We start from the raw sequence: 144,179 nt of genomic DNA on the forward strand, positions 1-144,179 counted from the left end.
CTGGACATCTGGGATGCTCGTGAGTGGAATGTCTCCTTGTCTGAGCAGATGCGGCGGAGGCGGAGGAATTGGGAGAATGGGATGGAGTTCTTGCAGGATACTGGGTGGAGGGAAGTGTAGTCCAGGTAGTTATGGGAGTCTGTGGGTTTGTAGTAGATATCTGTCCGAAGACTGTCGCCAGAGATTTAAATGGAGAGGTCAAGAAAGAGGAGGGAGGTGTCCGAGATGGACCAAATGAATTTGAGGGTAGGGTGAAAATTGTGTGCGAAGTCGATGAACTGCTCAGTATCAAAGGAAAGGTGTGAGGGGAACAGTACATTCCAAATCAATCCAGGTGCTCCTTCCTCTCAGTGAGATAGGGTTGTGCTAGTTTGCACAGTGAAGAGAGCTTTCCCCACCCGACCCTCACTCTCACTACCACAGCATGGTCATTGTAAAGGTTGCCTGCTCCTCTCCCTCCTCCCAGTCTGTGATCCTATCAGTAGAAACTCAGGTGGATAAGCCTGCAGCTGAGCAGGATGATTCCAGTATTCCTAGGCAGTCTGGTCCCAAATGCAGCCAAAGAGACTGCCTAAACTTTCCAAGTGTTCAAACGCCCGTCCATCCTATAATGGGAGGTACAGGAAGGAGAAAATATATTGAGGGCATATATGTGACAGAGATGCAACATCATTGTAAATAAAGTATCATTTTTGTAAATACATTTTAACTTACACAGTTAAATAATGTTACGCAGGAACATAATTTCCATGATCAGCCTTGATTAAGTCATACTCATATGAAAGATGAACGGCTTTATCAGACATCTGAAGGATGAAAAAGTTATAATGGCGAAATATTGCTCATCTCTCACAAACAACTGACTACTTGCTTGGAGATAGCCTCAAACATCTGGGATCCTTGAACTGTGAGGTTGAGGACTGTAGCCAAAACACTGCATTTTAATGTGGCCAACACTGAGGCAAGACACGGAATTTGCCAGGAATGTACTCAGTCTTGGCCTGCATTCATCATTGCACTTACACTCACCATGTGAGTAAGACTACAGAAACAGTGATGATTACACACATTTCTGCAGATAAATGATTTGTTGCATGGATCAGTTCTTCAAAGCACTCAAGTATGAGAGATTTACAATAGGCAGGACGTAAGTCCACTCTCCCTCATAATGCAGTGGCCATCTAAATCTGACTCTTAGGTGCTGGTCCATTCTGGGATGTCTGGGTAGTGGAGAGTTCTTCCAACTGTGTCAAATGAGGGAGATACCATAAATGGTAGGGTTTGCAGTTAATATTCTCTCTAAGCTGCAGGGCCATGCAGACGTGCAACTATTCAATATTCTGCATCACTGATTGGAGGAGGTCTACACAGCAGAAAAATTAATTAGAGGGACCATTGTGGGTAGCAAATGAGTATGTTGGAGACGGTGAGATAGCATGGAAAACTCTTCACGATTTGGACAGTTCACTCCCTTATGTCTTTATATTTTACTCTCGCTATGATCTGGCCTTTAACTTTCAAATTTGTTCCTCCTTGCTCTTGTGGTTTGATTGAAGAAGGTTGGAACTTGATTTGCTACAACTATTGTAATTTCTCAGATTGTATATTAACACTTGCTTCAATGTCTCATTTGAATTTAGCAAAATATCCCGCATGTTGTGATTTACCAGCCAGACTTTATTGTCTGGCTCAGCGGCCTCTCCTAGGACATCCAAATTCTGTAGCCATAATTGTCCTATTTAGTGGATTTGATTGCATGTAAACTAATGCCATTCACTTCCATTGGTTGCAATTTTATGATAATATATGTTGACATACCACGTTTAGTGCAATTGTGACTTAGAGCTCCCCCTGCTGGGTGGTCATCATTTGGGAGATGTTGGTAATGTAGTAGTAATGTCACAATGCTAGTAATCCAGAAACCCTGGCAAATGTCCTGGGAACTTGGATTCACACTGCACCATGATAGATGGTGGAATCTGAATTCAATAAAAAAAATCTGGAATTCAAAAGCTAATCTAATTGTAGCCTTTACTCCAAAGACGTGCAGGTTAGGTGGATTGGCCATGGTAAATTGCCCAGTGTTTAGGTTAGGTAGACTAGCTATGGGAAATGCAGTATTACAGAGATAAGATGGAGGGGTGGGCTTGGGTGGGCTCCTCTTCGGAGGGTTGGTGTGAACTCGATAGGCTAAATGGCCTGCTTCCACACTGTAGGGATTCTATGATGCTATGATTCTATGATTGGAGCCCATCTGATTCATTAATATCTTTTAGGGAAGGAAATCTGCCACCCTTACCTGGTCTGGCCTACAAGTGACTCCAGACCCACAGCAATGTGATTTACTCTTAACTGCCCTCTGGGAATTTACAGATAAGCAATAAAAGTAGGACTAGCCAATGACACCTATGTCCATGAATGAATTTTGAAACAAGATTTGTGTCTAGTTTCCACCAGAAATGAAGTGCTTCTAAAATGGCAGTTGGTGTATTTTACTAACTTTGGCTGTTGCTTCAATCGTCTCTCTGATTTTGGGCCTACAGATTACAAAGAGTATCTTGGCTTTTCCCATGGAACCTTGGACTGCCATGAACTATAACCCAACTTTGCTTAGGATCTTGGACAGCATCACTGGGAGAAACAGGACTTTCAAATGACACACATTGCTCTAACACAACTTGCATACTAGAATATTTATTTCTATATATGATAACTGGTTGCAGTAAAATTTAAGATGTTTTAACTTCCCCTGTAATATTTAGTTAATTGCTAATTTAAAGAAAACCTAGAATTTTAAATTAAAAATCCCCTATCTCTCACACAATTACCAGCCATGATTTGGAGATGCCGGTGTTGGACTGGGGTGTACAAAGTTAAAAATCATACAACACCAGGTTATAGTCCAACAGGTTCCAATTAAACCTGTTGGACTATAACCTGGTGTTGTGTGATTTTTAACAATTACTAGCAGTTAAGATACCTCTGAGGAAGTTCTTTGTTTATAATTTAAACCTGTTGGACTATAGCCTGGTGTTCTGTGATTTTTAACAATTACCAGCAGTTAAGATACCTCTGAGGGGGTTCTTTGTTTATAATTTCTGAGTACAACTAAGCAAAAATTCAAAATATCAGATTAAACAAGCCACTAATGAACTGCTGTATGTTCTTCCAGAGCTTGTATATTCCTGATTTAAGGCTGCAACAAAAGTTAACTTTTCTTAATTAATGAGTAATGTTTTGTTAATTGCTAAATGCAAGGGGGGAGAAAAGTCCACTTTAAAAAAAAAACACCTTTCAACCTTACACTCGTCTGTTTTTACTGTAGATGGAAGGGAGGTCATTAATAAAGCAGTTGAATCTGTTTGCACTGAAGAACCTCATATAATGATACAGTGCTTATAAGATTATTGACTTCCAGCAACCACAACCATCTTCTTTTGAACAAGGAATGCCTCCAAACGACAGAGTGTTTACAACTCTCCCTGAAGTAACTCCACAAAGGCTGGTATCCTGTCACCAAGACACCTTTTATTTACATGTGGAGGGTCCTTGACACTGACCTAGTTCCCTCAGTGCCAGCTCTGCGTGAAAAGGATGTCTGACACACCTGTTTATATCTGTAAGACAGGGTTCCCTGGTGGACCAGATTAACAGCCCAGTCAGGGAACTCATTTTCTATGAAGTCCCCCTGGCTGACCTCATTACAATCACTACATAGGCCATTCAGCCCACTGAACCTGTCATGCATTTTACGATGATCAAGGTGGATCAAATCCTTTAATGCATTTTACTCACCTTATTCCCATAATCCTGCATGCCATTGCTAATCTTGACCACAAAAATACTCAAAGACTGAGCGTCCATGGCCGTCCATACCAGAGACTTTCACAACCCTCTGAATAAAATAATTTCTCATCTTCAACCAAAGTGATAGCCCTCTTATTATAAACTTCAGCCCCGAGTTCCAGATTCCCCAAAAAGGGGAAACATCTTACCTGCATCTACCCTGTCCACACTTTACATCTCCTATAGGTTTCAATGAGATCATCTCTCATTCTTTGATATGCAGGCTCTGTTTGCCCAATGTCTCTTCACAGTGTAGTTTAGCCATCCCAAGGATGAAGGGTTGACCTATTAAGAACAGCTAAATAGTTGGGCCTTTTTTCATTCGAGTTTAGAAGAATGAGGGGTGATCTTATTGAAACACACAAGATTGTGACGAGACAAGACAGGGTAGATGTTGAGAACATGTTTGCACTAGTTGGAGAATCTCGAACTATGTCACATTGTTACAGAATAAGGGGGTCTCTCATTTGAGAGGAAAAGGAATTTCTTCTCAAAAAGAGTAGTGCGTGTCTGGAATTTTCTACCTCAGACAGCTGTGAAGGCTAGATTATGGAAAGTGTCTAAAGCGTAAGCCGATGGATTTCTGAGATATCGAGGAGTCTAGTGCTTTGAGGAGTTGGCATGAAAGAAGAATTGAGGAGTGGGGCAGATCATGTACGATCTAATCGAATGGCAGGGAAGTATGAGAGTCGAATGACCTAATCTTGCTCCTGTTTCCTGTTTCTTATTTCCTCCTGCACTCTACATTGAACAAGCTTTGGTCTCTTGGATTGATGGTAATAGTAGGCTCGGGTATATGCTGGATCACAAGATTACAGTTCATGGTTGAGTACCATTCTTTTGCTGATATGGCCCAGAGTGCCTTATTGCTGCCAGGCTTTGAGTTGCTAGATCTTTTCAAAACTTTTAGCATAGTGTAATTCCATGGAACACAGTGGATGATATCCTCAATGTGAAGATGATACTTTGTCTTTACAAGACGATAATGGGCTGATGCATTTGAAATAGTTGGATCAGCAGTTTTTTAAACCTCTTGTTAGTTCCCTCACCACTTACTGCAAACTAAGTCCAGCAGTTAAATCCTTTGGGATCCAAACAGTTTGGTCAGTAATGGTGGTACTCAAACATTCTTGGTGATGAATATTGAAGTCCTCAACCCAAAGTGCCATCTTTGCCTACGTCTTCCAATTTGTGTTCAACATGAAATAGCAATGATTCACCATCCAAAAATGGATGAGAATGTAAGTGGTAACGTGCAGGAGTTTTCAATGTCCATGTTTGACTTCATGCCATAAGACTTCACAGAATGTAAAGTCAACCTCAGAACATCCTTCCAACCATACATTACAATGCCACCACTTCTGCCAGGTCCGCCCTGTGGCTAGGCTACCTAGGGATGTTGATGTCTGGGAGATTGCCTCTAAGTCTGATTCCATCACTATATCAGGATATTTTTTGACTAGAGGGCATTTGTTGGACTTTGGCCCATAGGACCAGAATTCACACTCAGACAGACTAGGTGAGGATGGCATACTTTCTTCCTTAAAAACAGGACTTTAGTGATCCAATTAATTGTTAATTCCAGATTTTATTTGTTAAATTCATCATCACCTGTACTGAGATTTGAAACAACGTCTCCATTCCATTGTCCAGTGACATTACCACTGCCTCTCTTTACTCTCTGAACATCTTATGTCATAGAATCTTCTAAGAATGGCCTGCCCTAACATCCTTTGTCATATAATTGCCAGGTTCAGCCCCCCTTCTCTGTGTAGTTCACAGAAAAGGTGATAGCTGTCCCCATGTCTATGCAAGGCGCTACTCTTTCCTCACCAACTGGGTGTGGTAACAGCTGAAATGTTTCGGCAACTCCCCACAATATTTCCAAATAAACATTTTAAGCAAGTCAAAAATATCCCAGTTACAACTTATTGTTTGATGTTTTAAATAGCCCAAACCAGGACCCATTTTGCTTCATTTTGTTTGCTTTTTCCACCTCAGATGTAATTAACAAAGATGCTTCCTCCACATGAAAGAAAACATACAAATTTGTTTCACCAGAATGGTTCAAAGGGTAGAACATATCATCCTATTTTCACTGGACTAAAATTGGACTAGTGACATGATGTAGACAATGCACTTCTTATCCAATCTTGCAGAGTTGTTATTGCTTCAAATCCACCAATAACAATTTTGACTCAGGGAGCCAGCCATATTCATTCTTTTATTTCAGTTCAGTTGTAAATGAAACAGATAAAAATCATAGATGAAAGTATGCAAGATTGGTATCACATATTATTTTCGTGAGTAATGTCCAACAAGAGTGTAATGAAAATTTGTTTTGTTGAAAATAATCAATATTGCAAATACCACATAAATCACCGTTATGAAGAGATGTGATACAAAAATTATTTTTTAAAAGATCATATAGACCAATATACATATATCTTGAAACTTTAAACAAAGGACACTTTGTGAAGGAGAAGGTACAGACACAATCATATCAACTTTGCAACTGAAAGGAACAGGTGGCTTGGATGAAATCTTACTCTGGAGCACATTCAGGAAACATGGCCTAGTTGGTGAGTGGAATAAGTTTATTATATTTTTGAACTCAGAAAATTTGAGAAGAAAATCAGAAATTTCTGGAGAAACTCAGGTCCAGCAGCAACTGTGGAGAGAAAGCAGAGTTAACATTTCAAGCCCAGTGACCCTTCATCAGATTCTTCTGTTTCCAATCTTCAGCATCTGCAGCTCTTTGTTTATTTTAGAGAAATTTTAAGACCTGAGAAACAAAAACCCATAGCGGCCTTTGTCTGCACCACCTCTCAATAACATATGTGAGCTGTAAACCCACCTGAAGCCATTTTAATCATTCATGGAATTGAATGGGGATGAATTTTTGGATAAAAACAAATTACGGCAGATGCTGGAATCCAAAACCAAAAGGGAAAATGCTGGAAAATCTCAGCAGGTCTGGCAGCATCTCTAAGGAGGGAAAAAGAGCTGATGTTTTGAGTCTAACTGACCCTTTGTCAAAGCTTTGACAAAGGGTCAGTTAGACTCGAAATGTAAGCTCTTTTCTCTCCTTACAGATACTGCCAGACCTGCTGAGATTTTCCAGCATTTTCTCTTTTGGATGTATTTTTGGAATCTACCTACTATTTCCAGCAAAGGGATTTCAGCCAGCTGTAACTGTTCCAGAGAAGCAAACCAACATGAGAAGCTGGGGTAGGTAGAATAACTTCAAAATCAAAACACCATTTTGGGACAATCAATCAGTGACTTATCCTCTTTTCTTGAGACTAAAATTTACTCGAACAAAATGCTTTAAATGATCTGCAGAGTGTTCTTTTTTTTTTGTTTTTCCCCAGGCTTGAGTATGTTTGTGTGTGTTAATTTATTTTTCTCACAAAAAGCGTATAGATCAAAACTGGTTGTCAGTGACTTTTATTTAAGTAAATTTTCTTTTAGTAATAAACCAGTTGTTTGTTTTAGACTAAAGAAACCTGGATAACTTGTTTTTATTACTGATCATACTGTACCAATTGGCATCTCGATACAGTCGAAGACCTGTATGATTGCCCATGTCTAGGAGAAAATGAGGACGGCAAATGCTGGAAATCAGAGCTGAAAATGTGTTGCTGGAAAAGTGCAGCAGGCCAGGCAGCATCCAAGGAGCAGGAGAATTGATGTTTCGGCATGAACACTTCTTCAGGAATGGGGAAATGTGCCAAGCAGGCTAAGATAAAAGCACCACCTTCCTAGATGAACTCAGATTTCTCCAGTTTCCTCATTTCCCCTCCCCCCACCTTGTCTCAGTTCCAACCCTCGAACTCAGCACCACCTTCCTAATCAACACGGTCCTGTCCCCCTTCGTACAAGGACTCCCCACCTAGGTTCGGGACACCACCCACGCCCTCCACCTCCTCCATGATTTTCGCTTCCCCGGTCCCCAACGCCTTACCTTCACCATGGACATCCAGTCCCTGTACACCTCCATCCCCCATCACGAAGGACTCAAAGCCCTCCGCTTCTTCCTTTCCTGCCAATACCCTTCCACTGTCACCTTCCTTCAACTGACTGAACTGGTCCTCACTTTGAACAACTTCTCTTTCCAATCCTCCCACTTCCTCCAAACTAAAGGAGTTGCCATGGGCACCCGCATGGGCCCCAGCTATGCCTGCCTCTTTGTAGGATATGTGGAACAGTCCATCTTCCGCAGTTACACTGGCACCACCCCCCACCTTTTCCTCCGCTACATCGATGACTGTATCAGCGCCGCCTCGTGCTCCCACGAGGAGGTTAAACAGTTCATCCACTTTACCAACACCTTCCACCCCAACCTTAAATTTACCTGGACCGTCTCAGACTCTTCCCTCCCCTTCATAGACTCTCCATTTCTATCTCAGGCGACCGAATCAACACGGACATTTACTATAAACCGACCAACTCCCATAGCTCCCTAGACTATACCTCCTCCCACCCTGCCCCCTGTAAAAATGCCATCCCATATTCCCAATTCCTTCATCTCTGTCGCATCTGCTCCCAGGAAGACCAGTTCCAATACCGTACAACCCAGATGGCCTCCTTCTTCAAAGACCGCAATTTCCCCCCAGACATGATCGACGATGCTCTCCACCGCATCTCCTCCACTTCCCGCTCCTCCGCCCTTGAGCCCCGCCCCTCCAATCACCACCAGGACAGAACCCCACTGGTCTTCACCTACCACCCCACCAACCTCCAGATACATCGTATCATCCTTTGTCATTTCCGCCTCTTCCAAATGGACCCCACCACCAGGGATATATTTCCCTCCCCTCCCTTATCAGCATTCCGAAAAGACCACTCCCTCTGTCAGGTCCACACCCCCCACCAACCCAACCTCCACTCCCGGCACCTTCCCCTGCAACCGCAAGAAATGCAAAACTTGCGCCCACACCTCCCACCTTACTTCCCTCCAAGGCCCCAAAGGATCCTTCCATATCCGCCACAAATTCACCTGCACCTCCACACACATCATTTACTGCATCCGCTGCATCTGATGTGGCCTCCTCTATATTGGGTAGACAGGCTGCCTACTTGCGGAATGTTTCAGAGAACACCTCTGGGACACCCGGACCAACAAATCCAACCACCCCGTGGCTCAATACTTCAACCCTTCCCCCCCCCCCACTCCACCAAGGACATGCAGGTCCTTGGACTCCTCCATCGCCAGACCATTGCAACATGACGGCTGGAGGAAGACCACCTCATCTTCCGCCTAGGAACCCTCCAACCACAAGGGATGAACTCAGATATCTCCAGTTTCTTCATTTCCCCTCCCCCCACCTTGTCTCAGTCAAATCCCTCGAACTCAGCACCACCTTCCTAACCTGCAATCTTCTTCCTGACCTCTCCTTCCCCGCCCCTACTCTGGCCTATCACCCTTACCTTAACCTCCTTCCACCTATCGCATTTCAAACACCCCTCCCCCAAGTCCCTCCTCCCTACCTTTTATCTTACCATGCTTGGCACACTGTCCTCATGTCCGAAACATCAATTCTCCTGCTCCTTGGATGCTGCCTGACCTGCTGCGCTTTTCCAGCAACACATTTTCAGCTCTGATTGCCCACCTCACCAATCTGGTTAAACTAAAAATATATTGCGACAAGTAGAGGAGTAGGACTAGAGCGAAATCAGTGCAATCCTCCAAACCCAGTCATAACATTGGATTATTATCACGTTGTCATGAAAATTCCTATTTTATTTTGAGGAAGGGGCAGCACGGTGGCTCGGTAGTTAGCATTGCTGCCTCACAGTGTCAGGAACCTGGGTTCGATTCCAGCCTCAGGTGACTGTCTGTGTGGAGTTTGCACATTCTCCCCGCGTCTGTTTGGGTTTCCATTGGATGCTCTGGTTTCCTTCCACAGTCCAAAGATGTGCAGGTCAGGTGAATTAGCCATGCTAAATTGCCCATAGTGTAGGTTATTAGTCAAGGGTAAATGTAGGGGAATGGGTCTGGGTGGTTACTCTTCGGAGGGTCGGTATGGACTTGTCGGGCTGAAGGGCCTGTTTCCACACTGTAGGGATTCGAAATCTAAAAGGTAGCTTGAGGAAAGCTTTATAGTTTATCAGTGTGAATTTACTAAAACAATGATCCAATTTTTCTGGGATTGGAAATGCTGATATCTTTAGTGCTGATCCAGCAGAGTTTGCAGGGTCAATACAGAACAAGGTATTTACACAATGTTTTTGGATACTAGCACCATCAAACATAAAGAATTCCAGGTACATGCCTACAGTACAGAAATTTCAGTGTCCCACAACTATCTCTGCTCAGAGACCTTATTTTGTTTTCCTTTGTTCTCCTAAATGATATAAGGTCACGAAAAAGTAACAAAACTAGAAATTGCTGGAAAATTCCAGCATGTCTGGCAGCATCTGTGGAGAGAAATCAGAGTTATCATTTCAGGTCCAGTGACCCTTCTTGAAAACAGTTCTGCTGAGATTTTTTGTTTTTGTTTCTGACTTCGAGCATCCTCCGTTTTTTCAGTTTTTCATGAAAAAGTAGACTTCCACTTGAGGACTATACTAGATAGCTTGAAGAGAAATTGGGATATTGTGCTTTTTACACTGCTCAACATCTAGGGTATATCTGGGTGAATTCTAAAATGCAGGAAATGTTACTGATTCTTCACTTCTAAAACCAAGGGAAACCTATGTCAGATGAGAGACTGTAACTTCTCATCACCATCTTCTAAATGTCACGAATTTTTACAAGGTCAAATGTTAAAGAAAAGAGGGTCATTCCAACAATCAACTTGCATACAGATATCTCTTGTCACAATGAGTTTTGGAACTTTTGTCATTGGCATTCTGGTGTATTGCAGTTGTACCAACAGGACAAGATCCCGAGAATATTAGCACCTTTGAGTGTTTTATGATGGTTTGGTAATTTTACCAAATTTGGGGCTGAGGAAAAACTTTGCAGAAGCTTCTTGAGGGAAAGGAAGGAGTGGAACTGTTTTTCTGCAGGAAATTTGATATACAACTGTATGTTTCCCTGTGTATTATTACTGTGGATTTGACAGGTTGCATACAGTAAATGGATTAAGTAATGTTTTAAAATAGGGCAAAAAGTTATTAATCCTATAGATTTGGTACAAGTATCACTATGAGTAAGTGAAGTAAGATCCAGGAGAGGACAGATTCTATAATACTTGAAGAAACAATGAGCTGATAAGTTGAAAGATGTTTTCTCATTCCAAAGATTATTCTGTTCATTGAGTTGCATGGGTATAAATAGTCAAATGTTACACATGAAACATACTGATGTTATCACTTTGGTTATCAATTTACAGTCAAATCTTTGGTCCAGACCTCCTGATCTTTGCTGTGGTCACAGCAATCCTTTGTTTCCCAACTATCTGATTAACTCATGAATTTTGGCACCCACTTGTCACCAGTGACATAATCCCATTCAAAGCCAGTAAGAATGATCAGTCAGGGCATTCAACTGAAGCCTGGGAGGTAGAATTTCACGAGCTTATGCCTCAGAGTCTTCAACAGTTTGAGCGAGTTTTGAGAAGATTTGTAGCTCAGGTTGCGGTTCTGGATGTAGGTTTGCTCGTTGAGCTGGAAGGTTCTTTCCCAGATGTTTCGTCACCGCACTAGGTAATATCTTCAGTTGGCCTTCAGGCGAAGCACTATTGATAATTCCTGCTTTCTATTTATATGTTTGGGTTTCTTTGGCTTGGAAATGATATCACCAGAAATTATCAACAGTACTTCACTTGAAGACCCACTAATGATGTTACTTAATAGGGTGACAAAACGTCTGAAAATGAACATTCCAGCTCTACGAGCAAACCTACATCCAGAACTTCAACAGATTGTTACCAGCATCTCCCACAGCAAACCCTTCCATCACTCCACCCTAACCACCTCTCCACCCCATCACCAATTCCCTCTCTCAGAATTGACTTTGAAGTTAGTTAGCAGAATTATAAACTGTTTACAGTACAGATTATTCAGCTCACTGGGTCCCCACCCAATGCTTTATGCCCTAGCCCTGTATTTTTTTTCTGTTCATGAATAAATATAAGTCAGCAAATGCATGGAATCCACCACACCCACCCCACTATGTCAGCTGTCTAAAGATTACCAAAAGAAATCAGATAAACAGCCACTCTATGATTGCTAATAAATCAGGATGAAACCAACATGAATAAAACTGTCTCACTATGGTTCCAGCAACCACAGCTTACCACTGTGTTGGGCTGACTAGACGTATGCATGTATAACAAAACATATTGTACTGAATATTAAATACACTGAATTGAGCAAGATGTAAATATTGTAAATCAATCAGATTATTCAAAATTATTTCAAGTTAACTTTATAATATTTCAAATTCACAAAAATGACTACCAAGTGCCAAAGGTTTGTAGTACATTCCTCAGTTTAGGTTTAGCAATGAGATAAACTACCACCTGAAGGAAATTAGGTTACTGAAAATGAATGTATAAAATGTTCTATCACATGTAACTTCTGTCTGCAGAATTTCCGTCAAAGTATGCTGTTTTCCTTTGTGACATTTTGGTATGTGATACAATCAGATAGGTTATCAAGCCATCGTTGTCATTCTTCTTTTCTGTGAAAATACAAAGTTTGACTTTCAATTTTTATGCTATGCTTGCTATTCACAAATTATTCAATATCACTATATTTCTGACTTTTACAAATAAAACACAAACTAGAACATGATTGGAGTGAAATCACAGTTTTCTTTAACTATAACACTTATCATTGTATTAAAAACGTTGGACATCAGAATTTCAGAAAATCCTCAACCTCTTCAGAGCAATTTTATCACAAGAACTGGTTTTATCTGACTTTGTTATGAACAGTGCTTGGAGCTAACCTTTGTTACTGCAGCTGTATCATAATATTGCTCAGATTATTAGTCAATGGATTCTGACAATAGCTGAGATAATGCTACATATTTTAACATACAAACATATGCACTAATAGGTCTTAATTTTCGACTAGCTTTTCCGGTGTAAAGCTAACATTATACATCTTTCTCCTGTTACAGTACCTCATATTTTTTATCTCCATGGAGAACATTAATTTGTTAATAGCTTAATTATTATTCTGTCTTAACTAATTTTATTAATTAATTAAGAATACCAAGATAAAATTTTACAATAAAGCTATTTGAGTTCTTCCATCAGTCAACGGAGTGGTCAGAACTTTTTTGTAAAAACTGGGACATTACATTTCAGTTTGCACAAAAGTGAAACAAGCTTGCTCAAGGTTGTTTTTTTGTTTTAATAATCTCCATTTCAGCCTAAGTAATTAAAATGAAACTTTCACAGGGATATAAATTGGGCACTGGCAGATTTGTCTCCTTTTACACAAACCATCACATATTCTCTCTCATTTTAGTCAATGCCAAGAATAGTGTGGAGGAAACTTCAAAGATAGCAGGCCGGATCCGAATCCAGAATTCCTGCCTCCAATCCCATTTCCAGAATTTTGTTTGACAGTCACTATTCATATGTAATAGTTGTTGGCTCCATTACAAGGTCAGCATTTCAATTCTCATTCAAATTTGATAGAGCCAGAGCCATTCTGTTAAATACACATATTTCATAGCTGGGGAGCCATTAACCACAAGGGATCACCTGTCTTGAGGTGGGCACTAAAGAAAAGACTCTCAACATTCCCATTGACCTGATTACCTTCTCATAAACCTGTCAATCAAAGCCATTGATTGTATCAATTACAAAAGAAACTTAAATCAATGTTAAACTTGTGTGGAGAAACACATCGGTATGAGAAGAACAATACTTTAAAGAAAGATTATGAGGTAAAGATGCTAAAGTCATCAGTCTCCCATGGCAACAATGTACAAGTTGTTTCAATGCCTCTTACAGAACTCAGCTCATTAATCATTGCTGGAACAAAGCCCAGCATTCATAATTTGACTATTTTGCAGTTGTGTCAATGATGTGAGCTGAACAAACGGCCAAATGTTTAATTTTCAGCTTTTTCTGGGCTCTTGGATGAGCAGTTTCTTTTCTAACGGAGAATATTTTCAATGTCTCCTTGCTTGTTATGGAAGTTTCAATGATATTTTAATGACTTATCAGACCTGCCAAGAAGTGATTGATTCTGTAAGAAGTGATTATGAAAACATTGGACACATGTGGGCATGGAAACAATATATTTGCATAGACTCATAGAATGCAGAAGTAGGCCATTTGGGCCATCATGTCTGTGCCAGTCAGCAAAGATCTGACTACACAAATCCAATTTACAAGATTTGGCCTATAACCCTGGAGGCTATGAGAATGCATGTGAATATCTAAACACTGAACCAGGGTGCTTTTCATCACTTTTTCAGGCAGTCAATTCCAGCCTCATACAAACCTCTGAGTAAAAAATGATTCTCCTCAAAACCTCTCTTTAATCTTCTACATTTTATTTTAATTCTATGCCCGATGGTTATTGAAACCTCTACTTATGGGAAAAGTGCTTTTCTATCCATCCTATCTACACCTTTATAATCCTATACACATCTATCAGGTCCCTGTTAACGTTTACTCCTCTAAGATAAACAATCTGAACCTATCCAATCTTTCCTCACTATCTTACTGGCCCTCATATTAATAAGCCTTCTAGAAAACTCAACGCAACTGACACTTGGCCAAAAATATAAGATCCACTTCACAGAAACTTTATTTTAATGTCTGTGATAAGATCTTTCTAACCTCCATCGAGCTTTGTTTATTTGTTCTGCTTCTATGTAGTAAACTCTTGTTGTTGAAGAATATCTGCCTTATGTGAATGTTTCACTTGCCAACCACCAGTTAATCGATTTCAAAAATATGAATACATGGTCTATTAAGCCTTTCTGGGATCTGATTTGTCCAGTATTATAATCAGTTGGAATTATGACTCACAAGAAATAAAAAACAAAGAACTGCAGATGCTGCAAATTAGAAACAAAAATAGAAATTGCTTGAAGAGCTCAGCAGATCTGGTAGCACCTGTGAAGAAGAAGCAGAGTTAATATTTCGGGTCCAGTGAAGATCATTGGATCCAAAACATTAACCTTATTTTCTGTCCACAGATGCTGCCAGATTTGCTGAGTTTATCCAGCAATTTCTATTATCGTTTGGGATCGTTACACATAAAATAATTGCAAATCAATAAATATTAGACATATTTTACCAAACTTGCCTCATTAATTACATATTCTACCCCAATAGTGGCCCTCTTGACCAATCTAGCCCTGTTTTACCATTAACCATTTCTCAAAATGGCATGCCATACAACAGGTATCTACTGAAAGACTGGCACCCCTGGCACCCATGTTGTACTTAAAAGGCTGTTGTACTTTCAGGCAAGCACTAACCACAGCTGCCTGGTCCTCTCACTGACGAATGTAGTATGAATTTACCAGAAACAGGAAAGATGATGCAGTAATTCTGTAACAGGGTCTGGAGATCCAAATAGTGCAGAGAATTACATGTCACCAGATCCTGGAAGCTTGGTCCGAGCTCGAAATCTTTCTCAGAATGGTCTCCATGGGAAGGAGGAATGGCCAGCAGTGCCACAAGTAGGTCAATGACCTCCCTGCTCTACCAGGGTAAACGCCACACTTTTTTAATCTTATACCTCACACTCACTCAGTTACTGATCCAACAATTTTCATGCTCTAGCATGCTCACCATTGCCTGTAACATTTTTCCTCACTCAGTCTCAACCCCTCCAGGCCCACCACGCTATGAACTCTGCACAACCACTCCACTGCCTACTCACTGTCTTTGAACACCTTACCACATTTCCATCAACTCTAGCAGAAATTCCATTCACATTCAGTTTGTTCAATTCTCCCCTTTCTCTCCTTCCAGCAGAAGGTGGCCTGTAGAAAGATAGATTGGGCAAGTGCAGATGGAGGGTTTCTGACTATCTGAAGAAGACCAGGATTGCACTTGCAAGGATATTGAGACCACTGGTTGTAATGTCTTCTTTCTCTTTTGTTTTGCAGGTATGCAGTGGGATGTTCACTGTGTATTGATGTCCAGCAATGTCAGAAGCCACCACCTTGATGTTTTAGAGTGAAAATATACTGAAATCTCGAAGGAAGCATCAGTAAGGCTGCCTCCTCCACCTTCCACCAGCTCAGATTATGACACCCTGATTGGAACGTAAGCCTTTGGAAGAGTGGGAGCCCAATCTGGTGAACACCTTTCAGTGACAGCTCCATAGCTGGCTGAGGAAGAAACATCCCAGGTTTCTGACAATCAGAGGTCTGCCAGAGACCAGGTACTGTTCAGTCCCTGGCAGGAGAGGACCCTGTGGTATTGGCAATCAGGGACTTCATCCAAATGGACAGGGAGGTACAGGAGCAGCTTTCAGATATGTTGGAGGCAATGGGTCCTCTTTATCCAGAAAAGCTGCAAGACAGCAGCTACATGCATCCCCTGCACTCCATCACCACAGTAATTGGTTCTCAGGACTGAAGGCATGGCAACAGGGAAACAAGGAAGCTGGCAAATATTCCTGGTGTCCTTTCTTCACAAGGAGATTGGGTGGTACCAGGAGGCAACAAATGGAGGAACCAGACACAGATTCCCTAGAAGTCTCTTCTCAGGCTACTTCAGAGTGGCTGGGTACTCCATCTCCATCCTGCCTGCACCCCTCTGACCCATGGAAGTTCAAGCCAAGGTGGGTCCATTTGCCTCTGGCAAGACGACTCAAGATGTGATGCGCTAATACCCCTGGAGTCACCCAACCAATCCTCCAGAGTCAACGGGCTGCACTGCAGGAAAGGTTCCCTCCACTCCATCTGCTGAACCTTTCAACACAGTAGGAAGGAGAAAAATAAAGAAACCTTTATGGCACAAGGACATGTTGGTGGCATAGATGAAATTGCACTGCATATCAACTCTCATGTTTGTTTGACTCATGTGTACCATCATGATGTTTAACTTGATATCCATACAGGATGTACCATGGATCAGTATCTGTGTTGAGAGAGAGCCTGCTGCATCACATGGAAGTATACCAGGCAATGGGTTCTGATGACACCATTACCCATTCTGGTCAAATATCCCTATTCTTTCCCTGGCTTCTGTGTATAAAAGTGTTGGTGTGAATGAAGTAGTCAGTAATGTTGGGCAGAGAGGTGTGCAGCACACAGTGAGCCAATGCAATAGGATTGCCAGGGATGATGTACCATTCAGGTTTGATTCCTGAACAGGGCAAAGCTCTGTGTGTAATGTTCTTTCCCTTTAAATTGCCTCACAGTGAGTCTGGCAATCCCACAGGTCACATGTTTACTCTGAGTGATATCAGAGGCTCACTGTGCTGGGACTGAAGGGTGCCTCCCTGGAGTTCAGCGAGGACTACTTTCCTAAGACTTTGATGCAAGCTTGCTTGCTGCACTTTAATGTGTTTGTTGAGTAAGGTGCTGGCACATCGTACAAGTATGAGAATGACTTAGCAGGGAACCATACAGCATGAAGTACACTCCCTTATCTGAAGACTGCTGACTAATAGATCAAGCTGCCTGTCTGTGTGACTACATTAACATGTATGGTATGGCATGGCAAGGCATCAAGGTGGCAATCTTCCAGGTTGATACTAAGTCAGCGAGTGCAATGAGAGCAGGTGAGTGGATCTGAGCTGCGGTCTGGTCCAAGCAATGAGCTGAGTCTTTGTTCATGCACACAAAATGCCCTTGTAACAGATGGTAAAATTACAGGGAACATAGAAACTCCTATAAAGTGTTTCTATAAATATGTGAAAGAAAATATACAGGAGGCATGGTTAGTGAGTTTGCAAATGATACCAAAATAGGGGGCGTAGTGGACAGGGAAGAGGATTACCCCAGAGTACAATGGGATCTGAATCAGATGGGCCAATGGGCAGAGGAGTGGCAGATGGAGTTTAATTTAGATAAATGCGAGGTGCTGTATTTTGGTAAGGCAAATAAGTACAGGATGTATGCAATTATTGTCATGCACTTGGAGAGCAACAACAAACAAAGAGGCCCAGGGGTGCAGATGCATAACTCTTTGAAAGTGGAGTTTCAGGTGTATAGGGGGGTGAGGAAGTTATTTGGCATGTTGGTCAGAACAATGAGTATAGGAGTTAGAATTTCAGGACATTGGTAAGACCACTTTTAGAATACTGCATCGAATTCTGGTCACCCTTATATAGGAAGGATGTTGTTAAATTTGAGGTGTAGAAGAGATTTCAAAGGATTTTGTTGGGATTGGAGGGTTTGTGCTATAGGGAGAGATTGAATAGGTTGGGACATTTTTCCCAGGAGCATCAGAGGCTGAAGCGTGACCTTACAGGGATTTATAAAATCATAAGGAGAATGGATAGGGTGAATAGTCAAGGTCTTTTTTCTAGGGCATGGCAGTTCAAAACTAAAGGGCACAGGTTTAAGGTTAGAGGGGAAAGCTTTAAAAGGACCTGAGAAGGATCTTTTCATGCAGAGGATGATGTATGTATGGAACGAGCTACCAGAGGAAGTGGTGAATATGGGAAAATTACAACATTTAAAAACAAATGGATGAGTATATGAACAGGAAAGGTTTGGAGCGATATGGGCCAAATGCTGGCAAATGAGACTAGGTGAGATTGGGATGTCTGGTTGACTGAGTTGGATGCAAGGATCTGTTTCCATGCTGTATAACTTTATAACTCTATAACTCTATTAGATTAGATTAGACTTACAGTGTGGAAACAGGCCCTTCGGCCCAACAAGTCCACACCGACCCGCCGAAGCGCAACCCACCCATACCCCTTACCTAACACTACGGGGAATTTAGCATGGCCAATTCACCTGACCCGCACATCTTTGGACTGTGGGAGGAAACCGGAGCACCCGGAGGAAACCCACGCAGACACGGGGAGAATGTGCAAACTCCACACAGTCAGTCGCCTGAGGCGGGAATTGAACCCAGGTCCCTGGCGCTGTGAGGCAGCAGTGCTAACCACTGTGCCACCGTGCTGCCCTAAAGTAAAGAAAAAAATTGAAGTCCTTTACAGTCAGAAGCTAGAGAAATTATAATGGAGGAAACAAACAAATGGTGGAAACAAACACAAACTTTGGTTCTATCTTCACAAAACAGGCAAAAATTACCTCAGGAAACCATTGATAATATGAGAGGGCTGAATTAAAGGAAATCAGTTTCAGTAGGAAAATAGTGCTGGAAAAATTAATGAGATTAAAGGCTGACAAACCACTAGGGTCTGATCATTTACAATCTAGAGCATGAAAGAGAGTGGCCCTCAGAATATTGGATGCATTGGTGGTTATCTTCCAGAATTCTTTAGACTATGGAGGTGTTCCTCCATATTGGAGCGTTGCAAATGTAACCCCACTATTCAAAAAGGAGAGAAAGAAATATCAGAGATTACAGAATTGTTAGCCAAACATCAGTAGTGGAGAAAACGCTGGAGTCTATTATAAAAGACGTGATAACAGAACATTTGGAAAACATTACAGGATTGAACAAAGCCAGCCTATGAAAGGCAACTTATGTTTAACAACTCTACCTGAGTTTTTTGAAGAAATAACTAGTAGAATAGATAAGGAAGAACCAGTGGATGTGGTATACTGGATTTTCAAAAGATTTTTGATAAGATCCCTCATAGGAGCAAAGTTAAAACATTATGTATATGGGTGATAATTTGGCTTGGATTGAGAATTGGATGTCAATCAGGAAATAGAAAGGGAATTTTTTTTCTAAGCAGCAGGCAGAGACTAGTAGGGTACCTCAATGTTCAGTTCTTGGGCCTTAGCTATTTACAATTTATATAAATGACCTAGCTGAGGGAATAAAATACAATATTTCCATATTTGCTGACAACAGAAAATTGGGTGGCATCATGAATTATGAGGTGGATGCAAGGAAGGATACAAAGTGATTTTGGGAAGTTGAGTGAGTGGGGAAACACATGGCAGATACAGTACAATGTGGCTAAATGTGAAACTATACACTTCATCTGAAAAAAAATGAATGTCAGACTAATTTCAAAATGGTGCTATATTGGGAACTGTGAAGGTACAAAGGTATTTGGTGTCTTTGTACTCTAATCAGTGAGCATAGAAAGGTAGATGCAGCAAGCACCTTCATCTAGCCTGTCTCTGACTTGTCCCTTCCCTTCTTTAACACATGTATTCTATTTCTGGGGATTGGCTGTCTATCAATATCCCTGACAAACTCAGCAATTTGACTACTCTTCCTCATCTCCAGCTTTCTGTATGTCCATCATTCCATTTTCCCTGTTTCTCTGATCCATTGCATCTATGCCTCTGATATGTTCTCCTTTTCTCTCAACCAAAACTTCTCCTCAGATGTAGTTGAGATGTTCATCAGCCATGTCTGACCCATTTCCTGCAGTTCTGTCTTCATTTCATGTCTTTTTCAGAAGAAGGATTCCCTTTGTCCTTACTTTCCACACCATCAGCTACTGCATTCAGAGGATCATCCTCCATCATTTCTACTGCCTCCAGCAAGATGTTTCCAATAAACACATTTAGCCTTCCCCTTCTTTGCCATCATTCCACTGGAACTGTTCCTTCGATGACACCATGGACCACTCCACTGACACTCAATATCTCCTCATACCTGCATGGCAGCTTCCCATGCAATTGCAAAAGCTGCACCCTTCCCACCCACCTTGACCATCACATTCTCCTTCCTCGCTGTCCGAGACCAAAAATATACCTTCCAGAAAAATAACGACTTAATTGCAATTTTAGTCTTTCAATTTAGTCTGCTGTATTCAATGCTCACAATACAGTCTCCTTTCCATTAGTGAGGCCAAACTCAGACTGTGTGACTGCTTTGTGTTCATTGTTCTGTTTACTTCTGCTAGGTCATAAGAATGACCTTGACTTTCCATTTCAATACACCACTTTACTTCTGTCCTAACATTTCTGTCCAAGGTCTGCTGCAGTATTCCAGTGAAACCTAATGCAAGCTGAAGGAATAGTAGTTCATTTTCCATTTAGGTACTTTACAGCCTTCAGGATTCAAAGTTAAGTTTAAGAACTTCAAGCTTAACAACTTCAGAAGAACACTGTCTTCTGTCTTGAGTACAGCTCTCCCCCCGTGTCTTGTTCCCAACAAAACTGACTTATTTTCTACTATTTGCATCTACAATTTATATCTGTTCTACATCTATATTGTTAATCTACTACCATTAGCATTCCCTTTGTCTTTTGCTCTAGGCACCCTCACCATATGTTCCACTTACTACTATGCTCCCAAAAAAATCATTTTCCAGATCTTTGCAGTTTTGAATAAGGGTCATACCAGGCTTGAACCATTAACTCTGTTTCTCTAATTAATTTCTCTATCAAATCCATATTTGTAAACTAATCTTGTTGGAAGCTAGTGAACCATCTATAATAAAGCATTATGTGCTTGGAAAAAGCAGAAGTATTCTTCTGGGGTGCACAAGGTAAGTGTGAGACTTCGCTGTCTCAGGCATCTTCTGTTACTTCTCTTCAGTGACAGACACTTGCATCATCTCACTCCACTCTCTCCCCACAGCTTCTCTCTGCTACCATAGCTTTCTCCTGGTGCCTGAACAGCTGATCCTCACCATTTCCACAGACCATCTGCTTCTGTTTGCAAACAGCAGACTGAGACCCGTAATACAAAGCTTGATGAAAATTTCCAAGGAAGATTTTCATCTGATCCAGTCGACTTGAGGAGCTAAACAGGTAAACAGTATCCAAATACATATTGACTTGTATCTGACATAGTTACACTGGGGCAATTACAGAGCAGAACTGACGGTTAATGTGGAATAAGGAATATGAGTAACAGCAACATAAGAATTTCATGGTGCACAGCAAAAGAAGGGTATGGATGATGGTATGATTTGCAAAGTGGCAGGGTGACAAGTTAGACAGTAAAAACAGGATCAGAATAGAAGTCAGATGAGAAGCCAAAGAGTAATAGGAGGAACATAGGAACATATGAATCTTTTGATGGTAAAAGGCCATGTTATTTAAGTTGCTTTCTGTGAGATGATGATGATGATGATGATGATGATGATGATAGAGCTGTTGACTCAAAATTGCAATCAATCATAGTCAATTAGGTAAAAACAATGACTGCAGATGCTGGAAACCAGATTCTGGATCGGTGGTGCTGGAAGAGCACAACAATTCAGGCAGCATCCAAAGTGCAGTGAAATTGACGTTTCGGGCAAATTGCCCGAAACGTCGATTTCGCTGCACTTTCGAGGCTGCCTGAACTGCTGTGCTCTTCCAGCACCACTGATCCAGAATCATGGTCAATTAGTCAACCTTACATCAAGAAATGAGGTGAGATAAACCTCAATTATGAAACACTTGAACACCCATGTCTAAAATCTTTATTTGTGATAAACCAATAACTCAGCAAAGCTGGCTTTGCATTTAAGCTCATTTAGAACAAATTCTTGGAAGAACAGGATCTGTGAGTGGGCTGCCTATATTCAAATTACTAAACCAGGCTCTCTCATCCTGGCAGTGAGCTTTCTCATCGGTTACTGGGGCAAAGAAGCCAGATTTTGTCATCCAGTTGAGGGGAACTGCCTCATGGGTGCCAGTCCCCTGAAATCTAAACAAAACAGCAGTATAAAAGCAGCTAAAGAGAAACTGCAGCATATAAGAACTAGCTTGAGACTAATTTATGATACTTATCTAGGTGACATAAAGGAACTAGTATAAAGACACTGGAACTGAGCCCTTTCTGAGCATTCAAAGGAACAATGCACATAGCACATCCAGTACTGCCATAGATTCAATGAATTCCCAACAGACTAAGCAAACATCTTAACAAGCATAACATTGGAATTTGTTGTTTTTCTTGTGGCTTCAGATTTCAGAATGTTCTTAGCTACTCAAAGGACTCGTTCCATGGGAGAACAAAGCAGTATTTACATCAGCTCTTTTCATAGTGGCATATTATGTTGGCAAACCTAAAAGACCCCTCAAGGTACAAACCAAGGGATACATCTGCTATGTTAAACATGAAAAGAGGATGCTTGCCTCAGACATGTTTCACATTCAAAGCACAACCTTGCACAGGCACAGTTAAGCTAATAACACTGTGTTACAGTAACAGTCAAAAAGTGATCATTCAGATCTAGAGAATTCACTTAGGCTTAAACAGAAAAAATAGCCATAAATTTATATCTACTTTAAACATAATTCTGAAGACGCTAAAAATAACATCTTAAAATCTCCCTTTATGTGCATCAGGATAATAAGAATACTCCACACTAAATGAAAATATGAAAGCAGGTGGACAGCAAGTAAATAGACTCAAATGGCACATTGGCCTTCAATGAAAGAGGATTTGATTTCAGAAAAATATCTTACTGCATTTATATAGGCACCTGAGGACACCACAAGCGAAGTACTGTATGAAGTTATGATCTGAGAAAAGATATGCTTGCAATAGAGTGAGTGAGCAGAGACAGACGAGACTGATACTAGGGACAGCAGGATTGTCCTACAAGGAGGGATTGGGTCAAGTGAGCCTGTATTCACCAGAGTACATAAGGATGAGAGGGTTCTGATTGAAATGTGTAAAATTTTAACATGACTGGATAGACTAGATGCTGGAGGAATATTCTCCCTAGTTGGCGAATCTGGAACCAAGGGATACAATCTTAGGAGACAGGATTGATCATTTAGGACTGAGATGACAAAATATTTCTTTAACACTGTGAGGGAGGGAGTTCAAGGATTTTGATGTAGCTACACTGAAGGAAAAGTGATCTATTTAAAAGCTGGATGGGGAATGTCTTGGAGGAGAGCTTGCAAGTTGTGGTGTATCTGCTGCACTAGTCCTTCTGGATGGAAGTTGTTCTGTGTTCGAATGTTGGATTAAAGCCTCTCCATTACCATAAGCAATTCATTCCTCAACAAATTTGATAGTGGTTCTGTTTAACTGCAAGCTGTCCCGTCTCTACACGTTCCATCTCTCCAGACCTGGTCCCTGTGTCCCAGGAATCCAATATTCTTTCTGCTACATTATATTTCTAGCCATGTATTTAACTGTTCCATTTTCTACGCTTGCAAGTAGTAACAATAAGAATCCAGCAATTATTACTTTTACATTCCTGCTAGGACCACATCCTTCTTTTTATCTGTGCCTTTGGTGCCAATGTAGACAAAAGCTGCTGGCTACTCGCCCTGTCCTCACCCATCAGGGTACTCTGCAGAGGTTCAGTGCTACCCTTGAGCTTGGATGAGTGGTGCTGGAAGAGCACAGCAGTTCAGGCAGCATCCGAGGAGCAGTAAGATCGACATTTCGGGCAAAAGCCCTTCATCACGAATACAGGCAGAGAGCCTGAAGGGTAGAGAGATAAATGAGAGGAGGGTGGGGGTGGGGAGAAAGTAGCATACTTTCTCCCCACCCCCACCCCCACCCTCTCATTTATCTCTCCACCCTTCAGGCACACTGCTTGTATTCCTGATGAAGGGCTTTTGCCCGAAATGTCGATTTTACTGCTCCTCGGATGCTGCCTGAACTGCTGTGCTCTTCCAGCACCACTAATCCAGGATCTGGTTCCCAGCATCTGCAGTAATTGTTTTTATCCTTGATCTTGGCACAAGGGAGGCAATAGACCATCCTGGATGCACGTTGGTAGCTGCAAAATCATCTTTCTATTCCTCTAACTATCAAATTTCCTATCACTATTGCTCTGTATGGTGTCCCTCTATACTGCTGAGTCAGTCATGGGGAGAGTTTTGCAAATACCAATAAGCTCATATAAGTAATTGATTATGTTATTTTATTCCAGGTACATCAGCTGATTATTGGTACTTTGAATATGTATATGAAAATGCAAATCAACAAAGATACCGCCAAAGATACCCTGAGTGCTAATTTTCACTCTGAGCTGAGTGGAGGGTAGAATAATCATCAGTCTTAACCTTCCCATAAATGATTTTCTGGAGTGAAAGTGTAATACAGAATTGGAAATGGCAGGATACTGAATAACTAGGACATGCACTGTAAAATCCTTCTAATTCATAACTGCAAATCCAGCATGTTAATTACAGCTCTTTTATTTTTATGTGGGATTTTGTTGGATTCTTTAGGGGCATTTTAACAGAAACTTATAAATTGACAAAAATTCATGTATTATTGATCAATACAGAGTTGAATAGTGTGGTGCTGAAAAAAACACAGCAGGTCAGGCGGCATCTGAGGAGCAGGAGAACCAACGTTTCGGGCATAAGCCCTTCATCAGGAATTCCATGTCGAATGAGGAGGAGAATTTCTTCAAGGTAGATATTCTTGGAAGAGGCTTCACAGTAAGGTTATAATCAACTAGGAGAAAGTGAGAACTGCAGATGCTGGAGATCAGAGTCGAGAGCGTGGCGCTGAAAAAGCACAGCTGGTCAGGAAGCATCCGAGGAGCAGGAGAGTCGATGTTTCAGGTATATGCCCTTCATTCCTGATCATAGGCTTATGCCTGAAATGTCGATTTTCCTGCTCCTTGGATGCTGCCTGACCTCCTGTGCTTTTCCAGCACCATAGTCTTTGACACTGATCTCCAGCATTTGCAGTCCTCACTTCCTCCTTATTGATCTATACACTCTGGAGGTTCTTCAAATCACATATTTCATTATGCTGCTGCCAAAAGTCCTCTTGACTTTTGATTTACATTAATCTCACTCTAACATCTAGTTATAAAATTATGTTAGAAGACTGAAAACTTACCAGGCATATGTTGGCTTTTTCCAATTGCCATAAATTGGATAAGGTGACATCTGGATTGACAATGAACTTCTATTTTCTAAAAAAAAATAAACTGGTATACTATCAACACAGGAAAAGAATGAGTTGCAATTAAACACAAATTTTAGTTTAATCGATCCCATGCTTTTTTACAATGAATTTCTGAGAGGTATTCAACACGTATGCATGGTAGTCTGTCAGAATAAACATCATCTTTAATAACCTGGTCATTGAGTCTTTTAATGTGGGAAGGCTGTTGTGTTGCAGATAACACAATGTTCGATCTAACCGGGAGAGACTCTTCCTTTTTTATTGCCAGCTGTAAACATACCATTAGAACAGCACTGTATCAAACCAATTTTTTTTTATACCATACCATTGTAAACATTGCTAATCAACATGTTGGCCACATTATGACACACCTTCTGCGGCCATGAAATCCTGAAAGCAGACTCTCTGGCCCAAAGGGAAGGATTGGAATGCTGCACCAGAAGACCAATTCAGTGGGAAGTAAATTGAGGAATGCATGTCAAATAGATTGCCTATTCACTTACACTCATTTTGAATACCAACTAAATCCCATACACCCCCCCCCCTCACTCCTGCATGATCAGAACATTTAAGGTCAGAAGCAGTAAAGACTGTTCAAACCACTTCTAAATTATTTAAATTTTTTAAAAGGTGAAAAAATATGCAAAACTTTCAAATCAAAGCTGCAAATTTCCACCAGATAATATTATGGTCTTTTAATAATTAATATTGAATCATTTATGTCGAAATTGAATGTTGCCACTTGCATTCCTTTAGTGGTCAAATTATTAGGTCACAACTTTGAAATAAGTTAATTGATTTAGCACTAACTAACTTTTCACATCAGTCCACCACCATGGGAAGACAGCAGCTGAATCTCTCACCCGATGTGAGATTTGACTAGTTTATAAATTATATTTTCTAGCTTATGATTATTGTTAAACTTGAAAAGAACATTTGGATCAATAATAAGCATTACGTTTGTCATTGTAAAGACTTACATCATGCAGCTTTGTGAGTTTCTGTGAAAATAATCTTAGTTATGTCAGTTTATCAATATAATTTAGAAGTTGTCCTGAAAACTTTTCAAAACATTATTTTGTTTTGAATTCTTTTAGATATGATCATGCCCTATTGAGGAATATGAGCACACTTTCCCATTTTGAACTTGAGTGTTAATTATTCTCTGAGAGAAGTATTCAGAGAAAGATTAGATTCACTCTGTTACAGGCCCTTCCTCCATGGTTTTCTTCCATTCAATTAGTTAATGCTCAAAAGCAAGATGAATATCTGCTCCAAAGTATATAATTACTTTGTTTGTTCATATTTTAGACTCACCAATGTTCTAAAATGTTAAAAATAACCGGATTAAATTTATCCTGATGAAGGGCTTATGCCCAAAACATCGATTCTCCAGCCCCTCAGATGCTGCCTGACCTGCTGTGCTTTTCCAGCACCGCATTCTCGACTCTGATCTCCAGCATTTGCAGTCCTCACTTTCTCCTGATTAAATTTATAGCCTAATATGTCCTAAATGTTAATGAGGATCTAGTTTACATTTATAACAATGGGATGGTGTTCATTGGATTTTTAAAAATTGGTTTGATTTTGTTGCTGTTCTAATTCAGATTTTAGAATGGTATCCATGATCCAGATTTTTATTATGGAAGGTACATAATTAGACCAAGTTTTCTTTATAGCTCTGTGAATATGTCAAAGGATAAAACAACATGTCACAACATAAAAGTTTGGGAACTGGCACATAGATAAAGGATTGCTGGAACCTGAATTAAATAGTTCCACTATAAATGTGGTTTTAATGTCAAATGCACAATTACCCTTGTTCCTTCATTTTCACTATTGTCAATAGATATTTATTCTTTTTAAAACCCGAATCTTGTCTCCTACCAATACATATTGCCGTTTGCTAATTCACACTTAAAAATAATACTTTATTGCTGTTTTACTAAAGAGGCCTTTTTGTACTTGATGTAATGTCAATTCACAGAAGAAAATTAGTTTATCTCCATTTGATTTGTTTACATACAAGCAAAGTGAGAGGTAATATGATATCAATGGGACTAGATTTTCCAATTGGCATCATTATGGCTCTGTTATTAACCTATTTCAAATAACTAAGTTAATGCTTCAAATAAAATAGCATCTGTCATAAAATCCAGAATTCCATACTTAATACATGGAGCAAAACTTTTTCAGAGAATCGGGTGGCAAAATATGTTATACTACTAAATTTCAGCCCCCGAACAAATTAATACAGCAGAACACTTCCCGTTCACTGACCATGATTTGATTTTAACAAGTTTTGACCAACATCAGCACTGTTCCTCATGGACACTCTGCATGTTTATGCTTTGCTTTCAGCACAAATTAACACTAAATATGCATGTCTGTGGGTTACTGATGTTGCGCAAGTGTCTGTAGTTACTAATAAAAACAACCACTGCTTCAAAGCTAGTCTGACAATGTTTGTGATTTTAAATTACATAAAGTTCCATTTAACTTCATGCAATATAGTGCTTAATACACACATATGAACCTCACAGTATAAGACAGACAAAAGCATAATTTGTGTAGGAGTTGTGTAATTCATTTTGATTGCCTCTTTAGTACGGCCAGCATTTCTTGTTCATTCCTAATTGATCTTATGAAGATGGCAGTGAATTGCCTTCTTGAACTTCTGCAGTCCACATAATAAATTTACACCCACAATGCTGTATGATTGTAAGTTCCAATATTTTGTTCCAGCAACATTAAACAAGTGTCAATATACTTCCAAGTTATGTTGGTGTGTGAATTGGAGGGAAACTTGCAATTGGTGAAGTTTCCATGAATCTGCTGCCCTTGTTCTTGAGGAAGCAGACTTTAAGAGTTTGAGAAAGCACTATCAGGGAAGCCTTGGTAAGTTGCTGTGCTGTATCTTGTAGATAGTAGTCATTGTAGCCACAGTGTGCCAATGGGGATGAAATGAAAGTTGAAGTTGGTGAGAGGGGCATTATCAATCTGAGGTAAATTTTAAGGTCAACTGGGGTCACCTCCATGGAAATCCTCCTTTAACCCAGGGCCTAAAATCACTCTCTCACCACGAAATGATACCCACTTCTTCATCCAAATGCTAAAACATGCTCCCCCCAGGGTGTGGCTTGCCTTCCCCAAATTATCCTGCCTTTAGAGGGACCTTGTCAATATTAAAGTACGCCCTTACACTTCTGAAGAATCCCTGATTGGACTCTTCTGGCAGAAATACAAAGACTTCTTAACATAAAGCAATGAGCAGAGTGGCAATCTGCATGTGACTGCCACACCTTGGAAATTCCAGTCCATTTTTAAAATTCATTCACAAGGTGAGTGTCGCTGATGAAGCCAGCATTTATTGCACATTCCTACTTGTTTAATCTGAGTAGCTTGCTAGGGCTAGAGAACAGTTGAGAGTCAAACACACTGTTGTGAGTTTGGAGTCATATGTAGGTCAGACTGGGTCAGAATGGCAAACCTCCTTCTCTGAAGGTCAAACAAAAGCCCGGTGATTGTTTCCATCAAAGATATTTGACATGGTCACCAACAGTCAGACTGGTTTTATGTTCCAGATTTATTTAAGTGAATTAAAATTCCACTAGCTGTCCAGGTGGGATTTGAACACTTGTTCCCAAATCCTTTGCCCAGGCTTTAGTAAGAATTTGCATCAGGGCTGTCTGGTACTGGCAAGAGGATTTTTCTCTTCATTTTGGAATAAAGCTGCAATTACATTCTTTGCTAATAGATTTTGCTGCATAGAGAAACCTTAAATGGTGTCCAGAGTGAAACCATTCCATTCTGCTTCACTGAAATGCCTTTCCCCTTTTAACACAAAAGTTAACCCTATTCCTTCTCAGAAAGATGCACATGCAAGAATCTGTCTTTCAAACTTCTTCCTTATAGTATCACTTCAAGGAAATTTTGAAGAGAAATATATATATACTTGACCACTTCTGATTGCTAAAGAAAATCTTCCATGAACCAATAATGACTAAAACACATTAATGATTTAGGAATATAATATCAAATTGTTAATATTTAGGAATGTCTACAAAGAAAATCAAGGCATATCTCTTTTCAGAGATACATTTGCTTACCTGATGCTACTTTTCTTCTAATTAATTTAATTACAATCCAGATGATCAGAACCAAGATTATCACTCCAAATATGGATCCAAGAATTGATGCTATTATTATAAATAATAGATACAATAGTTATGAATGACACTGTTCATTTATCAGTTAACAAACAAAACTCACATCAGGAAAGATTATTCAATAAATCATATTCAAAAAATACCCTTAAGTTTATTTGTCACATATGCTCAAACTATAATTTAAAACATCATGTAAATATGTTCATAATGTAATAAACTATATCATTGATATTCTCTGTTGTTAAGTAAATTGTTAATGTCTCAGTTATGCACTAATCTATTATTGGGCATGTGAATGTTATTATCGAAAGACCAAAGATGATGGGTGAAGGCCCAAAATTCATGAAGCCATTAAGGTTCTACCTGTTTATGACAGAGAGATAATAAAGCAAAGCTCCCTTGAGCATAGTTGTTTATGTGAGCCTTATGTCAAAGCATCTGGGTGAATTTGACCGCAGATTATATAAAGCTTTGTGTAATCAGACTGCAGGACTTGCTGACTAATAGGGAATCAGGAAGAATTGGTTGAGAAGTCTGGAAGCTGAAACCACCACAGATCTGACTTCACAGTTGGATTTTTTTTAACACTGTTTTGCAGTTCCACAGTCTGGCACTGGTTCTTTAGTTGCAGAATTGAATAGAGTACACTCAATTTATCCAAAAATTAATATATTCAAAACATGTAAAATTATACAAATATGCAAAGCTCCTATTACAGTTAGGAATTACTGATAGTTATATTTATAAATGCTTTGCATTAGATACTTTTTAAAAAATAAAATGGCTTTAATTAATGAAATTTAAACCTCCAATTTGATCAATTAAGTCAGATAATGCAGCTCTTGAATAACCTCCTAATCTAACTGCCTTAGTATTACTGGGTGCAAAGATTGCAAAAACAATTGTGATGTCTAGAATTGCTTATGGTTTGAAAAACAGGAAATGGATGGGAGAAAGTCTCTCCATCATTATTCCATAACCTGTACATTCTCACTCAAAAGCAGATGAGTATATGTGATGTTCATCACCACTTTGGACAAAACTCCCAAACATGACAGTGGATGCTGAGAGCCAGCAGAATGTTCTTTCATGGGTAACCCACACCAGTCACTCATAAACAATCAGAAAATGGGCATTATGCTGGAGAAAATCTGGGCAAAAAGTTAAATTAGAATCCAGTTGAGTATGACTGAAATTTCCAAAGCAGCCAGATTATACGCTTTAAAGAGTACGTTAAGATCCAGACAATAAAAATATCCCATAATATACACTGCCCATAAATAAGACTAGGCCTCAGCTTGTGATTGACTGGAAACTAAAACTGTAATATGTGTACAATTGATAGCTTTACCTGAAATGTGTGTTATTATTCTTGAGCTATGGACTTCTGCATTCGACTGGTTTACCTCAAGAGTCTTTACTTCAGATTCTAAAGTACAGCAAGGATAACAAAAATGTTGTGGTTCAGTTCAAGTTGAAATATCTTTAGTCATTATAACATGAAATTACAGTAACTGAAATGTGGAAAGGAATAATTAAACTGTTCACAGTAGTTTCATGCACAACCATTGAGTGAATTTCATTGAGGCATCAGATGTCTCGCTTGCTGACTGAAGAGCTGACAAAGGAGCTTTGCTGTTTCTTTTCAGGAAGCTTCATCAAAACATATACTGGTTTGGGCTATTATTAAGTTTCAATGAGAGTATGCTTTCATCAGCACATCATGCTTCAAGTGGTGCAAGTCAAGATGGAGTCTGAAACTTTAATGCCTGCAGATTATGAGCTATGAAACAGTGTTGATATCATGATATGTCTCTTAAAAGTATACAACACACTAATTGTGTAAACTACAGTGAGACAATACTAATACAATATAGACAAACTAGAAGCAAGGGTTGAGGATATGTCTCAGCAGGCCACCATTGCCAACTCCCTGATGAGCAGTCTCTCGATCAAGCACTGAATGCCTTTGATTAAGTGATACCCTGTCCCAATGACTCATTGGTGACAAACAGGCCACATGTTTCCACTGCGATGCACATTACCTATGATAGGCTGGGTGAATACCACCAGCAATGGGATGAGATCCTTAAGTGATTGTTGGTTGAGGGCTGAGGCAAAAAGTTCTACCTAAAACCTAATTCTAGCCCAGGCAGAAAGGCCACAGGGTTCGGTTAAATACATTCCACCTGATTAAATGCTCTCCCCATCTCTAATCTCACTGCCAGAGACAGCAGAAAATTCAATCCAAGCTGTGAGCTAAAAACAGCTCTAATTGAAGACTCTAAGTGTAGACTTTTACATCCTGTTATTTTTTGTTCAACCACAGACTGTGGCATTTTGTTTCTTTAAAATTGTTTTCCTATCATTAGACAATGCTATACCATCCCTCGCCTGTTATATTGTGGCATTGTGATCTAATAAACAAAAAATACTCATTATGCCTCTTCCCTGACCAAAGTTCATGAATTCAGCATTTGTCGAACAGCCAGTTTCATAGAATAGGGAACATGTGTCATTTGAGAATTCAGCGTCTGGGAAGTCTGGTGCCATCGCCATACAACAATCAGTTTTCTATCGCTATGCAACAAACAGTGACAGCAGAACAGCTGTGCCCCAAGAATGGGTCATGGCTTTCCAAAAAATATTGTAATATCCCAAGCTATGGAATTGACTTTCCCCCACATATATATGTTGTCTGCTCTTTTTCAGTGTGAGTCATAAGTAATGATATTTCTGAATTCCTGTTTGGATTGAAATCATTATATTTTTTATAAAATCTAAAATTTGTTTTAGATTAGATTAGATTAGATTACTTACAGTGTGGAAACAGGCCCTTCGGCCCAACAAGTTTATACCCTAATGGATTATTTATTGAAAAGAAACTGCAAGATGCCCAAAATTGTTAAGAAGAAATACTTTCTCTTGGAAAAAAATGCAACTTTTCTATTGTTGCTGAAATTACTAAAGGTAATTTGGTGTTCACCATAAGACATGAAATTCATGTCAGCAAAGTGGGTGGGGGAGATCTTTCCCAACCCTCATAAACCAGTGTGAGGATCATGACTCCTGATTGAATCAGGTTTGTTCAATACATTTCAGCCAACTTGGTAAAGTTGTGCTGCTTGCTCTTTTCATGTGCTATTCTGATGCTCCCAGTGCCATGCACTGGCTACAAAGTCAGCTCTGGGCTTGTGTTGTGAGCAGCCACCAATATCAGAGGCAGCCTGTAGTTGTAAAAAGGATGATGCATTATGGCTATAAGAAGAGGTGGGAGGTGGTTCAAATGTTAAGTTCCACAGGGATACTTTTGGCAATTGCTGAATACTGGGGAGAGCAAACACCAGGCTTTTCACCTAATCCTCTGGATTGGAGATGTGGAAAGGAAAGGCATCCTACATACATTGTGAAGCTGAAGGCCTCCAGTGATATACACCAGAGACAATAGGAACAAGTAATAGTGGGATTAATGCCAGGAGTATTACTGCAAGAAAACAAATACAACATAATTACCTCATGTGTTGTCAAGGAGAGTGAGTTCATTTGTCAAAATAAATTTCAAGCAAACTGAACCATTAACCTTATTTGTCATCCAGTTAATTAAATCCCCATCAGCCGCATATCAACAATTTCTTATCGATTAATGCTCAATATTTTAATCTGTATGTTTAATCTCAGACTCTTACTCTTAATATGGTTGCATGTCTCTTGTGCACAGCTTAGACACAACACATCAGCAATGACATTACTTAAACCGGCAGGAGACATAATGACATACTTTTGTCTTGTTTTCATGAGAAACTGGCACATAAAGTCAGACAGAAAAATATAATGGGAAGAGGGAAAAGGTGTCTGCCCGTGGAGGATGCAGAACTGGTCTTTGTTGAAGGGGCATCATTGAAGCTATGGCCACTGGCAGGACAGGAAGAATTGATGATGAGAGTATTTGCATACCTAATGCTTCTTCTGTCATTCTACTTCTCTCTCACCACAATTTCTTCATGCTCAAAGGATGGCACAGTGGCTCAGTGGTTAGCAATGCTGCCGCACAGTGCCAGGGACTCGGGTTTGATTCCAGCCTCGGGCGACTGCGTGGAGTTTGCACCTTCTCTCCGTGTCTGCATAAGTTTCCTGTGGGTGCTCCGGTTTCCTCCCAGATCCAAAGATATGCAAGTGCAAGATGTGAATTAGCAATGCTAAATTGACATAGTGTTCATGGATGTGTAGGTTAGGTGCATTAGTTAGGAGTAAAAAGAGGTTGGGGGATGGTTTACTCTTCAGAGGGTCAGTGTGGACTTGTTAGGCTGAAGGGCCTGTTTCCACACTGTAGGGACTCTAATTCAAAAGGTGCACATAGTTTGAACAAACACTTTTTACTTTCTTCCCTCCTTTCATCACAAGTCATCCCTTATACAGTTGTAAATTCAGGTGCCCAAAAGTTGAAACTTTCCGAGTGAGTGGAGGAAGAGAAACTCCCATTGAAGATAAAGAGAGACTGGCACTTAACCTTACACTCATAGCTACAAGTCAAAAGGTTTGGTGCTGGAAAAGTACAGCCGGTCAGGCAGCCTCCGAGGAACACGAGAGTCGATGTTTAAAGCATAAGTTCCTCATCAGGAATCCTGACTGACTGTGCTTTTCCAGCACCACACTTTCTGACTTGTAGATATGAATGTAAAGTTAAGTGCCAGCATCTGCAGTCCTCACTTACTCTTTGCTATGAGTCCTGAGACTGATAATGTTCATAATTTAGAGGCTAAGATAATGGGGACATCTGAAAGCAGTGATATACTGAGCAAAGGAGTGCAAGAATCAGGAATAGAGGAAGTAATGATGTAAAAGTGAGCTTACTGAAAGATGAAGTTGCTCACCAGCACTGCTACTGAAGATGAAAGATCTCAAGGATCCAGGATTCAGAAGAAATGTGCACAATGCTAAATTCTTGAGATACTAGAAATCCTGCCAGAATGCATATTGTGAAGAAGCATCGTGGAGTTGAAATATAATTTTGCATAAGACTTTGCACCAAATTTGAGATCTATTCATTCTGGATGAAATCCAACCAATAAGGACCAATGATGATCGAATGTCTTACAGTTGATTTCACAGCTTCTACTATAAAATAGACAACTTCCATCAAAAATTTAACTTCTGTCAGTGGAGCTCAAAATGTTACAGTCATGACCCTGGATGCCACTGTTCAAAGGTAGAAAAGCAACCTCTCACTCCATGATTGGTAAGATAAGAACATAAGAAATAGGAATGGAAGTAGGCTATTCAGTACTTCAAACTCAGTCTGTCATTCAATGTGATCATGGCTTATCTCCCACTTTAACACTATTTTCCTGTGCTATCCTATATCCCTCAATGTCTTTAATATGAAGAAATTAAACAGTCTCAGTCTTGAAGATGTTCAGTGACTCACCCTCAGCAGATAATTCCAAAGATTTACCATTTTCTGACTGAAGAAATTCCTTCACATCTCAGTTATAAATGGAGTGTCCTCCCCAGGTACGTGGACCATGCTTCATGCATCTAACTTGTCAATCCCTGTATGAATTTTACATGCTTGAATGAAACCACTCATCAGTCTTCCTCACAGGATAATCTCTCCACCCCAGGAATTATTTCTATACCCTCTGTGGCAACTGTACCTTTCATTGAGTTAGAAAGTCAAAACTACAGACAAAACCTTTAAGTGTGGTCTCACCAAGATATAATTATGGTAAGATGCCTTGTATTAAAATCCTCTTATAATAAAGGCCAATATTATATAGGCACTCTTAATTGCTTGCTGTATCTATATATTAACTTTCTGTGATTTATAAACAAGGACACACAAGTTACTTTGAAGTTGAATACTTTACAGTCTCTCACATTTAAAAAATTCTGTTTTCCTGTCTTTACAATAAAGTGGTTAACCTCACATTCCTGCAGATTGTATCCATCTACTAATGTTTTCCCAGTCTCTCCAAATCATTTTGAATCATCTTTGTGTCCTTCCACTTACACTCCCACCTAGTTTTGTGTCATCTGAAAACTTGACAATATTACATGTAATTCCCACGTTCAAATCTTTAAGTTAGATTGTGACTAGCTGAAGCTTAAACACTCAATATTGTGGCATTTCACAAGTAACAGACTGCCAACCTAAAAATGACTCATTTATTACTACATTCTATTTTCATTTGTTAACTAGTTTTCAATCTATGCCAGTACATTTCCATCAATCGCGTGTGTAGTAATTTAAATAAACAACTTGTTGTGTGGGATCTTATCAAAAGTGACCTAAAAATGTAAGTTAATTTAAGTATATCATATTCACAAGTTCCACTTATCTAATCTGCTAGTTATACACTCAAAAATCTCCAACATACAGTCATGGAGTCATAGAGATGTACAGCACGGATACAGACTCTTTGGTCCAACTCATCCATGCCGACCAGATATCCCAACCCAATCTAGTCCCACCTGCCAGTACTCAGCCCTTATCCCTCCAAACCCTTCCTGTTCATATAGCCATCCATGCCTTTTAAATGTTGCAATCATACTAGCCTCCACCAGGTTTGTCAAACATAATTTCAAATTCAGAAAACCATGTTGACTCTAATCCTAACATTATTTTCTAAGTATCCTGCTGTTGCATCCTTTATGATAGATTTCAGCATTTCCTGGAGACAAAAATCAGGTTTATGGATCAGTAGATCCCAATTTTCTCTCTTGTTCCTTTCTTACACAGTTGGGTTACATTTGACATTTTCCAATCTGCATGGACCGTCCCAATATCTATATCATTTTGAAGGTGACACCTTGCATCTTCTATGGAATGTCCTGTAGATTTATCCATTCTAATTCCCATTAATTTTCCTTATACTTTTTAAAAAGAAAAATGTTAATATAGAGTCATAGAATCATATAACATGGAAACAGAGCCTTCAATCCAACTAGTCCATGCTAACCATGTTCCCAAAATAAACGAGTCCCACTTGCCTGCGTTTGGCCCATATCCCTCCAAACCTTTCCTATTCATTACTTATCCAAATGTCTTCTAAACATTGTGCTATACATGCATGCACCACTTCCTCTGATAGTTTATTTCACACATGGACCACTGTTTCTGTAATAAAGTTGCCCACATATCCTTTTTAAAACTTTCTCTTCTCACCTTAAAAATAGGTGAGTTTTGAACTCTCACACACTAGGGTATTTGCTATTCACCTTATCTATGTCCCTCGTGATTTTGTAAACATCTGTAAGGTCACCCATGAACCTCCCATGCTCCAGCAAAAAAAAGTCCCAGACTGTCTAGCCTATTTTTATAACTGAAACCCTCCATACCTGGCAACATCCCAGTAAACCTTTTCTGAATCCTCTCCAGCTTAATAATATCCCTCTTATAGCAGGGCAACTAGAATTGCACACAGGATTCCAGCAGAGACCTCATCATTGTCCTCTACCAGCTCAATATGACATCCCAACTTCTATACTCAATGGTCTGAGCAATGAAGGCAAGTGTGCTACATGCCTTCTTTACCACCCTGCCTACCTGTGATGCAAATTTCAATGAATCCCTTGGTCTCTGTTTTAAAATACTGCCCAGGGTCGAGAGTGTGGTGCTGGAAAAGCACAGTAGGTCAGGCAGCATCCGAGGAGCAGGAAAATGAATGATTTGGGCCAGAGTCCTTCATCAGGAATGAAGCTGGGAACCTCGGGGGGTGGAGAAATAAATGGGAGGGGGCTGAGGCTGGGGACAAGGTAGCTGAGAGTGCAATAGGTGGATAGAGTTGGGGGTAAAGGTGATAAGTCAGAGAGGAGAGTGGAGCAGATTGGTGGGAAGGAAGATGGACAGGAGGGACAGGTCATGAGGACGGTGCTGAGCTGGAAGGTTGGAACTGGGATAAGGTGGGGGGAGGGGAAATTAGGAAACTGGTGAGGTCCACATTGATGCCATGGAGCTGAAGGGTCCCAAGGCGGAAGATGAGGCGTTCTTCCTCCAGGCATCGGGTGGTAAGGGAGTGGCAACAGAGGAGGCCCAGGACCTGCATATCCTCAGCAGAGTGGAAGTGGGAGTTGAAATGTTTGGCCACTGGGTGGTCATGTTGATTGGTGTTGGTGTCCCAGAGATGTTCTCTGAAGCGCTCTGTGAGTAGGTGTCCTGTATTGCCAATCTAGAGGAGACCACATCAGGAATGGCATGTATGAAAGTGCAGGTGAAACTTAGATGGATGTGGAAGGCTCCTTTGGGGCCTTGGACGGAGGTGAGGGAGGAGGTGTGGGCACAGGTTTTACAATTGCTCCGGTGGCAGGGAAAAGTGTCAGGACGGGAGGGTGGGTTATCGGGACCTGACCAGGTAGTCACGGAGGGAACAGTCTTTACAGAAACTGGATAGGGGTGGGCAGGGAAATATATCTCTGCTGGTGGGTCCAGCTACCTGGATTACACTTCCTCCCACCCTGCCTCTTGCCAAATTGCTTCCCCTTACTCCCAATTCCTAACAACCCACCTTCCCCTCCTGACACCTTCCCCTACCACCGCAGGAATTGCAAAACCTGCGCCCACACCTCCCCCCTCACCTCTCTTCAAGGCACCAAAGGAGCCTTCCACATACATCAAACTTTCATCTGCATTTCCACACATGTCACTTACTGTATCCGTTGCTCCCGATGTGATCTCCTCTACATTGGTAAGACAGGATGCCTACTTGCAAAGCGCTTTAGAGAACATCTCCAGGACACCCACACCAATCAATCCCATCGCCCCATGGCTGAACATTTCAACTCCCACTTACACTCTGCCGAGGACATGCGGGTCCTGGGCCTCCTCTGTCGCCACTCCCTTACCATCTGACGCCTGGAGGAAGAACGCCTCACCTTCCACTTCGGGACCCTCCAACGCCATGACATCAATGTGGACTTCACCAGTTTCCTAATTTCTCCTCCCCCCACCTTATCCCAGTTTCAACCTTCCAGCTCAGCACCATCCTCATGAGCTGTCCTACCTGACAATCTTCCTTCCCACTTATCTACTCCAGCCTCTACTCTGACCTATCACCTTCATCTCCAACTCCATCCACCTATTGTGCTCTCAGCTACCTTATCCCCAGCCCCAGCCCTTTCCAATTTATCTCTCCACTCTTGAGGCTCCTAGCATCATTCCTGATGAAGGGCTTTTGCCCGAAACATCAATTTTCCTGCTCTTCGGTTGCTGCCTGACCTGCTGATCTTTTCCAGCACCACAGTCTCGACTCTAATCTCCAACATCTGCAGTACCCATTTTCACCTAACCCTGCCCAGGGCCCTATCATTAATTGTGTAAGTCGTGTCCTTGTTTGTATTATCAAAATGCAATACCTCACAGTTATCCAAACTAAATTCCATCTGCCATTCCTCAGCCCATTGACCCAATTGATCAAGATCTCTTTGTAATCTTAAATGTTCAGAAGTGCGGAAAAAAGACTCGTAGGGCCATAGTCATAGGGGATTCTATTGTGAAGGGAGTAGATCGGTGGTTCTGTGACTGAAAACGAGACTCCCGGATGGTATGTTGCCTCCCAGGTGCTCAGATCAGGGATGTCACCGATCGGTTGCAGAGCATTCTAAAAGGGGAGGGTGAACAGCCAGTTTTCTTGGTGCATATAGGCACCAACAATATAAGTAGAAAGCGAGATGAGGTCCTGAAAGAAGAATGCAGGGAGCTAGGAGAAAAGTTAAAGGGGAGGACCTCAAAGGTAGCGATCTTGGGATTACTACAAGTGCCACGTGTTAGCCAGCGTAGAAATGAAAGAATAGGCAGGATGAACACGTGGTTTGAGAGATGGTGGAGGAGGGAGGGGTTCAGACTTGTTGGACATTGGGACGGGTTCTGGGGAAGGTGGGACTATTACAAAAGGGATGGTCTACATCTGAACCAGACTGGAACCAATGTCCTTGGAGAGGATTTTGCTACTGCTGTTGGGGAGGTTTTAAACTAATGTGGCAGGGGACTGGGAACCAGAAGAGAAAACAAATAGGCAGCGAGGTGAAGACTGCAGATTGTAGGAATTATGAAGATAGCACTAATAAAGGGAAGAATAGGCTGAGAGCAGGTGAGCGCAAAAGAACTGGTCGCCTGAAATGCATCTACTTTAATGCAAGGAGTATAGTGTATAAGGCAGATGAACTTAGAGCTTGGATTGGTGCTTGGGAGTATGACATTATTGCCATCACAGAGACTTGGTTGAAGGAAGGGCATGATGATTGGCAACTGAATGTTCCAGGATATAGACGTTTCAGACAGGACAGGGAGGGAAGTAAAAGAGGGTGTGGAGTTGCATTGCTGATCAGGAAAGATATCATGGCTGTGCTAAACGAGGACACTATGGCCGTCTTGGGTAGTGAGGCATTATGGTGGAGCTGAGAAATAAGAAGGGTGCAGTTACATTGTTGGGGCTGCATTACAGACCTCCCAACAGTGAGCGTGTGGTAGAAGAACAAATAGGTAAACAGATTATGAATAGATGTAGAGCCAATAGGGTAGTGGTGATGAGAGATTTTAATTTTCCCAACATTGACTGGGATACACTTTGCATCAGAGGTCTGGATGGAGTAGAATTTGTATCAAGCATCCAGGAGAGTTTTCTAGAGCAGTATGTCAATAGCCCGACAAGGGAAGGGACCATATTGGACCTGGTACTGTGGAACAAGCTAGGACAGGTGGTAGAAGTTGCGGTGGGGGATTTCTTTGGGAACAGAGACCACAATTCTAAGTTTTACAATACTCGTAGATAAAGAAGAGAGTGATCCTAAGGGAAGAGTAATAAACTGTGCCAAGGCCAGTTATATCAAAATTAAGCAGGAGCTGGTAAATGTGGATTGGACACAGCTATTTGAAGGGAAATCCACATTTGAGATGTGAGAGGCTTTCAAAGATAGGTTAACGGTAGTGCAGGATAGGCATGTGCTGGTAAAGGCAAAGGATAGGAAGGTCATGAGTCGTGAACCGTGGATGACAGGAGAAATTGTATGACTAGCCAAGAGGAATAGGAAAGTGTACATAAGGTCTAGGCAGCTAAGAACAGAACGGGCCCTGGAGGAATATTGGAAAAGTAGGACAAGTCTTAAATGAGGAATCAAGCGGGCTAAAAGGTGTCATGAAATAGCTTTAGCAAGCAGAATTAATGAAATTTCCAAAGCATTTTATTCTTATATAAGAAGCAAGTGGGTAACTAGAGAAAGGTTTGATCCACTAAAAGATAATGAAGGAAGGCTGTGTGCCAAACCTGACAGAATGGATGAGACTCTGAATGGTTACTTTGCATCAATGTTCACTGAGGAGAGGAACATGATGAATCTTGAGATTAGAGATAGAAGTTTGATTAGGCTGGATCACGTTGGCATAAGTAGGGAAGATGTGTTGGGTAGGCTAGAGGTTATTAAGGTGGACAAATCCCCAGGACCAGATGGGATCTATCCCAGGTTGCTGAGGGAGGCAAGAGAGGAAATAGCTGGGGCCCTGACAGATATCGTTGTGGCATCCTTAAACACAGGTGAGGTGCCGGAGGACTGGAAGATTGCTCATGTTTTCCCCCTGTACAAGAAGGGAAGTAGGGATATTCCGGGTAACTACAGACCAGTTGAGCCTGACATTGGTGGTGGGGAAGTTGCTGAAGAGGGTACTGAGAGATAGGATCTATTTATATTTGGAAAGGAATAAGCTTGAAGGAGAAAGTGAGGACTGCAGATGCTGGAGATCAGAACTGAAAATGTGTTGCTGGAAAAGCGAACAGGTCAGGCAACATCGAAGGAGCAGGAGAATCGATGTTTCGGGCATGAGCTTGAAGAAGGGCTTGTACCCGAAACGTCAATTCTCCTGCTCCTTGGATGCTGCCTGACCTGCTGCGCTTTTCCAGCAACACATTTTCAGAAAGGAATGAGCTTATCAGTGATGCGCAACATGGTTTTGTGCGGGAGAGATTGTGCCTTACCAACTTGATAAAGTTCTTCGAGGAAGTGACCAAGTTGTTAGAATAAGGAAGGGCTGTTGATGTCATATACATGGGCTTTAGTAAGGTGTTTGGTAAGGTTTCCCATGGTAGACTAACAGAGAAAGTGAAGTCACATGGTATGCAGGGTATCCTAGCTAGGTGGATAAATAACTGGTTAAGCAATAGGAGACGGAGAATAGTAGTTGAAGGAAGTTTCTCGAAATGGAGAAAAGTGACCAGTGGTGTTCCACAGGGGTCAGTGTTGGAGCCACTGTTGTTTGTGATATACATAAATGATCTGGAAGAGGGCACGGTTGGTATGATCAGCAAGTTTGCAGATGACACGAAGATTGGTGGAGTGGCAGAAAGCATATAAGGGACTGTCAGAGAATATAGGAGGATATACATAGACCAGAGAGTTTGGCGGAAAAGTGGCAGATGGCTTTCAATCCAGAAAAATGTGAGGTGATGCATTTAGGCAAGTCTAATTCTAGAATGAATTTTACAATGAATGGAAGAGCCTTGGGAAAAGTTGATGGGCAGAGAGATCTGGGAGTGCAGGTCCACTGTACCCTGAAGATTGCTGCAAATGAGATAGAGTGGTCAAGAAGGCATATAGTATGTTTGCCTTCGTCGGACAGGATATTGAGTATAAGAGCTGGCAAGTCATTTTAAAATTGTACAAGACATTGATTCGGCCGCATTTAGAATACTGTGTACAGTTCTGGGTGCCACATTACCAAAAGGACGTGGACGCTTTGAAGAGGGTGCAGAGAAGGTTTACGAGGATGTTGCCTGGTATGGAAGGTGTTAGCTATGAACAGAGGTTGAGTAAGTTAGTTTAGTTTCACTAAAAAAAAGGAGATTGAGGGGGGACCTAATTGACGTTTTCAAAATCATGAAGGGTATAGACAGGGTGGATAGAGACAAGCTTGTTCCCAGGGTGAAGGATTCAATAACAAGAGATTATGCTTTCAAAATGAGAGGTGGAAAGTTTGAGGGGGATGCACGCGGTACGTACTTCACACAGAGGGTGGTGGGCGTCTGGAACGTGTTGCCAGCAGAGGTGGAAGAAACAGGCACAGTAGATTCATTTAAGATGCGTCTGGACAGATGCATGAATAGGTGGGGAGTAGAGGGATACAGATGCTTAGGAATTGACCGACAGGTTTAGACAGTGCATTTGGATCGGCTCAGCTTGGAGGGCTGAAGGGCTGTAAATTTTCTTTGTTCTCTTTGCTCTTTATAACGTTCTTCACTGTCCAACAATCTTGATGTCATCCACAAACTTATTGACCCTGCTTCCTATATTCTCTTCCAAATTGTTTATATAGGGCAGCACAGTGGCTCAGTGATTAGCACTGCTGTCTCACAGTTTCGGGTTCGGTCTGACCTTGGGCGACTGCGTAGAGTGTGCACCTTCTTCCCGCGTCTGCGTGGCTTTCTTCTGGGTGTTCTAGTTTCTTCTCACAGCCCAAAGATATGCAGGTTAGGTGATTTGGCTGTGCTAAATTGCCCATAGTGCTCAGGAATGTGTAAATTAGGTGCAGAACACAGGAGTAAATAGGAGGATGGGTCACTCTTTGGAGGTCAGTGTGGGCATGTTGGGCCGAAGGGCCTGTTTCTAAACAGTAGGGATTTTATTCTATTCTATAAATGACAAACAAAAGTGAAGGCAGTACTGATCCCCTGTGAAACATCAGTGGTCACAGGCCTCCAGTTCAAAAAAACAACCCTCCACCACCAACACTATCTCTCTCCTGTCATCAAGCCAATCTGTGTCTGGTTGGCAAGCTCATCTTGAATCCCATTTTATTTAACTTTGCTAATTAGTCTACCATGCAGAGCCTTCTTAAAGGCTGTATTAAAGTCCATATAAACAATGTCTACTGCTCTTCTGTTATGATTACTTTCTACAATTTCCCTCACACAAATCCATGCTCACTATCCCAAATCAATCCTTGCCTTTCCAAATGCATGTAAATCCTATCTTTCCGAACCACCTCCAACAGCTTATCCACCACTGATGTCAGGCCCATAGGTCTATCGTTCCCAAGCTTTGTCCTACAGCTTTTCTCAAATAAAGGCACAGCATTAGCCATCCTCCAGTCCTTTTACACCTCACTCGTGGTTTAGATCTTACAGATATTTCTGCTAGGCACCCCTGAATTTCTTCCCTAACTTCCCACAATGTTCTGTGATATACTTGATAAGGTCCCAGAGATTTATCCATCTTTATGTTTCCTAAAACCTCCAACCCTTCCTCTTTTGTAATGAGAATTGTTTTCAACATAGAGAAAGTGAGGACTGCAGATGCCGGAGATCAGAGCTGAAAAATGTGTTGCTGGAAAAGTGCAGCAGGTCAGGCATCATCAAAGGAGCAAGAGAATCAACGTTTCAGGCATAAGCCCTTCTTCAGGAATGAGGAAGCTGTGTGAGGAAGGCTAAGATAAAAGGTAGGGAGGAGGGACTTGGGGGAGGGGCGTTGGGAATGCGATAGGTGGAAGGAGGTTAAGGTGAGGGCGATAGGCTGGAGAGGAGTTGGGGGCGGAGAGGTTGGGAAGAAGATTGCAGGCCAAGAAGGCGGTGCTGAGTCCGAGGGTTGGGACTGTGATAAGGTGGGGGGAGGGGAAATGAGGAAGCTGGAGAAATCTGCATTCATCTCTTGTGGTTGGAGGGTTCCTAGGTGGAAGATGAGGCGCTCTTCCTCCAGCTGTCATGTTGCTATGGTCTGGCGATGGAGGAGGCCAAGGACCTGCATGTCCTTGGTGGAGTGGGAGGGGGAGTTAAGTGTTCTGCCATGGGGCAGTTGGGTTGATTGGTGCAGGTGTCTCAGGGGTGTTCTCTGAAAAGTTCCGCAAGTAGGCGGCCTATCTCCCCAGTGTAGAGGAGGCCATATCGGGTGCAGCGGATGCAGCAAATGAGTGTGTGAAGGTGCAGGTGAATTTGTGACGAATATGGAAGGATCCCTTGGGGCCTTGGAGGGAAGTGAGGGGGAGGTGTGGGCGCAAGTTTAGCATTTCTTGCGGTTGCAGGGGAAGGTGCCGGGAGTGGAGGTTGAGTTGGTGGGGGGTGTGAACGTGACAAGGGATTCGTGGAGGGAGTGGTCTTTTTGGAATGCTGATAGGGGAGGGGAGGGAAATACATCGTTGGTGGTGGGGTCTGTTTGGAGGTGGTGGAAATGATGAAGGATGATATGATGTATCTGGAGGTTGGTGGGGTGGTAGGTGAGGACCAGTAGGGTTTTGTCCTGGTGGCAATTGGAGGAGCAGGGTTCAAGGGCAGAGGAGCGGGAAGTGGAGGAGATGTGATGGAGAGCATCGTCAACCACGTCGGAGGGTAAATTGTGTGGTCTTTGAAGAAGGAGGTCATCTGCGTTGTTCGGTATTGGAATTGATCCTCCTGGGAGCAGATGCGGTGGAGGTGAAGGAATTGGGAATATGGGATAGCACTTTTACAGGGGATAGGGTGGGAGGAGGTGTAATCTAGGTAGCTGTGGGAGTCGGTCGGTTTATAGTAAATGTCCGTGTTGAGTCGGTCGCCCAAGATAGAAATGGAGAGAGAGGTCTAGGAAGGGGACGGAGGAATCTGAGATGGTCCAAGTAAATTTGAGGTTGAGGTGGAAGGTGTTGATAAAGTGTTCAACCTCCTCGTGGGAGCACGAGGCAGCACCGATACAGTCATCGATGTATAGAGACTGGATGTCCATGATGAAGATAAGGCATTGGGGGCTGGGTACGTGAAAATCATGGAGGAGGTGGAGGGTGTGGGTGATGTCCCAAACATAGGTGGGGAGTTCTTGGACTAAGAGGGACAGGACCGTGTCGAGGTATGCAGAGATGGGTTCGATGAGCAGGAGCAGGCTGAGACAATGGGTCGGCCGGGGCAGTCAGGTTTGTGGATTTTGGGCAGGAGGTAGAATCGGGCGCTGCGGGGTTGTGGACTATGAGGTTGGAGGGAGTGGATGGGAGATCCCCTGAGGAGGCGAGGTTACGGATGTCTGGGAGATGATGGTATGGTGGTGGGAGGTGGGGTCATGGTCGAGGGGTCAATAGGAGGAGATGTCCCCGAGCTGGCATTTCGCCTCAGCGGTGTAAAGATCGGTGTGCCAAACCACCACCGCACCTCCATTGTCTGCCGGTTTGATAGTGAGGTTGGGGTTGGAGCGGTGGGAGTGGAGGGCTGCAGGTTGCGAGGGTGAGAGGTTGGAGTGGGTGAGAGGGGTGGTCAGATTGAGGTGGTCAATGTCACGGCGACAGTTGGCTATGAAGAGATCGAGGGTGGGTAAGAGGCCAGCACGGGGTGTCCAGGTGGAGGGGGATGTGTTGGAGGCGGGAGAAGGGGACATCAGAGGGTGGGTGAGAATCCTGGCTAAAGAAATAGGCGCGGAGGCGAAGACGGTGGAAGAATTCTTTGATGTCTCGCCACGTGTTGAACCCGTTAATCCGGGAGTGTAGGGGGATGAAGGTGAGGCCTCTGCTGAGGACTGATCTTTCATCCTCAGAGAGGGGGAGGTCTGGATTGATGGTGAAAATATGGTAGGACTGGGAGCTAGGACCTGGGACCTGGTGTGGGGCTGGAGATGGGAGTGGGGGTGGGGTTAGGCGTGGTGGCAGAGTTAGGCATGTGGGCAGAGTTGGGCGTGGTGGCAGAGTTAGGCATGTGGGCAGAGTTGGGCGTGGGGGCAGAGTTGGGCGTGGGGCAGGGATTGGCGTGGGGGCAGGGATCGGCGTGGGGGCAGGGATCGGCGTGGGGGAGGGGTTAGGCGTTGGGGCGGAGAATGGCGTGGGTACGTGGTTATGCATGGGGGCGGAGATTGGCGTGGGAAGGACATCGGTGTGGGAGTGGAGATTGGTGTGGGGGGAGATGCATGCAGCGTGGTCGTTGTGCAGGTGAGTGACGCCACTGGGGGCAGAAATAGATGCAGCGACAGCAACTCCAGGGGCGGAAGTGGCTGTGGCGACGACAAAAACTGTGTAGTCCCCGGTGGCCGTGGACCCCGCGGAGGCCGCGAATCTGTCGGCGATGGTCTTCCTGGCGATCATGGAGGTGGTTTTCTGGGTGGCGATCGTGGAGGCTGCAAGGTCGGTGGGGGCAGAAGTGACGTCATGGTTTGCACCGGCAGTTACTGCAGCAGCCGCCTGGGTAATGGCGCGCGAGCGGTTCCGGAGGCCGATGGAAGATACTCGAACAGTTGAGGAATCCGGAGGGTTGGGGTAAGTACACGAAAGGTTTTGGTACTTACTGTCTTTAATTTCCGATATAGCTAGGAAGAACTGTTTGTTTAGTGTATGGATTCTTCTGTGGATGAAGAACAGTAGAGGTCCTTTGCAGGTCTGTGAGAGTATTGTCCTGAGCTGGGGTAGGGCTGACTGCAGGGAATGTAGGTAGTGGCGCATGGCTGCAAGCATGGAGCGGAGGATCCGGAGGGAGGTCTGTTGCTGGAGGCTTCGGATTTGTTATAGGTACTGGTTGTCCTGGTTGGGTCCAAATTTTGTTGGTCTGAACGTAGTCCGGAGTCTGTGCGGGGTCAGTCGGTTCCATAGACAGGTGCTGAGGAAGGAGATGTGGCTGTGGGTAGCAAATCTGTTTGAGGACACATCAATATTTATTTCCTAGAGTTCTCTATCTTCCATTTCTTTCTTTGCAGTAAAAACTGATGTGAGTTATACATTTAGTATCTCTCCCATAGAACATAGAACATAGAGCAGTCTAGCACAGAACAGGCCCTTCAGCCCACGACGTTGTGCCGACCATTGATCCTCATGTGAGGTAAACCTAATGTACAAACCCTCAAATTTCTGTGACCATATGCATGTCCAGCAGTCTCTTAAATGTCCCCAATGACCTTGCTTCCACAACTGCTGCTGGCAACGCATTCCACGCTCTCACAACTCTCTGCGTAAAGAACCCTCCTCTGACATCCCCTCTATACTTTCCACTAAACAGCTTAAAACCATGACCCCTCGTGTTATCAATTTCTGCCCTGGGAAAAAATCTCTGGCTATCGATTCTATCTGTGCCTCTCATTATTTTGTACACCTCAATTAGGTCCTCTCTCTTCCTTCTTTTTTCCAATGAAAAAAGTCCAAGCTCAGTCAACCTCCCTTTATAAGATAAGCCCTCCATTCCAGGCAGCATCTTGTTAAAGCATTGACATCTTTCCTATAATAGGGCGACCAGAACTGGACACAGCATTCCAAGTACGGTCTAACCAAAGTTTTATAGAGCTGCAACAAGATCTCACAGTTCTTAAACTCAATCCCCCTGTTAATGAAAGCCAAAACACTATATGCTTTCTTAACAACTCTGTCCACTTGGGTGGCAATTTTAAGGGATCTATGTACCTGCACACCAAGATCCCTCTGTCCCTCCACACTGCTAAGAATCCTGCCTTTAATCCTGTACTCAACTTTCAAGTTTGACCTTACAAAATGCATCACTTCGCATTTAGTAAGATTGAACTCCATCTGCCACCTCTCAGCCCATCTCTGCATCCTGTCAATGTCACGCTGCAGCCTACAATAGTCCTCTATACTGTCAACGACAGCTCCAAAATTTGTGTCGTCTGCAAACTTGCTAACCCATCCTTCAATCTCCTCATCCAAGTCATTAATAAAAATTACAAAGAGCAGAGGCCCAAGAACAGAGCCCTGTGGAACACCACTCACAACTGACTTCCAGGCAGAATACTTTCCTTCCACCACCACTCGCTGTCTTGTTGACCAGCCAATTCTGTATCCAGACAGCTAAATTTCCCTGTATCCCATTCCTCCTGACCTTTTGAACGAGCCTACCATGGGGAACCTTATCAAATGCCTTGTTGAAGTCCATATACACCACATCCACCGCTTGACCCTCATCAACATTTCTAGTAACATCCTCAAAGAACTCAATAAAATTTGTGAGGCATGACCTGCCCCTCACAAAGCCATGTTGACTGCTTTAATCAAGCCATGCTCTTCCAGATGGTCATAAATCCTATCCCTCAGAATCCTTTCTAACACCTTGCAAACGACAGATGTGAGACTGACTGGTTTGTAATTGCTGGGGATTTCCCTATTTGCTTTCTTGAAGAGAGGAATTACATTTGCCTCCCTCCAGTTCTCAACTTCCCAAAGCAGCCGAGGACAAATCTGGTCTGGCACTGGTGACTGGTCAATCTTAATGTTTGTCAAAATTTTCAACACATCAGCTTCCTCAATCTCTCTCTGTTCCAGCATGCTCACCTGCTCCTCAATGGTTTCATTCACTATAAGATCCTTTTCTTTAGTAAAGACAGAAGCAAAAAACTCATTTGGGGCTTCCCCTACATCCTCAGACTCTATACACAAGTTCCCTCTGCTACTCCTGATCGGCCCTACTCTTTCTTTGATCATTCTCTTATTCCTCACATCCGTGTAAAATGCCTTTGGATTCTCCCTAATCCTTCCTGCCAAGCCTTTTTCGTGCACCCTCTTGTCTCTCCTCAGACCATTTTTGAGCTCTTTCCTTGCCTGCCTGTAATCCTCTCGAGCTGAGCAAGTCCGTTGATTCCTCCACCTTATGTAAGCTACCTTCTTTCTTTTGATGAGAAGCTCCTCTGCTCTCGTCATCCAAGGTTCCTTTATCTTACCCCTTCTTGCCATCTACTGAGGCTCAAAACATAGACAACCTAATTGATCTCTAAGGGGCCTATTCTCTCTCTAGTTGCTCTTTTGCTCTTAATGTACTTGTAGAATCTCTTTGGATTATCCTTAACCTTAAGACTACCTCATATCCTCGCTTTGCCTTCCTGATTTCCCCCTAAAGAATGTTCCTACTCTGTTTACACTTTGGGACTAACTATTATAATTCTAATTGTTTTAAAATACTTATGAAAGGATAACACATTTAACAAATTCCTCACTATCCAAGCCTTTAGCACTATGGTAGTCCCAGTCAATGTTTTACAACCTTATTATTCTTACATATACCTGAGATCTCTGGACATATTTGCTCCTCAATTTCCCTTTATTGTGTGCCATATAATATAATCCCATCAAGCCGATCATCCCTTTCGTATTTCTAATTTTTACCCATATAGTTTCAATGGATGATTCCCTCAGAAGTATTCTCTCTAATTACAGCAGTAATGTTTTCCTTAATCTTATTATCTTAGATATTACCTGAATTTATACTATTCACTGGATTCTCCATTACTTCTGGAAGGATTTTTAATAATTTCCCCCATGAAGACAGACAAAAGCTATTTGTTTAGTCTGCCTGCCATTTCCCTATTGCCTGTTATAAATTCTACTGACTCTATTTTTATTGGATTCAAATTTTTAAATGAAGCTTCTCCTTTTTACATACCTATAGAAGCCTTCACAGACCAATTTTATGTTTATTGCTAGCTTATTCGTATATACTTTTTCTCATAATCTTTTTGCCCTCGTCCTTCTTTGCAGAATTCTGAAGGGCTACTAAATCTTAGACATTTTCTTTCAATTTTACAGACTGCTTCCTTTGATTCAATACAATAATTGATTTCTCTTGTCAGCCACAGTTGGAGAACATCAAGAATGCTGGATTGTGTTAGTAGATAATGTGAAATAAAAATGTTCTTTAGTGTCTATCAGTTGCCTCTTAAGTAATATTTGATCTATCTGGACTTCAATTTGTTACAGTGGAGGCTGTGAAACATGAAGTTTAGTCCCTCAGTTCATGTCTGTCAGTCACTGGGAAATTCACCTATTTGTCCATTTATTGGTCTCTGTACAGTTCAGCATAGCCTTACAAGCGTTAAGATACAGTTCAGCACCTGAAATATGAATGTTCCAGAGCCCAATTTCTCCCATTGATATCTTTATTCTAGCTTGAGTGATTTTTTTTTAATACTAGAACTTATAGATATTTAAATCAGCAGAGGCTGAAAGGTCTGGTCTCAAATTAATTTTGAAAGTTTATTCGTTGGTTAAAGACTGTCATGAAAGCCCCTTGTGAAATTAGTTTTGAGGCTTGTTCCAGGTAGATAGCATTTTATAGCATAATGGTACTGCTCATTAGGAATATTCAGAAGAGAGATTCAGTGCAAGTACATCCAAATGTGATATTGTAAACTGTCTTTCCACATTCAAATTGAAATGTACGAGAAAAGAAAAATGCCTCTGTACCTGAAAATGAATTACTGGAGCTTTTCCAACAAGGTAACATTGATTTAAATACATGAAATTTTTGTGTCCAGATAGGATACAAATATTGTTTAATTCAAAAGGGTGCATTCACCTCTTCACCCTCCCCCTCCCCCAACCTCAACCAGCTTAACAGCTGAAGCCCTTCCCACTCCACAACTGTTGTAACTCCCAAATTTGCACTACGGGTTACCTGACATCTGAGGCACTAAAATGTCATTACACTGGAAAAATGTTTGGGAAACGTTGAGTTATATAAATGATTTGAAGTGGAGAAGGGCTTCCATATATGGTGACAAGATGGACAACCAATATTTCAGGCCTCCATCTAAGAAAAGTTAATATTTGAGCTTCTCTCAATCTCCTACCCAAACCGCATAGTAAGTGATTGTGGTCAGCAAGCTGGAGTGGGATATTGGAAGAGACAAAGCCGTACTTAGGGATCTGAAGGAGAAGCCTTTGATCGTCAGTGAAAGTGTTTGGTCAGAAGAACCTTGAGTGGACCCAACAATCCTGTACTGGAAGCCTTTGGGTGGATGTCCTGCTCACTTTTTCAGAATGGGCACGTTAAGGGTGCAACCCACAAAAGGTTTGATGCAAGTTCAGAAAAATGGATCATTTAAATATCCAGTGCAAACTGCAGAGGAAGTTCATAACGTTTCTTTGGAACTTACTTTTTTTAAACCTAACAACAGAGGAAAAAGATTTCATTTGCCTTTATTAACCAAGCTGTATCTCTTAAAAGTGACCACTTCTTTGGTTAACAGCAATGAAAACCTGTAATAATAATCCTTTAACACTTCTGAAGGAACTAACTATTAGAAGTGTCTGAACAATTAACTTTTTAACTGCAGTATATGCATTTGTCTGACTACGAATGTCAACAGAGAAGGTAAGAGCTTGATAATAAAGCCCTGCAAGTGTTGTTAGTGCAGAAGTTGAACACTCAAATTATTTGTAGTGGGGCAAGGGACAAACAAGTAGAGTGTATGAAAATATTGACAGAAAAGGTCAGCTGTGTCTTCAAGTAGTCTGGAAGAATGAGGATGAACATGAAAGGAAACGATGAACATCACATGCCAGCAGAATTGGGAATTTTCTGGGCTAATATATTTTATGTTTCTATAAAGATTAAAAAGTCAGCACCGGATATATTTAAATGTCAAGGAAAACATGAATTACCAAAGCTTTTCACAAAACAAAACACCTGCACTGATCATGAGAATTGTTAATATCGTGTAACAAGTAAGTATGTAAAGTGAAAAATGGCAAATTTACCCAAATGGCAAGTTATAATATGGTTGGATGTTATGGTTCCCACGTGGGATGTCTTTGGTGATTGGCCAGCCCAATAACTTCCCACCAAATTCTAACATGACAATCATAACATGGGAAATGTTGGATGCCAGAATCAGCAGCTTGGCTCCGATTCCCCATCCTATCCTAAATGCCCAGTGGTACAGGGCCCTGGTGAGACCGCATCTGGAACATTGTGTGCAGTTCTGGTCTCCAAATTTGAGGAAAGACATTCTGGCTATTGAGGGAGTGCAACATAGGTTCACGAGGTCAATTCCTGGAATGGCAGGACTATCTCATCTATCTCATGTTGAAAGACTGGAGCGACTGGGCTTGTATACCCTTGAGTTTAGAAGACTGAGAGGGGATCTGATTGAGACATATAAGATTATTAAAGGATTGGACACTGTGGAGGCAGGAAACATGTTTCCGCTGATAGGTGAGTCCCGAACCAGAGGACACAGCTTAAAAATAAGGGGTAGGCCATTTAGGACAGAGATGAGGAGAAACGTCTTCACCCAGAGAGTGGTGGGTGTGTGGAATGATCTGCCCAAGAAGGCAGTGGAGGCCCAGTCTCTGGATTCATTTGAGAAAGGGTTGCTTAGAGCTCTCAAGGATAGTGGAACTAAGGGTTATGGAGATAAGGCAGGAACAGGATACTGATTGAGGATGATCAGCAATTATCATAATGAATGGTGGTGCAGGCTAGAAGGGCAGAATGGCCAATTCCTGCACCTATCGTCTATTGTCAATTGTCTATTCCCCCTTTGAGTTTGGGGACCCTCCCAAAAGGGGCATCAATCTGAGCACATCAGACCCTCTTGAACATGTTAATGATGTGTGGAAGCCTTGTTGAAAGACAATTGATGTGACATTGATTTTCCATCCAGAGGGATTTCAGTTGGGATTGCGATAAGTAGTACACCCCTCTGAAATGTATCTTGGCAAATAACAATGATGAGATTGCCAAATATCATTTTTTTTTAAAAAATGCTGTGTCAGATAGGACACATCTGAAACAGGGGGCCCAAAGTTGGCACAGAACTGAACTGGTGATCAGCAAAAATATTTAGATGTAGATTTACATTCTGTTGTCACAAGTACCCGATAGAAGAATACAGGAGTACAGTGAAAAGTGTACAAAGACACCATTGTCTGGCCCCAGCTTAGAATATAAAAGATAGTATTAAAAGCAGACGCAGAAATAAAAGAAATAGCCAAATGAAAAAGAGACATGTGGATATGTCCTCTGAGTCTTCACTGCCAGAAAAACAAAGCCTCTAAGTCCTTCACTCAGTCCATGAACACTCAGGTGCCCCAAGTGCCGACATGCCTTCACCATCAACAACTGGGCCCAGCCATGTCCTGAAGCCATGCTGCTGCTGGAATAGTGTGGCCATTCTTCAGTGCAATCTTGCCTCTACCAACACTGCTTGAGTCTGCTGAAGCTGCTAGGTAACAACCGGAGCTCAAACTCAATGCTGGGCTCGCCATATCAAAGCAGCTACTGCCTTGTTCTGGATAACGTTGCTCTCATTAACGTCTCCTGGAAAGGAACCACGCCTACCACTGCTGATACTCCGGGAAGGAAACACAACTACCACGGCTGACACAGCAGGAAGGAACTACTCCTACCAATGCTGATACTCCGGGAAGGAAATATGCTTACCACTGCAGATACACTAGGAAGGGACTGCAACTCCCACAGCTTACACTCTGGGAAGGAATCACGCCTACCACTGCTGATACTCTGGGAAAGAACTACTCCTACCACTGCAGATACTCCAGGAAGGAACGACTCATACCACGGGGCTGATACTCTGGGAAGGAATTACTCCTACCACTGCAGGTACTCTGGGAAATAACAACCTCCTATCACTGCTGATATTCCAGGAAGAAACCACACATCCCACAGCTGATACACCAGAAAGGAACTACTCCTACCACTGCTGATACTCCAGGAAGAAACTAAACCTACCACTGCAAATACTCTTGGAAGGAATCACGCCTACCACTGCTGATACTCCGGGAGGCAACCACGCCGACCACTGCTGATACTCCAGGAAGGGACTAATCCTACCACTGCAGATACTCTGGGAAGGAACCATACCTACCACTGCTGATACTCCGGGAAGGAGCTACTCCAAAAACTGCTGATATTCCGGGAAGGAATCACGCCTACCACTGCTGATACTCTGGGAAGGAATTACTCCTACCATGGCTAATACTCCAGGAAGTAACTACTCCTACCACTGCTGATACTCCGGGAAGGGACCACGCCTACCTCTGTTGATACTCCGGGAAGGAACTACACCTACCACGGCTGATACTCCGGGAAGGAACTACTCCTACCACTGCTAATACTCTGGGAAGTAACCACTCCTACCACTGCTGATATTCCTCGAAGGAACTACTCCTACCATTGCTGATACTCCAGGAAGGAACAACTCCTACCATTGCTAATACTCTGGGAAGTAACCACACCTACCACTGCTAATACTCTGGGAAGGAACTACTCCTACCACCACTGATACTCCAGGAAGGAATCACACGTACCACTGCTGAAAATCCAGGAAGGAACTTCTCCTCCCACTGCTGATAAATAGGGAAGGAACTACTCCCACCATGGCTGTTACTTCAGCAAGGAACCAGCCTCCCACTGCCGATACCACTTGAAGGAACTACTCCTACCACAACCGATACTCCGGGAAGCAAGTACTCCTACCATGGCTGATACTCTAGGAAGGAACCACACCTACCACTGCTGATTCTCCAGGAAGGAACTACTCCTACCACTGCTGATTCTCCAGGAAGGAACTACTCCTACCACTGCTGATACTCTGGGAAGGAACAACTCCTACCACTGCTGATACTCCGGGTCAGGGGAATTGGCCATGCTAAATTGCCCGTAGTGTTTGGTAAGGGGTAAATGTAAGGGTATGGGTGGGTTGCGCTTCGGCGGGTCGGTGTGGACTTGTTGGGCTGAAGGGCCTGTTTCCACACTGTAAGTAATCTAATCTGTTGATACTCCAGGAAGGAACAACTCCTACCACTGCTAATACTCTGGGAAGGAACTACTCCTACCACCGCTGATACTTCAGGAAGGAACCACACCTACCACTGCTGAAAATCCAGGAAGGAACTTCTCCTCCCACTGCTGATACACAGGGAAGGAACTACTCCCACCATGGCTGTTACTTCAGCAAGGAACCAGCCTACCACTGCCGATACCACTTGAAGGAACTACTCCTACCACGACCGATACTCCGGGAAGAAAGTACTCCTACCACGGCTGATACTCTAGGAAGTAACTACTCCTACCACGGCTGATAATCAAGGAGGTAACTAGTCCTACCACAGCTGATACTCAAGGAAGTAACTACTCCAACCACAGCTGATACTCCAGGAAGGAACAACTCCTACCACTGCTAATACTCCAGGAAGGAACCACACGTACGTACCTCTGTTGATACTCCGGGAAGGAACCACTCCTACCACTGCTGATATTCCTCAAAGGAACTAGTCCTACCACTGCTGATACTCCAGGAAGGAACAACTCCTACCACTGCTGATACTCCGGGAAAAAAACGAAACATACCAATGGTAATACTCTGGGAAGTAACCACACCTACCACTGCTAATACTCCGGGAAGTAACCACGCCTACCTCTGTTGATACTCCTGGAAGTAACTACTCCTACCATGGCTGATACTCTGGGAAGTAACTACTCCTTCCACTGCTGATACTCCAGGAAGTAACTACTCCTAACACGGCTGATACTCTGGAAGGTAACTACTCCTACCACTGCTGATACTCCAGTAAGTAACTATTTCTACCACTGCTAATACTCCAGGAAGGAACCACACGTACGTACCTCTGTTGATACTCCGGGAAGGAACCACTCCTACCACTGCTGATATTCCTCAAAGGAACTAGTCCTACCACTGCTGATACTCCAGGAAGGAACAACTCCTACCACTGCTGTTACTCCGGGAAAGAAACGAAACATACCACTGGTAATACTCTGGGAAGTAATCACACCTACCACTGCTAATACTCCAGGAAGTAACCACGCCTACCTCTGTTGATACTCCAGAAAGGAACTACTCCTACCACTGCTGATACTGCAGGAAGTAACTATCCCTACCACTGCTTATACTCCAGGAAGTAACTACTCCTACCATGGCTGATACTTCAGGAAATAACTTCTCCTACCACTGCTGATACTCCAGGAAGGAACAACTCCTACCACTGCTAATACTCCAGGAAGTAACTACTCCAAAAACTGCTGATACTCCAGGAAGTAACTACTCCAAAAACTGCTGATACTCCAGGAAGTAACTATTCCTTCCACTGCTAATATTCAAGGAAGGAACCATACGTACCTCTGTTGATACTCCGGGAAGGAACTACTCCTACCACTGTCGATATTCCTCAAAGGAACTACTCCTACCACTGCTAATACTCCAGGAAGGAACAACTCCTACCACTGCTGATACTCCGGGAAGTAACCACGCCTACCTCTGTTGATACCAGGAAGTAACTACTCCTACCACAGTTGATACTCCAGGAAGTAACTACTCCTACCACTGCTGATACTCCAGAAAGGAACTACTCCTACCACTGCTGATACTGCAGGAAGTAACTATCCCTACCACTGCTTATACTCCAGGAAGTAACTACTCCTACCATGGCTGATACTTCAGGAAATAACTTCTCCTACCACTGCTGATATTCCGGCAAGTAACTTCTCCTACCAGGGCTGATACTCAAGGAAGTAACTACTCCTACCAGAGCTAATACTCCAGGAAGTAACTACTCCTAGCACTGCTGATACTCCAGGAGGGAATTAATCCTACTACTGCTCATCATCCAGGAAGGAACTACTCCTACCATGGCTGATACTCTGGGAAGGAACAACTCCTACCACTGCTGATACTCCGGGAAGGAACAACACCTACCACTACTGATACTGCAGGAAGAAACTACTCCTACCACTGCTGATACTCCGGGAAGGAACTATTCCTACCACTGTTGATACTGTGTGAAGGAACTATTCCTACCACGGCTGATACCCCAGGAAGGAACTATTCCTACCACTGCTGATTCTCCAGGAAGGAACTACTCCTACCATGGCTGATACACCAGGAAGGAATCACGCCTACCACTGCTGATACTCTGGGAAGGAACAACTCCTACCACTGCTGATACTGCGTGCAGGAACTATTCTTACCACGGCTGATACTCCAGGATGGAACTACTCCTACTACTGCTGATACTCCGGAAAGGAACTATTCCTACCACTGCTGATACTGCATGAAGGAACTATTCCTACCACGGCTGATACGCCAGGAAGGAATCACGCCTACCACTGCTGATACTCCGGGAAGGAATCACGCCTACCACTGCTGATACTCTGGGAAGGAACTACTCCCACCACTTCTAATATTCCAGGAATAAACTGACCCCACCTCTGTTGATAGTCAGGAATGGACCTGCTCCTACCACTGCTGATACTCCAGGACAGACCCACGCCTATCGCTGCTGATACGTCTGGAAGGGGATTGATGCAACTAGAAAAGGGGAATAACGAAAAGAAGAACTAGCCAAAGCAAAATCAGAAGAGAGAAAAAAACAAAGGCAGACAGAAGCTGTTACTCCATTGTCATCATATTGTGGTGATCCAGCAGTGTACAGGCTCTCCGTACTTCCAAGGGGATTCAATGTTGTTCTGCTTTCTTCACATCCTGCAGCCTCAGCTAAGAGTTGGGTACTGTATAAAGGGAATACTGCACATTGACAAATGACAGCAGCCAGCAGAAGTGCTGGAGAGCCAGCTAGAACCTTCTCCTCCCATATCCTTATTTACATTTTAACAAATGTTGGACCACACCCAAACTAGCAACACCTGAATGTACCTTCTCAAAAGCTTTCAATTACCCTAAGTAGACTTCAAATTGACTTTTTATTCTCCTTTCGCGTAGGCAAGAGGTCTTACAGCAATTTGAGGAAGTTGCTATGCATGCTGGAATACCTCTGTACAATGTGGGCCTCCCTCAAAATATTTTCTGGTAAATAGCACCTTAGGTTTCCAAGATGTGCTGGTAACATGAAGCAGGACTTGCAGCACCTGAATAGATGGAAACAGATCTTATATTTCAGGTTAATTATCCTTCATAATGGAAGGTGTTGGCCAATGACTTCATCCTCATCTTTTGACCTCAAAGTTGTCCAATAGTTCAGCTTCTCATTCCATGATGAAAGATCACTGATGTAAAATGTTAATTCAACTTGTCTCTCCACAGATGATGTCTGATTGGCTGAGTATTTTCTATTTTTTACAGTTTTCCAGCAGACACAGTATTCATATGTAGACTCATATTTCCTTAATTATTAAATTCTTTTGTTTTATTGTTTATGAATAATTGCCTGTAACTATGTTACGAATTATGATGTCTTGTTTTATTTGTCATGTCATCACAATTCAGCACCTGCTGTCATGACGACTTTTCAGTAACTCAATGATCCATCTATCTATCTGACTATTTATTCTGCTACCATTTTATCTAATGCTTTTCTTACTGCTTATTCAATAGTTTGTCAATATAGGAATGTTCTACAGGAACACTGCTCATTTGTTTTTCTCACAAAAGTAAACATTTCTATTCAACACACATAAGGAGTCAACTGGCAAGTACATCCAATGGCATTCTTCCCACTGCTTTTCACACCTGACTTCACTCCATCAGCGCTCAAGCATTTTTTTAAACTAATAAACAATTTCCTGTTTACATTTTAGCTTTTTTCAGTTAGTAAGATGAACCGTTTTTGTGCATTCTAATTGCAAGCAAATACCGAAAAAAAAAGCATTTGCATTAACACTACAGCTGGTTGTTTTCTGACATTCCCACAACAACAGCTATTTGTTTTTTTTTATGTTGTTCCCTTGACAACTCAACAGTAGCTAGGTGGCTATTGGCAGTCACTGAAAACAGTATTAGGATTGGCTAGAAGCTGCTCTGATAGCAAAAGGTTAGGAAAACATATGCAAACGTTCGCAAATGTTTAACCCAGTTAATAATCTGAAAACAGCAAAAATAAAGATTACTAATATGACACTATTAAATATTGCAATAGTCCAAGTATCAACGGGTGCATACTGAGTGCAATGCATGTAGAAAAATGTCCCAAGGCACTTCATAAAGGAATAATTGTACAGATATGGATGCCAAGCTTAAGCAATGCTTAATAGGAGTGATAATCAAAAGCTTAGGCAAAGAGATTTGTTTGAAGGAGTGTTAAAAGAGGTGAAGAGATGCAGGGATTTAAGGAGGAAATACCAGAAAGTAGGGTCTTGATACCTGCGGGCTCGATGTCTGTGTGAAGGGAGAGTTAGGGTACAAGAGATCTCCCAATGGTCATGGAACGTAAGGCGTTATGTGGGAAATTGGTTGAGCCGTAGGGGACGGAGAGTGGGGATAATAGCTCTGTACTAAAATTGGCTGGAAGGACAGTACTTAAAGCAGCCCTTGATTACAGATTGTGAGTTGGATGTCAATTAAATGGCAAAAGCAAATGGGAGTGGGTATGCATCATCTTCCTGATGCTGAGAAGTTTTAATTGGTGGAGGGGAAGGAGGGAATGATCCCCTTCCCCAGGCTAATATTGGCCTTTAAGTGACCAACTAAGGCCAATTGTTCCTGCCATGGCTTGCACCTTCCCAGTGGCAGGCGGCGGGATCCTTCAAAATGTGGGTGACCAGCCACAGTAGAAGAAGCTTGTGGGCTCTTTATGGGTTTTTTTAAAAGAATTTGGTGAGGGTTTCCTGATCATAACTCTATGGTTCATATAGTGCCCTTCTGGCAACAAAAGGCAAAACAATGAAGACACAAATCCCTTACCCCCATCCTTATCAACACCTCTATCTGCAGCCCCTTGCTCAGGCTTGTCTACCCAGCAACCAGGTTAACTTATCTTCATTTGAGAGCTGTATCCATGTTGCTTCTTCTTGCAGAGTCTAGGAAAGCTGGCATCCCCTGGGATCTCATCCCTTAATGGGACAGGAGTCCCATGATAGCTACATAGACTAGTCAGGGTACTCAGAAATGGCTATGGTGAAATTGCTCCAGATCTCTGACTTGCTGTCAGGGCCACTTTCATCCCAAGAAAAGTTAACTCAACATGCTTAGTGATCTCCTGCAAGGCTCTGTATTACAATTTCATCATGGTTATTAACGGTGATAGACCACACATTCACATTTGCTAATGACACAAAAAATAGGTGCAATTTAAGCAGTGTAGCTGAAAGCAAAAAGCTAAATAAATGGGTAAAACTGTAGAATAAATTGTGATAAAAATGAATTTCTGTGTAGACCAATGTGCAGTTATACAGTTTGGACCTAACAACAAGGATGAAACAGAGCCTTTTTTAAATGGTGAAAAGCCAAAAAGAGTGGAGAGCCAAAGAGAGTTGGGAGTCTGGATGTACAGATGATGTCCTAGACCTGTACAGAAAACAATCAAAAAGGCTAATAGAATGCCTTCCTTTTTATCTGTACTGCTAAAAGAAAAGGGGGCAGAAATCATACTTCAGTTATGTAAAGCTCTACTTCATAGAAAATCCTACAGTGTGGAAGCAGGCCATTTGACCGATACCAACCTTCCAAAGAGCATCCCACCCAGACTGAATCCCCCAGTCCTTGCAATGTTGCATTTCCCACAGCCAGTCCGCCAAACATGGACATCCCCGGACACTAACCTGCATATGTTTGACTGTGGGAGAAAATTGGAGCACTGAGAGAAAGCCCACACAGTGGGGAGAATGTGCAAACTCTACACAGAAAATCACTTGAAAGGAAGAATTGAACCTCGGTCCCTGGTGCTGTGAGGTAGCATGCTAACCATTGAGCCACTGTGTTGCCCTCTTAAAACATACTTAGAGCAGTGTCAGCATTTCTGGGTGCCACACTTTAGAAAGGATCTTAGTTTTAGAAGGAGTGCAGTGTAAGTTTATCACAGTGATGTTTAAATTCAAAGAGTTAACTTAACAGGAGTGATTTATGCAAACTAGGATTGTATTCCTTTGAACTTAAAATGTTGAGGGGTGATGTAATTGAAGTTTGCAAAATATGAAGTGGAATAAGTAAGATATACAATTATTTGTGCTAGTTGGAAAGTTAAACACCAGGAATAATAGTCTAAATATTACAGCCAGGCCTTCAAGAGTAAATTTAGAATGGTAGAAGTTTGGAACCCTCTTCCAAAAAGGCAATTGATACTGGATCAATTCTAAACTTTCAATCTAAGATTCATAGATTTACTTGAGAACATTAATGGATATGAAGCAGAGATGGGTAAATGGATTTCAGTCACAAATCAGCCTTCATATCATAGAACATAACAGAGCAGTACAGGCCATTTGGCCCTCGATATTTCACCGATCTGTCAAACCAATCTTAATCCCATCTAACTTACCCTATTCCAATCTCGCCCATATGTCTATCCACTGCCAATTTAAATGCCTTTAAAGTTGGTGAGTTGACTACTGTTGTAGACAGTGCGTTCCATGCCCCTACTACTCTCCGAGTAAAGAAACTACCTCTGACATCTCAATTTAAAGTTATGTCCCCTTGTGCTAGCCATCACCATCTGAGGAAAAAGGCTCTCACTGTGCACCCTATCTAACCCTCTGATTATCTTATATGTTTCGTTGAATGGCAGAATGGTCTTAAACTACTAAATGGCCTATTTCAATCTCTCATTTGCCAAAAGGATCATCAGAATTCCAATTCCGATCACCATATCCAGTTTCTAACAAACTCACAATTGAAGCTATTTTTTGGTAAATATAAAGAATCCAGAAGAATTTGATCCTATTTGAAAGCAGCATCCACATCAATCTTGATCTTTGTTATTCTGGTGTATGATGTGGGAGATCAGCACTAAGCTGCATTGAGAGCACTTTGGTTCACTTTAAACAGGAAAGTAGGTTTAGATTCTGTTTTCTCACCCTTGAACTTGAGTTTGATCCTGTCTGGACTGATGGGTCAACAAATTATTCTGTCTGTTGGCTGCAAGAGTCCAAGTATAATGGGTTTGCCCTGATCATAAATCAACTTATCATTCAATAAAAAGTGCAGTAAATCATTAGTCTCACCAAGAATGGCTGTTTTGGGCAATAGAACATAAAATAATACAGGCATAGAAGGAATTTGCATTTTGAACTTGCATTAAGGCAAAATTACAAAGGCAGCACTGAGAGACTATTTATATTGTGTATACATCTGACCTACATGCATTTAGTATTGATAATAAAGAAAGAGTTTGATTTCAACCACAGATATCTCTCAGTTTGTTAAGGACAAAAGAAAGAATTAAGCACATCAAAGTCAGCATGTCTGCAACAGAATGTTCAACAGGACAGACCAACAGTTAACTGTTGTTACAAATGTCACATGTTTGCACTTGATATTCTCTCTGGAAAATTTGTGATAGATGGAGCCAGAAGCAGACATCTTGATGCCAGACAATACCCTATGCTGCCCGTCAGACGGGGGTCCATTTTGGAAGTGGGTCCCGGTTAAATTGAAAATTTAGACTTTTTTGCCTTTTAAAAGCAGCCTGCACTGTTTAAAGGGGAAGTGCACTCTGGCTTCAGACTGCAGGGAGCATTTGAGGAGTTTGAAATAGCTGAAGGAGCTCTAGCTTGAGTTCCTCATGCTGCTTTGAAGAATCTCATCCAAGTGATGGGTGGAGGGGAAAAGGCAATCAGGGATGACAGCTCTCAATGAAAACCTGTCAAATGTGAAAATAGATGGCTGGGGAGTTTGGTGCCAGAAAATCATTTGCCAGAATATGTCTACGCCTCTGAAAACTGTGTAGCCCACCTCACCAGAATCCTACCTCTCAGCTTAACCAATTGCTACTGGCACCAGCAGTCTCACTATTCACAATGTTACACCCTCTCCCCCAGCCCACTTCACTCTCCCACAATTACTCCAACACACTTGACTTCACCTCAGTTTTTCCTCCTTCCATAGTCTGCAGCCCCTGTCCTCATCATCCTGCAGCCCTTGCTGTCCCCTAGCCCTCACATTTTGCAGAACATCCGCATGATTCGACCACAAAAGGCACACACTCAACACAGATCACCAGACTGTCACCAACACACTCTTCTTCCCTGCAGGAGAATACTGCAGGGAACCTAAGACAACAAGCAAATTTAAAATTACTGTCAGCCAAATTAGGGCAGGATAAGAATTCACATTCCATTTAAATCTCTGCCTTGCTTCTATCAGGTGGAAGGAGTTAAAATTTACCCAGCATAGTTTGATTTGTATCCATTTCTTTAGAAGTATAATCATTTTTCCAACGAGCAAGAGTCGGTAGCCATTTAGTCTAGCTTCAGCACTGATGTAGATTTCTGTGGGAGTCCAAAATACAGGGTTGTTAAAGGCAGATGTTGTTGGAAGCAAGAGGCAGATTTCAGCTGACAAACTTGGCAGGACTATTTGTTTATTTATAATACATCTGATTGGCAGAACTACTCTTTCTGCTAGCAGTTTGTTTTTTAAGAAGTGAGCTATTTTCATGAAGACACCTCAATCATCCATGACAGTGCTGATATCAGGGAGGAAGGATCCATTGTAACTCGACAAGCTAATGTCAAATCAACTCGCTGAATATGGGAAAGGGGCCAACAGGTCTGCTGCAAATGCCAACATCTAACCCAAGTACAGAATTGTTATCTAAGGCACATTTTATCAATGACTTTCCATTAAATGTTTTTGTTAAAAGTAGCTAGAATATGTAATCTCTAATTCCCTTACAAATCTTCAGCTTTACTTTTCTCACAATCAAAGGCAATGAGATGCTAAGGACTACTATCACCCAGTCCCATTCGTAAAAGACACACTAATGACAGATAGTCTAGCAAATACAGAGACGTGTGATAAATCGAGTGGCACAAGGTTAATATAGAGAGTGAATTTAAAACGTTTTTGCAACCTTTCTGCATCCAAACAAACATACTGCCACCTGCAGGAATATATATTAATTACATGTGATGACTTCAAATAGGATAGCTATATGGAAATAATGCTAAAAATGTTGTACTGCCATCTGGTGTGAAATAATTCCAACAACAATACCTAAACATCCCAAGTAGTGAATCGATATAGCCTATAGGTTTGATGGGCTAAACGATATGTTGATTAATGACAAAGAACTGCTTATGTTATATGGGGAAAATTAGCAGGGTTACTAATTTATACTGAACAAGCCAAATTCCATTTTAATCAATGAGATTTGGGGACACAGTAAACTCTGCGGAGGAATCATGTTCTATAGGAACATTGGCAACAATCTACTTTCTAATGTCACTAGATCCAGAAACATCTGTCAGGACAAATGATTTAGCCGTATTTTATGGCCCATTATTTCCTGAACCATTGAAATTGCTTGCTTTCTTTTATCCAGACTTCCAGATTTTCAGAAGGCGTCATATCAAAGGTTTTTGCAGAGAATAAAAGCCCATGGCAATGGGGGGCAGTACATTGGCTTGGATAGAAGATTGATTGGCTAAAAGAAAGCAGAGAGGTCTTTTTCAGGTTGGCAGGATGGAATAAGTCATTTTCCACTGGGAGCAGTTGCTGGGACCTCATTTGTTTAAATTTTATATAAATGGCTTGAATCAAGGGATAGAATGGCATGGTAACCAAATTTATTGATGACACATAGGTAGACAGGAAAGGAAGCTGTGAAGTGGACATAAGTTGGCTACAGAATGATATGGATAGGCTAAATGTGTGGGCAAATATGTAACAGATGTACTACAACACAGGATAATTTGAAACTGTCCAGTTGGAAGGAATAACAAAAGAGCTTATTACCTGAATCATAAGAAATTGCAGAGCTCTGGGGTAGAGAGGTTTGGGTCTCCTCATGCATAAGTTGTGAAAGGTTATCATGCAGATACAGCAAGTAATTAGAAAAGCCAACAGAATATTACAATGTATCTTAAGAGGAATTGACTACAAAGGATAAGGCAGGTACGCTTTACTTTTACAGGGCACTGGAGCAGTGTGTAGAGAACTTATAACCTTATTTAAGGAATGATGTAAATGCATTGGAGGCAGATCAGGGAAGGTGTAATCAACTAATACATGGAATTAAGGTCTTGGCCTATGAGGAAAGGTTTGACTGGCTACATTTGTATTAGTTAGAGTTTAGAAGAGCAAGAGGTGACTTAATTGAAAGATATACTTTCCTGAGGAGTATTTATGGGCTGGATGTGAAGAAAACATTTCCTCTTATGGAAAAATCTAGAACAAGGTATCACAGTTTAAAAATCCAGGTTGCACATTTGAAGCGATGACAAGGCTTTTTTTAAAAAATTCTTAGAGTGTAGTAAGTCTTTGAAACCTTTTTTTAAACGAAGATTGGGTGGAAGCAGAATCCTGTTTTTTTTTAAGACAGCAGTAAATATAGACTTGTTAAGCAAGGATGTGAAATGTTATTAAGATAGGATTGTGCAGTTGAGGTTATAATTAGATTAACCATGATCCTATTAAATGGCAAAACATGCTAAAGGGGTTGAATGACTGACAGCTGCTCCTAATTTGTATGGTCATCATTGGTTTCTTGCAGAATTGTTAATCAATCTTTCCTCCACACGCTCAAGAGGAAATCTTTAGCAATGTATCTCACAATTCATATGACAGCAGATTACAGAAGTATTGAACGCTACCTTTCATACCATAAAACCTACAGACGGTGTGCTGTGACAAAATTCAATGACTTGATGAGGAAGGGTAACAAACTCCGTTCCCTTTCTTTCTTGGATAGCTTGAACACCAAGCAATGGCCTAGTGGTATTATTGTTGGACTGTTAATCCAGACAGGCAATGTCCAGGGAACTCAGGTTTGAATCCCACCACACTAGCTGCTGTAAATTGAATTCAACAAAAATCTGGAATTATGAGTCTAATGATGACCATAAATTGATTGTTGGAAAAACCCATCTGGTTCACTGGCATTCTTACCTGCTCTGGCCTCCGTGTGACTGCAGACCCATAGCAATGTGGTTGACTCTTAACTGTCCTCTGGGTAATTAGGGATGGTAATAAATGCTGGCCTAGCCAGTGATGCCCTCATCTCATGAATGAATTCAAAAAAACACACCGCTTAATCTCTAGCTACATGCAAATGTACACAAGTGTGTGCATTCACTCTCCACTGTAGATGAGGGTTTCAAGAACAGCAATTTCTAATAATATGATATCTTCCCACAGTGCAAAGATGTGCAGGTTAGATAGCTTGGCCATGCTATATTGCCCATAATGATCAGAAATGTGTAGGTTATGTGAATTAGCCATGAGAAATGTGGAGTTACAAGGATAGGATATGGAGATGAGTCTGGGTGGGACATTCTTTGGAGGGTCAGTGTGGACTTGTTGGGCTGAATGGCCTGTTTTCACACTGTATGGATTCTATGATTCTATGGTATGATATTACATCTAATTTAATAAAGTGTCTCAAGATTTTTCACGAGTGTTAGCAAACAAAATTTGATACTAAGTCATATATTTGAGAAAATGTCCAAACTCTTGGTTGGAGCTGGGTTCTAAGAAGCATCTCAAAAGAGGAAAAAGTAAAGAACCAACAATGTTTAGAAACGAAGACCAGAGTTTAAGGATTTGACAGCTGGAGGCACATCAGACAATGTTCAAGCAATGCTTATCTGGGATGCTTGTGCAGGTGGAGATTACAGAGATAGAGCACAGAAAAATTATCAAGAGATTTGAAAATAAGAATGAGACTTTAACTTCAAGTTACTGCTGAACTGGGAGCTAATTAAAGTCTATAGGCAGGGTGTTATAAATGAGTAGGACTTCATGCGAATTTGAAATACCAGCCTCCAGGATGCCTTAAGTGCACACAAGGTTGAACTAGAGATGCTGAGTTTATTTAGTATTAACAAAGGTATGAGTGAGGATTCCGGCAGTGGGTGGGCTGAGGTCAGGAAGACTCAGGCAATGTTATGAAGTTGGAAGTGGGTGATCTTTGCAAACATGTGAATATGATGACAGAAGATTACCTTAGGTTCAAGAGTCATAGAAGGGTCAACAGTATTAAAGGCTGCCAACAACTCAAGAAGGATGAGGTGTAACAGTTTACCTTTGTCACAGACACACAGGATGTCTTTTTTGATTTAGGAAGAACTTTTAGTTCTGTAGCACAGCTGAAAACATCTGTGTAAAGATTCAAACATGGAGTTTCAGGAACGAAGCATAGATGTGGGATGATACAATGTATTCAGGGACATTGGAATTGAAAGGAGATTGGAAATGGAACAATACTTTGCAAGGATGAGAGGACAGGGTTTTATTTTGAGCAATAACTTATTGATGGCTAATATGATGAAAATGGAGGATAAATCCATGATTTTGACAAATGGACTTCTAGCGCTCCAATAGGAATTATTGCATGCAGAGTATTTACAGCTCTTCATCCACTTTATAAAGATAATACCAGCTAACCTGTTACAATCGTTGTCTAACATCCCTCCAATGCTATCTCTTGAAGCATTTAATCGTTACCAGAGAAACATTGCAGAGTTTCCATTAAGAGTATCAGCATTTTCAAATCCTGAATTCCACCGTTCTTATCTTTACTGCAAAAAGTAAATTGCATATACAGACTTTTGTCTGTAACATTTGTTTAAATGAGCTATAAAAATAGTGTCAACCCTGATTGAGCTGGTAGCACTCTCACCTCTCATGCAGAAGGTCATGGGTTTGAGTCCCACTCTGGAAACCTAAACATTTAACTAAACAGAAAATTCCAGTCTGCAATGTTAAAGTAACTGCATTTCAAAATCTCTTCATGGGCTGTGAGATGCTTTGGAATATCCTGAGGTCATGTTCACTACCTTGGAAATGCAGATTTTTTTTTCTTCCTTTCTCCTTCAAATTAACTGAACTTCCATAAAAAGTGTCAAAAAATAATGATGACAAACTTAAGTACTGCATCGTTTCTATTTCTATGGTTAAAGCCATGTATTAAACAGGTGAATCAATTGCAAATTGCTGCTGCACTTTTCTGAACGGTTTCATACTCACACAACTCAGAAGAAACTTGTGTTTTAGGCCATTAAAAACAGAGGAAATAGCAGCAGAAGTAGAATTGTACGTGTTTCAGCATCCAATAAGAACACGTCTAAATTTCAACCTCAGCTCCTTTTTCCTGTTAAATTCCATTTACTTATATTTTTAAAAGTGTAATTATTTAATTTCTATTTATTTAATTATTATAGACTAATTGATAATCAAATATTAAAATTGATTACCAAATGTGCATCTCATTGTGAAGTTTCAGTGGTGTCATCAGCCACAAGAGTGAAACTCGGACACAAGACGAAATAAGGATTTGTTTCAGTCGACTATTCATCTGTACTTAACAACTAACATTGTCAAGGCCCACTTGATGTACTCCCACAAAAGATCTTTGGTTATGACAGTGTGTGAACCATAAATTATAAATTATTCTTGAATGGCACTCCTCCCCAATTCCTTGCTTATTTCCATTTCTTCATTTCAGCTCAAGAGCATTCAATCTTGATACAATTGAAGTATCGCAACCCAGATTGGTTCTTGAATCGGAAACTTTCCAAGCTTGTGTGAAGCTTTCTGTTGTTTTCGCAAGCTGGCATGGTATGATTTTTAGGATATGCTATATATTTACCCCAAATAGCAGATAGACTTAGGGAGCAGTTTAATTTCATTTTAGATTTGTACTCAGAGCGCCAATAGGTTCAGTCTATATAATTGATGTGAGTTGTTATCCTCCCTGAAGAATAAAGAGTAAAATAATCACAAAATAATCACTGCAGTTTATGGAACGGTAATTTGCTGTTAATTACGAGAAAATAAGATCGTAATATAGTGGAATTAAGCTTCCAGTGTGTATTAGATCAGATTGTTGTCTTTCAATGACCACAATTAGAATGCTGAAAATGAAGTTTGGATTGTTTTACTAATGTTGGCAATAGCAAATGGTTCTCAATGAGAAACCTTATATACTGTTTTCAATATAATTTTATCTGGAAGTACGAATAACAGAGAAAAGCAGTAAAAAGAATTATTGGCTGAGAGCTTAAGCTGTCTAATAACAGCATCAATTTGTTTATAGTGCTGCAGTTCAAGAGAAATGTTAAAATAAAGAGCCATGGAGACATAACAGCATAGAAAGTGATGAGATAACCTATTGAGTTCATGCTGACAAACAGCAGAGCAAACAGACAGGAGGTTGGAAGAACACAGCAAGCCAGGCAGCATCAGGAGATCCTGAAGAAGGGTTGCAACCCTTCTTCAGGATCTCCTGATGCTGCCTGGCTTGCTGTATTCTTCCAGCCTCCTGCCTGTCAATTTGGATTCCACCTTCTGCAGGTTTTTTTGTCTTTAATAGACAATAAAGATAGGTGCAGGACTAGGCTGTTCGGCCCTCTGAGCCAGAACCACTATTCATTACGATCATGGCTGATCAACACAACCAGTATCCTGTTCCTGTCTTATCCCCATACCCCTTGATTCCACTATCTTTAAGAGCTCTACCCGTTTCTTTTTTGAAAGTATCCAGAGTCTTGGCCTCTGCTGCCTTCTGTGGCAGAGCGTTCCATATATCCACTACTCTCTGGGTGAAGAAGTTTCTCCTCAACTCTGTTCTAAACGGTTCTGGGATTTACATATTAATGAATCAAAACCTGCAACCCATTCAAAGTGATTAAATATAGGTTTGTTCAATACACCGTGGGCAGCACGGTGACACAGTGGTTAGCACTGCTGTCTCACAGCGCTTGAGACCCGGGTTCAATTCCCGACTCAGGCGACTGACTGTGTGGAGTTTTCACGTTTTCCCTGTGTCTGCGTAGGTTTCCTCTGGGTGCTCCGGTTTCCTCCCACAGTCCAAAGATGTGCGGGTCAGGTGAATTGGCCATGCTCAATTGTCCGTAGTATTAGGTAAGGGGTAAATGTATGGGTGGGTTTCGCTTCGGCGGGTCGGTGTGGACTTGTTGGGCCGAAGGGCCTGTTTCCACACTGTAAGTAATCTAATCTAAACATTGCATCAGTTGTATGACACTTTGATCTTTTACTATAAATTCTGTATCCAATGATCCTGTCCCACTAGCTACCTGATGAAGGAGCAATGCTCTGAAAGTTGTACTTCCAAATGAACCTGTTGGACTATAACCTGGTGTTAGTGTGATTTTTCACTTTGCAAGTCTAATACTGGGAAGCTCACACAAGGAGAAGCAAAGATATGGTTGGAGGAAAGTTATCTAAGAGCATTGTTTTTTTCAGGAGGAGCAGGATTTTTCTCATGCAAGTCAACAAACTCAGAAAATATGTAGGTATGCACTCTGTCAAGCATTAACACTTCTTGAAACAAACATTCCTGTTTTATTCCCAAATCTGCAGTACTGGAAACTCATGATTGTGAATGAAAGTTTTATTTTAGTCTCTGAAAATCCAACAATGAATGTGTGGTAATATTCTCAAGGCATTTCCTAGTGCCCTTCGTTAACAAACGAAGTTGGATGGACAGAGTATCTGCTGAACATTCAGCAATGGAGCAGGAGAGACCTGCAGCTTAATATATTTAAATTAGAATCAGAATATATTGTTAATTTTTTTTGTCTGTTAAGAGAACAATATTGCAAATCACTGCATGGAACCTCACCAACCATCTGGTCTAGAATATAGCACATTGCATGAAATTGACTTGGAAGGGAAGTAGGTGAGTTAGAAAATGAAAAATAAAACTAGAAAAAATGCATTTCCTTGTGGTTTCTCCTGTTTTGCTGCCATAATGTTAATGGAAGTTTATTGGAAAGTTTTTTGCTGACGTTATGAAGGCATTGCGTGAACAGCATTGAGGAACTGTATCCTTTCTCAGGGCAATCTTTGATCTTCTCAGCTACTTTCATTTGCCAAATAAGCATTGTTATCAACTGTTCAATTTCCCTCAAATTCTATTTTTTTGTTGCTGAAAGTCTGAAATATTATATTGATACAGTGTGTCCAATTGATGCTCAGATCTTACCTGCATATACATTAATTATTACGCTTACGCAGCTTTCTGTTCCATTTGATGCAGTGAAAGTTCGAGTGTATTTTCCTGTATCATTAAGCTGAATAGATAGAAGTCGTAAAAAAAAGCCATCCTCTTCAATATTCACTTTGTGGTCAAATGTATGAACGAAAGTTTCGGAAGTCGGTTCTTTGCTTTTGACATAAGAAGAAATGCGACGGTTCTCTGAGTGTGAAGAAAATGTCCATTCAACTGAACACATGTCACAATCTGTGTATTTTGGATTCAGCAAGATGCTATCTCCAAGGGTTGCATTTCTGCTTGATTCATCCAGACACGCAAGAACGGTAAGTAAACCTGGGTTGAATATAACAGCAATGGTTACATATCACTAATTGCAAAATGTGCAAAATGTAAATACTTCCAGTTCTTTAATGCTTGTTGATGGACAGTGTGCAATATCCATAACTTGCAATACACTGCCTATCTCAAAGAGGTCATGGGAGGTAGGTAGATTGGGAAATCTCCATTTAAGTGCAGTATTCTTCTGAGTTTTGCATTAGCTGCTTGGCAAAGTGAACTACATTTAATCTATGCATTATTTGATATGGAAACTGTGAATGATTTAAAGTTTTAACTATTAACAAAGCATTAGTTTTGTTTTCCATCTCTCTGAAGGACAATCTTTACACCTGACACTTCAGCGATAAGACATTTAAAAATTAATTTATTAGCTGTGTTTGAAATCAACTTGACAAAAAGGAGCAGAGGATTTGGGAATATAATTTTACTTTGATAATCGATACTACTTAAAACAGCAGATAGTAGATTGGCCGGGGTGATGCAGTCCATCTGATTATTCTGCACTATTGCAACAGATATTCTGTTGAGGCACTGTCCACTCTTTTGGGTGGAATTAAAATATCCTGTGGCATACTTGTATAGAACAATAAGAATGTTCTCCTCACTTTCCTCAGCCATCAGCACAATTAAAACCAGATAATGGATCTTTTCGCCAATGTAGTTTGTAGTAACTTGTGGTGAATAATGTGTTTTCTATGTTTGTTCCTCATCTCTTAATAGTCCCTCAAGAAAAAGGATGACTTGTTTCTATTGCATTTCAATGGGCTTTGAGAAGTCTGATAAATCCAGAATGTGAGAAGTTGCTTTTGTCACATGGGGGGCAAATGGTGTTGTGTAATGTCTCACAATCATTATATCAGTATACATCTAAGACACATGCTCATGATACCACCATTTTTATCATGGCATGTGACATGAGGGTCATATCTCATACTTCATTTTACCTTAGGATCATGAAAGCATGACATACTACAAAAAGCATACTCCTTTATCTTGATCAAATAATTTAATTTTAGCCCAGAAACTAAATATACCTGTTAATGTAATGTTTGTACATAATAGTTAGTTGTAATATATGTTTTGTGAAGTGTCAATACAAAGATATCCATTCCCAATATCTTATATCACCAGAGATAGTATAAGCTTTGTTGCAGCTGCTAATACATCCTACTGAAGGTAAATTCAAATCATCAGTGACCATCTAGAAGAAAGAACCCAAAAAGCAGATGTCTGAAAAACAAATTGAAATCCTTGGAGCAACAACTTTGTCCATCAAAGATTTCATTACATCAGTAGCATCATTTCTATGAGAATAGTCAGGTGCTGGTCTGCTGATAGAGCATTCAGGTAATTAATTTATGATTTAAATGCTAAAGGCTGAAATTGAACTGCAGTGAAAACTAAAGTCCAAAGACTTGTAATGAAACACTTAAGACATCTCATTATTAAAGAAGAAATTGGCACTGATCTGATTTTTCTACAAAAAAATAACATTTAAGTGATCCTGGAAAAAGAGCTCTCAAGTGATTTCAGAAAAGAATCTAGCTTGAAAACATTTAACATTATGAGCAATTACCTGTTTCCAGACCATGGTCAGTCTGTCACTTTCTTTTCCAACTCTGGGCAAATCTTTAATGGCACAAATGCTATCTCAGTCAGAAACATGTTATTACAGCTTGCATTTTGTAAACGGTGATTCTGCAATTCATTAATTCATGCAACAGGTAGAAAATGTCAGGAAGCAGGAGCAAAAGATCCAGAAAATATTTGGAAGGAATTCAAAGACCAGCTGAAAGTAAAAATTAATATGAGGGCTAACAAACTCCAACTAATCTCAGACAGACAGAAACTCCAAGAGTCTGTTAATTAGTTTATCAACAGTGCATATGTGTGATTTTTCCAAAAATGAACTGTCAGAGAGGGTCCTTAAATCAGTCATCACCCCAATCACACTATCTTTTCCCATAATATGAATATTAAATTGTTCCAACAAAAGGCTCCATGTAAATAGTCTCACATTTTTCCTGTAAACCTTTCAGTGAAGGCTAGTGAATTGTGGTCAGTTTAAATTAGCATTTCCTTGTTCACATGTCAGATTTAGATTTCAAAGTTCTGAAGAGCTAACAACAATCATAAAACCTCTTTGCCCATCATACAGTATTTCTTCTGGTAGTGGTTTAATTTCTTAGAGAGTTACTCAACTGACTTCACAAACACCTAACTGATCCCCCTGTCACAAAATCGCACCTACGCCCAAGTCACTAGCATTAATTGCCACTTTGAAAAGTCTGGAAAAATCATGGATGACTTATATTTTTTTTTTGATTACCTTCACCTTCTCAAATACTGCTTGGCATTCTGCTGACTCGACCAATTTTGCTTGTTTCTTTTACAAAATTGATAAAGGCACAACTATCATACTGAAATTACACATACATTTCAAAGAAAATCCATAAATTTCTTCCAGCCTTATGACTTCTTATTTAGTTTTAAAAGCAAGAAGGTTAGTAAGTTTGCAGATGACACCAAAATTGAGGTGTAATGGTCAACAAAGAAGGTTATCTCAGAATACAATGGCATCTTGATCAGATGAGCCAATGGGCTGAGGAGTGGCAGATGGAGTTTAATTTAGATAAATGCGAGGTGCTGCATTTTGGAAAGGTAAGTCAGAGCAGGACTTAGACACTTAATGGTAAGGTCCTAAGGAATGTTGCTGAACAAAGAGACCTTGGAATGCAGGTTCATAGTTTCTTGAAATTGGAGTCTCAGGTAGATAGGATAGTGAACAAGGCATTTGGTATGCTTTTTTTTTCAGAGAATTGAGTACAGGAGTTGGGAGGTCATGTTGCAGCTGTACAGGATATTGGCGAGACCACTTTTGGAATATTGTGTGCAATTCTGATCTCCTTCCTATAGGAAGGATGCTGTGAAAAGATTTATAAGGATGTTGCCAGGTTTGGAGGTTTTGAGCTACAGGGAGAGGCTAAATAGGCTGGGGCTGCTTTCCCTGGAGCATTAAAGGCTGAGGGTGACCTTGTGGAGGTTAAAAGATCATGAGAGGCACGGATAGGATAAATAGACAAGGTCTTTCCCCTGGGGTGGGGGAGTCCAACCTAGAGGGCATAGGTTTAGGGGAGAGGGGAAAGACATAAAAGGGACCTAAGGAGCAAATTTTTCATGCAAAGGATGGGGCATTTATGCCATTAAAGATTTGTGCCAAGTTGGAAAAGGAAGTGACGATGCATAGAATGAGCTGCCAGGGGAAATGGTGGAGGCTGGTACAATTACAACATTTAACAGATAGCTGAATGGGTACAGGAATAGGAAGGGTTTGTGAGGATATGGGTCAAGTGCTGACAAATGGGAGTAGATTAATTTAGGATATCTGATCGGCATGAATGATTTCAACCGAAGGGTCTGTTTCTATGCTGTACATCTCTATGACTATGACTATGACTTCACTTTTTTGTCATCAATAACATTTATCCAATCACATGCCCAACTAAGCCACTCTTGCTTTTGAAAATCTACCATTGGCTACATTTTTCACTAAACCATCCAACTGTAATTGCTTAAATAGGTCTTTTACCTATTTGACCTATTTGACCTCCTCCATGACTTTTGTTTGCCCGGCCCCCATCCCCTCATCTAGAATAGATACCAAAAATATCCAGTACCTGTACACATCCATCCACCATGGTGAAGGCCTCCAAGCCCTCCGTCTCTTCCTCTTCCACCGAATCAACCACTACCCCTGCATTGACAGACTCATTTTATTGACAGAACCAGTCCTCACCCTCAACAGCTTCTCCTTTGAATCCTCCCACTTCTTTCAGAACAAAGGGTATCCATGGGCATCATGGATCCTTTGGGGCCTTGGATGGAAGTGGGGGGAGAGGTGTGGGTGCAGCCATATGCTTGCCTCTTCGTTGGATATGTGGAACAGTTCGTCTTCTGTAGTTACACTAGCAACATTCCCCAAATTTTCCTCTGCTACATCGAAGACTGCAACTGCGCTACCTTGCGCTTCCACGATGAGGTTGAACAGTTCATCAACTTCACAAACACTTTCCAATCCAACCTCAAGTTCACCTGCACCATCTTGGACAAGTGCCTCCCCTTCCTGGACCTCTCTGTCTCCATCTCCAGAGACCAACCCAACACGAACATTGACTTCAAACCCACAGCTACCTGGACTACACCTCCTCTCATTCCCCCCCCCCAATAAAAAAGCTACCCCTTACTACTAATTCTGCTGCATTCGCCTCTGCTCCCAGGAGGAGCAATTCCTCTCCATGACATCCCAGATGGCCTCCTACTTCAAGGACTGCAATTTCACCTCCCACGTGGTTAACAGTGCCCACCAGCACATCTCCACTTCCCACACTTCTGCCCTTAAACCCCAACTCTCCAACTGCAAAATGGACAGAACTCCCTGGCCCTCAACTTCTACCCCTCCAATCTCCAGATATAGTGCATTATCCTCCACCATTTCCACTACCTAAAATCAGAACTCACTACCAGAAAAGTATTCCCTCCCCACCGCTATCAGCATTCCGCAGAGACCATTCCCTCCGTGACTCCCTTGTTAGGCTCACACCACCCAACAACCTTCCACTCCCGGCACCTTACTCAGCCACCACACTTTCCCCTGCAACCGCAGGAAATGTAAAACTTGCGCCCACACCTCCACACTCACTTCCCTCCAAGGCCCCAAGGGATCCTTCCATATTCGCCACAAGTTCACCTGTACCTCCACACACATCATCTATTGCATCCGCTGCACCCGATGTGGCCTCCTCTATATTGGGGAGACAGGCCGCTTACTTGCGGAATGCTTCAGAGAACACCTCTGGGCCGCCCGGACCAACCAACCCAACCACCCCGTGGCTCAACACTTTAACTCTCCCTCCCACTCCACCGAGGACATGCAGGTCCTTGGACTCCTCCACCGGCAGAACATAACAACACGACAGCTGGAGGAGGAGCGCCTCATCTTCCGCCTGGGAACCCTCCAACCACAAGGTATGAATTCAGATTTCTCCAGTTTCCTCATTTCCCCTCCCCCCACCTTGTCTCAGTCGGTTCTCTCAACTCAGCACCGCCCTCCTAACCTGCAATCTCCTTCCTGACCTCTCCGCCCCCACCCCACTCCGGCCTATCACCCTCACCTTGACCTCCTTCCACCTATCCCACCTCCATCGCCCCTCCCCCAAGTCCCTCCTCCCTACCTTTTATCTTAGCCTGCTTGGCTACTCTCTCTCATTCCTGATGAAGGGCTTATGCTCGAAACGTCGAATTCCCTATTCCTGAGATGCTGCCTGGCCTGCTGTGCTTTGACCAGCAACACATTTTCAGCTGTAAAGCCTACACCCACACCTCCCCCCTCACCTCCATCTAAGGCCCCAAAGGATCCTTCCATATCCAACAGAGATTTTCCTGCACATCCAATCACCTCATTTACTATGTATGTTGCACTCAGTGTGGTCTCCTCTACATTGGAGAGACAGGATGCCAACTGACAGAACATTTCAGGGAACATCTCTGGGTCACATGCACCAAACAACCTCACTGCCATGTGGCTGACCACTTCAACTTCCCCCTCCCACTGCCCCAACAACCTGGAAGTCCTGGGCCTCCTCCACCAGCAAATCCAACTCACTTGATGCCTTGAGGAAGATTATCCATCTTCTGTTTAGGGACCCTCCCAACCACATGGCATCACATCAAATTCACCAGTTTCCTCATCTCCCCTCCCCTCCCCTCACCTCATCCCAGATTCACCCTTCCAACTCGCCACCGCTCTCTTGAACTGTCCTGCTGTACATCTTCCTTCCCACCTATCTGCTCCACCTTCTGCTCTAACCTATCACCTTCATTCCCCCACCTGCATCTACTATTGCCTTCCCACCCCACCTTTCCCCAGCCTACCCTCACCCTCCTATTTAATTCTCAGTCTGCTTCCCCATTCTCCCACCCTCACATTCCTGATGAAGAGTTTATGCCCAAAACATTGACTCTCCTGCTCCTCGGGTGCTGCCTGACCTGCTTTGCTTTTCCAGTGCCACACTTTTCAACTCTGATCTCCAGCGTCTGCAGTCCTCACTTTCTTCTATGCCTTTGACTTGTCTTACATGCTCTTCGCACTTGTTACTATAGCCCATAATATCATCTGAAGGCACCAAACAGTTACAAACACTAGTTATGACTTGTTTCATACACCTGTGGAATGTAGCTGGAACGTTCTTTAACCCGAGTGGCATCACCCGACATTGATATAATCCATTTGGTGTAACAAATTCTTTAGCACTTGCCAGTGCTCCTTCAACTGATCATTCTTGGAAAGGAATGAGGCATTGCCAACATTATCAATACAATCTTCCAATCATGAAATCAGGCACAAATCTATTTTGGTGACCATATTCCCCTTTCAAGCATTTATACAAAGTCTACTTGATCCATTCGGTTTAGGAACTAACACTTTTGGTGAATCTCAACTTTGACCAGGTTCTATCAAGTGGTTCTCTCACACATATTGAATTTCAGTTTCTACCTCAGGTTGTTCAAGCATCAATGATATTGTTTAATCAGTCCTGACACTCCTGCATCCACATTATGCCTAAGTCATGTAATACATCTGGATGTATTTGTTTCGATTAACTTATATTTTCTCAGTATTCTTACAACATCCTGCATTGTCTTTTCTCTAAATATGGGAATACAGTATCAAACTCTTCCAGTATTTTCATGTTATCAGGTTGAATTCTAAGAGGTTCACTTTGAGAATTGTCTCCTTTCCCTTCTACATCATTGTCTTCATCATCTTCCCTTACACTTACATCCAGCATACTTGCTCCTCTTTATTGTCCTCTCTACAATATTACCACTTTCATGCACTTATGTGAAAAAAAAAATGATTCTTCTTCCTTCTGATTGGGAATATTTATTAGATAAGTCACTTTATGAATGCATCCAACCCCTTTTTATGGACTTCTGAATTTCACTTTCATAGATTCACCTTGGAAAGGCAACTGTACTAATACTCCATTTCCCACCTGAAACCTCCTAAGATTTAGTTATCTATTTTTTTCATTTTTGCATGTGAAACTTACAAAATGTTCCTGTGCTACCCTACCTGCTTTTCTGAGTCTTTCTGGAGACATTGACACATAATCCAACATTGAGGATTCAACTTTGTCATTCAAGAACTTCTTAATCAATTTAAACAGATGTCCAATCTCTTTGCCATAAACCAATTAAAATGGCTAAATCCACTAGAATCATTTCGATAATCTCTGATTGCAAATAATAAAAATGTAATTCTTTATCCCAGTCCTATGGATACTCGTGATTGTATTTTTTACTTGTGGTTTTGAGGGTCTGATGATTATTCTCCAAAGCTTTGTGGATGATACATGCTTAGCTTCAATTGTTTTATTCCTAAACTGTTAATTATTTCCTGGAATATTTCAACATGAAATTAGAACCCTGATCAAACTGAATCTTAGCTGGTCGTCCACATTGGGTTAACAGAAACTGTGTTAACTTTTCCGTTACTACCCTGCCTGAATGAAATCATTTTTGGGAATCAAGTTGACATAGCCACAATTGTGAGGATGTACAGATGCTTTTCTCTATTTTTCAATAATCTGTAGTTTCTACATTCTCTCCTTATACTCAAGCTGCTTTAACTGTAACTGAATATCATTCATTTCTGGTTTGAAGTAATTGGCCATTTCTGTATTTGCTCTCAATCCAAGTGCCATGTTTCTATCTCAATTATTTCTGCCTTCCTAGCTCTGTCAAGCAATGTTGCCTTCAAATCAATCAATCTTGGTTTCAAAATTGCCTTTCAGACTGACAGTGATTAGTCTGCCATCTGCAGGCAATCTTTTGCTGTTTCCAGTGCCATATCTCGAGCACAGTAACAGAACCTGATGTTTTCCTTCACCTGTAATATTTACTAATATGACACCCAAAGCCCTTTGCCTCTGTTTCTAATCTCAGATGAGCCCCCAAACTTCATAATGACCCACTGGGATGGTAAATCGTAAATCAGGCCCTGCTTTCCCAGGGTTGTACAAAATGTTAAAGTTTTTGTTTAAAACTACTCACAGAACCCCTTGGCTTTCTGACCATGGTTGGTTGAAAACATACACCAAGTTTCTGTACTGAACAGTAATTATTATTTATTAATTGTAATTTGACTATCACTACAAGTAAGCAAATTGAAACTATTGCCATACGATATAACTAATGAAGACTTTAAAGTATGCATGTATATATACACACACACACACACACACACACACACACACACACACACACACACACCCCTTCTGGTTCCAATGTTTAAGTAGAAACATAGAACATAGAAGCTGGAGTAGGCCATTCAGTTCTTTCAGCCCACTCCACCATTCAATATGTGCATAGCTGATCATGCAATTCAGTAGCGTGTTTCCACTTTCTCCCTATAACCTTTGATCCCTTTAGACATAAGACCTTTATATAAATGTTCCTTGAAAGATTTCAATGGTTTGGCTTAACAGTTTCCTGTGGCAAAGAACTCCAGAGGCTCACCACTCTCTGAGCAAGGAAAGTCTTCCTCATCTGTGTCTTCAAAAGCCGTCTGTTACCCTTAGACTGTGTCCCCTGCTTCTAGATCCCCCCATCGTCAAGAACGTCCTTTCTCCATCTACCCTGACTAATCCTATTGGTATTTTAGAGTTTTTCATGAAATCTCCCCTCGTTCTTCTCAAGTCCAGTGAACATAGTCCTAACTGAACCAATCTCTCCTCATATGTCAGTCCTGTTATCTCAAGAAGCAGTCTGTTAAACTTTCTTTACACGATCTTACTAGTCAGAACTTCCTTCCTTAGATAAAGTAACCAAAACTGCACATAACATTCTAGATACAGTTTCACCAAGGCCTGCACAATTGCAGCAAGACATCCCTGCCCCAGTATTTGAAATCTCTTGCTATCCAGCCCAACATACCATTTGCCTTTGTCATCACCTGCTGTACCCGTGCTTACTTTTGAAGGCTGGTGTAAGATGACAGCCAGGTCTCATTACAACACTCTCTTTTCCAATCTATTGCCATTTAGATAATAACCTGCCTGCTTGTTTTGCTATTAAAATGGATAGTCTCATATTTATCCAAATTATACTGAATCCGCCATGTATTTGACCATTTACTTATCTGGTCCTAATTAGACTGAAGCTCTTCTACATCCTTATCATAGCATACCTTCCTACCCAACTTTATGTAATCTGCAAACTTGAATGCATGACACATAGCATCCTCATTTAAATCATTGATATATATTGTGAATAGCTGCATTATCCTATTGTTCAATGCCTGCTATTCAGAAAAAGATATATTTCATCCGACATTTCATTTCCTATGTGCCATCAGTTCTCAAACTAGTTCAGTAAACAAACTTCTAAAACTATGTGCTTTTTTTTGCAAGCTCTTACGTAGGAACATACTGGAAGTATTCTGAAAGTCAAAGTAAACCATATTCATTGGCTCCCTCCAGTAATGTCCTCAAAAAACTTCAGAAGATTTGTCAAGCATGACTTTCCCTTTATAATCCATGTTGACTCTTGTTGATCTTGTCACAATCTTCCAAGTTTTCCGCTATTATATTTTTTATAATGGATAATAGCATTTTATCCGTAGCGACGTAAAGCTAATTGGTCTACAATTCATTGTTGTCTCTCTAACACCCTTCTGAACAAGTGGGATGATATTAACCTGCCTCCAATCCATAGGAACTGCTCCATAGTCTGTAAAATTTTGGAAGATGACCAGTAGCAGATCAGTTATCAATAAGGCCACTTTCATATTCTTGGATGAAGGTTCTCAGACCTTGGGGATTTATCTGCTTTTAATTCCATTTGTTGCTCCAGCACTATTTCACTACTAATGTTAATTTTCTTCAATTTCCCCTTCTCATAGGTCCTACATTGCCCAATAATTTTCTGATATTATTAGTATCTTCCTTTGTCCAAAGTATGTAGACAATTGGTCTGTTATCTCTTTATTTCCCATTGTAAAAAAATCTGTTTCAAACCATAGGGGTCCTATATTCTTCTTTTTTTTTCTTCACGTACCTACAGAAACTTATACTATCGGTTTGTATGTTCTCCACAAGATTTCTCTTAAGCTCTATTTCCCCATCTTTCTTTTTATCTCCCTTTTCTGGAATCCAAACCCGTTTCCAATCCTCAGGTTGGTTGCTTTTTTTGGCCAATTTGTATATTTCTTTCTTGGATGTAATACTATCCCTAACTTCCCTCATTAGCCATAGTCTGATCATGTTTCCTAAGTGTATTTTTATGTCAGATGACCATTCAGCTTGATGTTCAGATGTCTTTCTCTGGGTGCTTCCAGTGGTTTGTAGGAACACAAAGTGGCCGACTTACTTGGAAAATGTTTTTGATTTATTAATTCAAAGTTTACAGCAACTGCTGAAGGAAACATTACTGGTTTTCTTCAGATTTAAATAACATTTTTAATAGAGAGAACAGGCAGCTTCTGGGCTGGGAGAAAATTTGATCACTTCTGTCTGTCTGTACATTGTTTCTAGCTTCAAGCTGCCTTGAGAACCAATCAGACAGTTGCTGGAAAGTAAAAGATAACAGTAAGGTGTCCACAGATCAATCCATTCCTTGTCGCTGATCATAGCATTATCAAGTACGGACCCTTAGTTGCAATCTGAATTTCATTTATCACGCGTTCAATTTTTTTTGCAATGCCTGCCACAGGTATCTGATTACATGCTTTCAAAATTGCAGCCATTTTTTTCATATTCTAGTTTTTAAAATAGCACTATCTCATTTCAGCACCCAGTTTTTACAAGAAATGGTAAAAACAGGTTATATTTGGTTAGGTCCTGTATGGTTGTTTTTTATTAACCCTAGCCATAATGTTTCCTGATTTGGAGATGCTGGTGTTGGACTGAGGTGTACAAAGTTAAAAATCACACAACACCTGGTTATAGTCCAACAGGTTTAATTGGAAGCACACTAGCTTTCGGAGCAACGCTCCTTCATCAGTGGAGGGCTCGATCGTAACACAGAATTTATAGCAAAAATTTGCAGTATGATGTAACTGAAATTATACATTGAAAAATTGATTGTCTGTTAAGCCTTTCATCTGTTAGAATACAGTGATAGTTTCACTTCTTTCATGTGTAAATCACAAAACCTTTTTTTAAAAGTTGCATTCTCGGGTTAGCTGTTAACAATGGTGATAGCTAGACAATATGTTGAAGGTGTTAGCGCCCAGTGTTCTGTCTATGACCTGATGTTTAGATTGATTCTAATCTAAAAAGTGAGATAACAGAGTTTTACATAAATTCATGCAGTTTTGAGCTCAGAGGTCTACATGAATGTATGCAGTTTTTGAATAAAGTGCAATGTAACTCTGCAAGTACAAATTCACCACACAAAATATATGTGTGCGTGTGGGTCTTTGTGTGAGTGTGTGTGAGTGTGTGAGTGTGTGGGTGTGTGTGTGTGTGTGTGTGTTGCGTACAGAGTGTCTTAAGTCTGTGAGGAGGTGCATGTGTGAGTGTGGCAGTGTGTGTGTGTCTATAAAGGTATGTGTGGGTGTCTGTGTGCGCGTCTCTGTGTGTCTGTGTCCGTGTGTATGTAAGAGTGTGTGTGTGTGGGAATATCTGTGCATGTGTGTAGTGCAATGGTGATCACCTGTAATGTGACATGAACCCAAGGTCCTGGTTGAGGCCCTCCCTATGGGTACCGAACTTAGCTATCAGCCTCTGCTCGATCACTTTTCTCTGTGCCTGTCCTGAAGTCCGAGGCTGAATGTCCTGGACCACTGAAGTGTTCCCCAACTGGGAGGGAACCCTCCTGTCTGTTGATTGTTGTGCGGTGCCAATCATCCGTTGTCGTAACCTTTGCTCAGTTTCCCCAATATACCATGTCTCCGGGCAACGTATAAGATAGACCGGATCTGCTCAGATTAGGAGGAACGTGACGGACACCTGGAAGTACTCAAGATTGCCCTCACAAGAACGGGGTATGATGCCAACTCACACACATTTTCTCACACTCACAACCCATACACCATACAGACAGACACACACATACAGACAGATAAAGACCCACATGCACACATATATTTTGTGGGGTGAATTTGTACTTGCAGAGTTACATTGCACTTTGCTCAAAAACTGCATACATTCATGTCGAACTCTGAGCTCAAAAACTGCATGATTTATGTAAAACTCTGTTATCTCACTTTTTAGATTAGAATCAATCTAAACATCAGGTCATAGACAGAGAACACAGGGGGCTAACACCATCAACATATTGTCTAGCTATCACCATTGTTAACAGCTAACCCGAGAATGCAACTTTTAAAAAAAAGGTTTTGTGATTTACACATGAAAGAAGTGAAACTATCACTGTATTCTAACACATGAAAGGCTTAATAGACAATCAATTTTTCAATGTATAATTTCAGTTACATCACATTGCAAACTTTTGCTATAAATTCTAGTAGTACGATCGATCCCTCCACAATCACCTAATGAAGGAGCGTTGCTCCGAAAGCTAGTGTGCTTCCAATTAAACCTGTTGGACTATAACCTGGTATTGTATGATTTTTAACTTAATAATGTTTCCTGGTAGAGAAGCCAAAGCCCTCAATGAATGCACTTTTTTATACGGTGGACTTTAGGGTTCTGCAGTCATAGTGAGCACGCTGTAGTTCACGATGTTTCGAGGCTTAGAATGAATTATTGCTTAAGAAAGATCACTTTGATGGTATCTTTGAGGCTTTTATGTTCATTTTCTGGCTTTCATTGCTTCTGTTGTATCCATTATTCTGGGATTAGATGAGATTCCCTATAGTGTGGAAACAGGCCCTTTGGCCCCACGAGTCCACACCGACCCTCCAAACAGTAATCCACCGAGATCCATTTCCCTCCAACTAATACACCTAACACTATGGGCAATTTAGAATGACCAACTCACCCAACCGGCACATCTTTGGACTGTGGGAGGAAACTGGAGCACCGTGCAGACATGGGGAGAATGTGTAAACTCCACACAGACAGTTACCCAAGGCTAGAATCAAATCCGGGTCCCTGGCACTGTGAGGTAGCAGTGCTAACCACTGAGCCACCATGGCACCCAGATTAGGTTGTTGGAAATGGTAGGTTGGATAAGGTCAATCTAAAAGTGCCATTGACAACAATAGTTTCGTTGACAACTTATGATTTAAACCATCGAACAAAACTGTCCTTTCTTCACTTTTTGCATACCCAAAACAAAACTTCACAGATATATTTTATGCTGTCCTTTATGCAGACATTCAATTCTCTCAGAACCAATTTAAAGTGATGCTTGGCTCGCATTTCTTTTCTCAGCTAGTAATATTTAATGTCAGAACTTTGTTTGTAGTGTCTTTTCCCTACCCACCTGAGATTCTTCTTCAAATGTAGGGGAGGTAAGTCTTTCAATCTCAATTCAAATCCTCAAAAATGTTCTCTTTTCAATAAAAGTATCAGCTTCCTCCTGCAGTTTGTACAATAAGCATGGAGCCCTCTGGCTTCCAGCTGATTTTCCCAACCAAGTTCTGGCAGATTAACTGTGACTGTGAATTTCAGGGATACCTTAGAATTTCTTTTCTCAAGGTCCATCTCTATGACAATATGAATCATGTGGGCCTTGTATCCAGGTAGGAATGTTTATTAACTCTACATTAGAATCCATTTCTATTCTATTTTTGTATCAACTGAATAGCTTAAAGCACATTTGCTTATAATGTGAAATTATGAACATATTCCTTGGACTTTTTTAGACTATCACTCTATTATGAACACAGATGTTGTTGCCATAATTTCGAAGTGTGATCATTTTACACCTTCCTCTGAGCAAAGCAATCTGGGTCTTTCTTCAATCTTTGAAAGCTACATCACCCAAGAGTGTTGTTAAACATACTTCAAAACAGATCAGATGATCCCCTTCACTTTATCCTAACTTCAAGAGACAGTTCCAAAGCATAACAATCATATACATGCCATATTTCTAACATTTGTGAAAGACAAAGTATCTATGTTCCAAATTATGTTTAGCTAATGAGGAAAGATTTCTGCATGGAGAATAATTAGCCTTGAATTTAATTGGTGCCTGCAGAACAATTACTTGAATAGGAGAGTTCAACATTCTTGTTGATTAGGCATATCACTGACTGGTGTAGTTCATGTAATAACTTATTAGCATATTACAACAACAATCACTATTTTTATAGCACATTGTCTCTGTGAAGATGTTATTTTATGCTTCACAAAAGCTTATGCAAACACAAATTTACACCCTGCCAAAGAAGAGAAATTAAAATAGGTGCATAATGCGTTGTTAAAGAAAGATTTTAAGGAGGACTGATGTGCAGTAATTTAGAGAGGGAATTCCAGACTGCTGAAGGTACCATTGCCAATATTGATGGGAAGACAGAGGGGTGTCCAAAGGTCAAAGATCCTTACAACATAATTCTTAAATGGAGAACTTTAGTGAGTTGGCTGTGCATTTGCGATTAGGAAAGGAACAACATATATTGACAATTTCCATAAAGTTTTCATTTGTCACTGATGTAACAGTATAGAATATAAAGTGTAAAAGCAAGGAATTAATGCTATACCCCTACAAATCATTAGTCAGACCATATTTGGAGGATTGTGTTCAGTTATCCCTACCTTATTTAAGGAAAGATATTAAAATCCTGGAGAGTGCAACAGAAATTTACAGGAATGATACCAGGAATGAGGGATTTTAAGTACACAAAAAGATTAGAGAAATTAGGCTTATATTCTTGGAGCAGGGAGGATTTGCAGGTGACCGTATTGATGTGTTCAAAATACTCTGTTTCTACTAGTTAGTATGTCAGTAACGAAGGATCACAATCTCAAGACTGTCAGCAAGAGAGCTAGGAGTGAGATAAGGAGAAACTTCTTTAATCAGAGACTTGTTAAGATTTGGAATGTGGTGTCTGGGGAGAGTAGTGGAGGCAATTCCATACTATGTTTTAAGAGAGAACTGGATATAGGTTTGAAAGTGATTAACCTGCAGGGCTATGGAGGTAGGGCTGGATAGTGGAACTGGCTGGGTAGCTCTTTCAGGAGCTGATACATACATTATGGATCAGATGGCCTCATTCTATACTGCAAAATTCTATGACTGTATGATTCTAAAAAGGGTGGTTTTCTTCATTTCTACTTGTTTTATAGTAATGCTCATTAAGATGAAATTTGTGCAAAATGCACCAGGTTATAATTATCTTTGATCTTTATGCCAGTATTGTAAGACTTTTCCTTCAACAGGTAAAGAGAAATATTTAACAATTTACCTGGTTAGAATGTAGGTAAGTCCTGTTTACAACTAAATGAGATACAAACATGTGATTTACTTCAGTGATGAAAAACACAGCTACTCCTAACTCTTTCTGTTATGGGCACCAACAAGACTCATCCTTGAAGAATTAGTTATAATGAAAAGTCTGCGTTTTCAGGTGGCAAGAATATATTGTGGAGCAAGAACTTTTTTTTTCAGAAGACTTAATGAGCTTAACATTTGCCAGGTGATCAGGTCTTCAATAATACCAAGCAGAGAAAGTGAGAACTGCAGATGCTGGAATATCGGAGTCAAGAGTGTGGTGCTGGAAACAACACAGCAGGAGAGACAGCACCCAAGGAGCAGGAGAATCCACGTTTTGGGCATGAGCCCTTCATCAGGAATGATGAAGGGCTTATGCCTGAAACATCGATTCACCTGCTTCTTGGGTGCTGCCTGACCTGCTGTGTTGTTTCCAGCACCACACTCTCAACTTCAATGATACCAAATCCTGTCTCTACAAAATAGGACTTCAAGCTTCGGTGTCTTATAATGGTGCCCTGGAGGTTCAGTAGGACAAAGATACAACTAACTAAGAAAGTGTAAAGTGTACATGCTTAGGCCGTCAAGCTGCCAGAATGTTTGATCAACTCTTTGCCAATATGCAACCTTTAGACTGGTTGGAATTGGCTTTCTTTGATATTTTGTAAACTCTTTGATCTTGATTTCCACTGTTCTTTGTCAATAACTGCTGTTAACTTTAGTTTGGCTAATTTTCTGTCAGGCTGATATCTCTGCCCGTGGGTTAGTTTGACCACAATTCAAAATTGTCTCTGTTAGGTTTTGAGGTTGCTGGGGTATTCTTTAGATTAGAGTTAAATTGAAGCACAGTTGGAACTGATGTAGCATGGATAACTTCCTCACCTGAGAAAGTTATTTGGTCAGCTTTGTCTTTGACCACATCACTACCAATGTTTCCGTGTATCTGACCACAACATGTAAAAATGCCTCAGTTTAGATTACAATTATAACTTTGCCAATGCATGAGAGCTTTTGGCTAATTAAATTCCAGGCTAAAGCTAACACATTATTCAAAACGTTTTTAAATTTAACCCTGACTGAAATCAAACATCTGTCCAATTTTATAAATACTGCCATTTTATGGGGATTTTCCTGTAGCAGGTTTTATAGATTTTTAAAAAATCAACAAAGCTGAATTCCAGCAAAAATAAAGTCATTAATCGTACAGTTATTAGTAAAAGCAAGATAATAAAAAGCCAATGTTCTTATATTCTTAAACATGAACGCTTCAGTCTGTTCAGGTGCAAACAGTTGCTGCTGGAACTAGTGAGAGAAAATATGGTGGGAAAGCAGATCCAGGTCCTCATCGCATCAGGTTCCATCTGCATATGTGTAATCTCAGAACATCATGGGCACTGCCACTCTCCAGCTGTTCACAGCTGCTTCAGGATCCCAACTAAAAAATGCTGCCAAGATCCCATTGCTCAAGTTTTTTTCACATACCAGTGAGCTAAATTGAATGGAAATCAACCAGCTATAAATGATATTTAAACTAACTCCCAGTGTCACCAGTTATGTGTTGCACAGGTAGAAATCATGAAATGCAATTAAAGAGATACAGTTTCAAGTTTAATAATGTGGCGATTTGAAGGGAAATAGCTGTAGGGGTGTCTAAAAGGTGCTTCAAGCCCTTTAAAGCCACAAAAAATATTTTAAACATCCACAATCTTTGCAGAGAGTGTATGGGACATATTGCAGAGGAGTTGTTTTAGTGGGACATGAACACAAGGGAATGAGCATCTGAGGTAGATGGGGCAAAATGTGCAGAAAAGTTCAATATTACTGAAGAGTAGTCAAACTGACAGCATGAAATATAGAGACCAGAATAACAACTTCTGTTCAAAACATGGTGTGGTTGCTGAACACACCCTACTGGAACTGAACCACATTTAGCTTCAAACTTCAAGACTATGCTACAGATGAATTAAATGTACCAAACAAGCTTTTTTTCTGCAGCTCACCAACTCTGGGCAACCATAGGTTAACCCAGTCAGCAGAAACAGAGGTGCAAGTGCATCGGGAATATGAAGCGGGATGGGCAGCCCATTAACCACCATTATTCTTATAGAAAAAAGGTCTGCATTTATGCAGCATTTTTCACAAGTACTGGATATCTCAAAGTGATTTATAGTCAGCAAAGTACTTGATAAGAATTTATTTATTCTTTCACAGGATTTGGACATTGCTGATAAGGCCAGCCTTTGTGGCTCAGTCCTCATTGCCTTCTACCCACCTGAATAGTTTGCTGTGCCACTTCTGCAGAAGTTGAGAGCTAACCAAATTGCTGTCGGTCTGGAGTCATGTCTAAGGATGGTAAGGATGTTCATGGGCCAGATGGACTTTCACAATAGCTGCAAATGTGTTGCTGGAAAAGCGCAGCAGGTCAGGCAGCATCCAAGGAACAGGAAATTCGATGTTTCGGGCATAAGCCCTTCATCACGCTTATGCCCGAAACATCGAATTTCCTGTTCCTTGGATGCTGCCTGACCTGCTGCGCTTTTCCAGCAACACATTTTCAGCTCTGATCTGCAGACCTCACTTTCTCCTCGAGGACTTTCACAATAATCAATGATAGTTTCACAGACTTTGTTATCAGGAATAGCTTTCAGTTCCAAATGTTTTATGAACTGAATTTAAATGAGACTTGAATCTGTTTCCCTAAAGCATTAACCTGGACCTCCTGATTACCCATCTATTGACATTACTACTCCTCAACCATTTCTTCCTATTGTACTATTTGAAGTGAAATTACTGCCTGGAATGTAATATCTGTTCAGTTGCTCTTGCAAAATTAACATTTTATTGACTTTTTTGGGGTATCTTTCCCTTCAGTGCCTTGACTTTCATGTTAGCTTTGCAACGACTTGTTTTAAAACATCAAATTCTTCAAATTATTTAGACTTGAAATTTGTCTTTCATTGGACAGGAATTTTTGTTTCTGAATCATGTGTGTGTAATAGGTCATTTCATTCTATCACATATAGTGATATTAAATTCTTTATATTTGCAACTGTAAGAATATAATGGATACTGGTGTTAACTTCAAGAAATCAAACTACTTTGACAATCTCAGATTGTGTAAAAAAAATGAGATTACAGCTTTCATTTGAATATCAGAAAAGCAAACCATGATTAAATCACGCTCATGTATGCAACCATTTTGTGTCCAACACATAAAACTTATGCAATACAATGATTAAGGCATATTTTCCTGTTCAAAGAGCCACATAAGGACATGCACCATGTAACTGCCTATGGCAAAATATAAGTTGTTCTGATTTATAAATGGGTTTTACTTTCATAATCTGTAACTTAATGACTCTTTCTGCATTTCTCTCACAGATCCAATTTTTACTGGTAATGTACTAACTGGTCTCAAATGAGAATTTACAGTGTCATGTCATGAGGTGGAAGACCCAAGTCATGCTGCAGGTTGAACTACATATTGTTGCACAGAGGTCTACCTTGTGGGGGGAAGAAACACAAAGAACTGCAGAAATGTAAATCAAAACAGAAATTGCTGGAGACACTTAGCAAGTCTAGCAGCATCTGAGAAGAGAAAGCAAAGTTAACATTTCAGGTCTAGTGACCCTGTTTTAGAACTGAACAAATTTATTGTTGAAGTGTGTGTTTGTAGATGGTCATTTCGCTCTACCACATATTGCGTCGAAATTCCATTCTGATTGCAACTGTAAGAAATATAATGGATACTGGTTCAGTTCCAAAGAGGGGTTATTGGACCCAAAAGAAAAAAAAACCTGCTTTGTCTCCAGAAATGCTGCCAGCCCTCCTCAGTTTCACTTGCAATTCCTGTTTCGTTTCCCTTTTTAATATAAATTAAAAGAGTAGAGTTGGCACTTACTAACAGTCAACAACAATTTAAATACGGGAGCAGCATTATCCAATAAATTATGTATTCCCTGGCCTGTATCCCTGCATTTGGTGGTTATGTCTTCATCTACTTTCTTCCCATTTTTTGGAATTCCTTCCATCAATTTCTTTCTGCTTCTAACTATCAAACAGTCATTATTATCCATCTCTTGGCCAGGCTTTTAGGCATCTCCCTATGATGCACTGACAAACATTTTCCTGTGTTTAGGTTGTGAAATAAAAGCCAGTTGTTGTTGCATTGGGTGAGAGAAGCCATTTGGTCTGCCTCGTCTATCTTTCCAAATGACCACTCCATTTACAAATGTGCCAGCTGGTCGAATTGATTGTTTAAACACTATTACAAAGTGGTTTACACTGTGCTGAATGTACTTTACATCTAATTTGAAGCTGAAGTGATGCAACAATATCTGTTTGAAAATGCCCCCCACCACCTCTGTATTGCATTTGGAAGTTAGATTGGAAAATATCATCAATACCTCCAAATCTACCTAAAAATATTTACTATCGGTGCAAATAATAGTGTAATTGTGTCTTTCCAATTTCTGCTCTGTGTAGCCTTGACAAGAGTTTCTGCAGTATCTCCATATTATTGTTTCGGCTTTGCACTTTTCTCTATTTTACAGTGATTTTGATTTGTTCTTCCAATATAAGAAATATCACTTAATCAAATGTATAAATCACTTACCATTCATGTTTAATGCCAAAAGAGCAGTTGCATGATGAATAAAACCCATCTTGGCAATAGTTATATTTCACAGCATTGCTTGTTCTTTCTTTATAGTTGATTTAAGGGCTAGAGGCAGAAGCGTTACTGTAGTGAAAGGGAAGTCAGAATGGTAAAATAAATGTTACATCTGGTGACATCATACATCTGTCGTTAACCACCAAACCACTCACCCACATGTTCTAATTTACACATTTTAAATGGTATTTACCTCAAATACAAGCTTTCACATTATTCACCATTTTATACCTTCATTCTATCTATGTCCATTATCTCAGCTTCAATTGCTCATATTTACAATGTCCACCAAACTTTCAGGAAAAAAATCTTGTAAAAAGGATTGGTTCATGGCATAACTTATTGATCTGTACTCTGTCTTATATACAACCAAATCAACTTCCCTGTGCAAGAACGAAAAACTGAATGGATTGATTTTAACTTTATCTATTCTGCCCATGGTATTGCTGGTCATTGCAAATAAAACTTTAAATTCAGGTACCTTCAACTGTTGAAATATTTCTATTATCCACTGATCATAAATAAAACCAAAATAGTGATCTGTGCTTATATTATGTTTTAAAAAAAACTAGCCAGCATTTTTTAAAAATTAAGGCACATGTATTTCTGAATATAGTTTGAGGACTGATGTGTACAGGATTATGAAAATTAGTCAGTTAAGTGCTGAGTAAATACCAGGGCCTAGCTTTTTAAAAATGTTACTGAAAGGATACCGTGAGATATTTATTTTTCAAATCATTAGCTGGTAGTCACATGTTTTAAGCTCAGTGAACAGCCAAGGCTGATAGACTGTGGAAACTGCTTGGACTTACGAGAAGTCACACATTCGTGTTTATTGTGGACAGGATTTTGGCTCTTTGATATTGTTTAGAGTTCAGGTGTGCTTAGCTTGCAAAGGGAGAAACCATTCAGAGGGTTCTTGGTGAGAGCTGATAAACTGCAACAGATATTGTATCTGAAAGGTTTCTGGAAGACTTCCTCTTGACATTTCCTGAATGTTCTGCTTCTGAGAAGATCCCAGTGACAAATGTGTGTGTCAAGTGACATCCTGCAATATATGCAGGGATGCCAGACTGAAAGCCATCTGGAACATTTCATTCTTTTCTTTATTTTCTGAGAAGTAACAGTATTTGGCAGAAGATTTTTATTTCAAACTGAATCTCTGCAGACAGTGTTTCTTGAGAATTCTATGAGTGCACAATGAAAATGTTTGACAGAATGTGATATTTTCAGTAATGCTAAAGTTTATTGACTTCTCCTTTAACAAATGTATATGTGTGTGTGTGCACGTGCACGCACTATTTAGAAAGGTAAATATTTATACTTCCATATATCACTAATCACTTTTACATCTTTATCAAATATAAGTTCTGCTTGTATAACAAATTGATAATTGTATTTTTGTTGAAGGAACCTGATTGATGAATCATTCTGTTTTGAATCTAATATAGATGTAGCTGAGTAAAACATTTAGAGTTATGTTGTCACCAGTGGAGTAGTGGAACTCAAGGGAGACAGTTCACTCTTCTGGCCTCGGTTGTAACACTTTAGACAGAAGATATAAATATATACACATGAATTTATTAGAGATTTTGAGTTAAGCTATGATGACTGTTTTGAAATATAATATATTTGTATTTGGGTGAGTAAAAATTCCAAAGCTTTATAGCATTAGGAGCAAATATATAGAACTTGCAAGGAAGAAATATTGCGCAGGCTGCGGGTCCAGATTGCTCTACCCTCTGTTGCATCATAATATGATTTGAAAGCTTTTAAGAAGAAAGGTTGAGGTAAGAGATTACAAAAAAGACAAGCTTCAGCTGGTCCTTGTTTTAGTTGTCTTCTTTAAAATTAAAAACAAATCCAAGTTGTATTGATTTATCTTTGATTTTATTATTTCATAGAAATATTAAGAGAATGATCAGGGAGAAGGTAGGGCCGATCAGGAATAGTGGAGGGAACTTGTGCGTGGAGTCTGAGCAGAGAGGAGAAGCCCTAAATGAGTTTTTTGCTTTGGTTTTCACCAAGGAAAGAGAACTTGATGTAAATGAAAACTTAGAGGAGCTGGGATACAGTCTTGACCAGATCAAGATTGATGAAATTGATGTGCTAGAAATTTTGAAAAACATGAAGATTGTTAAGTCCGCAAGGTCAGACCAGATTTATCCTAGGCTGCTCCGGGAAGCAAGAAAGGATGTTGCTAAGCCGCTCGCAAGAATATTTGCCTCCTACCTCTCCATAGGAGTCGTACCGGAGGATTGGAAGGAGGGGAATGTTGTTCCTCTTTTCAACAAGGGTAATAGGGAAATTGTTGGCATTTACAGACCATTCAGTCTTACACCTGTGGTCAGCAAAGCTTTGGAAAGAATTTTGAGGGATAGCATTTATGACTATTTGGCAAAGCATAGTGTGATTAAAGGCAATCAGCATAGTTTTGTGAGGAGCAAGTCATGCTTCACAAATCTCATTGAGTTCTTTGAGGAGGTGTCAAGACAGGTCGACGACAGCCGCACGGTGGATGTAGTGTATATGAACTTCAGCAAGGCATTTGATAGGGTTCCCCATGATAGGCTCATTCATAAAGTCAGGAAGTATGGGATACAGGGAGATTTGGCTATCTGGATTCAGAATTGGCTGGCTGACAGAAGGCAGAGAGTGGCTGCAGATGGAAAGTATTCTGCCTGGAGGTCAGTGTTGAGTGGGGTCCTGCAGGGCTCTGTTCTTGGGCCTCGCCTCTTGGTAGTTTTGATAAATGACTTGGATGAGGAGGTTGAGGGGTGGGTTAGTAAATTTTCAGATGACACTATGGTTGGATGTGTTGTCGATAGTATAGAGGGCTACTGCAGGCTACAGTGCGACATAGACAGGATGCAGAGCTGGGCTGAGAAACGGCAGATGGAGTTCAACCTGGATAAATGTGAAGTGACGCATTTTAGAAGGTCAAACCCGAATGCTGAATATAGAATTAAAGACAGGAATCTTGGCAGTGTGGAGGAACAGAGGCAAGTACATAGATCCCTTAAAGTTGCAACTGAAGTGGATAGGGTTGTTAAGAAAGCATATGGTGTTTTGGCTTTCATTAACAGGGGGATTTAAGAGCCATGAGGTTTTGCTGCAGCTCTACAAGTCCCTGAAAAGATCACAATTGGAATATTGTGTCCAGTTCTGGTCACCATACTATAGGAAAGATGCAGAGGCTTTGGAGAGGGTGCAAAGAAGGTTTACCAGGATACTGCCTGGACTTGAGGGCTTGCCATATGAAGTAAGGTTGAATAAGCTCGGACTTTTCTTTCTGGAGAAAAGGAGGAGGAGAAGAGATCTGATCAAGGCATACAGAATAATGAGAGGAATAGATAGAATTAATAGCCAGAGACTTTTCCGCAGGGCAGAATTGACTGGTATGAGAAGTCATAGTTTGAAGATATTAGGAGGAAGGTATAAAGGAGACGTCAGAGGTAGGTTCTTTACACAGAGACTTGTGAATGCATGGAATGCGTTGCCAGACATTTAAGTGACTGCTGGACATGCACATGGATAGCAGTGAGTTGAGGGGTACATAGGTTAAGTTACTATGTTTGACATTAGGATTAAATCTCGGTACAACATCGTGGGCCAAAGGGCCTGTTCTGTGCTGTACTTTTCTATGTTCTATGTTCTTTTAAGAACAGGCTGAATGTCTTGCAAAATCTTGAGGTAGCATCTTATTTAGTTTAAAATGCTGTCGGATGAGCACAAATATAAGTTCTAACCACAAAACAATTCACTTTCTACCACTCTATTTAAGGTATTAATCTTGCAGGAAACTAGTTGCTAAGTAACTGCTAGGATACGTGATATATTGAAAAACATTTTATTGATAGAAAAAGTATCTGCATTGTTTATCAACTGGGAACTCCCTCAAATAATGCATATAAATGTGCTTGATTTAGCACCAAAGTTTATACTTTTCCATTTATTTGTAAATAATTACATCTTAAAGTTATCAGAAGAGAGGCCCTCCAACATCTTTGACCTCTTCGAAATGTGGTCAGTTTTTAATCTGATTTTGGGCGGCACGGTGGCACAGTGGTTAGCACTGCTGCCTCACAGCGCCAGAGACCCGGGTTCAATTCCCGACTCAGGCGACTGACTGTGTGGAGTTTGCACGTTCTCCCTGTGTCTGCGTGGGTTTCCTCCGGGTGCTCCGGTTTCCTCCCACAGTCCAAAGATGTGCGGGTCAGGTGAATTGGCCATGCTAAATTGCTCGTAGTGTTAGGTAAGGGGTAAATGTAGGGGTATGGGTGGGTTTCGCTTCGGCGGGTCGGTGTGGACTTGTTGGGCCGAAGGGCCTGTTTCCACACTGTAAGTCTAATCTAAGTCTAATCTAATCTAGAGAAAGTGTCAGATTACTTCTGTCAAGTTCGCTGTTATCAACTTGCAACATGCAAACATAGGAACTTATTTTCATCTTGATACTGCATGTTTTGTCCTTAAAAATATGGAATGATCCAATTTAAATTGTCAGTAAGTTTAAAGCATTAAATTACCATTTATTTTCCTTAAATTCAGATCTTGGGTTGGTTTGAGGTAATGGAAGTTACGACTGGAATCAGGCCTGATCAATAAATGTATGATGTTGATACAAACCCCTACACCATTTCTGTTTTTGCTCCTACTAGTTCTTGATCTCAGCCGCAAACAGGGCTAGATCAATTGGGTGGCTGCAATTTTTAGATTGAGATATTTGAAGGAATTCCCATTTAATAAAATTCTAAAGGGTTTTATGGTCTTTTTTCCTGTATTTAACACTGTGTTTTTGCTGCTTTGATAAATTCAAAGGGTTTGTCATTATGTGGAATATTCTGTATTTATAGGACATCATCTCACTTTTTTTTAATATTATGGTCCTTATCGCTTATAAAAAAAAGAGTGGAAGCAAGAGGTAGGAGCAGAGGAAATACACAACAAGGGGAGCAAATGGAAGGAGACCTGCTTGTACGAATCCAAACATTCCCAACACAATAAAGCTTAGCAGCGCATCCCTTCGGTCATGTGACAGTGCATAAGGAGGCTATTTGGCCAAGGAAGCTGTCGCGAAGTTATGCCACCTCCTGCAACAAAATCACAATCAATAGCAGGCATGTCAACTTTCACAGATTGATTACCAGGGACGTGATTTTGATGTAAAATGGAGCTTCACTTGCAACTTCATGAGAGTGCTCAGACATTCAAGTTTAGTTCTGGTAGATAAAGCTGTTTTCTGACGTTGTTATGGTTAAATTGATTGGGTACATATCTTATTTATCTCCGAATAATGCAGAAGTCTTCTAAATTCAGTTTGTTGACATGACTTAAGACATCTTAGAACTATACAGAACTTGCAAAATATATGTAGTCATAGCAAAATATATGTAGTCATAGCATATAAGCAGCATACCTACTCTCTCTTTCTCTCTCTCTTTCTGTCACACACACACACACACACACACACACACACACACACACACACACACACACACACACACACAACATAGGAGAGCACAGTTGCGGGCCCTTCAGCCCTAGATGTTGTGCCAGCTTTTTATACAACTCTAAGATCAGACTAACCAATGTACGTTTCATTGTACTATCTTCCATGTGCCTCTCCAAACATCGCTTAAAAGTTTCTATTGTATCTGACTGTACTACTACTGCCAGTATTTCACGCATCCACCACTCTCTGTATAAAGAACCTACCTCTGACATCTTCCCTAAACCTCCCTCCAATTACCTTAAAATTATGCCCCTTATGATACCACTTCCACCCTGGGAAAAAGTCTCTGGCTATCTACTCTATCTTGTACATTCTATCAAGTCACCTGTCAGCCTTCTTCACTCCAATGAGAAAAGCCCTAGCTCCCTCAACCTTTCTTCATAAGGCATGATCTCCAGTCCAGCATCCTGGTGAATCTCCTCTGCACCCTCTCTAAAGCTTCTATGTCTTTCTGAACACAATATTCCAAGTGTGGCCTAACCAGGGCTCAGTAGAGCTGCAGCATAACCTCACTTAAACAACTTAAACTACTGTTAAACTCAATTCCCCCTCCTATTGAAAGCCAACAGATTATATGCCTTTTGAACAACCCAATCAACTTGGCTGGAAACTTTGAGGGATCTATGGACATGGATACCAAGATTTCTCTGTTCCTCCACACTGCCAAGAATCCCACATTTAACCCTATAACCTGCATTCAAATTCGACCTTCCAAAGTGAATGGCTTCGCACTTTTCCAGGTTGAACTCCATCTGCCACTTATCAGCCCAATTCTGCATCCTGTCAATGTCCCATTGCAACCTACAACAGCCCTCCACAGTATTCACAACTCCACCAATCTTCGTGTCATCAACAAACTGACTGACTCACCTTTCCACTTCTGCATCCAACTCATTTATAAAAATCACAAAGAGCAGAGGTCCCAGAACCAATACCTGCAGAACACCACTGGTCACTGAGCTCTAGAATTGGAACTTCCAAAATTCATCACCTTGTATTTGCCTAGATTGGACTCCATCTGCCATTTTTCTGCCTAGCTCTCCAATATATCTATATTCTGCTGCATTCTCTGATAGTTCCTTTCAATATCTGCTACTCCACTGATCTTAATGTCATCTGCAAATTTGCTAATCAGACCACTTATACCTTCCACCAGATCATTTATCTATATCACTGACAACAGTGGTCTCAGCATAGATCCCTGCGGAACACCACTAGTCACAGTTCTCCATTTTGAGGAACTCCCTTTCACTACTACTCTCTGTCTCCTGTTGGTTGCCCAGCCAGTTCTGTAACCATCTAACTAGTACACCATACGACTTCACTTTCTCCATCAGCCTACCATGGAGAACCTTATCACATGCCTTACTGAAATCCATGTATATGACATCTACACCCCTTCCCTCATCAATCAACTTTGTCACTTTCTGAAATAATTCTATTAAATTGGTAAGACATGTCCTTCCCTGCATAAAACCGTGCTGCCTATCACTGATAAGCCCATTTTCTTCCAAAGATAAATAGGTGCTATTCCTCAGTATCTTCTCTAGCAGCTTCCCTATCACTGGCGGCAGGTTCACCGATGTGTAATTACCTGGATTATCCTTGCTACCCTTCTTAAACAAAGAGACCACATAAGCAATTCTCATGTCCTCTGGGATTTCCCCCACGTTCAAGGTGCTGCAAAGATATCTATTAAGGCACCAGCTATTTCCTCTTTAGCTTCCCTTAGTAACCTGGAATAGATCCCATTCAGATCTGGGGACCTGTCCAAGTTAACGCTTTTTGGAATTCACAACACTTCCTCCTTCCTTATGCCAATTTGACCCAGAATAATCAAACATCTATCCCTAACTTAAACATCCGTTCTGTCTCTCCTCAATGAATACCGATGCAAAGTACTCATTAAGAGTCTCACCCATTTTTTCTGACTCCACGCATAACTTTCCTCCTTTGTCCTTGAGTGGGCCAATCCTTTCTCTAGTTACCCTCTTGCTCCTAATATATGAATAAAAGGCTTTGAGAGTTTCCTTAACCCTGTTTGCTAAAGATATTTCATGACCTCTTTTAGCCCTCTTAATTCCTCAGTTCAGATAGATCCTACTTTCTCGATATTCTTCCAAAGCTTGTTTATTTTTAGTTACCTAGACCTTATGTATGCTTTCATTTTCCTCTTGGCTAGTCTCACAATTTCACCTATCATCCATGGTTCCCTAATATTGCCATTTCTATCCCTCATTTTCACAGGGACACGTCTGTCCTGCATTCTCATCAATCTCTCTTCAAAAGTCTTCCACATATCAAATGTGGATTTATCCTCAAACAGCTGCTCCCAATTCATATTCCCCAGCTCTTGCTGAATTTTGCTACAGTTGACCTTTCCCCAGTTTAGCACTCTTCCTTTCGATCACTCTCGTCTTTGTCCATGAGTGCTCTAAAACTTACAGAATTGTGATCACTATTCCCAATGTAATCCCCTACTGAAACTTCAACCTCCTGGCCGAGTAATAGGAGTTGGGGAATGTGTCTGGGTGGGATAGTCTTCAGAGGGTCAGTGTGGAATTGTTGGATCAAATGGCCTGTATCCACACTGGCGGGATTCTATTCTATTCTACTCTGACTAGCACGTGGCACTGGTAGCAATCCTGAGACTACCACCTCTGAGGTCCAGCTATTTAACTTGGCTCCTAACTCCCTGCATTCTGCTTGTCGGACCTCATCCCATTTATTGCCTATGTCATTGTGCCTATATGCACCATAACAGCTGGATATTCACCCTCCCCGTTCAGTCACTGCCAAAATATATCAGTTGACTCACCTTCCCAGAGTGCACTTCGCCCACTCTCACTCAGCTCTTCGCTCTCACTGCTCCTGCTGCTGCTGAAAGTGGAGGCTGCTGATTCCACGAGGTAAGTAGTTAATTGGGACATTTACCTTCCTGGCACTTTCCTGATCTTCGCTCTCACCATTCCAGCTGCTGCTGCAAAACAGAGGTAAGTTTCCCATTTAAGTACTTACCTCATGAAATCAGTGGCCTCCATTTTGTAATATACATCCCATACGCTATCTACTTGACCATTCACTCAGCCAGTCAATACCTTCTTGAAGCTTTTTTGCATCCTCCCCGTGACTGACATTTCCATTGAGTTTTATGTCATCCACAAATTTGGAAATATTACATTTGGGTCACCATCCAGATTACTGATATACATTACAATGGAGCACTCTGCCTCTATAATGCTTATGCTGTAGATCTCAGTAAACATTTTAGTGAAACATTTTTGAATGTTATAATGGAGTTCTTTTAAACAAATCTAACCTGTTAGAGAAGAATAATCTATTCATGCGGTTTATAAACTAGCTGTCAAATTATTTTGCTTTATGTTTAAATCAAAGAGGAACTGATTATTTTTATTCAAGACCTTTTGAGTTTTAATTGTTTAAAATCTTATTTATAAGACAATGAGATTGACATGTCTGTTGCAGCTAGCATAGCATTGCCTGTTGTAGTCAAGGTCACTGTAGCCCAACATGTTTTTGCCTCTGGCTGTTGGCATCCTCCCACTTGGGATATCTGTAACAGTTTTACAATTATAATAGCATTGGAAGAGCTGGATAGAAAGAAGCTGTTTCAAGTGATGCTAGAATCAAGAATGAGGGCACAAGATTAAATATCATGTTTGTTAAAGCAACATTCAACTGTCTGAATTAAGAAATAGCAGGACAGGGATTTAGGTTTACATAGAATGATGACACATTTGGGTTCAGTGCAATGTTGAATCCACTCATATCTCCCTGGAATTCCCATACCCACTGAGGTCACCATGAAAGTCCAGTCTTCTCAACCTCACCTGAGGAGTGGTGACCCTCTGGTTAAACTCACCACCAGCCATATCTGTCAAATGAGAGATTAGCCTTATGGTTCTCTGAGACTATGGCAACTTTACTCACCTAGTTTATATGGACTTTAATGTTCCACATGGAAGACTGATAAAGAAGGTAAAAGCACATGGGATGTAGGGTAAGCTGGCATGGTGGATCCTAAATGGTTGTATTGGTAGGAGACAAAAGGTGGTGGAAGAAGGCTGTTTGAGTGACTGGAGGCCAGTGTCCAGTAGTGAACCATAGGAATCGGCTAGGGGGGACCATTATTGTTTGTGATATGCAAAATAAATTATTTAAAAGAGAATATGAGAGAATGATAGGTAGTTTGCAGGTGACAAGAAGATTAATCAGGTGGTTAGTAGTGAAGAACGAATGTCCTCAGTTACAAGAAGATACAGATGGCTTTGTCAGATAGGCAGATCAGTGGTAGATGGAATTAATCCTCAAAAGTGAAAGGTTATGTGCTTTGGAAAAGCAGCAAGACATGGGAATATTTAATGAATGGCAGTATCCTAGGGAGGTCAAAGGCAGAAATGCATCTTGGGGGTGCTTGTCCATAGATCCCTAAAGGTAGCAGGACAGATTAATATTTGAGTTAAGAAGGCATCCAGGACACCTGCTTTTATCAGTCAGGCCTTAAATTATAAGAGCAGAGAGGTTATGTTAAATTTGTACAAAACTTAGGGGTTAGGCCACAATAGTGTATGTGTTGTGGTCACCGTTATCAGAGGATGTGATTGCACTGTAAGCAGCATGCACAGGAGATTCATCAGAATGTTTCCTGGGTTGGAGCATTTTAACTATGAGGCTGAATTGGCTCATGTTGCTTCTTTAGAACAGAGAAGATTGATGGGTGGGGGGAATCCAAGTAGAGCTGTATAAGATGATTTAAGGGCATGAACAGAGTGGATAAGAAGCAATGGTTTCTCTGAATTAAAGGTTCAATAAGAAGGGGCATCAACTTAAGATGAAAGGCAGGAGATTTACAGTGGATTTGAGGAAAAATGTTTTCCCCCAGAGGGTGGTGGGAATCCAGAATACACAGTCTGGGAGGATAATAGAGTTAGAAAAAGTGAGGACTGCAGGTGTGGAGATCAGAGTCGAAAGGTGTAGCACCGGAAAAGCACAACGGGTCAGGCAGTATTACTGGAGCAGAACAATCAATGTTTTGGGCATAAGCCCTTCATTGAGAATGTATGGAAAGGGGAGAAGAGGACTGAGAGATAAATAGGAGGGTGGAGGTGCGGCTGGGGGCAAGGTAGCTGGAAAGGTGATAGATAAATAGATGGGGTGGTGGTTGATGGCGATAGGTCAGAGGGGAGGGTGGAGCAGATAGGTGAGAAGGAAGATGGATATGTGGGACAGCTCAAGTAATCGAGTTGGGAAACCTCACACCTTTTAACAAGCACTTAGATGACCACGTGAAATTTTCTAACATCTTAACGTTATGGGCCAAGCACTGGAAAGTTAGATAAATGTAGATAAGCCAGCATAGACATAATTGGCTGAATGGCTTCTTCTGTGCTTTATGACTCAATAATTCCCTCCCTCAAAGAAATTAGTAAACCAGATAGATCTTTATAACGATTGATAGTAGATTGTCATTAAATTAGCTATTTATTCCATTTTATTCATTATATTCAAATTTCATCATCTGCAATGCTGGGATTCAAACCCAGGTCCCCAAAGTATTAACCTGGAGTTCTAGATTACTAGCCTAAATTTCCACAACACTAACCTGTCCCCAAACAGTCTGTCTTCATAACGCAATCTATCACCGCAATGTTCAACTATCTGATCGTAATGAACAATTCAGTGAATGATCTTTCTTAACTGTGGTATCTGTGTTAGATTACTAATTTTTTTTTGAATTTAGTATTTAACAAACTCATATTTTTGTTAGTTCAAGAAAGCCTGGTCACATTAGTGCCTATAAAAACGCGAGTTTGTCTGGGTCTGGCAGGAGGAAAGCCATAAGAGAAAGGATCCTTTTTAAAATTAAACTTGTTGTGACCATTTGAGGGGATGATCAGTAAAGAAGGGAGCCAGTTCATCTTTCGTTATCAGCATGTCAAAAGCAGCTCTCACAACTGATGATTCTGGAATTGTTTGCAAGCTACCCTAGTCTTCTTCAAAATGTTATTATATATAATCACATAAATCAGCAAAGGTGGCTAAATCAAGTTAGTAAAAACAATGACTGCAGATGCTGGAAACTAGATTCTGGATTAGTGGTGCTGGAAAAGCACAGCAGTTCAGGCAGCATCCGAGGAGCAGTAAAATCGATGTTTCGGGCAAAAGCCCTTCATCAGGAATACAGGCAGAGTGCCTGCAGGGTGGAGAAATAAATGAGAGAAGGGTGGGAGTAGGGAGAAAGTAGCAAAGAGTACAATAGGTGGATGGGGGTGGGATGAAAGTGATAGGTCAGAGAGGAGGGTGGAGTGGATTGGTGGAAAAGAAGATAGGCAGTTAGGACAAGTCATGGGGACAGTGCTAAGCTGGAAGTTTGGAACTGGGGTGAGGTGGGGGAAGGGGAACTGAGGAAACTGTTGAAATCCACATTATTGCCCTGGAGTTGAAGTATTCCAAGGAGGAAGATGAGGTGTTCTTCCTCCAGGCGTCGGGTGGTGAGGGAACGGCGGTGGAGGAGGCCCAGGACCTAAATCAAGTTCTCAAGGCTCCTTACTGACTTGATGGTATGCTCCAGTACTTGCCACACCTGGATAAGCTGTTCCAGTACATCTATAACAACATTATCAAGCCAAAAATATTGATGATTGCCCAAATACATTTGGTTCACAAAAAGCCGGACACTTCCAATCCAGGCAGTTACTATTATTTCTTTATTTTTCTAATTTATATATAAGATTTTGAACCTAGGTATCTTTGTACCTAAGATGGTGCTGGAAATGGCAATTTTGTACACTTTTCCCTAAACTAATGCATCCCTGCACTTGAGTACATGTGACAATAAAACCTAACTCTAATTCTAACCATTCCACTCTCAGTCATCAGTAAAGTAATGGAAAGTGACATAAACAGTGCTATCAAGCAGCACTTGCCTAACAATAACCTGCTCACTGACCCTCAGTTTGAGTCGCATCAGGGACATTCAGCTCCTGACCTGAGAACAGCCTTGTTCCAAACATGGACAAAGAACTGAATTTCAGAAAAGAGGCAAAAGTGACTGCCCTTAACATCAAAGCTGCATTTGGCAGTGTGTGGAAACAAGGAACACTGACAAAATTAGAGTCAATGGGGATCACAGGAAAAGATCTGCTTGTTGGAGTCATACCAAATGCTGAGAAACATGGGTTTAGTTTTTGAAGGTCAGTCATCTCAGCTGCCAACTTTCCTGTAGACTCCCAGGCCCAACCATATTCAACTGCTTTATTGGATATAGAGATGCTTGCTGGTGATTACACAAAGTTTATTACACATTTGTGACTCCTCGAATATTGAACAAGGCAAATGCAATTTTGGCCATTGACCATCAACCAAACTAGACTAGTCAAATAAATACTACAAGAGCAGGCCAGAGGCTAGGAATCTTACAATGAGTAACTCATCTTCTGCATCTCTAATATCTCCCCACCATCAACACAGCACAAGTCAGAATTGTAATGGAATACTCATCATTTGCCTTGTTCAGCGATGCTTCAAAACCACTCAAAAAACTTAGTGTAATCCAAGACAAAGCAGCTCATGTGGTTAGTACCATATCCACAAAAGTCTACTCGTTCCGCTACCAGAGCTCGGCAGGAACAGCATGCACTACCCACAAGATGCACTGCAGAAATTCACCAAAGCTCCGAAGGCTGCACCTGTCAAAGCCACAACCACTACCATCTAAGAAGAAAAGGGAAACAGATACATGGGAACAGCACCGCCTGCAAGTTCTCCTCCAAGCCACTCATCATCCTGACTTGGAAACATATCACTGTTCCTTCACTGTCACTGGGTCAAAATCCTGGAATCCTCTCCCCAAGGGCATTGTGAGTCAGCCTACAGCACATGAATAGCAGTGATTCAAGAAGGCTGCTCAGCACATTCTCAGCCTGCCCAGCCAGTGATGGTCAGTCACATGGTTGAATGAATTGAAAAGGAGCCCTTTGCCTATGGGAACATGGAGGCTAACTGGAAATTTCCAACAATAAATTAATTAAAATATATCAACTACCAATTATGAGTGTGAAAATAGCCTTTCCCCATGTAGCGATCCTCTTCCCATGAAAATGACCTGGGGTTGCTGGAACCAAGAAAAGACTGATTGGCTGGTGGGACATTTCATTACACCTTTGATCGCAGTTCCAGCAGGGTCTAAAATATAGCCCATAGTTTTTTACTTGAACTTCTAGCAATGAACACCCATATGGGAGAGAACTTACTGTTTTAAAAGAACACTCAAAACTGTCTTGAACAACAGTGTTTACAGTTAGTGACTAAATTGAGGTACTGGCAAATATAGTTTGATAACGAGCATCTCCAGAAACACTGATGCATTGATGTTGAATAGTTATTTGTTCCCAACTTAGAAAATGTTGGCTGTGCTAGTTCATAAAGTAAACTGTTTTATTTAAGAAACCTGAAGATAGATTTTTCTGCTGTGTTAATGTTTAATACCATTCTTTAATATTACTCTTTAAATATATTTGTTTTTTTTTGCAAATAATTAGTTCAAGGAAAAGTAGAATAGTAACATCATCTTTAAAGTATGTGTGATGAACAAGATTGTTGCCATGTGAAATAAATTAGTGTCAGGACTGCTGTTGAGCTATCAAATTCATTAAAGAGCTGTCTAGATATTCATATAATTTGAGCAAAAACTATGCAGTATATAAAACACTGGGATATCAAATGAAAATTACAATGTACATTATTTTCCCTTGTCAGCCTGCAGTTTACAGCTAACAGTTCAATGGTGCAAACAGGGTTAGGAAAGGTTTTCTCTATTCAATTTCTAAGATCCTATAATGGAGTGGCATGTAATGGAGGTTGATAATGAGTTTGTGGCAGGGGCGTTCATGTCATGGCCAACAAATGCAAGCCTCAATTAAATGGAAAGCTGATGCAAATTTGACCTCATGCAGAATTTCATGGTAATAACGAGGTTTGGCTCCAGTGCAAAATTAATGCATTGAAAAATAACATACAAGTCAGAGAGAAACAAAACCTGACTCATTTTAGAGTTTGTCTAGAGCAGAGTTGTTTTCATTATATTGACTTTTGGACAGGGACTTTCCAACATTTTTATGCCAGGTGGTTTTAGGTTAAGCAAGAGCACAACTTGACATGGTGAGCAATAGTCATGATCGCCAAACTTGATAAAACACTAAAGGAGGGCAATTTAACTCTTTGTATGATCAGTCAGCAAGACTTAGGCTATCAATCTGGAGGTTTTGCTGGGAAGTCCAGCCATAGTAACAGCTGGACCTGAGTTACATGCCACCAGCTTCTCTGGCTGAATTATTTGCTGCGTGTGGAATCTGGATGCAAACCTATATTTAGATATGTCTGCAATCTGGAAATGGAATGGTTTAAAATGCTGCAAAATCTAAATAGTAATTATCATTCTTGGCTTCGTGTTGCTGAACATGAAAGGAAGTTGTAGTAAAGCCTGAAAGTAAGATACAGAGACAGATTTGTGTCTTGCCGATAAATCATTAGGATGTGGTGATTTAAAGTGCATTGCAAAGACTTGTGAAATAGAACAAGTAAAAATGCAATTTCACACCATTAAACTAGTCAATTTCAGAGCTTTGAAGTGGCAGTTATAAGTATTTTAAGATGTATTTCCAGTGCAGATGGACATGAACTCAGAACTTGGGCTCAGAGGCGGGGATGCTACCACTGCTCTACATGAGTCCAAATGTGGCATTTACATACTTACCAGACATGACTTTCTACAACAATACTTCAGGCACTAAAGAAATTCTGAAGTAGTCAAATGGGGTCTTAAGTTGAAAAGTTTACTTTGCCTGTACCCTTTACTAATGTAATTGATGCCTATACCAAGAATCACAGCTTGGAAGATCATTAAAGACTGGACTGGTACTTAAATGTCAAGGAATACTGGGCAAAATGTGTAGCTATATAATAGATGAACGATGATCTCACAGAACAAGCTTGAGGTGGCAAATAGCATATTTATTTTGCAATGGGCAGAATCTTACAGGAGGCAAAAGTGAGGACTACAGATGCTCGAGATCAGAGTCAAGGTTAGAGTGGTGCTGGAAAAGCGCAACAGGTCACACAGCATCCAAGGAGCAGGAAAATTGATGTTTTGGGCAAAAGCCCTTCATCAGGAATCTTACAGGAGTTAGAGCAACGTGGGCTCTTCAAATTGTGTGAAAGAATGAAGAGATTCTGCTGGGGAACAGATTGATAGATGCAAATAAACAGCTGAAGTGTAGGAAATGTTGAAGGGTAGGGCATAACGTGACAGAATGAACACGTGCTGTATATACAGTACTAATCCTGCTCCCACATGATGAATTTGGTATTCATCATTGACCCTTCCTAACAATTACTGCTCAATGAATGATGCCACAGGACGCAGTGATGTATCCAGGCCTTACATAGAGTTGCAGACCATCAGATGAATAAAGGAAAACAAGCGTTTATGAACAGGACAAACCCCCAATGTGCCCTCAGTAAATTTCCTTCTCCTTTCCCCTCCACTGTCTCACACATGAATATGTTTGCACAATGCTCAAGATCATTCACGACTCCTCAGATACTGAAGCAATCCATGTCCAAATGCAGAAAAACCTGAGCAATATCCAGATTTGAAGTAATAAATGGCAAGTTACATTCATACCACATAAATGCCAGGCAATGACTATCTGCAGTAAAAGACAATCTCACAATCACCCCTTAATATCCAATGTCATTACCATCACTCAAATCCCTAATATTAACATCCTGGATTTAAGATTCACTAGAAATTGAAATGGGCTGGCCATATAAATACACAAACAATGCACAAGTGTTCTTTTATCTCTGTTATAGCAGCAGGTCAGAGGCTAGGAATCCTGCAGTAAGTAACTCATCTCCTGAATCTGCAAAACATGCCTACCAGGCATGCGCACAAGTCAGGAGTCTGACTGAATATCAGAGTATCAGTTGTCAGAGTTTCCTGGTCAGTGGTAGGAATCTTATCTGTCACCATGGTGTTCTGAGGCATTGGTGTTAATGGCAGAGGGACAGAGGAGAGACTACCTCTCCTCTGTCCATAAGGAACAACATCAGCTATTCATCCACTGGCCTGTGGTCCTTTTCACCTCTTCTGCTTCTCTGAGAGGACCTGGCTACAGGTTATCAGAGAACAGAATTTCACATATCTTTGTTAGCTTCTACTTTTCAGCCTGCAATGTTTGATGGTACTAATTAACTACTGACAGATGGTCTTTCAGTTCAATAATCTTCCTAAAGTAATTAGCTTGTGCCAATTCGAGTTGATCTTTGATCTATTTAACTCACTTTGACATTCAAGTTTTTAATTCTACAAGGTATTTTATGTCTCCAGCAGCTTAGTGGTCCGGTCTTGCCAGCTTTGGTTGAAATAAAGGTCTCTGATGTTCCTGCAGCTTGCTAATGTTTTGGTCTTGCAACCTCTACCTGCCATCTGTGCAGATCAATCACTTCTGCAGGTTGAATATGAACATCCACTTTGGATGTGAGGACCTCCTTTCCTCCTGTCAGCTTTTTCTTAGCTCCTTAGAATTGTACTTCTTGAAAGGCTATTTCTGAGAGCTGAAGTTTTCTCGAAACATGTCAAGCTCACATTGGTGCTCTCTGAGTGTGATTGCAAAGATTTGTTGTATGCAGTAGGTTTTTTTTCGAGTGCAGGTGTGGCACCACAAATCTTAACTGAAACTTCAAAGGTTTGGAATTTGTTTTGGACATGACTGAGAACCTCTTTATAGCTCCATACTTTTTGACATTTCACCTTCTATGATAACCTTACTGGCTGTAGAATCTTTTGGAAGTTTTACTTGCTTTCTGTAGTGATTGAATTAGCAGAAATTTACTTCTATGCTTCCCAGCAGTGGTCCAGCTTTCAGCTTGAGGAGGTACATCTTTATCTGCTGTTGATACATATCCTTGCCAGGTTCCATCAATAAGTAAACAACTTCACTTTTTTATCTGTAAAAAAGAGCTGATGGTTTGGCTGTAGGTTTGCTCGCTGAGCTGGAAGGTTCATTTTCACCCCTTTTGCTTCTTCAGTGGGCCTCCAGATGAAGCACTGCTGATGTTTCTTGCTTTCTATTTATATGTTTGCATTTATTTGGTTTGGTGATGCCATTTCCTGTTCTTTTTCTCGGGGGTGGTAAATGGGGTCCAAGTCAATGTGTTTGTTGATAGAGCTCTGTTTGGAATGCCATGCTGCTAGGAATTCTCATGCATGTTCTCTGTTTGGCTTGTCTTAGGATGGATGCGTTGTTCCAGTCAAAGTGGTGTCCTTCCTCATCTGTATGTAAGGATACTAGTGAAAGAGGGTCATGTCACTTTGTGGCTAATTGATGTTCATTTATTCTGGGTTAATGTTTCTCAGAAGGGAAATCTGAGTTTTCAGGAACTATGTCACCTCTATCCAAGTAGTCAATCCAAGAAGTATTTAGATGAGCATTTATAACACCATAGCATAGGAGGCTTCAGGCCAAGTGCTGGAAAATGGGCCTAGATTAGATAAATGCATGACAGCCGCATACACACATGATAGGCCAAATGCCTCCTCTGATATTGTAACATTACTATGACTCTATGATTCAATGATATAGGAAGATCCAAAGTCTCAGATTCCATTAAATTACCAACTTCAGTGATATGCTGAAAGAACCAACTACAGAGAAACCTTGATTATCCAGTATTCAATTATCCAAATATCAGATTATCCGGCAAGATCGCAAGGTCCCAATGCTTGGCTAAGCTATGTTACTGGCATTCGATTATCCAGAATTCAATTAACCAGATGAAATTCTCCCCATCTTCGGACAATCGAGGTTCCTCTGTCTGGAATGCCCTCTGGTGGCTGGCCACCACATTCTCTGGCACATCTCTTTGCCATCATTTTCAACTTCTCTTTCGAGAGAAATGGAAGATCTTCCCACCCTGTTGTAATATCAGGGTCAGAGTGTCTTCAGTGTCGACCAGCACCCAGCACCTATACAAGCACCCCATCTAATAAAGTATCACAATAATTAGGGAGCATATACAAAATCTCCATTATCATTTTCCCATTGCAGCAAAATATAGTACACTTGTAGCCTCTCACTCTGATTCCAGGACATCCCAAACCCCAAAGCTGAGTTGAAGACAGCCTGAGGACTTTTTTTCTCAACTATCACATAACATCTAGAAGTATTACTACATGTTCTCTCCGATATCCAATTTAAAACTAGTTTCCTGCTAGTTACCTTAATCTCCACATACCAGAATTTAACCTGTGAGTCAGTGCCATCAGGGGAGTCAGACATCTGTTTGTCATATATAGGGAAACTTACTTCTGTTTCACTGTGTTCCATGATCTTGGAACTCCTAATTTCTCCTTCCAATTCTCCCACTTCCTACAGACCAAAGGGGTAGCCATGGGCACTCGGATGGGCCCCAGCTATGCCTGTCTTTGTCGGTTACATGGAACAGTCCATCTTCTGCAGTTACACAGGCACCACTCCCCATCTTTTCCTCCATTACATTGATGACTGTATTGGTGCTATCCCATGCTTTCACAAGGGGGTTCAACAGTTCAACAACTTCACCAACACATTCCACCCTGACCTTAACTTCACCTGGATCATCTCAGTCACCTCCCTCCCCTTCCTGGACCTCTCAATCTCCATCAACAGTGACCGACTCGGCATGGACATCTTCTAAACCCACCGACTCCCATAGCTACCTGGACTATACCTCCTACCCCACCCCCCCATCCCCCTTCTGCCTGTAAAAACTCTATCCCTTATTCCCAAATCCTTTGCCTCCACCGCATCTGCTCCCAGGAGGACCAGTTCCACCACAGAACTCACCAGATAGCCTTCTTCTTCAAAGACTGCAATCTTCCCCTCCCATGTGGTTGATGACACGCTCCAGCACATTTCATCCACTTCTCGCACCTCTGCCAACTACAAATGGACCTCACCACCAGAGATTTATTTCCCTCCTCACCCCTGTCCACTTTCTGTAAAGACCATTGCTTCCGCGACAATCTCATCAAGTCCACGCCTACTCACCGCGCCACTAGCAGAGTGCTTCAGAGAACATCTTTGGGACACCCGCACCAATCAACCCCACCGCTCCGTGGCTGACCACTTCAACTCCTCTCCCACTCTGCCAAGGACATAGAGGTCCTGGGCCTCCTCCATTGCCACTCCCTTACTACCCGAAGCCTGGAGGAAGAGTGCTTTATATTCCACCTTGAGACCCTCCAACCATATGGCATCAATGTGGACTTCACCAGTTTCCTCATTTCCCCTCCTCCCATCTTATCCCAGTTCCAACTTTCCAACTCGGCACCACCCTTATGACTTGTCCTACTTGTCCATCTTCCTTCCCACCTATCCGCTCACCCTCCTCTCTGACCTATCACCATCACCCCCACCTCCAACCACTTATCACACTCTCAGCTACCTTTTCCCCCCAGCCCCACCACCCTCCCATTTATCTCTCCAACCCCTCAGCTCACAAGCCTCATTCCTGATGAAGGGCTCTTGCCTGAAACATCAATTCACCTGCTCTTTGGATACTGCCTGAACTGCTGTGCTTTTCCAGCATCTGCAGTCCTCACTTTCTCCCTGTTGGAACTCTTGCCAACCGCTATGGTCCGTGTTGCAATTGAAGACGTACATAGGTGAATCTCTTTGTAATCATGACTCTCTTTAAATCTGACCAGGTCAGGTTCCTTCCAAAAGGAACATTGGACCATGCTTTGTTTCTTCATGTACTTCCCATAATTGTATTTTCTGAGTAGCCATTTCTTCCCCTATTCTGTAGTTCTAATTTCACTAAGTGTTTCTGGTTGATTGCTCCATGTTACTTATCACATACTCTGCCTTGGGCCTTCTCCCACACTTTCTCAGCTTCTACTCAGGCTCCTCATTCTGTAGTTCAGTGTCTTAGTCCTGACCCTCACTCACTTCAGGCATTTCCTTTGGATTTGGATTGCTGGGGCTGGTCTTATAATCTCTTCCTGTTTCATTCTGTCATCACTGGGCTTCAGTTTAAGCACTTACCAGTTTTCAGTTCTGTGAGTCTCGTCCCCATTGCTTCTATGTAGTAATACCAAGTATACAACAATTTTTTTTGAACATAACTATCATATACAGAGGATAGTGTGGGAGCACATGTTTTCTGGGGCTCTACAGACCCAGATTCATGTTCTGTATAATTTAATGTCACAATGATGTAGCTCCTTTTGCGCATATTCAGGAACTATACAAAGACTAGAGGTATAATTCCTTTTCTGTTTGGACTCCTCCACTCTGTCCCAACCAATGTGCATATCCACTCTAGAAACTCTGCTATAATTCCTAGTACCTTATGTTGGATGTCCACCATTTGCCACCTGACAGATTACTCCAACCTGAGGCTCAGTATTTAGCTTTTCTCCATCACTCTGCTGACTGTTAGAAGCCTATCTCAGCCTCTAACCTCTGGCCCTGAAACTGTGGTGTGTTTGAACCGGGGTGTGTAACCCTTTCAGTCGACCTACACCTATCCGCTCAGATGTGTTTATCACTGCAAGAGTTGGCTGCAGTTCAACGATGTAGCAGTGCACCATCTGAATCTGCTTCCTCCTCCTGAGAGGTTAAAATGGGTTATCTGGGGCCAGATCCTGCAGTTGCTGAGAATTCACTTTGTGTAGAGTGAATAAGGATTCTGAAAGACATCATTATCATTTGAGATCACATCAGAGATATATGTTTCCCACACAACACATGTTCACATATGCACGCAGAGACACACGTTTACTCTGGAGAATCCAACCCAATGTTTAAACCTCAGGCCTTTCAAAGGTAAAACACGCATTTCACCCCAAATGCTGGAAATCCACCAAAATCAATCTCATCAATGCTGTATTCTTCCCTGGTGACCCATACTCAACACCGCCGTTCATCAGAACCTTTCCAGAAGAGAGTGAATGATAGCAAACGGCTAGAGATCCTGAGACATATTTATGATCATGTTGTAGATTTGAGTTTAAACTGATTGACAAGTCCATCCAACAGAAGTAACTTTGACAAAATCAAATCAGGACATAGCATGATAGAAAGGCCACTTGGAAAATGAGAATTTTTTTAATATGATGGTTGCTGAGCTAAGAGGACTGTTCAACATCCGGAGATTCATAAAGTCATAGAGGTGCACAGTATGGAAACAGATCCTTCGGCCCAACACATCCATGCCAACCAGATATCCTAAATTAATCTAGTCCTATTTGCCAGCATTTGGCCCATATCCCTCTAAACCCTTCCCATTTACGTACCCATCCAAATGCCTTTTAAATGCTGTAATTGTACTAGTCTCCACCACTTCCTCTGGCAGCTCATTCCATACATGCACCACCCTCTGCATGAAAAACCTGCTCCTTAGGAGCCTTTTAAATCTTTCCTTCTCACCTTAAACCTATGCCCTCTGCATTTAGGCTCCCCAACTCAGGGAAAAGCCTTTGTCTATTTAACCTAACCATGCCCCTCATGATTTTATAAACCTCTATAAGGTCACTCCTCTGATTCTCCAGGGAAAACAGCCCAGCCTATTCAGCCTCTCCCGATAGCTCAAACCTTCCTACCCTGGCAACATCCTTGTAAATCTTTTCAGAACCCTTTCAAGTTTCATAACATCCTTCCAATGGGAGGGAAACCAGAATTGCACACAATATTCCAAAAGTGGCCTAAACAATGTTCTGTACAGCTGCAACATGACCTCCTAACTCCTATACTTAATGCTCTGACCAATAAAGGAAAGCATATTAAATGCCTTCTTCACTATCATATCTACCCACGACATCAGTTGCTGTGAAATGGTACATGCCCACTATTGATCTCAACATATCTCAGCACCAGTCAAGATCTGAGCTCTGTTTACATGTCTTGGTAGTTTGATTCAGCAGAGTAGTCAATGGACATAACAACTTAGCAGCTCTTTCTCAACAGTGAACTGCTCATCAATGATTACTTAACACTGGGATCTTGTTGATTTTGGCATACACTAATTGCTCAAACTAAATATCTTTCAATCTAGGTCACTTCAGAGCAAATAAACCACAAGAAGCAGGAAGTGAGGAAAATATTGAAGTGGTTTGAAGGTGCTTTTGCAGATGTCTTTATGCATGTAAATGTTTTGAGGCATGTGTCAACAAGATACCATCAAAAATTGAAGATATAATTTGCTTAGTTTACCTCCTTTCTTCTGAGTGTTTAAGACCAGTTTCATCTTGGCACCAAATAGACTTCTGCATTGTAACTACAGAAGCTGTGCAGCAATATGGCACAGCCTGGTATCCTGTGTAGTACAGCAGTTTGAGAAGGATACTCAAGTGGGCATCCCTCTGTGTACCAGAAGTAACTCATTTGGCACAATCCTGACATTACACAATCTCACCGGCTAATGTAATTTCCATCTACCAAATTTGAACTATAAATTTCAATTCAACAAATTCACCGTAATACTTCATTAAATGCCTAAATCTGAGGTTGATTAGCTCAGTTGGCTTGATGACTAGTTTGTATGCAGTGTGATGCCAACTGCATGGGTTCAATTCCTACGCCAGTTGCTGTTACTATGAAGGACCCTTCTTCTCAACCTCTTCCCCTCACCTGAGGCATAGTGGCCCTTGGATTAAACTATCAGCAGTTGACTCTCTGTAGTGTGAGAGCAGCCCTATGATCTGATAGGGCTACAGTGTCTTTATTGATATCTAGTTAGGGTGGGAAATGCATTGCCTGAAAAGAACTCTGTAATTACAAATCTAATAATGACCATGAAGCTGTTGTCGATTGATGGAAAAACGCCCCTGGTTCACTAATGTCTTATAGGGAAGGAAACTGCTAGCCTTACCTGGTCTAGCCTACATATGACTCAAGACCCACAGCAATGTGGTTGACTCCTAACTGCCCTCTGGGCAATTGGGAATGTCCAATAAGTGCTGCTTTGCCAGTGACGCTCTCAACCCATGAATGAATAAAGAAAACGAAAGTGTGGTGGCTGCATGTTTAACTAAAGCATTCAAGAGAGCAATGGGTGATTATGTGCATGGCAACAGGGAAAAGCAGAAGATTGAATGAGGGTGAAATGCTCGGAAAACTGGTGTAGCAACAATTAACTGAATGGCTTATTTCTGCATCATTGCAATTTTGTGGTTCTTACACTCAGACAGATACCTCCAGACAAGGTGATTGTTGGTGGGAAAAGATGGGTAATTGTTCACTTTGCTCACAAAATGATGGGAAAGCTCAATTTTATGTGCAGGTAGTAGGAAAATTCCATTTTTGGTTGCAAAAGCTTGGGTAAGTCATCCAATAAGCAGTACAGGGAAGCAGCATTGGTAATGTTCACAATTAAAAGCCTTTAAGGCAAGGGAAATAAAACAACATGGTTATAGAGACGATTTCAAAGTTTTTCAGAAAAAGAGAATAAAGCTGCATTGACATACCAAAGAGTTAAAAGCCTTTAAAACAGCAAAGCATTGAGATGCTTCAGAATTTTAAAAAATCATCCAGGAAGAAGAATAAACTGTGCAGATACAAGTCTAAAACTATTCCGGAATGTTATGGATGTCCTGTGCTGAGCCCCTATTTTTGGACAGTTGGTTTGCAATACAGACTGCTGCCAATAGCACAGGTTCAACTCCTACGCCAGCCGAGGTCAACATGAAGGTTCAACCTTCTTGACCTCACCTCCTAGATTAGAATCCCTACAGTATGGAAACAGGCCCTTCGGCCCAACCAGTCCACACCAACCCTGTGTAGAGTAATTAACCCAGACCCATTTCCCTGTGACTAATGCACCTAACACTATGGGCAATTTCAAATGGCTAATTCACCTGACCTGCACATCTTTGGACTGTGGGAGGAAACTGGAGCACCCGGAGGGAACTCACACAGTCACCCGAGGCTGGAATTGAACCTGGGACCCTGGTGCTATAAAGCAGCACTGCAAACCACTGAGCCACCATGCCACTCTAAATTTTTGTTTCTCTCTCTCTTGTAAATCAGATTTGTTTAATGTTAACTTGGTTATAACTCTTTGCTCCTCCAAAAAAACCTGTACACTGGTTTTGTTAGAAAACGATTCTTCATAAATATTGTTTCAATGTGGCACGTAAACACCGATAATTAAATTACAATGCGATAAATATGACATTATGAATACATACATTTACAGGAAAATAGTTAAAAAGGCAACGTTTATATTTAACCGTCAAAATACCAGCGACAGGATCACCACATCCAGCACTAAAACGACAACAGATTTGACCCAATCGAACAGGAGATGCATTCAAAAAATTTTTTGTTTAATAAAGTTTAAGACATGACAGAACTTTGGCACTTTGTAAGACTGTGTGAATCTGATAATCAAATACCTTCTTGGTGCCATAATCCAAACATATGGTCTGAGTGAGGTTTTCTCTCTCTCTCTGTATCCCCCACTCCCAAAAAAATCAAAACAGAAACTGCTGAAAACAAACCTTTTTCCTGGGGTGTGGTGACCCTCAGGTTATACTCACCACCATCTAATGAGAATGCTGCCCTTTGACCCTCTGGGACTATAGCAACTACTTCTTTTATTTGGCAGGAAACGTTATTGCTATAACAGACATGGTGGTAGCAGTGCCTCTGGGTCATGGACATAATTGAAAAATAGAGTCAAGGCGACAGAGAGGGTGAATTCTCACAATGCCCTCTCTTTTTTATTTCAAAAATATACTTTATACATAAAATCATTTGGATCTCTTTACAATTGGTCATGCCATTCTTGTGCGCACATTACATTGCTTTACATACAGACATCAAAATTTATTTTTCCTATATACAAGTCTGTACATTTACTATCTAGCTGTTCTGCTGCAGCGCCAGCTGAGCCCAAATGACTGCATGGGCCCCCTGTTCTTCTTAGGCAGGCAGATGTTACACGGTGGTCTTTCCCCACCGTGTCTTGGCAGCAGCTGCCCCAAGTTTCAGTGCATCCCTCAACACATAGTCCTGGACCTTGGAATGTGCTAGTCTGCAACACTCAGTTGGGGTCAACTCCTTCAGCTGGAAGATCAACAGGTTTCGGACCACCCAAAGAGTGTCCTTCACTGAGTTGATGATCCTCCAGGCACAGTTGATGTTCGTCTTGGTGTGCGTCCTGGGGAACAGACCGTAGAGCACAGAGTCCCGCGTCACAGCACTGCTCGGGATGAACCTCGGCAACCACCACTGCATTCCTCTCCAGACTTCTTCTGCATAGGCACATTCCAGAAGGAGGTGTGTGACAGTCTTGTCCCCCCTGCAGCCGCTTCGAGGGCAGTGTGCAGTGTAGCAGAGAGTCCGGGTGTGCATAAAGGATCTCACAGGCAGAGCCCTTCTCAACACCAGCCAAGCCATGTCTTGGTGCTTGTTGGAAAGTTTTGGCGATGAAGCATTCTGCCAAATGACTTTGACAGTCTGCTCAGGGAACTGCTTGTTAGGATCTACCCTCTCCTTCCCTCTGTCAACTTGGAGCTGGACTCTTGAATCTTCTTTGATCATATGCAGAGGAAATCTGGCAGGATATTCAATGCACTCAGCATCTTAGTGCACATGCCTATCAGCAGTCTCCTGTATATCTCCACATTTATGTCCTTATCCAACTTGTTTGCAAACTTGCTTTCAAATGAGTTGGCATACAAATGACATAATTTCTAATTAACCTGTTCACAGGTGTCCTTACACACCTCTGGAGCAGGTAGGGTCACTGCCTAGTTGCTATCAGAGCTCCTGATTGGGACAGAAACTATTTTTTTATCCTTGCCTATCTGCAGCCAGCAATGGCCAATGACTCACCTCATGCTAATCTTGACTGTGTACTAGCCTTTGATGTGCATGCAGTGCAAAGCTGCTTGCACATTTTGCCAAATAGCAGGATAAGGTTGAGCTGAGGATTCAGCAGGGACATCAGGCAGATGCATTCTCCTTAATGTTCTCAGTCATATCTGATGATGTGAACTCTGCTGCTGTCATCCTCATGATGCTGAAAACCATTTCTTTCATTGGGTTTAGGAGATGAAGGTGTCCTTATCTGGTGGAGTTTTATTCAGCTTCTTATTATAGCATGCCATAATAATCTGCAAGAGAGATGACACATTGGGAACTATACATCATTGTTTGTCGATAATGTGCTTTCCACCACAGATTAGCTCAAAGAAAGTCATGTTCATTTTGAATCCTGAGTACCAGCAGCGAGAGATTAGACCAGAGTGCACTGAGAAACATGAGTGCTGGTAAGATAGGTCATTAGAAGATTAATTCACTGACCCTTCCCACAGCTTAAGGTCATTAAGCATCTTACAGTATTGCAGCCAGTTATTCCGGTTCAGAAACCAAGAATTGATCTTCCAATTTTTTGTTGTTCTCAATCTTCTGTGAGGGATTTCCCAGCGCTGCTTGTCGGCATGTTGTTAATCCGATCAGGAGCCGGATTCCCGCAAAATGTCGTGTGATTGTGAATGTCGTGGGGAAACAGCGTGATGGTCAGCATTTCCAAATGGAAAGTCTACCCATCCCAATCCAGATCCCAGCCTCTTAAAAGGTCAATCTATGGTCTCTATCCTTGCCTATAATTCCACCACTAATGTCTCCAGCACTGCATCCATGATGCTGGAAATCCCTCCCTCTCTTTCTCTTTCTTTGATGTTCCATTCTCTAGACTTATAATAACAGCAATAGTATTTAACAACATCTTCCTGTACTTCAATGATGCTTCCCATGAAGGAAGGCAGAGGCCTTTAAACACAGAAAGTTGACAACATGACTTGCTGTGAGCACATGTTACTTAGCTCCCTGCTAAATGCCTTGAAACCAGCAGCACAGAAGCCACCAGACATTATGTTACAGGTAAATCATGGAAATGAAATGGCAGCACCAAATTTTTCTGCTGTTCACTTCCACTGGAACTGGTGATAGCAGCTCAAAAATCATGACCATTGATCACAAATAATGGTGCTCTCTACTTTCTCGTCTTTTGAATGAGATTTTAATCTGGAGATTCTGATTGCCCTCAGAGGTGTAAAGCATCCTGTGGCAGTGTATGAGAGTTCCCCTGTTGCCATGGCTAATATTTATCTCTTGATATCCATTACTAGGACGAGATTATCTAGTCATTGTCTTGTTGGAATTTGTGAAACCTTGCTGTGAAAAATTGATTGTTCTGTTTCCCAACGTTCCAACTGTGATGTTTCAAACACATTTGATTAACAGCAAATTACTTTCGGAAAACCTGAAAACATGAAAGGCACATTATAAATAAAATTTTGTTTTACTTTAGTACTTGGTTCATTCACATTGTTTCACTGCCAAGGCACCCATTTTATCTCCACTACTATGATTCAACACTGTTCTTCCTAGGCTTTGTATCATACTTAGCCATTCTATTGCATGGAAAATAGTCCTGACATTATGTTAGAAGACTGTAGTTATATGAATGGTTATTTTGTGAAAACAATTTCATTAATTTCCAACTTAACATTCCTTTAAAAATAAATTAGGGTAGATAAGACAGTTTTTGACTGCTTGTCTTCTGTAGTTGACAGTTTGCAGAATCTATAACATGGAAAGTGAAGTAGTAGAATGTAAAACAATCCCATGTTCTTTAAACATGAGGAACAAATGCACTTGTCAGTTGAATAAACGAACTGCTAATTGAAGCTTTTATTGAAACAGCTTAGACAAATAGTTGCTTTAGAGGAAATACCTTGTTGCTTGCCAGGCCTCAATGTTAACTTTATGAATACTTCTCCAAAATGCAGTTATGTATGCATTAACACAATTGTTTATTTTATATTTTCCAATTAAATCCTATTTTCAAATATAACTTTCAGCTGTACTGCCATCTAGAGGATTATAAAAGACTTGCAAAGCAGGATCCCATATTCATATCATTTCAAGTTATTTAGTTTCTTTGTTTTCATAATCAGAAATGTTGAGTCCCCTTCAGCTTGTCGCAGTAGGATGAAAAGTATTCAAACTGAAATGTTAACTTCGTTTCTCTTTTTCCAGATGTTGCCTGAATAATTCCAGCATTTTCTGATTTTGAAACCTGGGATCTGACAGTCTGCATCCCAGTGTGTTGAAGGAGGTGGCTATTCAGATAATCAATACATCAGTAATCATTATACAAAACTTCATGAATTCTGGAATGATTCCTGCAGATTGCAAACTTACAAATGTCACCTCATTATTTGAGAGAGGAGAAAGGGAAAAATGCAAGGAAGTACAGACACCTTTGCCTTGCATTGTAATCGGAAAATGTGAGAATCTGTCACAAAGGATGGGATAAATGGAGACTGGATAATAATGATCTAATTGAGCATTGGTATTTGTGAATAGAAATTCATGTTTGACAAACCTTTTAAGGATGTTACAAAGAAAATTGATAATGGGGAATTTTTGGATGTCATATTTACGTGTATTTCCAGGTTTTTGTTAAGATCCCCCACTGAAGGATCATAGAAGCATACAAACCCTCCAATGTGTAAGCAGGCTATTCAGCCCATCGAGTCCATACCAACTGTCCGAACACCCACCCCAGAGCCACACCCCCACCCTATCCCTGTAACCCTGCATTTCCTATGGTTAATCCACCTAGCCTGCACATCTCTCAACACTATGGGTAATTTTGCATGGCCAATCCACCTAACCTGCACATCTTTGGACTGTGGGATGAAACTGGACTACCTGGAGGAAATCCACGCAGGCACATGCAGAACATGCAAACTCCACACAGACAGTCGCCCAAGGTTGGTTAGCATAATTCAAGATATGGAGATGCCGGTGTTGGACTGGGGTGTACAAAGTTAAAAATCACACAACACCAGGTTATCGTCCAACAGGTTTAATTGGAAGCACACTAGCTTTCGGAGCAACGCTCCTTCATCAGGTGATAGTGGAGGGCTCGATCATAACACAGAATTTATAGCAAAAATTTACAGTGTGATGTAACTGAAATTATACATTGAAAAATTGATTGTCTGTTAAGCCTTTCATCTGTTAGAATACAGTGATAGTTTCACTTCTTTCATGTTTAAATCACAAAATCTTTTTTTAAAAAGGTTTTAAAAGGACCTGCAACACATTATCAATGAGGATGAGCACCTCACCAAGACCTTCCCCACACCTTTTGTACTTTGGTTTTATGAATTTTCTCATTGTTTAGAAAATAGTCTATGCCTGTATTCTTTTTTCCAAAGTGCAAGACCTCACATTTGCTCAAATTGAATTTCATTAGCCATTTCCTGAACCACTCTCCTCAGTACTACTTGCCTATCCGCCTAATTTTGTATCATCGGTGAACTACACCAGAATGCCCCCAGTCTCTTCATCCAGATCATTAATATATAAAGTAAACAGCTGCGACCCCAACACTGAACCCTGTCGGACACCACTTGTTACCAGCTGCCATTCCGAAAAAGAAGCTTTTATCCCAACTCTCTGCCTTCTGTCAGACTGCCAATCCTCAATCCATGCCAGTAGCTCACCTTGAACACCATGGGCCCTCACCTTACTCAGCAGCCACCCATGAGGTACCTTGTCAAAGGCCTTTTGGAAGTCGAGATTGATAATATCCACTGGGTTTCCCTGGTCTAACCCACTTGTTACCTCTTCAAAGCATTCTACCAGGTTTGTCAAGCACGACCTCCCTTTACTAAATCCATACTGACTTGTTCTAATCCATCTCTGCACTTCCAAGAATTTATAAATCTCATCCTTAACGATAGGTTGTAGAATTTTACCTACAACCGAGGTTAGGCTCATCAGCCTATAATATTTCATCTTTTGTCTTGATCCTTTCTCAAACAAGAGGGTTACAACAGCGATTTTCCAATCATTTGGACCTTTCCTTGATTCCAGTGATTTTTGAAAGATCACAATCAATGCTTCTGCTATTTCCTCAGTCACCTGCCTCAGAACTCTAGGATATAGCCCATCAGGGCCAGGAGAGCTATCAATTTTTAGATTTTTTAGCTTTTCTCACACTTGCATCTTTGTAATAGCTACCATACAGAACTCTGTCTCCTGACTCTCCTTAATTGATGGGATATTACTCATGTCTTCCACTGTGAAAACTGACACAAAGTACTTATTAAGTTCTTCAGCTATTTCCTTATCTTCCATCACTAGCCTTCCAATGAGCAGCCCAATTTCTACTTCTACCTCTCATTTGTTTCTTATGTATTGAAAGAAACTTTTACTATCATTTCTAATATTCCTGGCTAGCTTCATATTTGATCCTCTTCTTCCTTCTTTCTCTCTTTATCATCCTCTGTTTGTTTTTGTAGTCATCCCAATCTTCTGATTTCCCAGTACTCTTGGCCACTTCATAGGCTGTCTCTTTGCCTTCGATACATTTCCTTTGTCAGCCATGGTTGTCTAATTTCCCCCCTCCCCATCCTCCCACCAACCAGGTTAATTTTTCTTTTCTTTGGGATGAACCTCTGTACTGTGTCCTCAATTACACAAAGATATTCCTGCCATTGTTGCTCTACTGTCTTCCCCACTAGGCTCTGCTTTGTTACGAACATTCAGGTAAAGCGCCTTAATGCTAATTTTCTTATCCTCACGATTTCCAACATCTCTAGTAATATGTCCTAAGTTATCCTTCCTTTTTGATCCATTCCTAGTCTGCCTTGAACTTAAACCCTGCACACATGATAATCTGCTGCTTATCTTTCTACTTGACTCCATAATCCCTGTTGCTTTCCCTTTCCCTTCCCCGCCCCCCCCCCCCCGACTCACAATTTTAAAGTCCCAATGACCACTCTATTTATCCTTTTCACCAGAACACTGGTTCCAGATTGGTTCAGGTGGAGACCACCCCATCAGTACAGATCACCCCAGTTCCAAAACTGATGCCAATGTCCCATGAAGTGGAATTCCTCTTTCCCACACCAATCTCTTAGCCACATGTTTACTTCCCTAATTTTCTTATCCCTATTCTAATTAGAATGTGACTCGGGCAGTAATCCAGAGATTATGACCCTTGAGGACCTGTTCTTCAATTTCCTTCCTAGTGCCCAAACAGATCCTCCTTCCTCGCCTTACCTTGCCTATATTCAATGAGGTCCACCTGACTGACATCATTACAGTTAGTACAAACCTTTAATACAAGAAGATTAAAAGTCTTGCTTCTGTTGTATAGGATCTTAGTTACACTGTATCTGGAGCACTGTGTGCAGTTTTATTCCCCTTATTCCAGGAAACATGTTATTGCCACAAAGGGAGTACAACAAAGGGTTCCTGGGATTAGCGGGGCCTGTCCTATGAAAACAGATTTGGTAAACCAGATTTGTCTTCTCTAGAGTTTAGAAGAATGAGGGATGATCTCAGTCAAACTTCTGAAATATCGATAGGGGTTGACAGGGGAGATGTATTTAAGATGTTTTCCCTGTCTGGATGAATCTGGAACGAGGAGGCATAATTTAAAAATATATGGGGTGTCATTGCGGATTGAGATGAGGGAAAACATTTTTCTAAAAGGCTTGTGAAACTTGGAATTATCTATCCCACAGGACTGTGGAAGTTCAGATATTAAATATATTCAAAGTAGAGATTGATAAATTTTGATTGTCAATGGCATGAAGGATTATAGGAATTGTGTGGGTAAAATGTGCTCAATCAGCCTGATTCTATTAAAAGACACAGCAGCCTGTACGAGATGAATGGCCAACTCCTAATCTTATGCATCTATTATATTTCACATAAAAACAATAATAAGAGTGTTGACTCATATTTCTTCTTCCCTCTCCAACATTATTCCATTCATATTTTCTTAAATATTTGCCTCAGATTCTTACATATGCCTAGTGCCTGATTCAGCAGCCCAGAATTTCCTCAGAAATGTTCTTAATTTGTTACTATAATTTTTACAAACTTGCAGTAGAAATCCCATTTTCCACAACTCAGAAAGAATTCTGGGGCATCATTTGTCACACATTTGAGCTCTAAAATGTGAGCAGAACGGTGGCTCACTGGTTAGCACTGCTGCCTCACAGCGCCAGGGACTCAGGTTCAATTCCAGAATTGGGTGACTTTCTATGTGGAGTTTGCACATTCTCCCCATGTCTGCATGGGTTTCCTCCCACAATCCAGGTCAGGTGAATTGGCCATGCTAAATTGTGCATAATGTTTGGTGCATTAGCCTGATGTAAATATAGGGTAGGGGAATAGGTCTGGGTGGGCTACTCTTCGGAGGGTCAGTATGGACTTGTTGAGGTGAAGGGCCTGTTTCCATACTGTGGAGAATCTAATCTAAAATTAAGAAGCAAAAAGGGAGGTTGAGTTGAGGCAAAGGGGCTAGCGAAGAAAGCATGTGATCCACTGTCACTATATCTTCAGCTTCCATGATGGTGCATCTCAAGTTGAGGGTGGGGAGAGGTGATATAAGACAGTAGATTACCATCAGCTTCAGCAGTGCCAGTCATTTCATGGAACATTGTTTCCTCACATATCTCAAAGTACTGGAAACTGTCCATATCTCCTCTCCACACTACCCCATACTCTTGTCAGTTTTCTGGGTCTTCCTATTGTTGTCTGTAACCTTCACTTGGAAGAGAAAGGGCTGATTCTGTGACTTTGTGACACTGCACTCTGTTGAATAACTGGTAGTCTGTGCAGGCAGCAGATGTGGCAATGTGTCTTCATTCCCTTCTGAGGCTGTGTGAGTTTTTCCCATTCTCTTCATCCCCATACCCTCCATAATCCCACAGGAAACATTACCTTCCCTCCCACATTCCATCTGAGTCACTAGACTTCCAATGTGGCATTGCAAAACCTCTTCCTACAATAACAAGTAATGGAGGAGTTAGAGAAAGGGAGAAACTGGGAACAACCATCATCGCTGAGGAAAAAGTTGGGATTTAAGGCAGACCAGTCTTCAGGTCCTGATGATGCGCATCCTGGAGTCTTAAAGGCAGTGGCAGCATAGATAATGAATCCATTGGCTATAACATTCCAAAATTCCATGGATGCAGGAAAGGTTCCAGTGGATTAGAAAAATGCTAACATAACAGTCTCATTCAAAAAGGGAAGAATGTATAAAGTAAGAAACTATAGACCAGTTAATTTTACATGTTTATTTGAAAATTGTTAGAATGCATTACTAAGGAAGCAATAACATATCATAATGAAAGTTATAAGGGGTAAATCATGTTTGATTAAATTACAAGAGTTCTTTGAAGATACAAAAAGCAATGTAGATAATGGGGATCCTACGGATATACTATATCTGAATCTCAAAAAAGCATTTGATAAGATGCCACACAAAGCGATAAGGGGAATCAGGAGGGCAAAAAGGGGACATGAGATAGCTTTGGCAAATAGATTTAAAGAGAATCCAAGGGAATTTTATAAATACATTCAGGACAAAAGGGTAACTAGGATCAGCAAGGCAGCCTTTGTGTGGAACTGCAGGAGATGTGGGAGATACCAAATGAATATTTTACATCAGTATTTACTGTGGAGAAGGACATGGTAGATATAGAATGTGAGGAAATAGATGGTGACATCTTGAAAAAAATTCCACTTTTCAGAGGAGGAGGTGCTGGACCATTGAAAACATATCAAAGTGAATATATCCCCAGGACCTGATCAGGTATATCCTCGGACTCTGTGGAAAGCTAGGGAAGTGATGCTGGGCCCCTTAGCTGAGGTATTTGTGACATCAATAGTCAGAGGTAGGGTGCCAGAAGACTGGAGGTTGGCTAATGTATGCCACAATTTAAAAAAAGGTGGTAAGGAAAAGCCAGAGAACATTAGAACAGTGAGCCAGACATTAATAAATGGGGTTAATTCTGGGTAATTAGTTGGAGGAAATCCTGAGGGATGGATTTAAATGCATTTGGATAGACGAGGACTAATTGGGGATAGTCAACATGGCTTTGTGCATGGGAAATCATGTCTCACTAACTTAATTTAGTTTTTTGAAAAAGTAACAAATAGGGTTGAAGACGAAAAGCAGTGAACGTGATGTATATGGACTTCAGTAAGATGTTCAACATGGTAGACTGTTTAGCAAGGTCAGAGCACATGGAATATAGGGAAAACGAGCCACTTGCATATGGAACTGGCTCAAAGCTAGAAGACAGAGGGTGGTGGTGGAGGGTTGTTTTTCAGACTGGAAGCCTGTGACCAGTGGTGTGCCACAAGGATCAGTGCTGAGTCCATTGTTTTTTGTCATTTATATAAATGATTTGGATGTGAATGTACGGGGTATAGGGTCATAGAATCATAGAGGTGTACTACATGGAAACAGACTCTTTGGTCCAATGCGTCCATGCCGACCAGATATCCCAACCCAATCTAGTCCCACCTGCCAGCACCTGGCCCATATCCCTCCAAACCCATCCTATTCATATAACCATCCAAATGCCTTTTAAAGGTTGCAATTATACCAGCCTCTACCACTTTCTGGGCAGCTCATTCCATACACATACCACCCTCTGTGTGAAAAGGTTGCCCCTCAGGTCTCTTTTACATCTTTTCCCTCTCACCCTAAACCTATGTCCTCTAATTCTGGACTCCCCAACCCCAGGGAAAAGACTTTGTTTATTTGTCCTATTCATGCCCTTCATGATTTTATAAACCTTTATAAGGTCATTCCTCAGCCTCCAACGCTCCAGGGAAAATAGCCCCAGCCTGTTCAGCCTCTCCCTATAGCTCAAATCCCCCAACCTTGGCAACATCCTTGTAAACCTTTTCTGAACCTTTTCAAGTTTGACAACATCTTTCCAATAGGAAGAAAACCAGAATTGCACACAATATTCCAACAGTGTACAGCCACAACATGACCTCCCAACTCCTGTACTCAATACTTTTGCCAATGAAAGAAAGCATACCAAACGCCTTCTTCACTATCCTATCTACCTGTAACTCCACTCACTATGAACCTGTACTCCAAGGTCTCTTTGTTCAGCAACACTCCCTAGGACCTTACCATAAAGTGTATAAGTCCTGCTAAGATTTGCTTTCCCAAATGCTTTCTCGCATTTGCCGAATTAGGCTGGAACATCAGAGGTTGAAGAGTGACCTTTTAGAGGTTGATAAAATCACAAGGGGCATAGATAGGGTATATAGAAAAGGTGTTTTCCCTGGGGTAGGGGAGTCTAGAGCTAGAGGGCATAGGTTTAGGGTGAGAGAGGAAAGACTTAAAAAGAATCTAAGGGGCAAATTTTTCATGCAGAGGATGGTACATGTAAGGAATGAGCTGCCAGAGGAAATGGTGGAGGTTGGCACAATTACAACACTTAAACTGCGCCTGGATGGGTTAATGAATAGTAAGTTTTTAGAGGGATATGTGCCAAATGGGACTAGATTAATTTAGTTGGATTGATGGGTCTGTTTTTCTCCTGTACATCTCTATGACTCTAAGAGCATATGGGGTAGGAGCAGTTTATTAGCTAGGATAAAGTATTGGCTAAATAACAGAAAACAGAGCATGAGGATAAATGCATTTTTCTTCATAAAATGCAACTAGGAGGGTTCCACAGGGGTCAGTACTTTGGTCCCAATTATTTAAAATCTCTGTTCCAGAGATAGAATATATAATGGAAGAAAGTGAGGACTGCAGATGCTGGAGTACCAAAGTTGAAAAATATCGCGCTGGAAAAACACAGCAAGCCAGGCAGAATTTGGGGAGCAGGAGAATTTATCTCGCATTTATCTGAATTAAATTACATCTGCCACTTCTCAGTACCTCTGGTCAAGATCCTGTTGTAATCTGAGGTAACCTTCATCGCTGTCCACTACACCTCCAATTTTAGTGTCATCTGCAAACTTACTAACTATACCTCTTATGCTCACATCCAAATCATTTAAATAAATGACGAAAAGTAGAGGGTCCAGCACCGATCCTTGTGTCACTCCACTGGTCGCAGGCCTCCAGTCTGAAAAACAGCCCTCCACCACCTCCCGTTGTCTTCTACCTTTGAGTCAGTTCTGTATCCAAATGGCTAGTTCTCCTTGTATTCTGTGAGATCTAACCTTGCTAATCGGTCTCCCAGGGGAACTTTGTTGAACACCTTACAGATGTCCATATTGATCACATTTACTGCTCTGCCCTCATAAATCCTCTTTATTACTTCTTCAAAAAACTCAATCAAGTTTGTGAGACATGATTTCCCATGCACAAAGCCATGTTGACTATCCCTAAACAGTCCTTGCCTTTCCAAATGCGTGTACATCCTATCCCTCAGGATTCTCTCCAACAACTTGCCCACTACCGACATCAGGCTCACTGGTCTATAGATTCCTGGCTTGATCTTACCACCCTTCTTAAACAGTGGCATCACGTTAGCCAACCTCCAGTCTTCTGGCACCTCACCTGTAACTATTGATGATACAAGAGGCTCAGCAATCGCTTCCCACAGAATTCTAAGGTACACCTGATCAGGTCCTGGGGATTTATCCACCTTTATGCATTTCAAGACATCCAGCACCTCCTCTTCTGTGATATGGACATTTTGCAAGGTGTCACCATCTATTTCCCTACATTCTATATCTTCCATATACTTTTCACAGTAAATACTGATGCAAAATAGGTATGGCTCTTAAGTTTGCAGATTACACCAGAATTGGAGGTGTTGTGTACAGCAAAGAAGGTTACCTCACAGTACAATGGGAACTTGATCAGGTGGGCCGTTGGACTGAGGAGTGGCAGATGGAGTTCAATTTAGATAAATGTGAGGTGATGCATTTTGGAAAGACAAATCAGAGCAGGACTTATACACTTAATGATAAGGTCCTGTGGAGTGTTGCTGAACAAAGAGACCTTAGAATGCAATGTCACAGTTCCTTGACAGTAGAGTCTCAGGTAGATAGGATAGTGAAGAAGGTGTTTGATATGCATTCCTTTATTGGTCAGAGTATTGAGTATAGGAGTTGGCCAGTCATGTTACAACTGTACAGGATATTGGTTAGGCCACTTTTGGAATATTGTGTGCAATTCTGCTATCCCTGATATAGGAAGGATGTTGCCAGTGTTGATGGGTTTGAGCTATAGGGAGAAGCTGAATTAGGCTGGAACATCAGAGATTGAAGAGTGACCTTTTAGAGGTTGATAAAATCACAAGGGGCATAGATAGGGTATATAGAAAAGGTGTTTTCCCTGGGGTAAGGGAGTCTAGAGCTAGAGGGCATAGGTTTAGGGTGAGAGAGGAAAGACTTAAAAAGAATCTAAGGGGCAAATTTTTCATGCAGAGAATGGTACATGTAAGGAATGAGCTGCCAGATGAAATGGTGGAGGTTGGCACAATTACAACACTTAAACTGCGCCTGGATGGGTTAATGAATGGTAAGTTTTTAGAGGGATATGTGCCAAATGGGACTAGATTAATTTAGTTGGATTGATGGGTCTGTTTTTCTCCTGTACATCTCTATGACTCTAAGAGCATATGGGGTAGGGGCAGTTTGTTAGCTAGGATAAAGTATTGGCTAAATAACAGAAAGCAGAGCATGAGGATAAATGCATTTTTTTTCATAAGATGCAACTAGGAGGGTTCCACAGGGGTCAGTACTTTGGTCCCAATTATTTAAAATCTCTGTTCCAGAGATAGAATATGTAATGGAAGAAAGTGAGGACTGCAGATGCTGGAGTACCAGAGTTGAAAAATGTCATGCTGGAAAAACACAGCAAGCCAGGCAGCATTCGGGGAGCAGGAGAATCAACGTTTCAGGTATAAGCCCTTCCTGAAGAAGGGCTTATCCCCGAAACGTCGATTCTCCTGCTCCCTGGATGCTGCCTGGCCTGCTGTTTTTCCAGCACAACATTATAGAATATATAATGGCCAAATTTGCAGATGACACTGCAAATAGTTGGTGAAGTAAATTGTAATAAATAAGAAATGATAACATCATAAATGGATACGGATAGGTTAAATGAATTGAAAATTTGGAGATGAAGTTTAATGTAAATAAGTGTGAGGTTATCCATTTTGATCAGAGGAATAGAAAGGCAACTTGTTATCTCAATGGAATGAAACTTTGGTGGTGCAGAGGTATCTGGGAGTCATTGTGCATGAAAGCTAGTATGCTGGCACAGGAGGTAATAAGAAAGGCAAATGGAAATTTGACATTTTTTGTGAAAGAATAGAATATAAAATAGGGAAGTGTTGCTGCAACTGTACAAGGTATTAGTGGACTGAACTTGGAATATTGCATACAATTTTGGTCCCCCTACTTAAGGAGGGATGTAGTTGTATTGGGTCAGTTCAGAGGATGTTCATTGGATTGATCCCAAGGATGAGGGGTTTGATTTATGAAGAGAGACTGAGCTATTTTGACCTATATTCCAGTGGTTAGAAGAATGAGAGGAGATCGAACTGAGATATATCAATTACTAAAGGGGATAGATAAATTAAACACAGAAAGATTGTTTCCTCATGTGGGTCAGTCTAGAACAAGAGGTCATGGCTTTAGGATAAAGGATAGCAGCCTTAAACTATAGCTGAAAAGAAATTCTTAGTGTCAAAGGTTCTTGAATCTGTGGAATTTATTACTCCACAGTGCAGCGGATGCTGGGCTATCAGGCTAAATTAAGGAAGAAGTAGACAGATTTTTATTTAGGAATGGGTTGAAGAGTTATTCAGAGCAGTGAGGAAAGGTGAGTTCAAGCCAAGTTAAGATCAACCATGATTGTATCAAATGTCTGAGCAGACTTGAGGGGCTGAATTGCCTATTATTGCTGGAATTTAGATCAGAGTGGTGCTGGAAAAGCACAGCAAGACAGGCAGCATCCAAGGAGCAGGAAAATCGATGTTTCGGACAAAGCCCCTTCATCAGGAATAGAGGCAGGGAGCCTCCAGGGTGGAGTGATAGATGGATGGGGGGTGTTGGGTGTGAGGTAGCAAAGAGTACAATAGGTGAATGGGGGTTGGGATGGAGGTGGTAGGTCAGAGAGGAGGGTGGAGCGAATAGGTGGGAATGAGGATTGACAGATAGGACAGGTCATGAGGACAGTACTGAGCTGGAAGGTTGGAACTGGGATAAGGTGGGGAAAGGGGAAATGAGGAAACTGGTGAAATCCATGTTGATGCCCTGGTGTTGAAGTGTTCCGAGGCGGAAGATGAAGCATTCTTCCTCTAGGAGTCAGGTGGTGAGGGACCGGTGGTGGAGAAGGCCCAGGACCTGCATGTCCTTGGCAGAGTGGGAGGGGGAGTTGAAATGTTGGGCCACGGGGTGGTGGGGTTGATTGGTGTGGGTGTCCCAGCGATGTTCCCTAAAGCACTCTGCGAGGAGGCGTCCAGCCTCCTTAATGTAGAGGAGACCGGATTGGAAGCAACGGATACAATAAATGACATTGGTGGATGAGCAGGTAAAACATTGATGGATGTGGAAGGCTCCTTTAGGGCCTTGGATGGAGGTGAGGGAGGAGGTGTGGGTACAGGCTTTGCAATTCCTGCGGTGGCAGGGGAAGGTGCCAGGACGGGAGGGTGGGTTGTTGGGGGGGCATGGACCTGACCAGGTAGTCACGGAGGGAACAGTCTTTGCGGAAAGCGGAAAGGGGTGGGCAGGGAAATATATCCCTGGTGGTGGGGTTGATTTGGAGGTGGTGGAAATGTCAGTGAATGATATGGTTAATGTGAAGGTTGGAGGGGTGGGGTTTGAGGGCAGAGGTGTGGGATGTGGATGAGATGCGTTGCAGAGCATCTTCAACCACGTGGGAAGGGAAATTGCAATCTCTAAAGAAGGAGGCCATCTGGTGTGTTCATGGTCGTGGAACTGATCCTCCTGGGAGAAGATACGGTGGAGGCAGAGGAATTGGTAATACAGGATGATGTTTTTGCAGGAGGTAGGGTGGGAAGAGGTGTAATTCAGGTAGCTGTGGGAGTCGGTGGGTTTGTAAAAAATGTCAGTGTCAAGTTGGTCGTCATTAATGGAGATGGAGAGGTGCAGGAAGGGGAGGGAGGTGTCAGAGATGGTCCAGGTGAATTTAAGGCCGGGGTGGAATGTGTTGGTGAAGTTGATGAACTGCTCAACCTCCTCGCGGAAGCACGAGGTGGCACCGATGCAGTCATCAATGTAGCAGAGGAAGAGGTGGGGAGTGGTGCCAGTGTAACTACGGAAGATGGACTGTTCTACATAGCTGACAAAGAGATAGGCATAGCTGGGGCCCATATGGGTGCCTATGGCTTCCCCTTTGGTTTGGAGAAAGTGGGAGGATTCAAAGGAGAAATTGTTAAGGGTGAGGACTAGTTCAGCCAAATGAATGAGAGTGTCAGTGGAGGGGTACTGTTGGGGACGTCGGGAGAGGAAGAAATGGAGGACTTGGAGGCCCTGGTCATGGCGATGGAGGTGTAGAGGGATTGGATGTCCATGGTGAAGATGAGGCATTGGGGGCTGGGGAAATGGAAGTCTTGGAGGAGGTGGAGGGCATGGGTGGTGTCTCGAATGTATGTAGGGAGTTCCTGGACTAGGGGGGATAGGAAAGTATTGAGGTAGGTGGAGATGAGCTCGGTGGGGCAGGAGCAGGCTGAGACAATGGGTCAGCCGGGGTAGTCAGACTTGTGGATCTTGGGAAGGAGATCGAATCGGGCAGTGTGGGTTCCCGGAGTATGAGGTTGGAAGCTGGGGGTGGGAGATCTCCTGAGGTGATGAGGTTCTGTATGGTCTGGGAGATGATGGTTTGGTGGTGGGCTCCTGGTTCTTATGCTCTTATACACCATTTTCCCTCATCTGGAGTTTTTCCAAATGGTTCTCCAACAGCCTTCAGTTCTGATGTGCAGCCTCCCTCGACTAGGTGGTGAATCTTTGAAGAAAAACAGACCAGTTGCATTGTGTGGTTCCTAAATATTGTCAGTTGGTTCCTTTGCTGATCACAGAGGTAGGATGCAGGAATCCATTTGGCCAGAAGTTACAATCAAACTTAGGACGTGGGTACAACAGGTTTACCTTGGGTCCACCTGATTTGAATGAGTGCAGTCAGATTGTGACTAGTGACTGCCACATCCAAAATCAGAACTGCACAATTTCTACCATGATATATTTCAGAAAATCATAGATCAATTTCACTTCAGAAGGAGGCCGTTTACCTCAAATCCTTGCTAGGTCACTGCAAGAATAATTCTTGCTCTTTCTCCATCTCTTTCTCATAAATCTGAAAATTTCTAAACATTTAGACATATCCAATTTTCTTTTCAAAGCTACTACTAAATCTGCCTCCACCCTAAAATGTACATGAATGAGACTTTGAAATGTCATTACTTTCAAGGCTATGGACCAAGTGTTGGAAATTGGGATGAGTGCAGATTGGTCAGTGCACACTTGCTAGACCAAAAGGCCTCTTCTGCATGGTATGATCTTAAGATACTTCCTGACAGTGCATTTCAGGTCGTAACCACTCTCTGAATGAAAATATTTTGTGAATGTTGCTTCTTTTGCTAAACACAATCAAAAAGAGTTCTCAACACTCCTGCCAATGAGAACAGATACCCCTCATCTACTTTGCTCAAACTGCCATGATTTGAAAACCTCTATCCCATCTTCTCCAACTCTCTAAGGAAGGATCACTCACGACGAAATGTTAACTTTGATTTCTCTCTACAGCTGCTGCCAGACCCGCCAAGCTTTTCCAGCAATTTCTATTTTTGCCTCCTCGCTGCTCTCTTTTCACTGAGGACAATTCCGCCTTCTGGTATTTGCCTTTCCCAATCTTTTATGCATTGTGCTGCTCCTTTCTAATGTTACAAAATGATTCCTACCTCATGCCAAGTTCACTTTTACCTTACCCAACAATGTACACAAACCATCCTTTAAGGATATTGGTCCAAAATCTCTAAGATAGAGCAGTGTCTCTGAGAACCAATCCCAACAACCAAGAAACCTATAATGCTTGATAAATACATCAGATGTAAATAAGACTGGGGATCTACAAGCAAAGATTGCCACATGGAAATATCATGTGGCAGCAACAACTGAGACCTGGCTCAAGGAGATGTAGGCCACGATGTTAAATATTCTTTAGTATAAGAACCCAGAATTTCTGATGTGTTTTCTACAGAGTAGATAGGAGAAGTGTACTGGGACCTTGCAGAATCCCTGACATAACAGATTTTGAGGGAACTATCAAGGAAATTAAAGATTTAATGGACAGTTCTCTTAAAAGCCCTGTAATATTAGAGAATTTGAATGGTTCCACGTCCATCAAGTTGATCATTAAGCAGTAAGAGAAAGGGCAAATTTATAATCATAGAATGATACATCACAATAAGAGGCCATTTGGCCCACCATGCCTGTGTTGGCTCTGTAAAACAGCTCTCAATTTGGCCTGAAGAGCAATCAAATTTAACCTGAGATGTTAACTCTACTTATTGTGTTTCTCCATGTGCTACCAGATTTGCTGAACTTTTCCAGCATTCCTGACTTTTTTATTCCAAATCACTTGCATCCATAATATTTTCATTCTTTAGAATTTGTCCCAGCCCCTCCTCTTAACCCATAACTTTGTAAATTTCTTATTTGCGTTTTGTAAGTTACTAATGAATCTGCTTTCATTCCCTTCCAAGTCAGGCATTGCATCCCAGACCACATCAACATGAAGACTAAAAATTGTTTCATAGAATTACATGGTAAATAGGAGCAGGAGTAAGCCATTCATCCCTTTGAACCTGCTCCACAATTCACTATGATCAAGGCCTATCATCCAAATATACCCTGTTCCTGTTTTCTCTTCATATCCTGTCACTCCTATAGCCCTAGATCATATATCTAACTCCTTCTTGCAAATGATTTGGTCCTAACCACTTTCTGTGGCAGAGAACTCCTCTGAATCAACAACGTTCTCCTAATTTCTGATCTACATGGCCCATCCCATATCATGAGCCTGTGACCTCTTGTCCTTGACTCCCTGGTTATCAGGAATATCCTTCCTGTGTTTACCTTGTTTAAACTGGTGAAAGTTTTATAGGTTTGAACGAGATCTCCCTTTATTCTTCTGAACTCCGGTATATATAGTCCAACCAATTCATTTTTTCTTCATATGTCAGCTCTGCCATTGCAGGCATCAGTCTGGCAAAACTTCATTGTATTCCCTCCATAGTCAAAACATCCTTTCTCTGAGAAGGGGACCAAAACTACACACAAAAATCCAAATATGGTATCACCAAGGTCCTGTATGTGCAAGACTTCTCTGCTGTTGCACTGGAATCTTCTTGCTATGAAGGTCAACAAACTATTTGCCTTCTTCACTCCATGGGGCACCTGCATGCTTACCTTCAGTGACTGATGTACAAGGACACCCACGTCTCATTCCAGCTCCTCCATTCCACTATTGCCATTCGGCGATATCCGCTTGCCTGTTTTTTTTCTACCAAAGTGGACAGCCTCGTGGTTATCTACCACATCTGCCAAGAATTTGCCCATTTATCCAACTTGTCCAAATTTCACTGAAGTATCTCTATATCCTCCTCACAGCTCATCCTCTCATCCAGCTTTGTGTTATCTCGACTAAACATTCAACGGTAGTAACTTAAGACCAACCAGTTTTGTAGGTTTTTATGCTCTGCTTGAACCACCTCTTACGAATATTTATTTAACTCTGCCAACAAAAACACCTATTCCTTCTCCATCATAAACTTGACTGGCATCCCCTTAAATACATATATACTATTAGTCAACACTCTCCATGTGATGATAGGTTCCAAATACTTGTAATATTTTTAATGTGAATTTTATTTTTCTCTGAATTCCCTATTAGATTTCTTTTTGATGACTATTTACATCTTATGTTTTTCAAGTTACCTTTGTATTTTTTTCAATCTTGTTAAACTACATTATCTATTTGCCAACAAGGACCTTAGATTTCATACAAACCTACTATGTAACACTTTGATGCCTTTGTCTGAAGTTAGTTGGTTGGTTAGCTGGTTTGCAATGCAGAATGATGCCAACAACGTGGGTTCAATTCCTGTACTGCCTGAAGTTATTGTGAAAGATGCTCCTTCTCAACCTCTCTCCTTGCCTGAAGTTTGCTGGAGCTCAAGTTAAAGCACCACCACTTGCCCCTCTCTCTTAAGAGAGCAGCCCTTTAGTCCAGTAGTACTAAACATTTTACAACTTTACGGTTTACTCCCCTTAGACTTTGATTCATGTCCATTTGGCTGAAGCACATGTTGTATGGTTTCCATGTATCCTGCTTTATTTTAGATGCCATTTGAAGTCTTGTTGTGATGAAGGGGGTGGGAGGGGGTGATGAGTGCCTTCGACCGTTTTAACTCCAGCTCAGCTCAGTCATAACAAATTTTGTTTTTCTTATCTTTAATCACTTAATTATCACACATTAAATCAAATATAACTAGCTAGATCAAAAAGAAGATATCAAGCAATGAGCTTTCAGTTGCATGCAACTGTCAGCCTAAAATGTATCTAACAGAAAGGTGTGAAACAACTAGGAGATACAGATCTGAATTTCAGTCGAATGATGTTAAATTTAGTTCAGATTGATGGTTTCAGTGATCTTGGCTCATCCCAGTCAGGTGTTCGCAGCAGCCATTTTAGGCCGGTATTGGTACTTTTTAAAATGTCATTCTAATACATACAGGTCTCAAATATTGAAATCAGATGATAGAAGGCAAATATCGATAGTTTGTTTGTATGCAGAACATCAACCTTATGACCCTCATCAATCCTTCCTTCATCAAATACAGTAAATAACTTCATCAAGATAGTGGAACATGTTTTCCCTCATTAAATTCATGATGACTTTCATTTATAATTACATAGCTTTCCAAATACTACTTAATTTCTCCCAGATTATTGTTTCTGTAACTCTCCTCACAGCTAATGTTATAGTAATCAGGGCCTACAACTGCCAAGTTTAATCCTCGCTCATTTTGAACAAGTGTTTAGCATTTCCAATCCACTGGATTCTTTTATTAATATGTTTATAAAAGACTTCTTGCATTCTATTTTATGTTCTGCATATGTTTATTCTGAGATTCTCACCTACTCTTTTCCGGTTTTAGATTACTTCTGTAATTTCTGTATTTAGTTTTTTTTAATGTATTATCATACTTTTGTGAACAGATAATCAACACAAATTGAGGAAGAAGAGTAAACTTACATTGATACAGTATTTTTATAACATTAGGATATCTGAAAGCACTTCACAGCCAATTTTAAAATGAAGTCATAGAGTTATAGTGTCATAGAAACATGCAGCACGGAAACAGACCCTTTAGTCCAACTTGTCCATGCCAACCAGATATCCTAATTAAATCAAGTTCCATTTGCCAGCACTTGGCCCATTTCCCTCTCAACCCTTCTTATTCATATACCCATCCAGATGCCTTTTAAATGTTATAATTGTACCAGTCTCCACCACTTTGTCTAGCACCACCCTCTGCGTGAAAAAGTTGCCCCTTATGTTCCTGTTAAAGTTTTCCCCTCACACCATAAACCTATGCCCTCTAGGTCTGGACTCCCACACCCCAGGGAAAAAAACCCTGTCTATTTACCCTATCCATGCTCCTCATGATCTTATGAACCTCTATAAGGTCACCCCTCAGCCTCCGATGCCTAGGGAAAACAGCCATCAGCCTATTCAGCATCTCCCTATAGCTCAAATCCTCTGACTATGGCAAAATCCTTGTAAATCTTTTCTGAACCCTTTCAAATTTCATAACGTCCTTCCTATAGGGGGGAGATCAGAATTGCACACAATATTCCAAAAGTAGCCTAACTAATGTCCTGTACAGCCACAACATGACCTCCCAACTCATTTACTCAATAATCTGTCCAATAAAGGAAAGCATACCAAATTCCGTCTTCACTATCCTATCTACCGGAGACTCCACTTTCAAGGAATTATGAACCTGCACTCCCAAGGTCTTTGTTCAGCAACACTCCCCAGGACCTTACTATCAAGTGTATAAGTCCTGCTCTAATTTGCCTTTCCAAAATGCTTCGCCTTACATTTATCGAAATTAAACTCCATCTGCCATTTCTCTGCCCATTGGCCCATTATCAAGATCACATTATACTCTGAGGTAACCTTCTTTGCTATTCACGACATCTTATATAATTTATGTAATATCAGCAACTGTGACAGTCAGTTTACAAGGTTCATGAACAGAAATAAGACCAATGTTCAGATAATGACCTATAAATTTAGCTGGTTAAGATCTCAGGGAGAGGCATAAGTGAGAGTAAAGCAGAGAAATTGGGTTTGGGGGGTGGTTGGTTGGTGTTAAGTAAAGCAATAGCTGAACACAAGGGACTTTATTTCTTGTGGTGTTGACCAATATGCTGGGGATAAGTCTGCATTTTTTTTGTCTGTGTCTTTATGAACAAAGTAGGCTGGAGGGTGGGGGTGACAATGTTATTTCGTGAAGAGTTTATTGGTTTCCTGATTACTATGTCAGTGGGTTTAAGAAATGCCAGTCTAACTGTGTTGTTATGGGAATGAAGAGCTAAGATACAAATAATTAAAACAGCTGATTGCAATGGAGTTGTGTTTCAGTCTGCGTCTTTTTGTTTACAAATTCAGAAGACTGGGAATTAGTACAAGAAAACAAGCAGGGCTGTCTCTGAATTGAACACCTTTGTTTTTGGCACTCATTGAACAGATTTCTAATGTTTAGAGACTGTGTGTATTACCATGTTGGAAAGACCAGAAGACTGAAGCCAAGAATGAGGATCGCCAATTGGATAATGACCATTGCTGCTATTGAAGTGGTACCTGAGCTCAGCAGGGTTCTTAAAGGGGTCAGAGAAGAGAGTCTCTGGGATTAGATTTACATTCAAATTGTATGTCCATAAAATCTGAGCTAGCTGCATAGATCTGTAGTACTAGTCGAAGAGAGAGGGCATTAGAGAAGAAGTGACAAATATCTTCATAGATATTTCAGAATTGCATTGCTGGTAATTTTACAAAGTTTGCTAGATTCTGGAAAAGTTCCATCAGATTTGAAAGTAGCAAATACAGCCCTGTAGTCAAAAGTGGAGGGTAGCAGAAAAAAGGAAACCATAGGCCAGTTAGCTTGATGTCTGTTGTGAGGCAAGTGTTGAAATTGATAATTAAAGAAATTACAGCTAACTACTGAGAAAAAAATCAAAGTAATCGGAAAGAGTCAGTATGGTTTTGTGAGAGTGAAATCACATTTACCTTATTATTTAACACATTGAACCAGTTCTTTGAAGGAGTCCAGAGTGTGGTACTGGAAAAGCACAGCAGGTCAGGCAGTATCCAAGGAGTAGGAGAATCGACATTTTGGGCATAAGGCCTTCATCAGGAATTAATGTGTCACATTCCATTTGTTTCAGTGGTTTAATGGGAACATGCAGTTTCCTTTGTAAGAGGTTTATATGTGAAACGATAGGGTTGACATTTACATGAGAAACATGGAAAATACAAGACATTTTAGCCAAAAATAAAGGGTCGACATTTACATGAGATCGATTTTTACACGAGTATATATGTTTGGTACAGCAAGTAATTAAAAAGACCAATGAATGGTCTCCTTTATTATGAGAGAATTTGTTCACAAAAGTAAGGATATCATATATCAGTTATACATGGTATTAGTGAGACCACATCATAAATACTGTATGCAGTTTTGGCCTCCTAATCTGAGGAGGATGTATATGCTTTGGTGATGACTCACAGGACTGATAGAAAGTGAGGACTTCAGATGCTGAAGATCAGAGTCAAAAGGTGTGGCACTGGAAAAGCACAGCAGGTCAGGCAGCATAGAAGGAGTAGAAGGTTTGACGTTTTGGGCACAAGCCGTTCATCCGGGCTTTTGCCCGAAACATCGACTCTCCTGCTCCTCCAATGCTGCCTGATCTGCTGTGCTTTTCCAATGCCACACCTTTTTGACAAATGACTCACAGAATCCTGGAATGAGTGCATTATTTTATGAATTTAGGTCAGACTGTCTGGGCTTGGTTTCACAGGACAGTAAATGACGACTTAATTGAGGTACATAAAGTCCTGAGCCGTGTTGACAACGTGGACGTTGTTTCATTTTGAGGGAATGTCCAAAACTAGAAGATAGTTTTAAAATTAGTGGTCACCCCTTTAAAACAAAGATGAAGACAATTTTATCTCTCAGAGAGTGTGAAACTTTGGAATTTTCTGTCTCAGAAGCATTAGAGGTTAAGTGAGAGGTGAGTAACTCTAAACTGGAGAGAAATAGACTTCTGTTAGGTAAGAGACTCAAAGATTATCAGGACTAAATAGGAATATGGAATTCAAAACACATAAATATCAACCATGATCTCATTGAATAATGAAGCAGTCTCAAGGGATCAAAGGACCAACTCCTGCTGCTAATTTATATATTACTTTAGATGTTTGATCCTGTGTTATCATGACAGCTATGACCCAAGTAAGAGAGATGTCATATACATTGGCCCTGTGGATGCAAACTTTGTCTGGGTACAATGGATGAAATTTGACTCTAGGAAATGTGACTGAAGAGTCAAAGCAGTTAGATGAGAAGTGGAAAATCCTTCAATATAGAGACAAGTTGCACAGAATCGAACATTACACATAGTCCCTCAGTTGTGCAGAAAATGATGTGAATGCAACTATTTGAGGCAAATATTGTCTTGTTTTTCACTTACAATTTAGTTTTTAATTGAACTTTCCTTCTCTCGTGAATTACTGTCTGTGTTGATTTTAGTTGGTTTGTTGGAGAAAAGCATCCAGCTATATGTGGAATTTTTGTTCTCAGTGGGGACTTGATCACTGCCTTTGTTTTCATTCAGTTAATGAACAAGAATTGAACTGATGAAAATTAAAATAGAAAAAGGAATTTTTAAAACACATTTTGTTGGGAATTTCATACAATTGAAATGAACACTTATGTGTAGTGATTGTAATGAGCTCAGCCAGGTGGACCTCATAGAGTATGAGTTCCTTGATTGGGGCTGTTAATATGGTCCAATCAGGGATCTCTGGCTGACAGATATAAGTAGGAGTGTTCTGCCCTCCCCTTCACTATTTGATCACGCAGCATTGCCCTTTGACGTGAAGGGCACTGCCTGTCACTGGCCACTCGGGTGCTTTCCTATCTTCCTGGTGGTGGAAATTGAATAAAGATTCATGCACTTTGTGTCTCTCCCTGTGTCTCACACCTATACACACACACACACACACACACACACACACACACACCATGGGTGCTGGGGAAAAATAAGCACTACAGTTAGACGGTGCATTGGGGTTAATATAAATAGAAAAAAAACAAAAAAAATGTACGAGTGTTAACTGAAAAGGGCATGGGGTGGATTGAGAGCCGGAAAGTGCGTAGAGGCAGGCTGCCTTAGAGTGGCCGGAAGGTGGGAGGGACGGGGGCTTGCTGGGTCTGTATTGTCTGCACTTTCTTTTGAGTAACTGGATTGTCTTATGTAAAAAGGTCATTGTTGCTGTCTTTTTATATTTGAAACTGGGATTTGTGGTTTGTCTTCATTTCCCTGTAAACTGGTTGAATGGTAGGGTTTGGGGCCTAGCTTTGCTGCTCCTCTCCCTTGTATAATTGCTGTTGCATACAGTTGTAAATGTTAACTGTTTTTTGTAAATTGTTTTGTAATTTGTTTCATAAAATATTATGAACAGGAAAAAAAAAATAAATTGGAGTGTTGCATTGCCCTTCGATGTGAAGGGCACTGCTTGTCACTGGCTACTCGGGTGTTTCCTTTCTTCCTGGTGGTGGAAACTGAATAAAGATTCGTGCACCTTGTGTCTTTCACTGTGTCTCACACCTGCACACACACACAACAACATGGGTGCTGGGGTAAAGATAAGCACTACCGCAGTTAGACGGTTTTGTGGGGGTAAAAAAAACAGAAAAAAATTAAAATAAACAGGAGTGTCAAAGTTTCTATTCAATCTGAAAAAAAAGTAGAAGTGTTCACTTTGAGAGCTGGCTCTGAAAGAGTTGAATCAGTGTCAAGGACTCTCCATTTGTAACTAAAGGGTGACTTGGTGCGGGAATACCAGCCCTTGTGGAGTTATTTCAGTCGTGATGACAGAAAAGCACCCTCCTAAAGAAATTTGCTCACAACAGTCATCTTTGAGTTGGGGTGAACATTTATGCCATCATATCATTTTTTTGGAAAGCTTGACTCATTTCATCCTGCCAGCGAAAACTGGGCCCAGTTTGGAGAAAGAATGCATTTTTTTCCCAAGCAAATGACACTGAGGCAGATGAAAGCAACGACTAATTCTCTTGACAGCTTATGGACATGCAACGTTTTTAGTTATTAGGAGCATAACTTCCCCTGAGACAACAGATACTAAAACCTTTCAGGAGTTGATGGATTTGAGATTCTATCAGTTTTACTCAGCAATTCAAGAACTAGGGGAATCCGTTTGACATTTTTAACGAGGTTAAAAAGACTGACAGGCGGATGTAAGATTGGTTGAACTCTTGATATGATGCTGAGAGACCATTTGGTATTTGGGATTAATGACGTAACCATGTAAAAGTGCCTACTAGTTGAAGCCCAGCTAGACTTCAAACAGGGACTACAACTGGATTTACCATTGGATAATGTAGCAAGTGGAACATATGAGTTCGACAAGGTTCCCCATGGGAGACTGATAGCAAGATTAGATCTCACGGAATGCAGGGAGAACTAGCCATTTGGATACAGAACTGGCTCAACGGCAGAGGTGGTGGTGGAGGGTTGTGTTTCAGACTGGAGGCCTGTGACCAGTGGAGTGCCACATGGATCGGTGCTGGGTCCTCTACTTTTTGTCATTTACGTAAATGATTTGGATGGGACCATAAGAGGTACAGTTAGTAAGTTTGCAGATGACACCAAAATTGGAGGTGTTGTCGACAGGAAGAAGGTTACCTCAGATTACAAAAGGATCTAGACCAGATGGGCCAATGGGCTGAGAAGTGGCAAATTGAGTTTAATACAGATAAATGCCAGGTGCTGCATTTTGGGAAAGCAAATTTTAGCAGGACATATACACTTAATGGTAAGGTCCTAGAGAGTGTTGCTGAACAAAGACACCTTAGAGTGCTGGTTCATAGCTCCTTGAAAGTGGAGTCACAGGTAGATAGGATAGTGAAGGCAGCATTTGGTATGCTTTCCTTTATTGGTCAGAATATTGAGTACAGGAGTTGGGAGGTCATGTTGTGGCTGTACAGGACATTGGTTAGGCCACTGTTGGAGTATTGCATGCAATTCTGGTCTCCTTCCTACCAGAAAGATGTTGTGAAACTTGAAAGGGTTCAGAAAAGATTTACAAGGCTGTTGCCAGGGTTGGAGGATTTGAGCTATAGATAGAGGCTGAACAGGCTGGGACTGTTTTCCCTGGAGCGTCGGAGGCTGAGGGGTGACCTTATAGAGATTTGCAAAATTATGAAGGGCATGGATAGGGTAAATAGACAAAGTCTTTTCCCTGTGGTTAGGGAGTCCAGAACTAGAGGGCATAGGTTTAGGATGAGAGGGAAAATATATAAAAGAGACCTACGGGGCAACTTTTTCACACAGAGAGTGGTACGTGTATAGAATAAGCTGTCAAAGGAAGTGGTGGAGGCTGATACAATTGCAACATTTAAGAGGCATTTGGAATGATATATGAATAGGAGGGGTTTGGAGGGATATGGGCCAGGTGCCGGCAGATGGGACTAGATTGGGTTGGGATATCTGGTCAGCATGGACGGCTTGGACTGAAGGGTCTGTTTCCATGCTGTACATCTCTATGACTCTATGAGTTGCAGGTGTTCCAATGGAAGTGTACAGCCTCATTAGTCTGACTGAGCTTGGGGAATACCACTCAAATGAGGGCAATTGTATTGCCTCACTGGGGACATATC

General features: G+C 41.2%; 1 protein-coding gene across 1 annotated transcript; it reads right to left on the reverse strand.

Moving 5' to 3' along the window:
- Window positions 1-12,315: 12,315 nt before the first annotated feature.
- On the reverse strand, window positions 12,316-91,808 carry LOC132820742 (uncharacterized). Its single transcript, XM_060833013.1, has 6 exons — window positions 91,723-91,808; window positions 71,352-71,696; window positions 31,191-31,268; window positions 29,780-29,869; window positions 25,602-25,677; window positions 12,316-12,481 (listed from the first exon to the last, which is right to left on the reverse strand). Coding segments are annotated over exons 1-6 (639 nt in total). The 5' UTR covers window positions 91,772-91,808; the 3' UTR covers window positions 12,316-12,480.
- Between the last annotated feature and the right edge of the window lie 52,371 nt (window positions 91,809-144,179).

Source organism: Hemiscyllium ocellatum, chromosome 12, assembly GCF_020745735.1.
Source record: "Hemiscyllium ocellatum isolate sHemOce1 chromosome 12, sHemOce1.pat.X.cur, whole genome shotgun sequence".
NCBI lineage: Eukaryota > Metazoa > Chordata > Chondrichthyes > Orectolobiformes > Hemiscylliidae > Hemiscyllium > Hemiscyllium ocellatum.

What these genes read in the sequence shown, in the direction of transcription:
- LOC132820742 (XM_060833013.1), bottom strand. Translation starts at nt 91,771, where the DNA reads ATGGGTTTTATTCATCATGCAACTGCTCTTTTGGCATTAAACATGAAT. An exon ending in AATAATAACACACATTTCAG is followed by an intron (nt 29,870 to 31,190) that starts GTAAAGCTATCA and finishes TTATAATAATAG; the next exon opens with CATCAATTCTTGGATCCATA. An exon ending in TAGAAGAAAAGTAGCATCAG is followed by an intron (nt 25,678 to 29,779) that starts GTAAGCAAATGT and finishes ATTTTTTTTTAG; the next exon opens with AAAATAGAAGTTCATTGTCA.